This window comes from Natrix helvetica (genome assembly GCF_964273705.1).
Source record: "Natrix helvetica genome assembly, chromosome: 4".
Taxonomy (NCBI): Eukaryota; Metazoa; Chordata; class Lepidosauria; order Squamata; family Natricidae; genus Natrix; species Natrix helvetica.
In genome coordinates this window covers 10584068-10728246 of record NC_138550.1, presented here as the reverse complement: position 1 = coordinate 10728246, position 144179 = coordinate 10584068, and positions in this window count along the sequence as shown.

Below are 144179 nucleotides of genomic sequence, written 5' to 3'. Positions count from 1 at the left end.
GTACACTGCCCCGAGTCCCTTCTGGGAGAGGGGGCGGTCTAGAAGCACAAATAAATAAATAATAAATAAATAAATATTCTATTCTATTCTAAACATCTTTGGCAGAAGATCAATTAACTGAATTCCCCAGTTACTAACAATACATCTGACCACCCCCAGGTATGGTCTACTGGAGATGATGACTTAAAATAAGATGGAGGTCAATGGCCTGAAGTGATGGCAGGCAAGTGACTGATAAGAAATGCCATCAATCTATTTACAGGTGTTAATTGTTTATACTCTCAGTCTCTTAAGAAAAGTATAAAAGGGTGGCAAAAAAAACCCTCCAGATATTTTAAATCTCAGTGTAGATCTAAACTCCAGGACAGAAAAAGTCTCTTGAGTTGACCTGCTGGCTACACTGCTATTATTGATGTTTCTGATGAGAAGAGGAACATAGATGGATAGGTTTCACTCCAATTCTTCCAACATTTATTCAGGTTTTTTTTTTTTTTTTTTGCCATTTCACCCTAGTTGGAATCTTCTATCACCAACTCCTAGTTTATCATTGTATTGAGTTATAAAATATTGTAACATGCAAAATACAAAAGTAAATAGATAAACAGTGTAGGAGAAAAAGGGGGAAGAGAATTGAGGAGGGATAAGGATACGTCAATTCCTGCTAGGGACGAATGGCTACAAAAGTTGATGGAATTGACTGAAATGGCAAAATTAACTCCAAGTAACACCCCCAATGAAAGAAGACTCCGAGGCTTGAGTTTCCCCAAAGTTCCATTTTATTAGAGATGTCATATTGGCACTTCTGGGAAAACCTGAATCTGAAAGCTTCCAGGTTTTCCCCACCCAAAGGAAAGTTCACGATCCTGCCAGCACCCACATGTCCGTCACCTGGTTCAATCAGGCACCGTCCCAAATGAAGATGCCTCCCAGTTCCAACCAGTCAGGTGCAAGGCAAGATGTCCTTGACTCTCTGAGAAAATAATGTTGTTATGGCTGTATATCACCCTAGCTCCATACAATCCCCCCTCCCTGTTTCCTTCAGTAGGAAACGTGGCAGGTCTGAAGGTCCAATGAAAAAGATGGTTTCTAGCAGGGTTGCTAATTTTTTTACTACCGGTTCGGGCACGCTCCCACGCACATTCCCGCATGATGCTTATGCGCATGCACAGAAGCGTCTGGGTAGGTGGGCGGAGCCTCCCGCCACCGCTACTATTGGTTTGGCCAATCTGGGCCATACCGGCAGCAACCCACCTCTGGTTTCCAGGCCTGATGCTACTTTGATGAAAGAAAAGAACATAAATACTTTTGTTTCCACTTGGAAACCACTTCTGAACTTCACGCGCGCGCGCGCGCACACACGCACACACACACACACACACACACACACACATATATATATATATATATATATGTCTTGTATTTGTACTGATAAATAAATAAAGTGAGACTAGTATAGATCTATTTCGAGCTAATTAGCTCTCATCAGCTAGCCACACCCTTACTGGGATTTGAACCTGGGCTGTTATATATCTCAGGCAGGAGTCTTAGCCACTAAGCCACAGGCTCGCCTCCTTATCAGTTGAGCCAGGGAAATAGGTATGTATTTGTGTTACAACCCCTGGTATGCCTAAATATGGGAGGAAGGTCACTACTCCCTCTTTCTGTCCTTCGGCTCATCACAGAAGACCATGCAGGCAGAATACCATATTTTTATTTTTAATGTTGCCTTTTTATATTTGTGTTGTATTTGTACTGATAAATAAATAAAGGGAGACTAGTATAGATCTATTTCGAGCTAATTAGCTCTCATCAGCTAGCCATACCCTTACTGGGATTTGAACCTGGGCTGTATTATATCTTAGGCAGGAGTCTTAGCCACTAAGCCACAGGCTCTCCTCCTTATCAGTTGAGCCAGGGAAATAGGTATGTATTTGTGTTACAACCCCTGGTATGCCTAAATATGGGAGGAAGGTCACTACCTTCTGCAGGTTTTCTGCCTGCATGGTCTTCTGTGTTGAGCCAAAGGACAGAAAGAGGGAGTAGTGACCTTCCTCATATATATATATATATATATATATATATATATATATATATATATATATATATATATATATATATATATATATATATATATATATATATATATATATATATACACACACACATATATATATATATACATACATACATACATACATACATACATACATATATATATATGTATATAATGAAAAACCCAAAAGTTGTGATTTGATATTAATGCCTTATTTTACTGCAACAGAGAAAGTTGGAAGTCAATGCTTCTTTCTTTCTTTCTTTCTTTCTTTCTTTCTTTCTTTCTTTCTTTCTTTCTTTCTTTCTTTCTTTCTTTTTTCTTACCCTTCCTCACCAACACCTAAAGAATCTACTGATTTTTGGCTGGCTACATAGGAGGAAAACGATGTTCCTTTATGGAAAATCTTGTTTCGTTTGTATTTAAAATGGGTGTAAAAAGCTCTATAGCAGAGGTGTCAAGCTCAATTTCATTGAGAGGGCTGTGTTTGACCTCAGGGACTGGGATGGGTGTGGCCAGTTTGACATCACTCGTGTTGGGTGTCTGTTTAGCGCTCTGCCAGCTAAAATGGGCTCCCAAGCTCTGTTTTCAGCTGTGACAACTCTTGCCACCCTCTGCCAGTAAAAACGTGGCTCGGGGAGGGCGTGCGTGGTACCCTGAGCTCCGTTTTTACTGGCAGAGGGAGATAGGAGGCAGTTGCAGCCAAAAATGGAGACTGAGAGGGCCCTGCGCAGCCCTCCCAAGCTCCATTTTCTGTGACAGAGGCACCATGGCAGAAGCGGGTTGTTCCTTGTTCAGCCTGGATTGGGCAAACTGGTAGTAGTGGTGGCGGGATGCTCCGCCCACCTGCCCAGACTGTGCAGAAGTGGGAGCACACCCGAACCAGTAATAAAAAAAATTGGCATCCCACCACTGCACCACGGGCTGATTCTTTGCTGTTCCTAGCGTGACCCTCGTGGGCCAGATCTAAGCACACTAGAGGCTGTATCCAGCCCCGGGACCTTGTATTCTGCTCGATAGGCTATAGACATTGTAAATGGAAACAGGTGTAATATTTTTATTGGAGTGGCTGCCTTACTTTTCGTGCATGAACATAAAATCTCTTTGACATAAGCTCAGCATATAAAGATTACATCAATATGTCCATGCGATTTGCTTGGTAACAGTATAGGAGCTGTTTAGCATTGACTTCTTCAGATAAGTATCTCAGGAGCTTTTGAAAGCTGTCACACAAGGAAGCTATTTTAAACATATTCCAGGATCTATGACTGACAGGAGCTATCTTCATTTTTTTGGGTGGTGGTAAAAAAAGGAATCACTCGCAAACAAACTGAATTGCAGATAAGAACGATGTTGTGTTGAATAAGTTACACAAAAAATAAAGGCTCTTTTGAATTAAACTCAACTGTTGATGCTTACCTAGACAAATCCATGCGGTTTTCTCGCAACACTGTCTTTTTCCAAGGTATTTTGACAACATCTTAGTCAGTGGTGGGATTCAAATAATTTAACAACTGATTCTCTGCCCTAATGACCAGTTGGGTAGGCAGGGCTCGGTGGTCCTATGACCGGGTGGGCGTGGCCAGCTCAACGTCACTCAGGTCGATGGGCGCTTTGCCTTAGCTGTTACAATGTAATAAGGGTTAACCGGAGAGGTAGTTTCTGTAAGCAGGGTAATAAAGATTAGGCTAGAAACAACACCAGAATGTTTCTTTCCTGCCTTCCTTACAGCATTAGCCCTGTAAAGTGAGGAAAAAAACAAAATGAGATTTCTTCCAACAACCGGTTCTCCAAACTCCTTAGAAAGTTAACAATTGGTTCTCCTGAATAGGTACAAACTGGCTGAATCCCACCACTGATCTTAGCCTTTTATGTCTCTGAGATTTCCTAAGTGGTCTCTTATCCAACGACTAATCAAGACTGACCCTGTTTGGCTTTTGAGATAAATTAAGGTCAGTTGGTCAAGGGCATAAAAGGTACAAAGATGTGTATTATTATCATCTTTCCCTCCCCAATTACTTATCACTTGTTGTGAGTCATTGAAAGCTTCCATCTCATCATCATTGCCACCTTCCAATTCCTCATGAAATAATCTGCATTTATTGTATCTTCTGTATTTACAACTACACTAGCACAAAAACCTATTGAATATTATCATAGTCAATCAATGCTCCTCATCTTTTTTTCTACCTGGTCAATTGGAGAATGCAAAAAAAAAAAAAAAAAGCTTTATAATCACTTTAGCTCCATCAAGTAGTCCTGTGGTGAAATTCAATTTTTTTAACTACCGGTTCTGTGAGTGTGGCTTGGTGGGCCTGGCAGGGGGAAGGATACTGTAAAATCTCCATTCCCACCCGAGCTAGAGGTGGCATTTGCCGGTTCTCTGAACTACTCAAAATTTCCGCTACTGGTTCTCCAGAACCTGTCAGAACCTGCTGAATTTCACCCCTGAAGTAGTCCCTGTGTAAGATTATCTGACTTATGGACAACCCAGACTTACAAATGCACATCCTATTAGTAAACATTAGTAAACATAGTGGATAGCATTCTCCTTCCTCGATCTGATGAAGCACTGAAGCCCCACCGTTTTAATATGCAGCCTGTTTTCAATGGTTTCTGAAAACATAGCACAGTTTCAGCAATTTGTCCGCATGAGGAAGGAGAATAGCATCTACCATTTTTAATAGCGGACAGCCCATTCATAAGTACGAGTTCCACTAACCCATAAATTTGAGTTAAAGATAGAGTTAGGGATGGAGTCTGCCTGTAGCAAACATTCCATCATTGCTATTCCACACGTAAAATAAATAAATGGCCGGTGCCCAATTCATGTTTTCACTACGTATATTTTCTTTGATCACTTGCAAAGCAAGTTTGATCCTTTGCCAAAAATCTATGCTAGGAGGGAAAACTGTAAGGGAACACAATACACAACCTACACAACTGTAAGGTGGCCAACACAATACAACCAAGCCTTTTTAAGTACAGGTAGTCCTCAACTGACAACTGTTCATTTGAACTGACCGTTCAAAGTTTCAACGGCCCTGGGAAAAGTAACTTACGACCAAGTTTTCAGACTTACGACCCTTGCAGCATCCCCATGGTCATGTGATCAAAATTTAGACGCTTGGCTACTGACTCATATTTACGATGGCTGCAGTATCCCAGGGTCAAGGGATCACTTTTTGCGACCTTCTGACAAGCAAAGTCAGAAGGTTGCAAAACAGGGAAGTCAGAGTCACATAACAAGTGTGGCAAGAAAGGTTATAAAATGGGGCAAACTCACTTAACCAATGTTTCACTTAGCAACGTATGTTTCAGACTCAACTGTGGTCATAAATCAAGGACTACCTGTAATTCACTCTATGCCTGTGTGGAGAAAAGGTGGGTTTAAACTTGCATAGATGGAGGGGGAAGCAAAATTTCCCAAGGTTCCCTGAACAATTAGAGAGCCGAGCAAAAACGTGAAATTGTTTTGCAGGTGTAATTCAATTGGCTCTTCTTCAGTTTAATGAATTCTCCTTATTTCCAGGGATGTGAACTATGAACTTCGAGATCCATTTAATTCCGCAAACTTAAGAGAACCCAACAGTTGGACTCAGGGGTACCTTCATCCATTTCTGCAAATAGCTTTTAAAACCATAATAGATGGCGCCTGAGATTGCTCTGGTGAGAGTGCTGACAACGTTGCCTCATTTCCATTCTCTTTTCTTAGCATCTCCCAAAAAATTCTCACCTGGGGCCACCGTTTTATTTCTGTAATTTATGGATTAAATTTAGAGATACTTTTGCAATGGGCCGACATCCATTTTGCAATTCTGAAGTTACTCCGGGTGAGCTTAACCATCCAGAATTCTCTCTTTTTCATTGTTTAGCACCTAACAATGTCTGCTTCGTTCTCTCCCACTTCGTTCTTTAAAATGGATTTCTGCTAATTCCTTCATCTTCCTTAGCGAATCAGCCTGATTTAGTATTCAGTACTAGAGATGTTCTTCAGAAGAAAAGATCCTGGATATTTGGAAGCAGGGACGTTCGGTCAGGGGAGGCAGGGGAGGCAGAGCGGCACCGCTCTCATCATGAAAATTAGAAAAAAAAGGGAAAAGGGAAAAGGCGCTGAGGAGCCTTCTGCACATGTGGTCGGGAATGGGAGCGCTCCGTGGTCCCCTTCATGTTGACTCAGGAGTCAGGAAGGAGGGGAATGGGACCACGTGTGCAGGAGGCTCGTCTAGCCTCAGCCTCCCTCCTGCGCACGTCCCATTCCCCGCCTTCCTAAGTCAACATGAAGGGGACCGCGGAGTGTGCTCCGTGGTCCCCTTCATGTTGACTTAGGAAGGCGGGGAATGGGACGTGCGCAGGAGGGAAGCTGGAGGGATTGCGGAGGAGGAATCGCGCAGCGTGAGCAGCGGTCCCGCGGAGCACGCTCCACGGTCCCCTTCATGTTGACTCAGGAAGAAGGGGAATTCCCCTCCTTCCTGACTCCTGAGTCAACATGAAGGGGATCGCGGAGCGTGAGCCTCTGTCCCATGGAGCGCGCTCCGTAGTCCCCTTCATGTTGACTTAGGAAGGCAGGGAATGGGACGTACGCAGGAGGGAGGCTGACGTGTTCCCATTCCCCTCCTTCCTGAGTCAACATGAAGGGGACCGCGGCTCACGCTGATGACGTCACCAGCCTCACCAGCCATAAAGCTCACCGCACGTCACTGTTTGGAAGTATACCTGAAGATGCTATCACACCATACAGTTTCCTGCCTCTTATCTTTCATGAACAGTCTGAAACTTTCTTATAAATATTCTCAGTTTTGTAGAGTTATTAAAACATTGAAAACATACAGGATACCCTATGAGCCAATTACTCTTTCCTTCTTTCACAATGAGACAGAGGTCCTTTTTTGAACTGGGGGGTTGCAGCCCACCAGTGGCCAGCAGAGCTGGCAGCAGATTCACACAGTGAGGAGATTGGAGAGGAACATGGGCCAATCCTGGAGTCTAGGGAAGGGTTTGGCGAGTGCCCTGCGTCAGAGGCAGATATGAGGCCAGAGCCATATGTCAGTTATCAGCTGCCTTTGGAGTCAGACATCAGTGAGGCAGACGAACAGCTGGAGCCTGTTCCCAGTGTTTGCATGCGCAGAGTTGCCAGACAAAGGAAACAGCTAAGGAAGAAGGGTTGACTTGGGAGTAAGGCCACAGGTGGACGGTGAATGGCCCCTCCCATAGGGAATAAAAGAGGAGCGAAAGGGGAGTGGAGTTTGCAGGAGAAAATTAGTTCATGCCTGCATTCGTGTCAAGTATTGTACTGCAGCGTCTGAAAGATATATGGCCACTCTCCAAGCCTGATAAAGGTTGGTAATTGTGAACTATCTTGAAAGACTGTGGGCCGGGAGTTTGCTGGAAAGGAATTCACTGTAAATTAAATAAAAGGGGTTTATCGGGACAAGGACTCGGTTTCGTGCTGCTGGGGGGAGTCTAGTTCAGAACATGGGGTTGTATTGTCATTTGGGCTGTTGGTTAAGGCATCAGGCTAATCCTGAACTTGCTTGTCAATATTTTTTCTCATTCCTTCTTTTAAAAAAAATTAAAAATCCTGTTCAATTCATTAACTTCAGGTCTTCAATTAGGAACAGATTTCCAAATAAGTACACTGCTTACCCTGTTGCCCTGAAAATAAGACCTTCCCGGATAATAAGCCCAATTGGGCTTTTGAGCACATGCACTGAAATAATCCCTCCCCCCAAAATAAGGCCTCCCCCAAAATATTTCAACACAGCAGCAGCCATGAAGTGACCATGCTTACCGCCTCCTGCACCTCAAAAATAATTATTTATTTCATGAAAATAAAGCCAAGCGCTTATTTTGGGGGTCAAAAAAAATAAGACCTTGTCTTATTTTCGGGGAAACGCATCACCATATTATCTAATATTGAAAAGGAGTTGCTCTCCCACCTTAGATAGCTAGTAACAGCCTGTAGATATTTATTTAGTCAACATTTGGATGTTTAATGGAACTGTACTCACTCAGATTGCTTTTCTCTCTCTCACTCTTCGTATTTCTAAAATTTTTAAAGTTATCCTAAAATTCCCAGTTGTTTGTCTTATATGTCTACTGTCATTTTTGGCTTTGTGACAATTACAGGAATGAATCATAATGAGAAACTAAATTGCTTTCTCTACTCTCTGCTGCACGGAGAATCTTAACCAATTAGAACTCACTGCTACTAACTTACTTTTTCAGAGGGTTATTATAGAGTTATACAACTACCTGATATATTCTGTAGTCCCTGAGCACTACAATAAGAGTTATTTTCTTTTCTAATTTGCGAGTTATTTGATTGTTAGTCCCCCATTCCAGTTAGAGCCTGTTAACCTCATTTTGTTGCTACTATACTTCTTTAGTAGCATCATACATCATCTATATTTCATAAATTAAGTTTACCTTTAGTGTTCATCCAATGGGGATTATTGTTATTGTCTTCTGCTCTAGGAAATAGCACGGAAGGTATGAGGTAGGAGTTTAAAAATAGAAGCAGCATCCAATTATCATGCTGTTGGATTAGGGGCACTTCATTAAAATTATATCATTTTTAATAGTCACTGGGAGTCAGGTGGTATATGTGTTTCATAAATTATTATGATTCGATCACACAGTCAGCCAGATGTTTAGACTGGATTTGGCACTTTTATCCATCTGTTGAGTCATCCCCAAGGACCTGGGATAGATAGAAGTTGTTGTTTGATGGTGTTAAAGGCATCATCACAAGATGTAAGCTGTTTCAAGTAAAGCTGCCTTTTACAATTGACTAATGGTGATTTTGTCAATGCTGATGGTGTTCTAGTTGGGTTCCAGCTGTTTTGGGATTGCAACAAGGAGCCTATTACTGTTGGTAATATGCCACCACAGTGGTTCTACTTATATTTATAGGTCTTTGTATTTTGTGATTCTATTCTATTCTGTTCTGTTTTGTTCTATTCTGTTTTACACTACTCTATTCTATTCTACTCTACTCTATTCTGACCTCTTATGAGCTTTGGTGGCACAGTGGTTAGAATGCAGTACTGCAGGCTACTTCTGCTGACTGCCAGCTGCCTGCAATTTGTCAGTTCAAATCTTACTAGGCTCAAGGTTGACTCCTTGAATCCATCTTGGACTCAATCTTTTTTAGGTCAGTAAAATGAGAACCCAGATTGTTGGGGATAATATGCTGATTCTGTAAAAACATTTAGAAAGGTCTGTAAAGCACTCTGAAGCAGTATATAAGTGCTATTGCTATTTCTACTCTACTCTACTCTACTCTATTCTTTCCTTCATTCTACTCTACCCTACCCTACCCTACCCCACCCTGTCCCGTCCCGCTCTGTTCTGTTCTGTCTGTTCTGTTCTATCCAGGTACTGCAATGTCCAGTATCCAGACCGTGCAGTGCCTCGTGGTGCCACAGAATAGCCTAAGCACACATTCTGGTGGGAGAAAATTTCCCTAAGGATGGGCTCCCCCATGAGTCCAAAAGCTCAGAAGACTGGTGGTGGATCCTGCAATATTATCCTGCAACACATATATTTCCCTTCATTCTATTACTTTGTCTATTTTTGGCCCCACCAGTTCTTGCTTGCAGACAAGTGGTAGTTCTTGCAGATCTTCCAATTCATGGGTAGTTTGTCATGCCACGGTTTGTAGTCATTCTGTGCCATCTTCTTGCAGTATTATTATAACGGAGGCAGTTATCACCCAGAATATTCATCGGTATAGCCCCTGACATTTAGAGGAATGGTCTGATCACGTGAAATATCTTTATTGCAGTAGCACAATGCATGGATTTTTTTTTCTTGTCTGACGATTGTCTGATTAATATCATGACTTCACAGGTGCTGAGCAACCTAGAAGAGCGCGAAATGTGGCAACGCTAATCTTAAACAGTATCTGAAGATGATGGATTGCTATCTCCCCACCTGGTTACAGGTGCAACAGAAGAAAACCATTCTACACATTTGAGTGAGCAAAGCCCATTTCTGTTATCATCTTGTGAACAAGATGTGTCACAGTTGGCTAAGAGACACAAGTCTTACCTGATGGCGCATGAAAGGAAAGGACTGAGAGCCATCTCACTTCTTTTCTTCCAGAAGGTCAGCAAGGATTATGTCAGGGTTCCAAATAGCATCCAAAAGTAAATCAGAGCCTGAGGCAAAGGATTCCTCAAAGTTCCAATTTATTAAGAGAGCCATGTTGGTACATCTGGGAAAACCTGAATCTGAAAGCTTCCGGGTTTTCCCACCCAGTTGAAAGTTCAAGATCCTGCCCCCCACACCCACAAGTCCATCACATGGTCCAATCTTCCGCTGCCATGCTGGAAGGGTTCCACCCATCCAGTTCCACCCAGGTGCAGAGACAAAGGATGACCTTGGCTTTCTAGAAAGAATGTTATTATGGCTACATATCACCCAACTCCGTATAATCCCCTCTCCCAATTTCCCACAATAGAAAATGAATAGTAGAAAGTGTGGCAGGCCTGAAATCCAAAAGAAAAGATGGCTTGCAGACCTGACAGATTATTCTTCAGTCATGTTTTCATTTAATTAATGGATCCTGAAGACAGGAAATTGCCTGACACACACACACACACACAAAACCCCTTCCATCTTGACCAGTGGTAGTATTCAGCCGGTTCGGGCCAGTTTGGACCAGTTTGGGTGAATTAGTAGTGGCGACCTGTGGGTGTGCCCGCCCGCACACCGTGGCGCTATGCCGTCCTATTTAGCCACGTTTTCTAAGCTGTGTGCGTCCAGGCAAGTCATGTGCATGAGCAAAGCACTTGGGTGGAAGGCACACACGCTCACAAAGTGAGCATGCATGTGCGCGCACTCACCCTTTTGGTGCATGGCAAACCGGTGGTAAAATTATGTGAAACCCACCTCTGATTCTGACCTTTTTCTGCATGTATATTTTCCATAGAGCACAGGTAGTCCTTGACTTATAACCACAGAGCCCAACATCTCTATTTCTAAATGAGTCAGTTGTTAAGTGGGTTTTGCACCATGTTATGACTTTTCTTGCCACAGTTGTTAAGGGAATCTTTGCAGATGTTCAGTTAGTAACCCAGTTGTTAAGTGAATCTGGCTTCCCCATTGACTTTGGTTGTCAGATGGGCGTAAAAGGCAATCGCGTGACCTGGGACACTGCAACTGTCATAAATAAGAGCCAAACATCTGGCACAGTGGTTAGAGTGCAGTACTGCAGGCTACTTCTGCTGACTACCAGCTGCTTGAAATTTGGCAGTTCAAATCCCACCAGGCTCAAGGTTGACTCAGCCTTCCATCCTTCTGAGGTGGGTAAAGTGGGGGGAAATAGACTGACTCTGTAAACTGCTTAGGGAGGGCTGTAAAAGCACTGTGAAGTGGTATATAAGTCTAAGTGCTATTGCTACTGCTATTGTGATTTTGAAGACGAGACTGAGACTATGGGGTTGCTGTGATGGTCGTAGGTATGAAAAACAGTCACAACTCTCTTTTTTCGATACCGTTGTAACTTCGAATGGTCACTAAACAAGCTTTTGTAAGTCAAGGACTACCTGGACTTAGAATGCATTGAATTAAAAAAAAGGAAGTTAATTATTTAAGTCCCAGCTTTTTTGATCTGTGGCTTGGCTCAGACAAGAAACAGATTTATTTCCATCATAAAAATGAAGCTAAATATAGATAAGAGGGAGAAATAGTTTTGTTTAATTAAAATTTAGCACCTTCCTTTGATCTATCTTTGGATGCTAAGACAGATTATAAATCACAGAAGGGTCTTGGTTACATAGAGCATAAATGAACAAAAAGGGCACTGTAGCGTTTGTGTGTGTGTGTGTGTGTGTGAAGATTGAGGGGGAGGTGAATTCAGCAAATCGCTGCGAAGTTACCAACTCAAGGAAGAAAAATTAAAATCTCACCAAACCGTGGCATCAGTTCAGCGCTAAAGAGAAAACAGCTCAAAGTTAAGAAACAGGTCATTTCCTGCCAACTCAAGAAGAAGTGTTACAAATGAAATTACGGTGCTAAAGATAGAAGGGAACTTTCAAATGCTATGCTGAGCAGTTGGACATCTCTTTAAAATGTCTTGACCGCATAGCGACGAATGGGTAAATTTCAATTATTCTATTCTATATCCATTTTCTCTCCCACCCAAATGTAAACTGCTAGAAAAGACAGACAAATGTCAAAATGTGATTTTTTTAGGTGTGACATCTAAAAAACAAACAAAAAACTGCCAAATTGCAGGAAGCCGGTAGCCTGCAGTGCTGCATTCTAAACAAAATGAAATTCAGTGATGAAAAAAGTAAGGTTCTACATTTAGGCAAGAAAAACAAAATGCACAGATACAGTATATGTGGCACCTTGCTCAATAGTAGTAACTGTGAGAGGGATCTTGGAGTCCTAGTGGACAACCATTTAAATAGGAGCCAGAAGTGTGCAGCAGCTGCCAAAAAAGCCAACACAGTTCTAGGCTGCATCAACAGAGGGATAGAATCAAGATCACGTGAAGTGTTAATACCACTTTATAAGGCCTTGGTAAGGCCACACTTGGAATACTGCATTCAGTTTTGGTCACCATGATGTAGAAAAGATGTGGAGACTCTAGAAAGAATGCAGAGAAGAGCAACAAAAAGGATTAGGGGACTGGAGGCTAAAACTTATGAAGAACGGTTGCAGGAACTGGGTATGTCTAGTTTAATGAAAAGAAGGACTAGGGGAGACATGATAGCAGTGTTCCAATATCTCAGGGGATGCCACAAAGAAGAGGGAGTCAAGCTATCCTTCAAAGCACCTGAGGGTAAACAAGAAGCAACGGATGTGAACTAATCAAGGAGGGAAGCAACTTAGAAATAAGGAGAAATTTCCTGACAGTCAGAACAATTAATCAGTGGAACACCTCCAGAAGTTGTGAATGCTCCAACACTCGAGGTTTTTAAGAAGATGTTAGATAACCATTTGTCTGAAGTGGTGTGGTGTTTCTTGCCTAGGCAAGGGGTTGGACTAGAAGATCTCCAAGGTCCCTTCTAACTCTCCTATTCTATTCTATTCTATTCTATTCTATTCTATTCTATTCTATTCTATTCTATTCTATTCTATTCTATTCTATTCTATTCCATTGTATTCTACTCTACTCTACTCTAACCACTGCACCATCGTGGCTTCACCATATATGTGAAACTCCTGGCCCATGGGCTGGATGCGTTATACGCTGGCTACGCCCCCGCCCAGTTTAGCAAAGGGGGAAAAAGTCCCAATACATCACATGACGATGCTGTGATGCCGTGAGTTTGACACCCCTGATATAGACCATAGAGCAGGTATTGCATGTGGCATCTGCCTTGTGTCATCCTTTTCCAATTCCGCAACTATCATTCTGAATATTAATGTGCGGGAAGTGATCTATATTCCTCCGTCACTGGAAAGCTTATTAAGATGAAATGCTCGCCTTTGCTCATCATCAGTCTGTCGCCAAAGTTGAGAACCTTAACTACATCTAGACCCTGTGTTCTAATTTGGAAAAAAAATATTTGCATCAAGAGAAAGAGGGATATCCTGACCTCTCAGAATGCTTAATTCTCTCTCCTTTTTTTTGGCCTTGCTTTCTGTGTGGCTCATTCTTTTTTAAAAAAAAACCACGTTTTTTATTTTTTGTTCTCTATATTCAATTATCCTTTGTTATCCTTTTTTAAATTCATCCTTCTTATACATTTATCATTCCATTTACAGGGTTATAAACATACCATTTGGTTTGCTGTGTTTACCATCCCTTGCATCTTTTCCCTTTCTTTTCTCCCTCCCTCCCTTCTCTACTTTCTTTCTTCCTCTCTCCTTCCCCTTCCTTCTTCCCTTACCACTCCCCTACTCCTCTCTTCCTCTTCTCCTTCCTACCCTCTCTCCTTCTCCCTTCCATCATCCTCTCCTTTATCTCCCTTCCCTCCTCTTCCTCTCATCTTCTCTATGTGGCTCATTCTTGAGGCCTTTGGACCCACATTATATATTCATGATTCTTCCATCCCAACAGACGTCCTTCATCACTCCGTCCATAGATATAACAATGGGAAAAATGCGTTCACATTGTGCTGATGTAATTATACCCGTACTATTAATGGCTGTATCTTTCTCCTAAATCTTACGCGGGCACATCTGGGCAGCCATGGAAGTTAATAAAATTCCTGAATCTTTCTGGTAGCGGGCTGGAATGAATAATGCAACACAATATCCGTTGCTTCCTTATCCGTCCTCCTTTCCTCCTTTGTTTCTTCCGTGGGGCTGTCAAATTTAGTTGTCAGTTCAATGAACCTAAAGTCCAGGTTGGATTATATTAGTCAAATATAATTAATAACCGTCTGACTCGATTGCAGATAAGACCCTTGGAATTGTCTTCGTGGAAATAATGGGAAGCTCCTGGCTTTATAACAACTAATCATTACGATTCCTGCGTTGTTTTAGGCAGTGGGGTATGAATGAATTTCAAGAGAAGGGTCTCGAATTTCATGCATCAGAAGTCCCCTCTCGTTCTGGATGCATATTCTTTACAGTTGCTGCAGAAGTTGATTGAGTGAGCCCTACTGATACTTAAAGTGTGTCTGGATGAATACATAATGCCAATTTGAGCACTTGTGTATGTGTGTGTACATGTATATGTAAAAAAAAAAAAGAAGGTCAGTCAGCCGAAGCACACAAGGGGATTTAAGCTTTCAAGGGACTAAAAGGGATATATTGGAAATATGTGCAGTACAGTGACTACACAGTGAATATACAGCAGTAAGAAAAAGGAAAGAAGAAGCGGAATGTACAGCTTGAAAAAGATGACAGGAAGGTAACAGTGGATAGAGAAAAAGAAAGAGCATTTCAACGTCTTCTTTTCTTTGGTCCTCTTAGACAAAATATATATTCAGACTTAAGCAGAATAAGTGAGAGAAGGAATGGCAGTCTGCATAAACCTAGGCCAATGTTTCCTAACGTCAGCCAGACCTAGGGGCTTCAACTTCCAGAATTCTCCAGTCAGCATGGGTATTCTGTGACTTGAAGTCTACACATCTTAAAGCTGATAAGGTTGAAAAGCACTGGTATAGAGGTTGAGAAACTCTGATTATAGAGGTACATAGGGAGCACCTAGTAAATCTGAATAAGAGCAATTGCATTCAAGGGTCTTGAAAGAGTTAGTGGATGTCTTATCCTCCTCCTCCTCCTCCTCCTCCTCCTCCTCCTCCTCCTCCTCCTCCTCCTCCTCCTCCTTCTCTATTTTATCATCCTCCCCCTCTTCCTTTTTCTGCTTCTGCTTCTTCTCCTCCTTCTCCACTTCCTCATTCTTCTCCTTTTCCTCTATTTCCTCCTCCTCCTCCTCCTTTTCCTTCTTCTGCTTTTCCTCCTCCTCTTCTTTCTTCTGCTTCTCCTTCTCCTCTTCAACCTCCTTCTCCTCCTTCTCCTCCCCTTCTCTGTTTTCTCCTCCTCCTCCTCTCCTTCTCCTCCTCCTCCTTCTTCTGCTTCTCCTTCTCCTCCCCCTCCTCCATCTCCTCCTTCTCTTTCTCTAGTTTCTCCTCCTCCACTTCCTCTCCTCCTCCTCCTCCTCCTCCTCCTCCTTCTGCTTCTGTTTCTCCTTCTCTTTCCCCTCCTCCTTCTTGAATTTGACTAGCCTAAAGTAAAAAAAAAAAGCATTTCAACCAGAGTCTTCTAACTTCACCAGTAAAGCTCATGATCAAGAAGCAAGAATTGCAATTCAGTATCTAGAAACTCATAGATTGGCTCCTACTCCAATTCCCATCCCATGTACCACATTGGCACATTCCAGAAAATTTCCAACTAGCCCTACTTCTGAATTTCACTTGTGAAAATTGAGTCTGATGGCCTTAATTTTAGACAGGTTTTTCTTGGGGTGGGGTTGGGGGTGGCAGAAGTTAATTATTAAAGCCCTCCAAAGAGAAATAAAACTGTAGGGTCATCTTTTTTCATCTTGCAATTTGATTGCCTTAGATAGCGTCTGGTGGATCCAATTTTCTATAACAAACGCCTTTTTGTCACTTGGATATCAAAGGCTGCCTTCACAGTTTTTACAACTGTGCTTCTCATATGAATGTAAAGAGCTATGTGGGGCTGCTACTGCGTTTCCCTGAAAATAAGACAGGGTCTTATTTTCTTTTGACCCCCGAAATAAGCACAAGTGCTTATTTCGGGGGTCAAAAGAAAATAAGACCCTGCCTTATTTTTGGGGAGGACTTATTATTTTTGAGTTGCAGGAGGCGGCGAGCATGGTCACCTCATGGCTCCTGCTGTGTTGTAATATTTTCAGGGAGGGTTTATTTTGGGGGGAGGGCTTATTTTAGCGCATGTGTTCAAAAGCCCGATTGGACTTATTATCCAGGGAGGTCTCACTTTCTGGGAAACAGGGTAAAATATTTAAATTTAATAGCTGGAGCAGAGGGTGTCAGGGTTCCAAGTAATATACCCATAGCAAACCAAACTCTGAGGCAGGTAGATTCCTCAAAGAATAATTTTATTGGATATGTCATATTGGCACAGACTGGTAGAAACCAACTCTGACTATTCCTGTGGTTTTCCCCTAATTAAAAGTAAGTTTTTCACTTTCTCAAAACAATAAGTCACAGGGTCCAATCAGGATACTGTCCAGTTGCTTGTCTTGTCTTGTCTTCTCTTCCCTTTCCCTTTCCTCTCCTCTCCTCTCCTCCCCCATCCCATATTCCCTTCCTTTCTCTTCTCTTCTCCTCTTCCCCTCCCCTCCTCTCCCTCCAAACCACCCTTCCATTCCTTTCTCTTCTCCTCTCTTCTCTTCTCATTTCATCTCATCTCATCTTATTTTACTGTGTTTTAATTGTTCTATGTTTTATGAGGCATGGCACCCAGGGTCACTTGTTGAGATAAGTAGCTATAGAAATCAAATCAGATCAATCAGTAAATTTGATCCCTGGTTCCGAATTCGGAATAAATGGCTACCATTATTGATCATCATATGGCTTCTGATTCTGAATGCTAGAATGTCTTCTGATACACCAGGGATTCTGGAATTCAGAAAGGTTGACCTTCGAAAGGCAGAATGGAAAAAAGCTTCTCTGATTAGAGTGTGTATATGTGTGGGTTTTTTAAAAAAATGAATGGGGGGGGGAATCAATGGTAAAGAGGGAGATTACATGCCTCCGTGTCTGTGTGTCTGGAAGACCATTTAATTTCTGAAGTCTCAAAGGGGCAATCAATTTATTTTAAACTGCATGGGGGAGGGAGGTGGCAGAGAATTAATTAATTCTAAAGGTGTCAATGTATGGATTGAAGGGGGAGGGAGGATCGATACATGCCATGAACGATTGCTGCTGGTTGATTATTGCATTGTGTTATTTATTTATGATCCTTTTTGGGCTGCATTTACTACGGTTTTTGCTTTTCAGTGTTTAAAACTGGATCTGCTTAATATTGCGATTTGCCTACGCTACCTAGAATGAGTTGCAGTTCAGGTTGCAAACTCAATAAATTAAATAAATATTACATGCAGGTAAATCGAGTGAGCCAAAAACAATATTTAGAAACTAGAATTCCCACAGACTTGAGGGCTGTCATAAGTCAGCTCTATTTCTACCACAGCCCAGCATGCCTCCTTGATAATATTTCAAGAAAAGCAGACTTGAGATTGGTCTATGCCAATGTAATTTCTCATATGAAACCTTCCTGGCTAGAGGGGTTTTCAACAGCCAAAACTTTCCAAGTAGGGAAGGGCGAACTTGTTAAGTGATCTGGGCAGGATTTGTATACCAGCATATTATCTACAGTACTCTGGATTATTGCTCCATTACACTACAACTGCTGAGAAGAGCCACAAAGATGATTAGGGGACTGGAGAGTAAAACATAGATAGGACAGCTGCTGGAATTGGGTATGTCTAGTTTAATGAAAGGGACGCGATAGCTCAGTGGCTAAGATACTGAGCTTGTCAATCAGAAAGGTTGGCAGTTTGATGGTTCGAAACCCTAGTGCTGCATAATGGAGTGAGCTCCTGTTACTTGTCCCAGCTTCTGCCAACCTAGCAGTTTGAAAGCGTGTAAACTTGCAAGTAGAAAAAATAGGAACCAACTTTGGTGGGAAGGTAACAGCATTCCGTGTGCCTTCGGTGTTTAGTCGTGCTGGCCACATGACCATGGAGGCATCTTCAGACAGCACTGGCTCTTCAGCTTTGAAACAGAAATGAGCACTGCCCCCTAGAGTCAGGAACGACTAGCACATACTGTATGTGTGAGGGGAACTTTACCTTAGTTTAATGAAAATAAGGATTAGGAAGGATGTGATAGCAGTGCTCCAATATCTGAGGGTCAACCTATTCTCCAAACACCAGAAAGCAAGACAACAAACAATGGATAGAAACTAATCAAGGAGAGAAGCAACCTAGAACTAAGGAGAAACTTCCTAACAGTGAGAACAATTAACCAGTGGAATAACTTGCATTCAGAAGTTGTGGATGTTTCATCATTGGAAGGTTTTAAGAAGAGATTGTCCAACCATTTGCCTGAAACAGTATAGGGTCTCCTGCTTGAGCAGGGGGCTGGACTAGAAGACCTCCAAGGTCCCTTCCAGCTCTATTCTGATTGAAAATGCAGACACTTGGCAACTGCATTATGACAGTTGCGGTGTCCTGAGTTCATTGATTTCCATCAGTGGGAGAAGTCAGATTCGCTTAACAACCCCTCATTCACTTAATAACCACAGTGATTTACTTGTGGCAAGAAAGCTCATAAAATGGGTCAAAACTGACTGAACAACTGTCTTGCTTAGCAATAATAGTTTTGGGCTCAATTGTGTCAGAAGTCGAGGATAAGAAATTGAAGACTTACAGAATGTTGCTGTTTGGTTAAAATCAGGGGTGAAATGCTAGTCGTTCAGACCAGTTCGCCTCAACCAGTAATAAAAATGCTACCTGTTTGCCTCAACAAGTAGTAAAAAAAATGCTACCGGTTTTGCCCAAACCAGTTTTTCCGACGATCAGCTCTGACACGCAATTTATATTAGCTAGAAAGCAGGATTTCTTGCCTTCTATCTAATCTAAATCACGTGGCACAACAGATTCCCCCCCGCTGTTCGCTTACCTTTGCAGGTGCGTCCGCGCAGGTGCGAAAGGTCCTGCACACGTGTGGAGGTGGCATGCGCGAGAAAAAGTGAGCACGCTCACATTGCTACTGAACTGGTAGCAAAGGTAAGTGGATTTCACCCTTGCTTAAAATTCACTCTTGTGTTTCTGAGTTCTATCAAAAGACCTGGGAAATCCGTTGGCTTCCATCCCAATGTCACCCCTGGATGGTTTAAAATTACCAATGATTTCTACCGTATCCAAGTCCCCAAGTTGTTATTAATCAGCTCTATATAATCAGTCAAGTTTCAGTGAAAAGTGTCTTTCTTCATTCATCATAGCAACAGTCTATTGGATAGGGATATTAACATTTCGAGGGCATCTGTCAATTGGTGATTGAACAGGTATTAAAAACTGCAGCATCACTCCCAGTAGTCAGTCACTGCAGAAAAAAAAAAAGCAACATTCTTACAAACTTACATTTCCTTTGACATGCCAGCTGATGCTACAGGCTGGCATTTTCCAAGAGGAAGAGCAATTATTTATTTATTTTTATTTATTTATTTCATCAAGCATGTGTAAGAGAACAGATATAAGTGTAAACACGTTGATGAGTACAGGAAATGTATACGAATAAATGGGGACAGTAGGACAGGGACGGTAGGCACGTTGGTGCGCTTATGCACACCCCCCTAGGGACTTCTTAGGAATAGGGTGAGGTCAACAGTAGACAGTTTAAGGTTAAAGTTATGGGGGTTTGGGGAAGAAACCACAAAGTCAGGTAGTGCATTCCAGGTGTTGACCACTCTGTTGCTGAAGTTGTATTTTCTGCAATCGAGTTTGGAGCAGTTTACCTTGAGTTTGTATCTCTTGTGTGCTCATGTATTGTTGCGGTTGAAGCTGAAGTAGTCATTGACAGGGAGGGCATTTTAGCAGATAATTTTATGTACTACGCTTAGGTCAGACCGAAGGCGGCATAGTTCTAAGTTGTCTAAGCCCAAAATTTCAAGCCTGGTGGTATAAGGGATTCTGTTGTGAGCAGAGGTTTGGAGCAGGGACGTGCGGTCAGGGGAGGCAGGGGAGGCAGAGCCTCACTTCTCATCATGAAATAATAATATATAATAATAATATCCACGAGGGAGTTTCATATATATAAGAGGAAGAGGAGGGAGGAGGAGGAGCACGCGTGGGGCGGTGCCAGCTGGGCAACCGGCAGAGGCAGGAAGGTTCTCGGAAGCACCAATAACCTTCCTGCCTCCGCTGTACTTTGCGCGCTCCTCGCAACTGCAATAGACGTCCAGAAGTGGCAGGGGTTTGATGACATCACCGCAGCTGCCATGTGCGGACGTACGGAGGTAGCCAGAGTGGCGCCGAGTCAGTCCGGCGGACGAGCGATCGAGGATCAGGCTGCCTGATCCTCCATCGCTCGCTCGCTCTTTCATCCGCCCGGACTCCTCGGCGCCACTCTGGTTACCTCCATCCGGCCGCGCCCAGCAGCAACGTCGGCGACGTCATCAAGACGAAGTGGCTTGGAGGCGAAGTGCTTTTCAGTGCGTCTGGCATTTAGGTAGATAGCTGGATGTCCTAAACGCCAGACGCACAGAAAAGCACTGAAAAGCAGCTGCTGTTGGGGATCGCGGAGTGCGAGCCGGGGGAGCGCGCTCAGGAAGGCGGGAATGGGATCACGTGTGCTGGAGGCTGAGGCAGCCTCAGTCTCCAGCACATGTGGTCCCATTCCCCGCCTTCCTGATGATGTCACCAGCCTCCCCAGCCATAAACCTCCCACACGTCACTGGTTTGGAGTACTCTTCTCGTGAAATATCTCTGGACTCGCTCGATTGTGTTAATGTCCGATATGCAGTGCGGCTTCCAGACAGATGAGCTGTATTCGAGAATTGGTCTGGCAAAGTTTTTTTTATGCCCTAGTTTGCAATACAATATTACCAGAGAAGAAGCTTCACAAGTTTCGGTTAATAACTCTTAATGCCTCTTTGGCAATGCTGTTCCAGTGAGCTTACAATTTCTGACTTCAGATGGAAAACGTGGGCGTGGGAGGAAGGACATACCAAAGTAAGCAGATACAGATTGTCTTCGACTTATGAACACAACACTGAGTCCAACGTTTCTGTTGTTAAGTGGGACAGATGTTGAGTTCTGCCCCATTTTCTGACCTTCCTTGCCACATTTGTTAAACGAATCACAGCAATTGTTAATGTTAGTAGCGTGTTTGTTAAACGAATCTGAGCTCCCCCTTGCCTTCGGATGTCAGAAGGTCACAAAAAGGGGATTGCAATTACCTGGGGGCATTGCCACAATTGTAAATACGAGTCAGTTGCCAAGCATCTGAATTTTGATCATGTGACCATGGGGAGGCTGCAATGGTCGTAAGTGTGAAAGCGACTTTTTTCAGGGCTGTTGCAACTTTGAACGGTGGCTAAACTAACTGTTGTAAGTGGAGGACTCCCTACACTGGCATTTGCAGGTTTGGCTGGGGCGAGGAAGGCAAGGAAAGGCAAATGATGACATCTACACCACGGTGGCGCAATTCATACTTTGCTCTTTTGTGTGAGGGTTGTGACATTACATATGGGTATAAAAGAATGGTGGTTTGCATTGCTGATTGTGTGGTGCTGGTTTTATCATTTTAATGAGGGGTCAGCACAGTGGTGGGTTTCAATTTTTTTTAGAACCTCTTCTGTAGGTGTGGCTTGCTTTGTGGGAGTGGCTTGTTGGCCATGTGACTGGGTGGGCGTGGCCAACTTGTAAAATGTGGTGAAATTCACTTAACAACACTCTTGCTTACCCACCAAAATGTTGGCTCAGGAACTCTGGCATTTGAAGCGCTCAAGTCTTAAAGCTGTCAAGTTACAAGACCCTTGCACCCCTAACCCTTTGGAAAAAAAACCCAGGGGTGTTCAAAGTTGACAGCTTTAAGACTTGTGGACTTCAACTCCCAGTATTCCTCCTCTTGCTCTTCATCTTGATGCTGTGCAGACAGATGGAGGGCAGGAGCTGGAACCGGTTCTAAACAGCACTGTAGATTTGTGGAACCTCTTCTATAGAAGAGGTTAGAACTGGCAGGAACCCACCCCTGGGTCAGCAACCTTAAACACTCAAAGAGCAATTTGGATTCGTTTCCCACAGAAAAAAAAAAACACAGGGAGGCACAAAGCCCTTCCCGTGCCTGCCTATTTCCTGAGCAGCCGCAAAACTAGTATATGTAGATGAATTAAACATTCTGTTTTCTTCTGAAACTTTTATTTTCTTGGATTTAACCATGGTTGGCCTACCGGAGGTTTGAAAAGCTCAATAAATCATGTGCCAGTGGGTGTCACACATTGGCGGTTGCGATGCATATTTTGAGCAATAGGGAGCTGCAGCAGAGGGATGAAAGAACCACATGAAGCTGCAGAGCTGCGGGTTGCTGATCCCTGGTTTTAATCATAGCAGCAGATTGTGCAGGTTGCCGGGTGTGAAAGAGCAGCTCCGCACAAGAATGTCCGAATAAACTGATGCATTGCTACTCATGCCTATGCACAGGAATTTTCTCAACTTAATGGTTAGCATGGGCTTGGAGTTAGAGCAGGATGAATGGAATTCAAGGGAGGTTGAGATTACTTCCTTTGCTGCTACATAAGGATTCTAGGCTGATCCCTCTTTTAACCCCACTTTCGGGTTCTGCCAGTTTTTTCCCTACAAGATATCAACAAAGAGATAATTCTTATGTCCGCTTCTGTAGGTCCGTCTTGAAAAACAAATGTTAGAAAAGCTTGGTAAAGACAAATCTGATTTGAGGCATAAATGACCAGACTCAAATTATCCTACTTCAGAAACTAGAAGAATCTCATGATGGGAAAGATGGAAGGAAAGAGAAGAGACAACCAGCAGCAAAGTGAATAGACTAGCAGAGTTGGAAGATACCTTGTTGGTCACCTAGTCCAACCCCCTGATCAAACAGGAGAACCTACACCATTTCTGACAGATGACAACCCAGTCTCATCTTGAAAACCTCCTGTGATGAAGCTCCCACAAGTTCTGCAGGCAACTTCTGTTCCATTATCTGATTGTTCTCACTGTCAGAAAGTCCCTCCTTATTTCCAGGTTGAATCTCTCCTTGATCCATTTCCATCCTTTATTCCTTGTCTGGCCTTCGGGTGCCTTGGAAGATAGCTTGACCCCCTCTCTCTCTGTGACAGCCCCTCAAATATTGAAACACTGCTATCATATCTCCCCTAATCCTTCTCTTCCCTAGACTAGTCATGCCCAGTTCCTGTAACCGTTCTTCATATGTTTTAATCTCCAGTCCCCCCAATCATCTTGGTTGCATTTTTTCTAGAGTCTCAACATCTTTTTATAGTGTGGTGACCAAAACTGGATGCAGTACTCTAGGTGTGGCCTTACTAGGGCTTTATGGAGTGGTATTAGTACCTCACTTGATCTTGATTGTATCCCTCTGTTAATGCAACTTGGGATTGCATTGGCTTTTTTGGCTGCTGGTGCACACTGCTGGCTCATATTTAGCTGGTTGTCCACTAAGACTCCAAGATCCATCTCACAGTCACTGCTATTAAGCCTGGTTTCACCCCGTTTATATATGTGTACTTTTGATTTTTCTTTACTAAGTGTAAATTGACAGATTAGGGCATAAATTGACCGTGATGGTCCCATTCGTTCTTAACAATTGTGACAACAAAGGTCGTAAAGGGGCATAAAATGGGGCAAAACTCACTTAACAACTGTAACGCTTAACCACCAAAATTGAAAGTTGGAACAGTCAACCAATGGTGGATGGACTCAGTGACAGTGGGAATGAGTTCATCACTGTAAGTGCTGAAGGATCTATTTAGGAATAAACTGCCATGGAGAAAATCTATCTACAAGGTCAATAAGAGCAAAAAATGACTTGATTGCCATCATCATCACCACCACCACCACCACCACCATAGGAGTCACAGTGGTGCAGTGACTAGAAAGCAGTATTGCAAGCTAACTCACTGCTCACTGCCAGGAGTTCGATCCTCACCGGCTCAAGGTTGACTCATCCTCCCATCCTTCCGAGGTCTGTAAAATTAGGACGGAGATTGTTGGGGGCAATAGGCTGACTCTATAAACCACTTTAAAAGGGCTGAAAAGTTCTATGGAGTGGAATGTAAGTGTTATTGGTAAATGCTATTGCTATCATCATCATCATCAATCACAGACCAATAGACTGGGTAAGAAGGCCATGCTGCAATTTGCTTCAGAATTTGCCATTCTCTTAAAATGAAGCTTCGGTGTTTCTGCTTTATTCTCAGTGTATTTGAGAATTATTTCTGCACTTCTCTTCATAGTGTCTTTTGAGTTTATTTTTAGAGGTGATAAAGGATGCATTTACTGGTGTTTTTCTGAGGCATCTCTTTCCATCATCCTGAAACCTTCTTGGCTGCTCATAATTCCCAGGATTAAATTCCCAATCTGAACAATTTCTTCCATTGGGCTTTGCCAGAATGGTGGGAAGCCAGAGAAGATACAATGGTTGAGAATCCAATGGCATTACAAAAGGAAAAAAAAAACCATTTCTCTTTCGATTAAAATAACTCCAGAAACACCATCCTCAACTCTTGGGAACTTCACCAGAAATTCTTGGAGGGAGACAAAGAAAGTCAGCAAGCAAATTTTCCATCTGATAAATGGAAAACTGGTGGGAAAATTTCGGGAAAAATTTCTGTGCTGTACTGACTTACAGAATAAAATACTTGGAAGGGACTTTGGAGAAATCTCATCATGGCAAACCTATGGCACAGATGCCACAGGTGGCAAGCAGAGCCCTCTCTGCGGGCATGCCAGCCGTCGCCCCAGCCCAGCTCCACCATACATGCGTGCATGCCTCACACCGGCCAGCTCATCTTCAGGTCTCTACGGGCCATTTTTTGCTCAATTTGCCCCCCCCCCAGTGCCCAGGAGTACTCCATAAGCCTCCTAAAGGCTATGCATGCAATTTTTTGACAAAAAACGGGTGCATTTTCATGAAAAAACAGGTCATTTTTTGCTCGTTTGGGGGGCAACCCCTAGGAGCACTCTGCAAGCCTCATAAAGGCTATTCATGCCTTTTTTCAGGGGGGAGAAACGGGCCCATTTTTGTGAAAAACAGCCCATTTTTGTGAGGTTTGTAGAGTGCATTTTTTAAAAAAACATTTGCCTCATCAAAACCTTGGTGCGTCTTATACTCCGGTGCGTCTTATACTCCGAAAAATATGGTAACTCATATCTTCTTAACTCATGTCAGCCTTACTTTTGCAAGGAAACGTATTCGACTAGAATGTCTGCTGCTGTATAATTAATAGGCCAGAGAGAGACGTTCGATAGGAAACACACTGTGCAAGCTGTTACGCTGTTTTAACTAAAACAGTTATTGCTGTGCAGGGTTTTCACAGAAGGAAAACACAACTAAGTCAGTAGATTTGGAAGATGACCATGAATCCATATTTACCAGAGACCTTAGTGGGCACAGTTTCTAGAGCTCGAAGGAAGCATCTAGTTCAGGGGTGTCCAAACTTGGGAACTTTAAGACTTGTGGACTTCAACTCCCAGAATTCCCCAGCCAGCCTTGCCAAGTTTGGACACCCCTGATCTAGTTTGTCTGGCTTGTGACAACCATGCTCAGAAAATGGGAAGAGGGGGACAAGGTCTATTTTGAGGGGTGGTTTCAGGAGAACCAAAGGATTGTTGATTGACCTTCTGTGGCCTTCAGGCTGAAGTTTTTATCCCTTTACATTCTTTGGCGCTTTTGAGTCAGTCTTCTTCCTGATGATTGCCTGGACATGTCCCTACCGTTTTCTTGGCAAGATTTTAAAAGTGGTTTACCATTGCATGCTTCCTAGGGCTGAGAGATTGAAACTGGCTCAGTCACCCTCTTTCCTATTCAACTACACTGAACTTTCCTCTAAAAACCAAAACTTCTCATATTACATGTCAATTTCTCCCTACTTTCTTTAACTTCCATATACAGATTAACAGAGTTGGAAGGGACCTTGTAGGTCATCTAGTCCAACCTCTCTGCCCAAGCAGACCCTACACAGTTTCTGACAAATAGCAGTCCAATCTCTTCTTGAAAGCCTCCAGTGATGAAGCTCCCACAACTTCTGAAGGCAACTTCTGTTCCATGGGTTGATTGTTCTCACTGTCAGAAAATTTCTCCTTATTTCTAGGTTGAATTTCTCCTTGGTCAGTTTCCATCTATTATTCCTTGTCTGGACCTTCAGGTGTTTTGGAAAATAGCTTGACCCCTCTCCTCTCTGTGACAGCCCCTCAAATATTGGAAGATGCTATCATGTCTCCCCTGGTCTTTCTCTTCACTAGACTAACCATGCCCAGTTCCTGTAACTGTTCTTCATATGTTTAGTCTCCAGTCCCCTAATCATCCTGTTTGTTCTTCTCTGCACTCCTTCTCTTCACTAGACTAGCCATGCCCAGTTCCTGAATGGTTCCTACAAGGTCCCTTCCAACTCTGTTAATCTGTTAATTTTGGACAGTATTCTAGGAAGGATGAATCACTAGTAAATAATATCATGTAAATCAGGATGGTGCACTCCTTTCAAACAGATGCTTTGCAATGGAGCACAGGAAAAAAACATCATTTCTTCAACTCATTCAGACACTTTTTCTCATACTTGTGCGGCTATTTCAGAAGGTGGGAAATAAAAAAGCAAAATAACAGAATAATAGAGTTGGAATAATATAATTGAAAGGGACCTTGGAGGTCTTCTAATTCAACTTCCTGCTCAAGCAGGAAAACCAGTAACCTTACTGTTGTGGTCCAGCAGGATCCGGTTGAGCTGCTGATGGACTTGGATAGCGAGGAACCATATGAGTTTGCCCTGGACGATGTGGAGGACCCTGTGCAAGGTTCAGACTCAGAGCAGGGACCAGAGAGGCTGGTTGGCCACCAGGAGGCACCTGAGGCATGGGGCAGTGGGGAGGATCAAAGGCAGTTTCTCCCTGATGCTAGATTGAGAAGGGCTGAGAAATGGAAGCAGCAACTCCGTAAGCAGACACACAGAAGATGATTAAGCACAGGTGGTTGTGGATTGGCCCCTCCCAAGAGAGATTATAGGTGAGGTGTTGGGAGGGGACATTTGCAGGAAACAACAGTTCAAATTAGTAGTTAAGAAAATCTATGTATTCTAGTCGTCTCTGCGGTGCTTGATTCGAATTATCTGGGTTGCTCTATTGAATGTGAGTTGTCTGGGCCCTCAGCCAAAGGATTTGTTATCTCAGTAATTAAACAGTGGCAAACAGCCACACCTGTGTTCTGGTTTAATCACAGGTGTGCAGAGGGGGGTCAGAACACTTACAGACAAATGGTTGGCCAATCTCTTCTTAAATAGGAAAATACAAATATTTTCTGAGTTGCGTTAGCTTGCAATCAGAAGTGGTATTCAGCCGATTCGGACCTGTTTGCCTGAACCGGTAGGGGGAGACCTGCCCACCCACTGCGGCATGTGCAGAAGGAATACATGCAAGCAAAGTGCATGCACAGAAAGCTGGACGCATGTGTGGAAGGGGCGCATGTGCAGCGAACTGGTGGTAACAAAATGTGAAACCCACCACTGCCCGCAGTGCAGTAGGACCACTCAATTGGTGTGAAGAGATGCTTCCGATATGCTCCTGCACATTGCAAAGGATATATTTTGAAGGATTTGCATAATGTAAATCTGCCTGTAGTTTCCTAGAAAGCATTCCCACAATTCATGCAGTGTTTCATCTTTTTTCATTCTTTATTCATTTTTCCAGGACATGCTTTGCTGTTAAAGCATAACTGCCCAAGCCACCCTGACTAGCCAAAACTGACAATTAAAAAGAAATCACATCTATATTCTCAGCTATTCCATGCTTCTCTGTTTCAAACACGTATAAAACAAAGAACTATCAAATGAGATCTGTTCTGCAGGAAAGCACGAAGAGGACATTTGTCAGAATTTAATAAAGGCAATTCAGAAAGATTGTTTTTGTGTCTCTGAGGTTTGGCCATTTTTTTAAAAAAAATGTTGTTGTACACCACACATTCTTGCTTGAATGTGGCTTATCTCTGAATAGAACCTTTATGTAAGTTCAACTTTCTATCATTTGGAACCTTTCAAATATGTTGAGATTACAGCTACCAAATTTACAAGCTAGAAGTTCAAAAAAGAAATAGATGTTCTCCCAGTTTACACTTGAGGCCCTGCTAGTTCAATTGTAAATCCGTTTTGTACAATTTCCACCATAGTCCGTAGATCCAAATTTCTTGCAAATATGTATTTTATTTTATTTTATTTTTAAAGGCGCTTTGATATCCGGAGCTGAAAGGTGTGTTGCATCATTCAGGAAATTCAAAAGGTCATATTCTGATTAAATTCTGATTGCATTTTGAACCCCAAGAGGCATGGAACAAATTACTTTATGTCAACATTTGCAGGAATAAAATTTTGCACTCTTACAAAATATGCTTACGTGAACATAACATTTCAATAAGTTGAACATACACATGAGGGGGGATCTTCGTAGGCTGAATTCTAGGTGCTGAGAAAAACCTGATACCCAGTGGCTAAGAAAGTCAAGGCCCTTGAAAAGAATGATTTGTATGCTGAAAATGAATAAAAGCCAAGGTGATCGTTTTCCCAGTGGCAATGGATGGCTGTGAAAGTTGGACCATAAGGAAGGCTGAGTGCGAAAGAATGGAGGTTTTTGAACTCTGGTGCTGGAGAAGACTCCTGCAAGTCCCTTGGACTGCAAGGTGATCCAACCGGTCAGTCCTGGAGGAGATCAACCCTGACTGCTCTTGAGAAGTTCTCCTACTTTTCCATTTCCTACTCGCCTTTCCTTAAAACAACTTTTGAAGAAAGCTTATTGACCCTATGGCAGGATCCAGAAGGAATGAAGGCAAATAGATGTGTCCCAGGATCGTGCTCCAGGATCCAATTTGGGTCCGTCACCGAGACCAGAGGTTCAATCTTCTGAGCTGTCAGACTTTGGTCGTTGCAAACGAGTTGGGAAGTATGCAAGTGGCAATCAAATGACCACAAGATGTTACAGCGGTCTTAAGTCTTCAGGTCTTTAAGACTGGTTGCAAAGCTTTTTTAAAAAATATTGTCACTAAATAAATCATTTGGTGAGCAAGGACTACCTATAGACATATGAAGCTGTTGGGAATTGGCAGTACGTGGAGTTTATAAATAACGGAATTGGTTTTTAAAAAGTTAATATTTGACACGCATCCAGGAACTTGCAAAGAGGAAGAAAAGTTGGCTAACATGTGGCTAGATGTTCAGTTTAACATCAACATCTCCAGAAGTTTCAGAAGTAGTGTAGCTTTGATGGCTTTCTCTTATGGAGAATGTGCATCTTTGCTTTCATTTCCTTCAATGCAGCAATGTTCTTTTTGTGCTCGGGTTCGAAGAACTATTGTATTGGCCTCCCCCCCCGCCCACCTTCTTTTATTTTGAATTGTTACAAAAAAGAGTAAATTTTTTTTGGTTCCAGCCAAAAAAGATTTCCACAAACTTTCGTCCCCTTTTCTTTATTTATAGATCAAAGTTGCAGTTCTATCAAACCACAAAGGCATATTCTCAAGTCTTATTGAAGCTGCACAAAACCAGAGGGTTGACCTCATCGTTACAATACAATACAATAGCAGAGTTGAAAGGGACCTTGGAGGTCTTCTAGTCCAACCCCCTGCCTAGGCAGGAAACCCTATATCGTTTCAAACAAATGGTTATCCAACATCTTCTTAAAGACTTCCAGTGTTGGGGCATTCACAACTTCTGGAGGCAAGCTGTTCCACTGATTAATTGTTCTCACTGTCAGGAAGTTTCTCCTCAGTTCTAAGTTGCTTCTCTCCTTGATTAGTTTCCACCCATTGCTTCTTGTCCTGCCCTCAGGTGCCTTGGAGAATAGCTTGACTCTCTTCTTTGTGGCAACCCCTGAGATATTGGAAGACTGCTATCATCTCTCCCCTAGTCCTTCTTTCTATTAAACTAGACATACCCAGTTCCTGCAACCTTTCTTCATACGGAGACGTCTTCGGACAAAGCTGGGTCTTCAGTTTTGAAACGGAAATCAGCACCGCCCCCTAGAGCTGGAAACTACTAGCAATTATGTGCTGGGGAGCCTTTACTTATGTATATGATAGTGAGATGGCCGTTTTCTAGTTGAATTTATTTTTCAGAAGAGTTTTCATTTTCTCAGCGGACAACAGTGTAATGGGAGAGGGGGGGAAAGGAAGAAAATCTTGGAAAATGCCCTTCCACTCTTCTTGAAAAGAAAAGTCCTTCTGAAAAGAAATTGGGACAAAATTGTCAAGTTATTTCTCAACAGGAATCTAAAAAAAAAAAATGCAGGCACCTGTTGTTCTCCATCTTCTATCAGCCGATCCCGGGGGAACTAAAGGGCTTTTATGAACATTGCTTTTCCACATAACATGCTGAAGGGTTGAGACCTTTGAAAATGAAGTCAGTAAAGCTGGGGCCACCTGTTCAGCAGTCGAGGATGGAATGGGTTTCTTCAGAGGATTCCATGTTACTCGAGGCATCTTGCCTTGAAATTGCGATAGGATGAGTAGGAATTTGATGCCCTCTTTCTTTTGATGCTCCGAATTCCTTTCTTTTGATGCTCCTAAAACACTGCATTAACACACAAGAAGAGTCAGGAATAACCAAGATTTCCAGAAGTGGGAGCAGAGGAGATAGGTAGATAGTCTGAAATCAGACCATGATTCAGAAATACCCAAACAAACAACATTCAGACTAATTTGTATCTCATAAAAAGGTATTTAAAGACCTGCATTCTGACAGACGAGCACAATTCAAAGTCTCCTTGAATGGTGACAAAACATTTGCAACCAAATTGCCAAGCTCGGAGCTCAAATCAACAGCCTAACCAAAGAGCTTCCAAGGCAACTCCCACCACAACTGTGCAAGCCACCAGAATAAAAGCCACTAGAGAGCAAACTCCACTCCCACTAGTTTGGGTAATGAAACATCTGCAAAAAAAAACAATCAATTTCAGAGAGCTCTGAAGACCCCTCATTGTTATGGGTAGCTGGTTTTATTCAATATCTGCTGGACTCTCCAAGGATTTCCTAGGGTGATTACCCAACCCAAAACTTTTGCAGCAAAATTCTGCAATTCCCCCCCCCCTGCTTTTTATAACAGGTTGTTTAATTTCATTACCGATTTCCTCTGGTTGTGTTTAAGAGCAATAGGTCTTAGTCTGAATCAGACAGATCTAATTCATGCTTAAAACTCCACCTCAAATCACTTGGCATATCCCAAAATTGAATTATCAGCATATGGAAGTCATCTAACCAGCAATCCTTACAAATACAAAAATTTTGTGTGGCTTTCCACGCTACCCTGCCATATTACAGTTGGTCAGGAATAATGCTTTAGGTAGGTCTCTCTCTGTCTCTCTGTCTCTCTGTCTCTGTCTCTGTCTCTGTCTCTGTCTCTGTCTCTGTCTCTCTCTCTCTCTCTCTCTCTCTCTCTCTCTCTCTCTGTGTCTTTCTGTCTCTGTCTCGCTGTCTCTGTCTCTGTCTCTCTCTCTCGCTCTGTTTCTCTCTCTCTCTCTGTATCTCTCTGTCTCTGTTTCAGTCTCTCTCTGTCTTTGTCTCTCTGTCTCTCTGTCTCTCTGTCTCTCTGTTTCTGTCTCTCCCTCTCTCTCCCTCTCTCTCCCTCTCTCCCTCTCTCCCCCCCCCCTCTCTCTCTCTCTCTCACACACACACACAGAGTGTAATATATAGTTTCCTCCCATTCTGAAGCAAGTCAGAGTTCCGTTTTAGGTTACACTGGAGGCTGAAACAAATATCTGAATGATGTGAGGGATCTATTTTAATCCTGTCAGAAATAACGAATAAAATCAGGGACAAACCAGAAGAGTTTAAATAAGCCTGAGATGGCTTCTTTATCTGTTCTGGGTTGGTTTAATCCTGAAATACTTTATGGTTACATTTTTGCATCCCTCATGTCTATATTTCAGTTGTACGCTATAAATGTTGGAGTGGAGAGGAAGCTAAGACCACATCTCTCCTCCAGAACCAGGTGTTTAGTTTTATTATTTTTGTAAGTTTAATGTGTTTTTATATTTATAATTGTTTTGATAGTTGTATATTCTATCATACCGCAAGCCATACAGAGTTGCCTTGTACCATGAGATATGTGGCAAATAAAATTATTTGCCACATATCTCATGGTACATTAATATCATTAATAATAATAAATATTGTAGGAAAAATTGTTGGGGTATAGCAGAGAGACAAGCATGGAAAATTGGCATCTATATCCAGCCAGCCAGCCAATCATCCATTTTCCAGTGGTGGGATTCAAATAATTTAACAAATGGTTCTCTGCCCTAATGAGGGCTGGGTGGGTGTGGCCATGGTGGCCAGGGGATGGGACAGGCAGCACTTGGCTCTCCTGCACTCCCTGGGAGCGGAAATGGGTCATGGGGTGGGGGAGGCACGCCATGCCCCATTTTGGGCCTAGTAGGCCTCCCTGCAGCCCCCTGTGAGCAAAAATGGGCCACATGAGTGGGATGCGCCACACCCCCCCGTGCCTGTTTTGGGCCTAGTAGGCGTCTCTGCACTTACATGGGATCCAAAATGGGGGATGTGGGAACTCCTGGAAGAGGCGAGGGAGGAAGGGGCAGGGCCAGCCAGCAATTTAACAATCAGTTCGCCCGAACCAGCTGAATCCTACCATTGCCTGTTTCTCTCTCTCTCTTTTATCCTGGGTAGGCATTTATCCTGCCAAAGGTCTATCATGGATTTGTTCGACTGAATTCACTTCCACCATTGTCTGTCATGGAATCCTTTTTAATCCTACAATAGTTATAGTTCTATATCTGAGAGCCAATTCGGTCTAGTGGTTAAGGCTAGAAGGAGGGAGACAGTGAATCTTGCCTTATTTATGAAAGCCAGTTTGGTGACTTTGGGCCAATCACCTGAAGACTGTGAGTCCTAGTCCCATCTTAGTCATGAAAGCCATCTGGGTGACTTTGGGCCAATCACCAGGAGACTGTGAGTTCTAGTCCTGCCTTAGGTATGAAAGCTGGCTCTGGGTAACTTTGAGTCAGTCACTCTCTCTTAGCCCAATCTACCTCACAGGGTGATGATTGTGGGGAAAATAGGAGGAGAAAGGTGTGCTGGATATTATTTGTAAAAATAATAAAGTAAATAAGTAACTCTACAAATAATGGAAGAAATGGAAAGGAAAAAAACATTGTAGGGAGAAAGGAAAATATGGTTGAGATATAACATGGAAAATTGATGTTTGTGTGTCGGTGAACATAATTCTCTTCTCTGTCTGTCTGTCTGTCTGTCTGTCTGTCTCTGTCTCTCTCTTTCTTTCTCTCTCTCTCTCTGACAGTTAGAGAAGTAATTCCTTATGTTGCCTGCTTTTTCATATTGGAAGACTACATTCCCTTTGTCTATTGACAAGAGCAAACTTTCCCTGCCATGTAAGAACTTCCCCCAGGGAAATTACTGGAAGGTGGTTACTGCTGGAAAACTAATAAAAAAAAGGTAATTTCATGGGAGCAAAGCCCTAATTAATTCCACCCTCCGTGGAAAGGTTTCTGCAATTGTGGCACATATATTAATTCTTCTTAGTTTTTCTTCTCATGATATGGGTTGAAAAGGTCAAAAGATTTTGCTGAAGATCAGCATATTTTTTGTAGTTTGAAGATCTTTGCTTTCCTTCCTTCATACCAACAGCCAGGTAATTAGTGGAATGAAGGCTACCCAGAAGCAGATGATTCTTAGTAATGTTGGCAAAACCAGATTAGATTAATTTGAAACCTGAAGACAAAACTTCTATGGTAGGAAAGGGGCCAATCTTTACCATGGGCATTTCTCTCCGCAGAGGCTCCCGTTGTAATTGTGATCATTTCCCTTATGATTAGAAATGGGTGTGTGCTATAGAATTGGCCCAAGATGCCATACTCTGTAACTTATTAAGGCAGCAAATTTGAATTTATTTGCACATTACGTTTAAAGCACTTTTCTCCCATTGTTTCCAAATCTCAAGGGGTGGCACTTTGCCAAGCTTGGCTGATGTCAGAAGCTAAACAAGATCAGTTCTGGTTACTACTTAGATCTGGGGTGGGAGAGCTATCTGGGAATTCCAGGGCTTTTAGTTAGATTAACAATTGGAAAAGCCTTCCCAGAATAAGGCAAATTACTTCTGTGAGTCTGCTAAGAAAACAGAATGCAGACATTCCTTCAGAGTTGAGTTTTACACCGGATTATTTTGAAGTTTGGGGCCTAAAAACTTAAAATATGAATGTCCTAAAATGGGCTTTGTAAATATGTGTTCAACCACTTAGTGTAAATCTGCCTTTGTTTCCTGATTTTTTTTTTAGGGGGGAGCGAAATGGACATTTTATTATAATTTTAAACTAAAAGTCGAAAGAAAGCATTCTTTATATCCTTGGAAGAAGAAGTCAGAAGTCCTTCTTTGTATATATTTGTGTTTTCCTTTCTTTTCCTTTCTTTTTTCACACTTCTACCAGTGGTGGGATTCAAATAATTTAACAACTGGTTCTCTGCCCTAATGACTGTCTGGGTGGGTGAGCGTGGCCAGGGAGTCTGACAAGCAGCACTTGGCCTCCTGCAGCCTCTTAGTTCAGGCTGCGGGTGGGGGACCGCCCCGGTGCCCCGTTTTGGGCCTAGCAGTCCTCCCTGCAGCCTCCTGGGAACAAAAATGAGCAGCAGAGGGGGGGGACACTCCTGGAAAAGACACGGCAGGAAGGGATGGGGCCAACCAGCAATTTAACAACCAGTTTGCCTGAACAGGCCCGAACTGGCTGAATCCTACCACTGCTTCTATCCCTATTCACTTTTTACTCTGTATTGTTTATCTTGACGTTTAGTTTATGTTGGTTTTTTTTTATATGTATGCTTTGTAAAGTGTAATAAAATTATCTGAAACAGCAACTATCTACCAAAGAGTATTTTTGCCATTAAAATACAAAAATATTCATGAGAATGTCTGTGTCTTTTTGTTTTAGATCTCATCTATATAAGGAGATGACCAGAGGTGGGTTGCTCTCGGTTTGGCCCGATTGGGTGAACTAGTAGTAGCGGCAGCAGGAAGCTCCACCCAACTGCCCAAACGTTTCTGCGCATGCACACCTACGCAGTACCCGTGCCCCTGAACTGGTAGCAAAAATATTGGCAACAGACCACTATAGATAACCAAGCATGAGCTGGTCTGTACATGTTGGTCAACCATAATTACCATTATATTAATAAAATAACCTTGAGTGAGATCTTAAATCCATAAATTCTCTCTTGCTTTTCTCCTCCAGTAGAGTCAGAAAAGGCTCTTCCGTAGACATTAGGTTCACTTTTCATTGATTCATTCAAACCTAAAGGCATTTAGTAAAAGCCATAATGGTGGCACCGGCTCATGATTTCATTAAGCTAACGATGCAATTTGCGTCAGTTGAGTCACGGTGCCCTGACATGAATGACACAGAGAACATATTTGGCATCATTTACATAATCTCATGCTATGCCTATGACCTTACTTTTACCTTTGCCTCTCTCCCAGATGGTCATATCCAAACCCAAAGCTGCACTTCAGAATAAATCCAGTTTAATTCAGTGTGTCAGCATTGCACTGGAGTTGCTTTAAAGCAGTGTTTCTCAAACTTGGCAACTTTAAGTCCTGTGGACTTCAACTCCCAGAATCCCCCAGCCAGCATAGCTGGCTGGGGAATTCTGGGAGTTGAAGTCCACAGGACTTAAAGTCACCAAGTTTGAGAAACACTGCTTTAAACTAACTAGAGTTATTTTAAGGCCACTTGCTTGGCTTGTGGTTAGTGACAAGCCAGTTTTGGTGGGTGTTTGTTAAAATATTCATGACTGGGAGAGACAAGGTCAGGCAATGGGAGCTTAAAGAGATCTGAGTGTATGCAAAGAATTGAAACAGAAACTTAAGCAGTCTGCTGCTCTGAGAAGTCTGTCTGGGCTTGTCTGCTGATATGAAACTAATTGCTTGTGTTTGCCTGTAATTCTCCTGCCTTGTGCTTACTTGGAAGAACCACCTGTTGGCATTGTACATTTATTCATCTACTCTTATGTATATGAAGAAGTTAATGAATCCAGCTGAATCAGTTATCTGTGTGCGCTTTCTTGATTTGAATTTATGCAACAAACTCTGACAGTGTTGGAATTCAATTCTCTTGAAAATTGTTTCTAGTCACATGAGCAAAGGAAGTGAGAGGGCCAGTGTTAGAGCAGAAATGGGCAACTCTGGCCTCTTTAGGACTGTGGACTTCAACTCCCAGAATTCCATGGAATTCTGGGAGCTAAAGTTCACAGATCGTAAAGGGGACATAATTGCTCACCCCTCAATGCTTTGTTTGCATTTTTTTTCCAGGCTCAGTGCTGAGCAATGATTTAGCATCTCATGCAAATTAGCTCAAGGTGAATATGGCAGTTTTCTCAATTACCCTGAATTATGATATAGCTGCATTCTGTGTCACTGTCAAGTAAATACCATAAAGTGAAAAATAGCTTCCTTTGCTCAGAAACCTTTTTAGAGCTTATGAGATGCAGAGTCCTGAGTTCAATTTTTAGTGAAACATTTCCCATTACTCCCCATTAAAAAGCCCAAATTATAAAAGCAATACTGCCATTTTGAATGACTTGTTGTCAAATAAGGTTCTTGACAAACTTGAACATTGGGCACTATCTAATAAAATGAAATTCAATGGTGAAAAGAGTAAGGTTCTACATTTAGGCAACAAAAATGGAATGCACAGGTACAGTATAGGTGATACCTTGCTCAGTAGTAGTAACTGTGAAAGGGATCTTGGAGTCCTAGTGGACAACCATTTAAATATGAGCCAGCAGTATGCAGCAGCTGCCAAAAAAGCCAACACAGTTCTAGGCTGCATCAACAGAGGGATAGAATCAAGATCACGTGAAGTGTTAATACCACTTTATAATGCCTTGGTAAGGCCACACTTGGAATACTGCATTCAGTTTTGGTCGTCACAATGTAAAAAAGATGTGGAGACTCTAGAAAGAGTGTAGGGAAGACCAACAAAGATGATTAGGGGACTGAAGGCTAAAACATAGGAAGAAGGGTTGCAGGAACTGGGTATGTCTAGTTTAGTGAAAAGAAGGACTAGGGGAGACATGATAGCAGTGTTCCAATATCTCAGGGGCTGCCACAAAGAGGGGGTCAAGCTATTCCCCAAAACACCTGAGGGGAGGACAAGAAGCAATGGGTGGAAACTAAACAAGGAGAGAAGCAACCTAGAACTAAGGAGAAATTTTCTGGCAGTTAGGACAATTAATCAATGGAACAACTTGTCTCCAGAAGTTGTGAATGCCCCAACACTGGAAGTCTTTAAGAAAATGTTGGATAGCCATCTGTCTGAAATGGTATAGGGTTTCCTGCCTAGGCAGGGGGTTGGACTAGAAGACCTCCAAGGTCCCTTCCAACTACTATTGTATTGTATTATTGTAAGGTAGCACAAACCATATTTACTACAGATAGTTCTCAATTTACGGTCATAATTGTGACCAGGATTTTTGGTGCTAAGCTAAGCAGTGATTAAGTGAGTCCTGCCAGATTTGATGACCTTTTTTTCCCCTGGTTGTTAAGTGAATCACTGCAGTTGTTACGTGAATGACACAGTTCTTAAGTGAATCTAACTTCCTCCCTTGACTTAGCTTGTCTGAAGTCAGCTGGGAAAGACATAAGTATCAGTTACATGACCTTGGAATGCTTATGACTAACTGAATGAATGAAAAAAGGACTAGAGATGACATGATAGTATTGGAAGAAAAATCCAGGTCCACTTCCAAGCCGGGAGAAAAGCACTGGAGACAAAGTGGAGGCGGGAGGTTGATTAGAAAAAGGGTCCACTTATTGATGAAGCAAAACGACTAAGCACATATGATTCCTGGCAACTGACTGTATGGAGTTGAGAGTGAGGGTGTCAGGGTACCAAATAGCATCCAAAATTAAATCAGAGTCCAAGGCAAAGTATTGCTCAAAGTTCCAATTTATTAAGAGAGACACGTCTGGGAAAACCCGAACCTGAAAGCTTCCAATCTTCCACTACCATGCTGGCAGTTCCACCCATCCAGTTCCGGTCAGGTGCAGAGGTGAAGAGACAAAAGATGACATTGGCTTCCTAGAAAGAATTTTGTTATGGCTACATAGTATGCAACTTCTTACAACCCCCCTCCCGTTTTCCCACAATAGAAAATGCATAGTAGAACAATAGAAAGTGTGGCAGGCCAAAGATCCAAAAGGAATAGGGCTGCAAGCCTGACAGAGGGGTTTTTTATACTTTCTCTTGGGCTTTGAACTTGAGCTTCCTGTTCCTGTGCAAGAACATGTATTCTATTGGCTGTTGTAGGAGTCATAGCTGGCTCTGTAGGTTGTCTGAGCTAAGTCTGTTTGAAGTTTGGAGGGTGATGCAATGTTCTTAGGACATTGTGCAATGTGATGAGCACTGCTGCTAGATGGTAATGGGTTAATCCCACCTTTGTTCAGACCTTGCTGCAGGGAATAATGGATTGCCAAATCTGAATTTCTAAAGCTGCCCCAGCTCAGGGTAGGGGCAGGGAGCTGAGGCTCTGAGTTTCTGTCTCCTCTTTTAGGGGAAATTTTTTATCCTGCCTTTTAAAGAATATTTCTCAAAATATTTCATTCTTCTAGGAGAGGGTGGGTGCTAACTTGCTACAATAGCATTCTTCCAATATTTGAGGAGAGTCGGTCGACCTAATCTCCAAAACACCTGAAGGCAGAACAAGAAGCAAAGGATGGAAACTAGTCAAAGAGAGATTCAACCTAGAAATAAGAAGAAATTTCCTGACAGAACAATTAAATTAGTCGAACAGTTTGCCTTCAAAAGTTTTGGGTGCTCAATTACTGGAGTTTTTAAAGAAGGAATCGGACAACCACTTGTCTGAAATGATACAGGATCTCCTGCTTGAGCAATGGGTTGGACTAGAGGACCTCCAATGTCCCTTCCAGCTCTGCTTTAATGTTAAATACATGCTTAAATACATACACCAAGCCTCCAAATTTTGATCACATGACCATGGGAATAAGAGGTAATTCCCATGGTTTTTTTAAACTACTGTTTCTGTGGGTGTGACTTGGTGGGCGTGGCATGGCTTGGTGGGCGTGGCAGGGGAAGGATACTGTAAAATCTCCATTCCCTCCCCACTCCAAGGGAAGGTTACTGCAAAATCTCCTTTCCCACCTGATCACCTGGGACTCGGGAGGCAGAGAATAAATGGGGTTGGGGCCAGTCAGAGGTGGCATTTACCGGTTCTCCGAATGACTCAAAATTTTCGCTACCGGTTCTCCAGAACTGGCCAGAACCTGCTGAATACCACCTTTGATGGGGATGCTGTGACAGTCATAAGTGGAGATAAAAATGGCACTTTTGTCAGTGCTGTTGTTACTTTACATGGGCGCTAAAAGCAGTTGTAAGTCAATGACTACCTTTATGGCTAAAAGAAACAGACTGGCTGTGTCTGACTTGGTTTGGGGGAAAAGATTTGGAAGTGTGTAGAAGAGGGGTGCCAAACTGGAGCAGCCTGAGCAGGCATTTGGGGCTATGGACAGGCCTGAGCAGCTACCCAGCCTAAAACAATTAGGATAATGAAGCCCCCCCACCCATTAAGGAACTTTTATTCATCTGGGACCATTTGAACCATCTGTCTCCCATTGACCATCTTTGCCTCTTCCCACCATTTGCGCCACTTGGATATCTCTCACTCCCCCCCCCCTTCCTCTGGAGTTACCATCTTGACATTATTACCATCCAAACATTATTTACCATCTATCTATCATCTACTACTTACCATCTTCCGCTGAAGTCACCATCCAGACATTTTTACCATCACTTAACATCTAAACTTTAAGACTCTGGTCCTCATTGAGACCTAGCCCTGCCGGCTATTACCTATCAACTTTGTTTTATCAACACCTTACCCTACTGGGTCTTTCACTATTCAATCAATTTATTCGAGGTTAGACCTGCTCCACCTGCGAGAAGCCCCTCTCTCGCAGGTTTGGCCCCGGGCCCTTTCAAGGTCCAGCCTTGATGACGGGTTTGTGAACCCCGAGAGGTGGAAGAAAAGGAAGCTGAGGGGCTTTTTATCAAAATGTTTTATTGTGTTTTTAGGGGGTTCTAGGAAAGGGAGGGGGGATAACCAGGCCAGGAGGGAAGCCAACGCCAGACGAACAGGTGAGTCTACGAAGGAAGTGAGCAGGGTGAGGGGGGAGAGGGAACAAGTAATTCCAGTAGAGGGTTGTTTTATTACAACGGTCGCGGGGAGGGGGGGATGCGAGGACAAGAAAAGATCGCAAGGTCGGTTGGGAGACCGTGGCTGCTGGCTACGCCCGGTCGTTTGTACCAACCCCCGCAGCCTAGGTGGTCGGGAACTACAGAGCCAGGGCCTTAGGCTGATGCTCTGCAATGCAAGGTCTGTGACCAACAAGGCCCCCCTCATTAACGAGTTGATCTCGGAGGGGGAGCTAGACCTTGCAGGGATAACGGAAACCTGGTTGGGCCACGAGGGTGGTTTACCCCTCGTGGAAATGTGCCCACCGGGTTTCCGTGCATTCCATCAGCCTCGGGCCCTGGGTAAGGGTGGTGGGGTGGCGGTAGTTATACGGGATCGTCTAGAGCCGAGGGAGTTCACTGTTCCTCAGATACCCGGGTGTGAGTCGCTGGGTATGAAATGGGGCCCAGGGAGGCAGTGGGGTCTGCTGATTGTATACTTGGCTCCTCGCTATACGTCAGCGGCCCTGCCCGAGCTCCTCGAGCTGGTCTCGGAGACGGCGGTTGAGATTCCCAGACTCTTGGTTATGGGGGATTTCAACCTGCCGTCGACGGGAGCAGCGTCTGAGGTGGCTCGGGAGTTCATGGCTTCCATGACAGCCATGGGCCTGACCCAACTAATTCAGGGCCCCACACATGAAGGCGGCCACACACTGGACCTTATCTTTGTATCTGAACAGTGGACGAGTGATCTGGGAATAGGGGATTTAGAGATTATGCCCCTGTCATGGTCAGATCACTCATATCTCCGGCTCGACTTCCCTGGCGCTACCCTCCACCGCGAGGAGGCGGAACCAGTATGTTCAAGCTGGTACCGCCCCAAGCACTTGATGGAACCGGATAGGTTCCAGGCGGAGCTTGGGCCGTTACCTGTAGCCCTAACCCGCGCTCGGTCGGAGGACCTAGTCGACGCCTGGAATAGGGCGACGGCGGGGGCCTTAGACCGGGTCGCGCCTCTGCGACCTCTCCTGCGGCAGCGAGCCACCCGGGCCCCTTGGTATACCGAGGAGCTCAGGGTGATGAAGCGCCATAGGAGACGTCTAGAGAGCAGGTGGAGGTCCTCACGCTCCGAATCTGACCGAACACAGGTAAGAGCCTTTTTACGGACTTACCTTGTGGCATTGAAAGCGGCCAAACGTAGGCATTGTGCCGCTCTCATTGAGTCTGCGGATAACCGCCCTGCCGCCCTGTTTAGGGTGACCCGCTCTCTCCTGTTGCAGGAGACGCGGGAGGCGCCCTTGCAGGGAAGAGCAGAGGAGTTTGGAGAATATCTGCAAGACAAAGTCGCTCAGATCCGGAGCGGATGGCCCCCCCCCACTGGTCCGGACGAGCCGACATCAGTGAGTCTTGTGAGTCCACTCTGGGAGGAGTTTGACTCTGTTGCCCCCGAGGATTTAGACGGGTTACGGGGACGGCTACGACCCACCACATGTTCAATGGACCCGTGCCCCTCCTGGTTGGTACTGGCATCCTGGGAGGTGACGCGTAGCTGGCTTCTGGGCCTGGTGAACGCCTCGTTGGGTGAGGGCTTCTTACCGGCTGCCTTGAAAGAGGCGGTGGTGAAGCCCCTGCTCAAGAGGCCTTCACTTGACCCAATGGAGCTAGCTAATTATCGTCCAGTCTCCAACCTTCCCTTTTTAGCGAAGGTTGTTGAGAATGTGGTGGCGCAGCAATTTCCACGGCACCTCGACGAATCCGTATATCTAGATCCACGCCAGTCCGGCTTCCGACCCGGGCACAGCACCGAGACAGCCTTGGTCGCGTTGGTGGATGATCTCTGGAGGGCCAGAGATAGAGGTTGTTCCTCTATCCTGGTCCTATTAGATCTCTCAGCGGCTTTTGATACCATCGACCATGGTATCCTATTGCGCCGGCTGGAGGGGATGGGAGTCGGAGGCACCGTTTTACGGTGGTTCGGCTCCTACCTCTCCGGCCGGATGCAATATGTGTTGACTGGGGGGCAGAGGTCGACCCCGAGGCCACTCTCTTGTGGGGTGCCGCAGGGGTCGGTCCTCTCGCCCCTTTTGTTCAACGCATATGTGAAGCCGCTGGGTGAGATCATCCGTGGCTTTGGGGTTGAGTACCATCTGTACGCTGATGATACGCAGCTGTACATTTCAACCCCAAGCCACCCCAACGAGGCTGTCGAAGTGATGTCCCGGTGTTTGGAAGCCGTCGGGGTCTGGATGGGGGACAACAGACTCAAACTCAACCCCTCCAAGACTGAGTGGCTGTGGCTACCGGCACCTCGGTTCAGCCAGTTAATTCCATCACTGGCCATAGGGGGCGAGCAATTGCCCCCTGTGGAACGGGCGCGCAATTTGGGCGTCCTCCTAGATGCCCGGCTGTCAATGGATGATCATGTGGCAGCCGTGGCAAGGGGGGCGTTCCACCAGGTTCGCCTGGTGCGCCAATTGCGCCCCCTTCTGGACCGCGATGCCCTACGCACAGTCACTCATGCGCTGGTGACGTCTCGCCTGGACTACTGTAACGCTCTCTACATGGGGCTTCCCTTGGGTCGCGCCCGAAGACTGCAGCTAGTCCAGAACGCAGCCGCGCGGGTAGTCATGGGGAGTACTAGGTACTCCCACGTAACACCTCTCCTGCGCGAGCTGCACTGGCTACCTGTGGTCTTTCGGGTGCGGTTCAAGGTTCTGACTACCATCTTTAAAGCGCTCCATGGCATAGGGCCTAGTTACCTGCGGGATCGCATCCTCCCGCACACATCCCTGCGGCCAATCCGCTCTCACAGGGAGGGCCTTCTCCTGGTGCCGTCCACGAGGCAATGCCAACGGGCGACACCGAGGAGTAGGGCCTTCTCTGTGATGGGCCCAACCCTCTGGAATGACCTCCCCCCCGACATTAGAACCACTACTGACCTCCGCTCCTTCCGACAGAAACTGAAGACACACCTGTTCCGACTGGCTGGTTTGGCATAATTTACAACGTCTGCCCCCCTGGCATATACTTTTTACTGGCTTTTAGAGGGATAGTGCATAAATTGTATGATATTTTAAATTCTTATATTGTTTATTTATTAGCTGTACAGTTTTGGCCTATTTTATCCTCCTCCTATGCATACATGTATTTTATTTGGTGTTTTTTAATATGGACTGTACACCGCCCCGAGTCCCTTTCGGGAGAGGGGGCGGTATATAAGTGCTAATAAATGAAATGAAATGAAATGAAATGAAATGGTGGTTCGCGGGTTGGATGCGTCACACGCAGGCCACACTCACTCCATCTCCGCAAAGGGGAAAAATGTTGCGATACTTTCAAACTTTTTTATTAGCATGGCTTGGTAGGCGTGACTTGGTGGTCATGTGACTGGGTGGGTGTGGCTTGGGGGGGTCATGTGATTGTGTGGGCGTGGCCAACTTGACATCATTGCCTGGCCTTTCTTCACCTCAAAGGCCTCAACAAGGTACAATTTCCCTGTCCATTTATTTACTACTTCTGAATATCATAAATACACTTTTTAATCCTATGTATATATGCCATATGTGTACATGCATATATAGAGTGTGTATAGGCACACAAAAAGATACATTATCTACTATATATACTGTATGTATAGGTACACTTACACAGAAACACACAGACACACACAGAGCTCTTCTAAAAATATGCACATTCAACATCACTTTACTGCATTTGGAAAAATAATGCCCAGAGTCAATAATCAATAATAATCAATCAATAATTTTATTTGATTAGCCGCAACCCTCTCCCGAAGGACTCGGGGTGGCGTACAATCAAAACGGATAAAAAATACACATAAGACAAACATATATACAAAAAGAACAGAGACATATACATATGTGCATGGAGGAGAGTTGACTTATAAGTGAAGGACAATTAAAAACCCAATTAAAAAACACAATTAAAAACACAATTTAAAATCCCCTTAAATAAAATTACTAAATTAAAAAACCCATCAGGAGCGTTACGAAGTTATGGTTGAGCCAGGCCAGCTATTTGGAAAAGGTGGGTCTTGAGCTTAACACGGAAGGAGCAGAGGTCAGTAGTGGTCCTAATATCCGGGGGGAGGTCATTCCACAGGGCTGGGCCCGCCACAGAGAAGGCTCTGCTCCTAGGCGCCGCCCCCTGGCACTGTCTGGTGGACGGCACCTGGAGAAGTCCCTCTCTGTGTGAGCGAATTGGTCGTAGGGATGTATGGGGCAGAATACGATCCCGCAGGTAACTAGGTCCTGAGCCATGGAGCGCTTTAAAGATCGTAATCAAGACCTTGAAACGCACTCGATAGACCACAGGAAGCCAGTGCAGCTCGCGCAGGAGAGGTGTCACATGGGAGTACTTAGTACTCCCCATAATCACCCGCGCGGCCGCATTCTGGACCAACTGCAGTCTCCGAGTGCATTTCAAGGGAAGCCCCATGTAGAGAGCGTTACAGTAGTCCAGGCGAGACGTCACCAGCTCATGGGTGACTGTGCGTAGGGCATCCCGGTCCAATAGGGGGCGCAATTGGCGCACCAGGCGAACCTGGTGGAACGCCCCCCTGGCCACGGCTGTCACATGTTCATCCATGGACAGCCTGGCATCCAGGAGGACGCCCAAATTGCGCGCCCGCTCCACGGGGGCGAGTTGAATGCCCCCAATGGCCAGAGATGGAATTATCTGGTTGAACCGGGGAGCCGGAACCCACAGCCACTCCGTCTTGGAAGGGTTGAGCCTGAGTCGGTTGTCATCCATCCAGACCCGTACGGCTTCCACACACCGGGACATCACTTCGACGGCCTTGTTGGGGTGGTTCGGAGTGGAAATGTACAGCTGAGTATCATCAGCGTACAGATGATATCCCACCCCGAAACCACGGATGATCTCACCCAGCGGCTTCATGTATGTGTTGAACAGGAGTGGCGAGAGGACCGACCCCTGTGGCACCCCACAAGTAAGGGGGCTTAGGGTCGACCTCTGCTCCCCTGCCAACACACGTTGCGTCCGGCCGGAGAGGTAGGAGCCGAACCACCGCAAAACGGTGCCCTGGACCCCCAACCCCTCCAGTCGGTGCAACAGGATACCATGGTCGATGGTATCAATAGCCGCCGAGAGGTCTAATAGGACCAGGATAGAGGAACAACCCCTATCTCTGGCCCTCCAGAGATCATCAACTTTCTACCACACATTTAACTATAACTTAGAACATTACACACACCTTCAGATGTTCTTCCCTAGCCTGCATATGACTGTTAGAGCCAGAGATGTCATGGATTGAGTAAAATGTGGTGAAGCTCACTTAACAACACTCTTGTTTAGCAACCAACATTTTGGGCCCAATTGTGGTCAAAAGTCAAGGACTATCTTTGCCACGTGACAGCAACGTGACACCACGTGTTTGACACCCGTTGTGTAGAGAATTCTGTGTGAAACAAATTGTTCCAGTTGCCTGAAAGCTACCAATTTCTGGACTCCAGCAATTGCCTCTCATTTAAAGAGTGCAGCGGACACAAGAGGCAATGAGATGTAATGTAGCTTAGTGGCTGGCTTAGCCAGGCACAGGTGCCTCTCAGATATTCTGAATGATGAACACTTTAAACTTTTCACCATGAAATACAACAGATGTGGTGCTGTAATTGAGAGGCCTCGGGGAAATCCTCTTTCCCCAGAGCGGGCATCTCTAGTGGATACCAGACAGGGGGTCTGGTTTTAATGCTGGGCTAACTTGAAGGGTATGGAATTGTTAACTGATTCCCAGCCAGCTGACTTAATAAGTCTTTTCTTCATTGGATTAGTTCCACGGTAAGGAATGAAGCTTAGGAAGACTCGAGGTTCTCCAAGTCAAAGGAAATTAAGGCTCACTTTAATCATTTTAAAAGAGGGGAATCTCTACAGAGTCAATTGCTTACATTGGTCATTTCACGTCAGCAGCAAAATGGGTAACCTACCTCCAGGGGTGAGATTCAAATAATTTAGCAACCGGTTCTCTGCCCTAATGATTTCTTCCAACAACCAGTTCACCAAACTGCTCAGAAAGTTAACCACCGCTTCTCCCGAAGTGGTGCAAACAGGCTGAATCCCACCACTGCTTACCTCCCATTTTCAGGGAAATATTGTGTGGCTCATTTCAAAGTTGTTTTTTTTAACAAGAGATTGGTCTTGTCTAAATTCCAAGATTGCAACTTTCATTGTATAATGCAGTGTTTGTCGACCTCAGCATTTTTAAGATGGGTGGACTTCAACTCCCAGATTTCCCCAGCCAGCAACGGGAATTCTGGGAGTTGAAGTCCACCCATCTTATGCTTGCTGAGGTCGACAAACATGGGTATAATAAATATCCAGGACTGTTTAAGGTGCTTCCTATACCCTGTGAATGTCTTTGTCATGTCTTCCAAATGAATTGTTGAGTTTATGGCAATTATGTCAGGCCTGTAGTTATGTTCCTTTTAGGATCTTTGGCCTGCCACACTTTCTATTATTTCACTGTGCTGTTTCATTAGTGTAGTAGTTGGGAGTGGGAATAGAAAGGAGTAGAATTGTGGAATGTGCTGTTGTCATTCTTTTCTAGAAGCCCAAGGTCATCTTTTGTCTCCACACCTCTGCACCTGACCGGAACCAGCTGGGTGGAGATGCCAGCGTGGCTGAAGAAGATTGGACCATGTGATGGATTTATGGGTGTGGGGATAAGATCATGAACTTTCAACTGGGTGGAATCCCAGGAAGCTTTTAGATTTGGGATTCCACAGATGTGCCAACATGTCTGTCTTATTAAATTGGAACTTTAAGGATAGCTCTGCCTTGGACTCTGATTTAATTCTGCATGATATTTGGAACGCTGACAAATGATACATTTCCTATTTCCAGAATGCTTTTTTTTATTTTTCAAATGAGCCTACAGTCCTGGGATTTTTTGCTGGTCTCCCATCCAAATATTAACCATATCTGACTCTGCTTAGCTTTTTTTCTTTTAAGAGCCAAGGTTGCCAATTAAGCCTCATTTATTTAACTGTCCAACATCTTATTTGTTGATAGAATCATGGAACTTTATAGACTACTAGAGAAGTCGTTTGCTGCTTGTGTCACTTATGAATATTAAATAGACATCATAAGAATCCCATTAGTGTTCAGTACTAACATTACTTATTTATCGTCAGCAAAAAAGAAAAAAGTTATTTATGCTTGCCAGCTCAGCTGCTGTTGCTACAACTTGGAAGAACCCTGAGTAAATCAGCTGGCTTATGCTGCAGAGCCTGTCCACCACTAATGAACTCCACCAGGAATTTGTTTTACTTAAAAGAATTATATAGAATTTTATTCTCCATTGTCTCTGTGATTTATATCCCATTTATCGATGTAAAGGATGAGAAATGCAGACTAGCTGCTACATTCGTGCAATGGGCTGTCTTGTTAAATCAGTCTCCTTGCTCACCATTTAACCAGTCATTCCTAGGAGGATGGGAAGAGAATTATGGTATTAGTCAAGGAAGGATGATGGGAGGAAGGAGAGCAAAAGGAAAAGGACACTTTTATTTCATGCATTTGTAACTGTGAGGTTGAAACGTATGAAGAATGGTTGCAGGAACTGGGTATGACAAATTTAATGGGGAAAAAAGGTCTAGGGGTGACATGATAGCAGCGTTCCAACATCTAAGGGCCTGCCACAAAGAAGAGGGACTCAAGCTATTCTCCAAAGCACCTGAAAGCAGGACAAGAAGCAATGGGTGGACATTAATCAAGGAGAGAAGCAACCTGGAACTAAGAAGAATATACATAATAGACTTCAGCAAGGCATTCAACAAAGTAGACCACACCCTACTTCGTAAGCTGGAAAAAAGTGGGATAGATAGCTTCACCACCAGATGGATTCACAACTGGCTGACAAACCATACTCAATGAGTAGTCCGTGGAGCGGGCGCGCAATTTGGGCGTCCTCCTGGATGCCAGGCTGTCCATGGATGACCATGTGACAGCCGTGGCCAGGGGGGCGTTCCACCAGGTTCGCCTGGTGCGCCAATTGCGCCCCCTATTGGACCGGGACGCCCTACGCACAGTCACCCATGCGCTGGTGACGTCTCGCCTGGACTACTGTAACGCTCTCTACATGGGGCTTCCCTTGAAATGCACTCGGAGACTGCAGTTGGTCCAGAATGCGGCCGCGCGGGTGATTATGGGGAGTACGAAGTACTCCCATGTGACACCTCTCCTGCGCGAGCTGCACTGGCTTCCTGTGGTCTATCGGGTGCGTTTCAAGGTTTTGATAACTATCTTTAAAGCGCTCCATGGCTCAGGACCTAGTTACTTGCGGGATCGTATTCTGCCCCATACATCCCTGCGACCAATTCGCTCGCACAGAGAGGGACTCCTCCAGGTGCCGTCCACCAGACAGTGTCGAGGGGCGGCACCTAGGAGTAGAGCCTTCTCTGTGGCGGGCCCATCCCTGTGGAATGACCTCCCTCCGGATATTAGGACTACGTCTGACCTCCGTTCCTTCAGAGTTAAGCTCAAGACCCACCTATTCCAAGTAGCTGGCCTGGCTCAACCATGATCCAATTATATCGCTCCTGACGGGTTTTTTATTTATTGGGGTTTTTAAATATTGTGACTTTTTAACTGTTTTAATTGTTAATTGTTTAATTGTTTTTTAGCTATCAGCCTACCTCCTCCTTGTATACGTCTTATATACGTCCTTGTTATATGTATGTCCTGTCCAGATTTGTATTGTATTGTATTGTACTTTGTATTTTATTTGTTTTATTGTACGCCGCCCCGAGTCCTTCGGGAGAGGGTGCGGCTTAGAAATAAATATTCTATTCTATTCTTAATGGATCTAAGTTTACATGGAGAGAAGTAAGCAGTGGGGTACCACAAGGTTCCGTCTTAGGCCAAGTACTCTTCAATATCTTCATAAAATGATTTGGATGAGGGAATAGAAGGGGAACTCACCTAAATTTGCAGATGATACTAAGCTGGCAGGAATAGCTAACATCCTAGAAGGCAGGCTCAAGATCCACATGGATCTTGACAAACTTGAACACTGGGCCCTATCTAACAAAATGAAATTCAGTGTTGAGAAAAGTAAAGTCACCACCACATTATAAAAAAGATGTCGAGACTCTAGAAAAAGTGCAGAGAAGAGCAACCGAGATGATTAGGGGACTGGAGGTGAAAACATACAAAGAATGGTAACAGGAACTGGGCATAGCTAGTTTAGTAAAGAGAAGACCAGGGGAGACATTATAGCAGTGTTCCAATATTTGAGGGGCTGCCACAGAGAGGAAAAGGTCAAGCAATTTTCCAAAGCACCTGAAGGCCAGACAAGGAATAATGGATGGAAACTGACCAAGGAGAGATTCAACCTAGAAACAAGGAGGAACTTTCTGACAGTGAGAGCAATCAACCCATGGAACAGAAGTTGCCTTCGGAAGTTGTGGGAGCTTCATCACTAGAGGCTTTCAAGAAGAGATTGGACTGCCATTTGCCAGAAATAGAGTAGGGTCTCCTGCTTGTGTGTTTGTGTGTGTGTGTGTGTGTGTGTGTGTGTTGGACTAGATGACCTATAAGGTCCCTTCCAGCTCTGTTATTCTGGACTCCTGCAACTGTCTTCTATAACTGCTATACAATCTTGGGAAATGACCTCTCCAGTGTAAGGAGTTGCCAGTGCATACTATTTGTGTCTCCCCATGTGCTCTGAATCACATCTTTCCTTTCAAATACAAAGTGCTATTACTAATTAAAAGCTGAGCTCTGAACATGCCAGCAAATCAGTGCTCAGTCCTTTTGCTCCCAACTTGCCAGCCACTGAGCTTACAACTCCTCTTTCTTAACCTGAACATTTGATGACCTCATCACCTCTTGACCAAGTTACTGCAATGAGCTTCATTGGAAGCTGTTCTTGAAGCTTATTCAGAAACTGATGGTAGCTCAAAATGCAGCAGATTGCTGTTGAACAGCCTAAGTTGAGTCCAAGGTTGTGCAATTGGGTTACCTATAGATTTCCAAAGTTCTTGGTTCAAAATCACAAAACTGCATCTCGCTTATGTCATGCACGGAAATTCTCTGGAGAAAGCAGAATTTGGAAAATTAGTGGTAAAAGGAAACCAGGCCACCAAAGAACATGGCGGTTGGACACCATCAAAGCTGGCCCCAATTGTTAAGCGAATCACTACGGTTCTTAAGTTAGTAACATGGTTCTTAAGTGAATCTGGCTTCCCCATTGACGTTGCTTGTCTGAAGGTTACAAAATGTGATAACATGACCCCAGGAAACTGCAATGGTCATAAATAAGAACCAGTTGCCAAGCATCTGAATTTTAGTCATGTGAAAATGGAGATGTGTGGTAGCCTGCTAGCAGCCAGCGGATCTGACAGCAGATTCAGACACTGAGGAGGTTGGAGGGGAACATGGGCCAGTCCTGGAGTCTGGGAAAGACTCTGATGAGTGCTCTACATCGGAGGCAGAGATGGGGCCAGGGCTGTCTGACAGTTATCAGCTGCCTTCAGAGTCAGACATCAGTGGGGCAGAAGAACAGCTGGAGCCTGTTCCCAGTGTGTGCATACGCAGAGCTGCCAGGAGAATGGAACAGCTAAGGAACAAGTGTTGACTCGTGAGTAAAGCCACAGGTGGAAGGTGAATGGCCCCTCACATATGAAATAAAGAAAAGCGAAAGGGGAGTGGAGTTTGCAGGAGGCAATTAGTTCAATTCATTAGAGTGAAGATCTTTTCCTGACTTCTTGCTAAGTAATTGCTGCTACAAAGTTGTATTTGGAAGATATCGGCCTGGCAGCTCTCCAAGCCTGATAAAGGTAAGGCTGTTGTGAAATCTCATGAAAGACTTTGCTGGGACTTGCTGGAGAGGAATTCATTTTAAATTAAATAAAAGGGGGTTTATTGGGACGAGGAGTCAGCTTCGTTTTTTTAGGAAGCCTAGGTCAGAACCAGATGCTGCAACAGTCCTAGGTGTGAAAAATGATCATAACTCTTTTTTTTTCAATGCTGTTGTAACTTTGAATGAATGAAATGTTGTAAGGACTACCTGTATAGCCTTTTCTGAGGCAGTCTCTGTCCTGTGAAACACACCCTTACACCTAGGATCCAGCAAGTTTCCACACTCCTTCCAGAAAGCTGTAGAGGGTTAACTCTCATACCACCACCTCCCAGTCCCTGGGACAGTGAAATTGGAATTCAGGGATGGCATAGATAAATGGACATGATGGGGTAGGAGCATATTTTTCTTCCTATTTTTTTTTAGTTTCATTATTGCTGTCAGTTGCCTAAAGGTATGTTTTATGAGAAGGGTACCACATAAATCTTGTAAACAAACCAATAAACAAATAAGATAATTATCAAGCGGATGCTGAAAAGTGGGAGAAAAGACCACCTTACAAAGGCACAGCCAGAGGTGAAATCCAGCAGGTTCTGACAAGTTCTGTAGAGCTGGTAGCAGAAACTTTGAGTAGTTTGGAGAACCAGTAATTTTAGGTAGTTCGGAGAACCGGTAGCGGAAATTTTAGGTAGTTCGTAGAACTGGTAGTGGAAATTTTAGGTAGTTCGGAGAACCAGTAGAGGAAATGTTAGATAGTTTGGAGAACCGGTAGCGGAAATTTTAGGTCATTCGGAGAACCGGTAGCAGAAATTTTAAGTAGTTCGGAGAACCGGTAATTTTAGGTAGTTCGGAAAATTGGTAGTGGAAATTTTACCTAGTTCGGAGAACCAGTACTGGAAATTTTAGGTAGTTTGGAGAACTGGTAGCAGAAATTTTAGGTAGTTTGGAGAACTGGTAGCAGAAATTTTAGGTAGTTCGGAGAATCGGTAGCGGAAATTTTAAGTAGTTTGGAGAACCGGTAATTTTAAGTAGTTCAGAGAACCGGTAGCGGAAATTTTAGGTAGTTTGGAGAACCAGTAGAGGAAATTTTAGATAGTTTGGAGAACCGGTAGCGGAAATTTTAGGTAGTTCAGAGAACCAGTAGTAGAAATTTTAGGTAGTTCGGAGAACCAGTAGTAGAAATTTTAGGTAGTTCGGAGAACCAGTAGTAGAAATTTTAGGTAGTTCGGAGAACCAGTACTGGAAATTTTAGGTAGTTCAGAGAACCGGTAGTGGAAATTTTAGGTAGTTCAGAGAACCAGTAGTAGAAATTTTACCTAGTTCGGAGAACCAGTACTGGAAATTTTAGGTAGTTCAGAGAACCGGTAGGTAGTTCGGAGAACCAGTAGTAGTAATTTTGAGTAGTTCGGAGATATTTTGAACATGGACAATTTTCCAATCAGGATTATTACATGATGGCAAAGTCAAGTGGTTTGCCTCTGTTCCCATCCTTGCTGCTTCATGGATTTGTCATTTGGGTACCCATTGGCTCTCTGTATTGGTGTCAGAAGCAGCTACAAAGCTAACCCAAGAGAGCTCTGGATATTTGGGATTTGCCATGACAACCTGGTTGCCCAATTGGCAACCGTAATGCAATCTTCAGGGAGCTTCTTTCATGCCCCATTGGGTCTAGACCCTCGACCTGGCTCAAGGTCCAGCCTTAATTGCATCACTGGGATGAAGGCTAGTTCAGATGGAGTCGATGAAGTCTCCATTAACGGGCTCACCCAATTAGTGCATAGCCCCTAACTACTTGCAGAATCCTTAGGGCCAGTTTCAGACGAGTCCTCATGTAGATGCCGTTAATTGTATTAATTGTGTCTTGCCTTTACTTATTTCCTCTTCCATCTGCAAGCATCATACTTTTGTGGGATGTTTTCCCGCCTCACTGTTTTCCCCAAACGGACAAAATCCAGACAGGAAACTTAACGGCAATCCGCAATCTTGCTCAGTTGTCTACACTGACAGAAGACAGTTCTCCAAAATGTCAGTCTGCAGAGTTCTGTTGTTGTTGTTGTTTCCCCCCCCCCAAAATAACTTGAACAAATTGTGGATTGAACATGGGGCTTTGTTGCGTGCAAGGCAAGTGATCTATTAGTGGTAGACAAGACATTCCCCAGTGCTTCATAACTTAACCTGCAAAACGAAGGTAGCTCTGCCTTGAGAAATAACATTCATCAGATAACGATGAAATGACGCCATCCATTTTGGCAGCACATCTGAAGACCGTGGGGCAATTTCTCGGGATGATGATGCTTTAAGTCATGTGTGTCCAAGGATGCACGTTTCAGCCAGAATATGGAGCCAAACTGTTTCCAATTCAAATCTACATTCTCCATGCACACACACACACACATTCATGAATTTAATCCTCAGTGCTGGAATGTTTTCCTGGTGAGTGTGAACAGCTGGCATCCACTGCAATTTTTGCTGACAGCATTCAGTTGTTCTCCTTTTTCCCTGCATCGGTCAGACAAGGCCCTGCGTCGCTTTGTCTGCTACTGTCTGATATCTCAACTGACACTCTTCCCAATCCTCAGCTGTTCTTCCATTTCACGCCATGGATTGTGCTCGCATTAGATCTAAACTCCTCTTAATAGACATGAAATGAAATAAAAAAATGTCAAGGGGGAATGATCTGTTACCACAGCAACTGATAAAACGAGAGAAATTAGTTTCCTAAAGCTGCCAAGAACTTTGATGGAAAGGTTTTTTTGGGGGATTTTTTAAATCATGCACTTAAATTTACATCTGGGAAGGGATCACAACCACAGCTGAAGAGGGGCTCCTTGTGAATGTTGAAATGTTGAGGGCAGTGGTGCAATTCAGCCAGTTCTATCTGGTTCGGGCGTACTGGTAGCGGTGGTGGCGGGAAGCTCTGCCCACCAGCCCAGACGTCATCACATCCTGTTTTCGACATCCTGCACATGTGCAGAAGGTCCTGTGCATGTGAGGAGGTGGCCCGTGTGAGCGAAGTGAGTGCATGCGTGCGCTCACTCACATTTGCAAACTGGTAGTGAAGGTACCATATTTTTCGGAATATAAGACACACCTTTTTCCCTCAAAAAAGAGGGTGAAAATCTGGGTGCATCTTATACACTGAATACAGCATTTTTTGCCTCCTGAAACCCTGCCCCCTTTGTAAAAATGGCCATGTATAGCCTTTAGGAGGCTTCCATAGTTCTCCTGGGGGCTGGGGAGGGCAAAAATGAGCGAAAGATTCTCTGTGTTTTGCTTGTTTTTGCCCCCCCCCCCAGTTCCCAGGACCACTCTACAAGCCTCCTAAAGGCTACACATGCTCATTTTTGGCAAAAAAATAATAAAAATAGGCCGATGTTTGCAAAAACGAGCCGTTTTTGGGAGTTCTGCAGAGTGCAAAAACGTTCTTTTTAAAATTGCCTCTTCAAAATATTATTGCGTCTCATAGTCCGGCGCATCTTATACTCTGAAAAATACAGTACATTGACTTCACCCCTGTTTGAGGGGGAATATAAGAATAAGAGAGAAAACATCACATTTTACTTAAAGGAATGAGGGATGTAAGGGGTGGAAAAAGGAAAATAAATAAATAAAAATAATAGCATTCTCTTTCCCTCCCCCTTGTCCCATTCCATTGCATGCTTGCTTCTTTCCTGGGGACAAATTCACTTTTGGTATATCAGTGAGAGCATCCATGAAATCACCAGGAGTCAGGCTTGATTTGAAAGACACTTTATCTTTTAACAGGATCACACAGTGCAGGGTTTATTGGCAGGGTTTTTACAGTTGTTCCCATGTCACTGTAAGATCACTGGAACATTCATCCAGTAATTACCGAAGTTCCTAAGGACGCGGGAAGGATCCTATGAAGGACGTTACCCCAAAGGTGCTTTTTTCAGCTCTCCAAGAAGCTTCTTGGATGAGAAGTGAAACGTCTTCAAAGACGTAAGAGTTGTGAACCTAATTTTGCGAAGCTTTTTATCCGGTAACACTGTACTGCTAACTAGAGCATACAAAACCTTTGCCAGACCAATCCTCAAATACAGCTCTTCTGTCTGGAATCCACATTGTATATTGGACATTAACACAATTGAGCGAGTCCAGAGGTATTTCACGAGAAGAGTTCTTCATTCCTCTACCCACAACAGAATACTTTATATCACCAGGCTTGAAATTTTGAGCTTGGCCAACCTAGAACTATATCACCTTCGGTCTGACCTAAGCGTAGTACACAAAATTGTCTGCTACAATGTCCTACCTGTCAATGACTTCTTCAGCTTCAACTTCAATAATACATGGGCAAACAATTGTTACAAACTCAAGGTAAACCGCTCCAAATTCGATTGCAGAAAATACAACTTCAGCAACAGAGTGGTCAACGCCTGGAATTCTCGAACTGATTCCATTGTTACGTCCTCATGTTGTGGTGACCCCCAACCATAAAATTATTTTCGTTGCTACCTCATAACTGTAATTTTGCAATTTTTCCGATAGTCTTAGGCGACCCCTGTGAAAGGGTCGTTCGACTCCCAAAGGGGTCGCGACCCACAGGTTGAGAACCGCTGCTCTAACCTTTTCAGTGAGGAGTTCCTGATGCTCCCTGAAATTGTTTGCCAACATTTGAACACTCATGTCATTTGTTCGGACAGAGGCTTCCCAAGAGCATGAAACAAACTCCTGGTCCCGACAAAAAACCCTTTTATTAATTTACTGTGAATTCTGCTCATTCACATCCAGCAAAGTCTTTCAAGGGAGGATTTACAGTCACGGACCCTATCTGGCTTGGAGAGCTGCTAGGCCGATATCTGCAAAACTTGGCAAGGAGTCTCGGAGAGTCATGAACCAATTAAGTGAACTAATTGTCTCCTGCAAACTCCACTCCCCTTTCGCCCCTCTTTTATTTTCTCTGGGAGGGGCCATTCATTGTCCACTTGTGGCCTTACTACCAAGTCGACCCCTGTTCTTTAGCTGTTTCCTTCGTCTGGCAACTCTGCACATGCACACACTGGGAACAGGCTCCAGCTGTTCATCTGCCCCACTGATGTCTGACTCTGAAGGTAGCTGATAACTGGCATATGGCTCTGCCCCCCTCTCTGCCTCCGACACAGAGCCCTCATCAGGGCTTTCTCCAGACTCCAGGACTGGCCCATGTTCTTCCCCAACCTCCTCACTATCCTAATCTGCTGCCAGCTCTGCTGACTGCTGGTGGGCCACAACACTTACTAGGTAACACCATCAGTGCTAGTGAGTGCAGGTTTTGCTCTCATTTTTTTTAAGAGTAGCTTTTGGGATGTGTTTTTTTTCCTTTAGTAGATTAGGATATTGTTTTCTGCTGATTGTTTGCCTGGTGTTAATCTCTGTTTATCTGGATGTAAGCTGCTGAAAAAGATGCATTTTGATCTTTTGGTTTCCTTCTTAGCTTTTTAATCATCTTTTAAAAAATGTATGTAAATGTGATTTATTCCTATGCATCGATCAAACAGAAAACAACATACACTCCCATTTTTTTCAAACCTCTGCTACAAACCATGTGCTCAGAACAATTAAAAAAAAATGTTCCAAAATTCAAATCCTTTATTTTAATGTTTTAATGTTGTCACTAGAAGTTCACATCAAATTCACATTAATAAGGATATATTTGAACTTTGGGACAGTCAAGGTTGCCTTTCAGGATCTGAATTAGCCAGAAGGTGGAAAGTGAGTGAGGAACTTTGAACAAAATTCTTGCTTTGTAAATCAAACAAACTTTTACGAGGGGGAAAAAAAACCCTGGATGAAGACTGTGCATTGAGCTAAATCAGCACATGATCTCACTCCAGGCAAAAGAGAGAAAAGCCAAAAATGAATTGCAAACATTTTGGTCGCTGCCTCTTATCTGTTCTTTTTATATAGATATAAAATTCCTTTCACATCCTTATGGGTGGTCGGAGTCATCCCCAGCCGTGGTGGCGCAGTGGTTAGAATGCAGCATTGCAGGCGAACTATGCCCACTGCCAGGAGTTCGATTCTGACTGGCTCCAATTTGACTCAGCCTTCCATTCTTGTGAGGTTGGTAAAATGAAGACCCAGACTGTTGAGGGCAAGTTTTCTATTTCTCAGTAGCTGCCTCTTGCCTGTTCTTATAGTCAAAGGATGGCTAAGCTTTTTGTCATCGCGTGCCAAAAGCGTGTGTGCACATGAGACAGTGCAGGTGTGCATGACCACACCCATAATGCAATGGGTGTGCGACGCCCCCTCATGTGCCCCACCCGTGCTCATGCACGCATGACACCGCACGCTACTTCCGTCCCTGCGCATTCATGCGTGACCTCTCACCCCATTTTGGGCTGAGCAGGCCTCCCTGCAGCCTCCTGGGACCAAAAACGGGGCACGTGGGCGCATGCATGACCCTCCCACCCACATGTATGTGCACATTGTCACTGCGTTAATTGGTTTGCTAGCTGCGCTGAAGATTTACTGCGCAGGTCACAGTTCTTATCTGACAATGATTTATTGCGCCTGCACTTACACATTTCTCCTTAACTTTCTCTTCTGATCTTCTGTTCGCCTGCCAAGAGAGGCAGGCACATAGCTCTTGCCAAGATGTAATTAATTCAGTTAGCAAGTTTGTGTTTTTACTTTCTTTTATATTAAAAATGTTTTTATTAGATCTTGCTTCGGGTTTATTTTTGCTTATTCAGAACTATACTGCCAGGGAAAGCCACGACCCATCATTATTAATTACAAAGGTTTAAATTATATTCCTTAATGCACATGACCCCCGTGCTTGTGTGCACAACTCCCGTCTCCCTCATGTGCATGCGCGACAGAGACCTGAAAATTAACTGGCCGGTGGGAGGTGCGTGCGCATGCACAATGGAGCTGAGCTGGGGTGACGTAGAGAGGGCACATGTGCCATAGGTTATAGTACATGATTTCTTGCCCAAAAGATCTATAGCATAAAAAAATCCCTATGGCATAATTACAATAATAATTCTATTGTCAGGCCTGCAGCTATCTTTTCTTTTGGATCTTTGGCCTGCCACACTTTCTATTATTCTGCTATGCATTTTCTATTGTGGGAAAATGGGAGGGAGGATTGTAGGAGTGAGAAGATATGTAGCCATAACAAAATTCTTTCTAGAAAGCCAAGGTCATCCTGCACCTCTGCACCTGACCAGAACTGGATGGGTGGAACTGCCAGCATGGCAGTGGGAGATTGGACCATGTGATGGATTTGTGGCTGTGGGGGCAAGATCTTGAACTTTCAACTGGGTGGGGAAAACCAGGAAGATTTGGGTTTTCCCAGATGTGCCAACATGGCTCTCTTAATAAATTGCAATTTTGAGCAATACTTTGCCTTGGACTCTAATTTACTTTTGGATGCTATTCAGAACACTGATAACTACAGTAGTATAGGTAATCTGTGGAATTGCTCAGAAATACAGACCGGGGTTTCATCACAAGATCACGCCAGATATTAGAGAATGGGAAAATATCCCAAAGATGCTTTTTCAAGAGGCAAGTGGACTTTCTTGCTTTTCTTTGAAAACTTTTGAAAAAGAAACTTTGGGACAACCATGAGCTGGGTGAATGAAAATCTCCATAGACAAAGGGAAAATATATTTCTAGGACAGATGGCCGTGTGTCCTCTCTGGTTCTTTGGTTTGACTGTAGGCTGTAGTTCTTTCAACTTTTTACAGCTGTTCTCTTGATGACAGAAAGATAGTCAATAGCTCAGGGACAGAAATTATGCATTGCCTGCAAAATGTAAGAAACAAGGAAGTTGCGCTGTACTGAATCAGATGTTGGCAAGTTGCAGGAGTGGCTGCATGACTGCAGTGGTTCTCCAATGTTTCCCAATCTTTGTGTAAAAAGGGGGCGCAAGATTGTGTGTTTGTAATCCTATTTTGACTTTTTCTTACATTCTGGGAGATATTTTCCCCTCCTCTCTCTATGTAGTGCAATACATGTCAGGCCTGCAGCCATCTTTTCTTTTGGATCTTTGGCCTGCCACACTTTCTATTATTCTACTTTGCATTTTCTATTGTGGGAAAATGGGAGAAGGGATTGTAAGGAGTTAGATGCTAGGTAGCCATAACAAAGTTCTTTCTAGAAAGCCAAGGTCATCCTTTGTCTCTTTACCTGACCGGAACTTGATGGGTGGAACTACCAGCATGGCAGTGGGAGATTGGACCATGTGATGGATTTATGGATGTGGGGGCAAGATCCTGAACTTTCAACTAGGTGAGGAAAACCAGGAAGCTTTCAGATTCGGGTTTCCCCAGATATGTCAACATGGCTCTTTCAATAAATTGGAACTTTGAGCAGTACTTTGCCTTGGACTCTGATTTACTTTTGGATGCTATTTGGAACACTGACAATACAATCTCAAAAATTCCTTGAGAAATGTTTACAATATAGGTCTGTCCTTCTTTTCAACATCTGTTGACCAGACGTTATGGGTGCTCTGACACTGGAGGTTTTTAAGAAGAAACTGGACAACCATTTGTCTGAAATAGTATAGAGTATGGGCTTCCTTGCCTGAGCGGGGGTTGAACTAGAAGACCTCCAAGGTCCCTTCCAACTCTGTTATTCTGTTATTTTCTCCAATGTACAAAGTTGATAGTCATTTGTACACTCAGACTTATAGACATAAACTGTGTCATATACTTGTCCTTCCATCCTTCCATCCTTCCATCCTTCCTTCCTTCCATCCATCCTTCCTTCCTTCCTTCCTTCCTTCCTTCCTTCCTTCCTTCCTTCCTTCCTTCCTTCCTTCCAACCCATCCTTCTCCTCTGACCATCATCTTCTTTCATCTCCCCAGCACAAACCTCTGTTGAGTTTAACCATCAAGAACTTGTTTTTCCCATTCTCCCACACCAAATGTTTTGTGTCACTAAGTGTGACATTGAGTTCAGTGGGTCCTACACTGATGCCATTTCCATGTTCTACCAACATCATTCTTTTTAGCATACAACTGGGATGATGAGATGCCATTACTGATGGTATCTAAGGGCACCACCCAGTATTGTACTGTAGTGATGATAGGAAAAGAACCGTAAAAAATTCTTTAATACTAAGGTTTTTTTAAAAATGCTGTTTTAATGCAATGTAATGCTTCTCTTATGGGGCTTCTCTGATTGAGCTTGTCAATCAGAAGGTCAGCAGTTCAGCGGTTTGGATCCCTAGCACCAGGTAATGGAGTGAGCTCCCGTTACTTGTCCCAGCTTCTGACAACCTAGCAGTTCGAAAGCATGTAAAAAATGCAAGTAGAAAAATAGGGACTGCCTTTGGTGGGAAAGTAACAGTGTTCTGAGTGCTTTTGGCATTTAGTCATGGTAGCCACATGACCATGAAAACGTCTTCGGACAGTGCTGGCTCTTTGGCTTAGAAAAGGAGATGAGCACCACCCCCTAGAGTCGGGAACGACTAGCACACATGTGCGTGGGAACCTTTGCTATTACATTTTTAATGTTTCACTTATCCTTTCATAGTTTTAAGCTTATTCTGTTTGGTTTATTTAGACTTGGGTTGTTTCATTCTTTTTTGCACATTGTCCTGGGAATATAATTGAAGGGCACATACTGATACATCATGTTATGGAGTAAACCTATTGTTGAGCTACAGCCTTTCCTTGAAAAAGTTTAGTGACACCAAGGGGGAAATTCAATTTGAACCAGGGACTCTTTTCATGTACAGTCAAAGATTTTACAATGCAGCAATGTCACCCCTTCTAAGATCCCTGGGCCCTCTTAAAATATCTCCAGTTAAAAGGATCATGGATTAGGTTAATAATCCAGAAAACTGTCATGGTATAGACTGAGAATTTGGTATAAGAAAGTTCCTCGACAATGCAGGGAACCTATAGATATGATGATAGAGCATCAATATAAATTACTCCTATGAGATAGGATTACCTGGCCTGGGCTAAAAGAATCTGTAAAACTAAATAATAGCAAATAGATATAGAAAATTCTATTTTGCTTTCATCTAGTACTAGCTGGATACCTGCTTCATGACGAAACTATGTGATTGGGCTATGTAGGAGAAATTTGGTTCACAATCCGTTGGCTCAGTGGCATTGGTCAATTGAAACACATAAGGGAATATTGCTCCTGCCATCTTGAGTCCCGAAACAGTTCCATAGATGGATGGCGTAGACATTTTGGTGAGATACTGACGTTTAGTATTGTAAGGAGCCCCAGACCACTCCTGAATGAAGGAATGGAATGTCTGCCCGTTTGAACTGAGGTAACGAAAAATGAGACAACTGGCATTTGGAATAGAGTTATTTTCAGGTGGGGAGGGGGAGTAGAACTCCTTAGCATCAGAGCTTGTTAATTACTGTATAAGAAATACTAATGATCTGATGGTCATTTCAAAAAATCCTTTCTCAGCGAGCACCTAGAAGCCAAGAGGAACATTCGTGCCAATTTTCAAGTTTTTATGCTTTACAGATCTGGAGATTTTATACTGGCGTTTATACTGTACATATAGAAGATTTCTGCAGCTTAGATTTAATTGTGTTTGATATTTTGTTGTCACTAGTATGTTGCCATCCTGGATGATTCTCTGTCTGAATAGGGACATAATAACCCAATTTAGTCAGAAGAGTATCTACAGCATTACTGAATCATAGATTAATCAAGTCAACTCTGTTGACACAAGACACATAATAATCATAATCATAAAAGCTGCGGTGGCACAGTGGTTAGAAGAATGCAATACTGCAGGCTAATTCTGCTGACTGACTGTCAGCAGTTCGATCCTGACCAGCTCAAGATTGACTCAGCCTTCAATTTTTCTGAGGTCGGTAAAATGAGGACCCAGATTATTGGGGGGCAATATAGGGGTGAAATCCAGCAGGTTCTGACAGGTTCTGGAGAACCAGTAGCAAAAAATTTGAGTAGTTCGGAGAACCTGCAAATGCCACCTCTGGCTGGCCTCAGAGTGAGGTGGGGTGGGAATGGAGATTTTGTAGTATCATTCCCTTGTCATGCCCACCAAGCCACACCATGCCCACCAAGCCACGCCCACAGAGCCAGTAATTTTTTTAAAAATGAATTTCACCACTGGGGCAATATGCTGATTTTGTAAACTGCTTAAGAGAAGGCCGTAAAACATTATGAAGCGGTATATAAGTCTAAGTGCTATTGCTATCAGGCCAATGAAACACCGAGTATATGTAAAGCTAAGTAAAGGTTAATATTGGTTAGATTTTGTTTTGTGCATTTTAGTAAGGTGACCAACCGTCCTCCTTTAGGGAGGACAGTCCTTCTTTTGTAAGTTCTGTCCTCCCTCGAAAAGTGTCCTCCTACATGTCCTCCTTTTCGATATTTGAAGGCTAATCTGTTGCGCGTTATGTGACATATTTTATTAAACAGTTTTTAATGGTGTTTTTTTTTACTTCATCGCAAGTATATTGAACAGATATTGAATCTTGTGTTGAATTTTTATCTAAAGAAATGCTAGACATTAAAATAGACGACAATTGTCTCTTTGAAGAAATTGGAAGACTGAATGTATATTTAAATTCTGAAAAATTAATACAATGGGAAAATCAACATGTTGAAATTGATAAAAGATGGGTGGATATTTTCAGCCATTTCAAAAATGAACATATTCCATGTGAATATTTATTTATACTTATTCAATTTACGTTGTGCTGCCCTGGAATTAATGGAGCAGTTGAAAGAGTTTTTTTCAATTGCCAATGATTTTTCGACCAGTGAGAAATCGAGATTGAATGTTGATACTCTAGCTGCAGCACTTGCTGTAAAATTCAATATGAAGGATATTTCTTGTTCAGATATTTCCAATATATTGTTAGAAGACGATACATTGACAAAAAATATTAATTCAATGGAAAAGTACTCATTTAAATAATAATTAACAGGCATGTAAGCATAATTACAATATAAAATGTTGGAAATGTTTTTATTATGCATATATCATATTTTAGTGTATTATTGTTGCAATGAATAAAATATTTCTTTTATTTACGATATATTTTTTCCAATTTATTTGTCCTTTTTTTCATTGTAAAAAAGTTGGTCACCTTAATTTTAGAGGCTGTGTAAACCCAGCCTGTGTAGTTAGTTTATGTTTCAGTATTGGGCGAATGCAGAAAACAGGCTAGTTCACCGTCCAAATGTAAAGTGGAAAGTCAAAAGTTGCTTTCATCCACCCTAAAGGCCTCGTCAAAAGCCCCTCAGGAGAAACGTCAAAAGTACGCTGCTGAAATTCAGCCATTTTGCCGCCCGCTTTAAGCAGCCATTTTCCAGCTTGATTTGAGTGTGTGTGTGTGTGTGCGTGTGCGCGCGTGTGTGTTTAAAGTTGGAGGGCTTAAGGGTGAAAATGGGAATGGCTTATTTCCCAATGCCACCATTTTGCTCTCATCCTGATCGGAGATGGGAAGGAAATGAAACTCCTGCTGTGAAAAATTGTTCCTAATTTCGACAATGTAATATTGGAATGCTTGGGATGGGAGGGGGGGCGAGGGGGGGGGAAATGACAAACAGACTGCTGGGGGAGGGGTGCATACAGCTTGCAGCTACCCACCTCCATTGTGTGCCCTCACAGATTTGCAAAAGACCCCCACAGCTGTCGTTGCCTGAAAGTCATTTCCTATATAAACCTAAATAATACACAACACCAATTAATATTAATGAGAGCTTCAGTCACCCCATGCTGAGAAGTGAATATATAGCGCGAGATCCGTGAGTCCATGGAGGAAAATACATTGAAGTAAAGCTGAATATACAGAAGCATAAAGGGTGGCGTTTGTCAGCTCTGCAAACAAATGAAGAAAGTAGCATACTGGAGTGGATGCAGGGGCGCAAGGTTTTGTTTGGAAAGGTGAAGCAGTCTTTCGATCTGACAGGGGATGCAAAATGCAGGTTATGTAAAGGTGAAGGTTCCCCTCGCACATATGTGCTAGTCGTTCCCAACTCTAGGGGGCGGTGCTCATCTTCGTTTGAAAGCCGAAGAGCCAGCGCTGTCCGAAGACATCTCCATGGTCATGCGGCCGGCATAACTAAATGTCGAAGATGCATGGAGCGCTGTTCCCTTCCCACCAAATGTGGTTCCTATTTTTCTACTTGCGTTTTTAATGTGCTTTCAAACTGCTAAGCTGGCAAAAGCTGGGACAAATAATGGGAGCTCACCCTGTTACGCGGTGCTAGGCTTTCGAACCGCTGAACTGCCGACCTTCTGATCGACAAGCTCAGCATCTTAGCCACTGAGCCACTGCGTTCCAAAATGCAGGTTACCTTACGCTACCTGCCCTCAGGATAATTCCCCCCTCCAAAAAGATATCAAAGTAATTCACCAACAGAAAAGTCCAAACACATACTGTACTGCACTGAAAGGTTAATAGCAATAGCACTTATACTTATATACTGCTTCACAGTGCTTTACGGCTCTGTCTAAATGGTTTTACAGAGTCAGTCTCTTGCCCCCAACAATCTGGGTCCTCATTTTACCTACCTCGGAAGGATGGAAGGCTGAGTCGACCTTCTGAGTCAGTCAGGATTGAATTCCTGGTTGTAGGAAGCCTGCAATATTGCATTCTAAACACTGCAACCACCACGGTTTCAAAAAAGATAATTGCTTGATTATGTGCTACCAAGCCAATGTGAACTCTTAACAAAAATAGGCTGACTTTGCAGATTTTCTCCGGGGAGATCTGTCCCCCAACTTGACTTTTCAGGTTTTCAGGTGTACCTATTGCTGCTAGTCATCCTCTTTTTCCCTCTCTCTTCTTTTCTTTCTCTTTCCTGATTGTTAGAATGATTAATCAGTGGAATGGCTTGTCTCCAGAAGTTGTAGGTACTCCATCACTGGATGTTTTTAAGAAGAGATGGGACAATCATTCTATCTGAAATCAAATAGGGTTTCCTACCTGAGCAGGGGGTTGGACTAGAAGACCTCCGAGGTCCCTTCCATCTGTTATTTTGTTCTGGTTACCAAGCACCCTGGATCACATGACCCTGTGGTGACAGTTGTTAAGTGTGGGAATCAGTTGTGAATAACTTTTTTGAGATGTGTTGTAACTTTGAATGATTGCTAAATAAACGATCGCTTAGTAAAAGAGTACCAGTATTCGTGTTGTGTATTTAGTCTAGTTATTCTTATATTATTTATAATATAATGACATATTAAATGTAGTATGTGAGTCTACCCTTTCTAAATGGCAAAGCACAGAAAATCAGTAATTGTTATTTATAAAGTTTTGGAATGGTAATTGCTTTCTTCTTTAACTTATATTAGATTGCTATATGTGTAGGCATTTTTTCTTCTTACATGTAATTTATCTCTATATCTTTCTATCATCTATCAATCATGTATGTATGTATGTATGCATGTGTCTGTTTGTCTGTCCATCTATCCATCTATCCATCTATCCATTATCTATCCATCATCTATCCATCTAATCTATCCATCTATCTTATCCATCTATCATCTATCATCTATCATCGGTCATCTGCCTGCCTGCCTGCCTGCCTGCCTGCCTGCCTGCCTGCCTGCCTGCCTGCCTATCTATCTATCTATCTATCTATCTATCTATCTATCTATCTATCTATCTATCTATCTATCTCTTCCATCCATCATCTATGGAATGGAAACTTTAGCACCCTAATGAGTGGTGTGCCGAAAGAAAAATATTTAGAAGAAAACCTGCAGCAAAATTCTCCTTACTGCATCCCCAACGATATTTTTTAAAGTGCCTGCTTGGTGGAATGCGCAATACACCTTATCTATCTTCGATAAATGTAGAAGCAATTCATTCAATAGACTCTAAAATAACAGTAATCTTAGATGGATTTCTGTGCCTCTTCTCATATTGCCGTTTTCATCTGCTCTTTTATTTCTGTAGCCAACGTGATGCCTTAACATCAAATTGCTTTTTACTAGTAGTCATTGCCAAGTGTTTGAGAACACGTTATAGAGATCGGCAAAATGACTCGCTGCATTACACACACATACCCACCGGTCCCCTTCTGACACCTTTCATAATCTTGGACTATTATTTTTTCAACATACCCCTGTAGTCATCGTGCTATTCTTTTTCAAGGTCAGCAACATTATGCAGAGTGCAAAGAAGGAGTATAACATAGCTAGAGAAAGAGATTCAAGGTAGAAGATGAGAAAAAGACAAGATATCCACTCTGTATCAATACCACATCCATGTATCAATTCACCCATTCCTTTTGTTCTTCACCTCTCTTTTTAAGGAACCTTAGTCAACTAAGATTTCTGTTGTGGTCCACCAGCAGCCACCAGAGCTGGCAGCAGATTTAGACAGTGAGGAGATATATATATATATATATATATATATATATATATATATATATATATATATATATATATATATATATGTGTGTGTGTGTGTGTGTGTGTGTGTGTGTGTGTGTGTGTGTGTGTGTGTGTGTGTGTGTGTGTGTGTGTGTATTTGTGTTACAACCCCTGGTATGCCTAAATATGGGAGGAAGGTCACTACTCCCTCTTTCTGTCCTTCGGCTAATCACAGAAGACCATACAGGCAGAAAACCATATTTTTATTTTTAATGTTGCCTTTTTATATTTGTGTTGTATTTGTACTGATAAATAAATAAAGGGAGACTAGTATAGATCTATTTCGAGCTAATTAGCTATCATCAGCTAGCCATACCCTTACTGGGATTTGAACCTGGGCTGTATTACATATTAGGCAGATGTATTAGCCGCTAATACATCTGAGCCAGGGAATATATATATATATATATATATATATATATATATATATATATATATTTGTTTTCGTAGATTTTCACGGGTGTAGGTATGCTGGTTTTGTTGTATTCGGGTCTTTTCCCGTGTAAGGTTGAGATTGTCTTTGCAACGTTTCGGCAGGATCACACCTGCCATCTTCAAGCTGTGGGCTTAAAAGCTTGAAGATGGCAGGTGTGATCCTGCCGAAACGTTGCAAAGACAATCTCAACCTTACACGGGAAAAGACCCGAATACAACAAAACCAGCATATATATATATATATATATATATATATATATATATATATATATATATATATATATATATATATATATATATATATATATATATATATATATATATATATATATCTAACACATACATTACATGCATTTAGAGAAGGTCAATTGGAGCCTCCATTATGGTCATTTATTTACAAATTGCCACCCATTTACAAAACATTTTAATATTTTTTGCATCATCCCAGTTTTATGGGTTCTTTTATTATTCTGATTTTTATGCTGTCGATGTTGCTAGTCTTATTGCTGCAATTATTTTTATCTTGCTTATGGTGCTGTTTTTCTATCACACTGCCTTCTTTATAATACATATTAATGGATTTGTATATCGTTAAGAGGACTGCAGTTATGGAAGTGGAATAATTAACGAAAAATATGAATACATGTTTTGAGCTAAACACTGCATTGCAAAATCACTCCAGCAAGGAACTGTTTCCCCTCCATAAATTAGTTTACAATGCAAAGAATGAAGGTGGTGTAGTTAAGAAAATTCTCCAACATCCTAGTATCTTGATTATTTATCTTGGTTTAAATATGAGAGTGGACACCTGAAGTATTTGAGCTAAATGTTCTGGCAAGATGATGTATTATTGGTAATAGGGGTGGTATTTCACTTACTTTTCCTACTGGTTCGCAAATATGAATGAGTGCCATCCACCAATGTGCTCGGTCTTCCATGCATGCACTTTGATCCCACGAGTGGCTTGCGTGTAGCCACGTGACTTGAAAAGTGCCTAAACAGGATGGCATAGAGGCAAGGCTCTATTTCCACCACCAGTTCAAGTGTCCGAACTGGCTGAATACAACACCTGGTTGGTACTTAACACTAGATAAACTACCTAGGATGTATAAAGGTAAAGGTTCTCCTTTATGTGCTAGACATTCAAACTCTAGGGGACAGTGCTCATCTCTGTTTCAAAGCCGAAGAGCTAGCGCTCTCCGAAGATGTCTCCGTGGTCATGTGACCAGCATGACTGAATCCCGAAGGGGCACACAACTGTTACCTTCCCATCGAAGGTGGTCCCTATTTTTCTATTTGCATTTTTACATGCTTTTGAACTGCTAGGTTGGCAGAAGCTGGGACAAGTAACGGGAGCTCACTCCATTATATAGCACTAGGGATTCGAACCGCCGAACTTTCTGATCGACAAGCTCAGCGTCTTAGCCACTGAGCCACTGTGCCCCTGGAGTCGGGAACGATTGGCACATATGTGCCAGGGGAACCTTTACCTTTAAGATGTATACATGTCTGTCAAATGAATGTTTGAAATGTAAAAATGAAGAAGTGGCTATGGGGGAATGTGAAAAAAGCAAAAAAAAAACCATTTTGGAGTATGATTCACACAGAAAGTTTTGGAAATGGAGATGGAAATGAAATTGGAATTTTTCCTGGGAGTAATGGAAAAATAATTGGAGAAAAAATTGAAACTTAGTTACCACGTATGTTGACAGCAGCAAGATTATTGCAGATGTAAAAGTGGAAAGACACCTTGGTACCTACCATGAAAGAATGGATGCAGAACTTGATGGAGTTAATACAATACAATAGCAGAGTTGGAAGGGACTTTGGAGGTCTTCTAGTCCAACCCCCTGCCTAGGCAGGAAACCCTATACCGTTTCAGACAAATGGCTATCCAACATCTTCTTAAAGACTTCCAGTGTTGGGGCATTTACGACTTTTGGAGGCGACTCCAAGGTCGCTTCCAACTCTACTATTGTATTGTATTGTATTGTATTGTATTGTATTGTATTGTATTGTATTGTATTGTATTGTATTGTATTGTATTGTATTGTATTGTACAAACAAACAAATAACTCCTGCAATTCTGTATGTGAGCATTGATCTCCCACCCTCCCAATTAACAAGGGTAGAGTTTTTGTAAAAAAATCACTAAATCTTGTGATTTTATTTTTCCAGGGATCTCACCCCCATAATTTTACATGGTTGTCAAACTTTTATGAGTTTGTGGTATTCTTAGCCAAATACGTCATGAGGTTGCATACGAGAATGATGAGATTGTTGTGTAGGATGTTTTGTTTGCATTTTATTTGGGTGGCCTGACTTTGAAGTTGGTCACCCCTGTTTTAAACACACAGGGTTCGATTGTCTATTCATGGATCAGATCGTCAGAATTTTTCACTTTGAAGTTCGGAGACAAGAAGAAAGTAAAGCAGAATACAAATGCACATTTATTTATTGTTTGTTCAAAATGGCATGGTTTTATATAGTTCATCAAAAAGATACATTTTTATGAGATCGTGGTCTTCTTATCCAAACCGTCGCTGCAAGAATAATGAGATTTTGCCAGCATTTTGTCTTGTATTATTTTATTTCATTTGGGTTGCCTGAATATGTCATTAAGGGTATTGACAAAGCTTTGAGCAAAACAGCCTTTCCAAGTAAAACACCCAGGGATGATATTCACTTACCTTCCCTACCGGTTTGCAAATGTGAGCCCACATCCGCACATGCACTCAGTCTTCCGCGCATGTACTTTGGCTAAACAAAAGGGGCCTAAATGGGATGCTGTAGAGCTGGGGAGGGTGGGTGGGGCCATCCACCATTTTCACCACTGGTTTAGGTGAACCGGTCCGAACTGTCAAAATACCGCCACTGAAAACATCCAATTATAGTGACACTTCCTTTCAAAGCATCAGAGCAACCAAGTGGGAGGACAACAGACTCAAGCTTAACCCCTCCAAGACAGAGTGGCTGTGGTTACCGGCACCTCAGTTCAACCAGTTGATTCCATCACTGGCCCTAGGGGGCGAGCAACTGCCCCCTGTGGAACGGGCGTGCAATTTGGGCGTCCTCCTAGATGCCCGGCTGTCGATGGATGACCATGTGGCAGCCGTGGCAAGGGGGGCGCTCCATCAGGTTCGCCTGGTGCACCAATTGCGCCCCCTATTGGACCGGGAAGCCTTACGCACAGTCACTCATGCGCTAGTGACGTCTCGTCTGGACTACTGCAATGCTCTCTACATGGGGCTCCCCTTGAGATACACCCGGAGACTACAGCTGGTTCAGAATGCGGCCGCGCGGGCTATCATTGGGAGTACTAGGTACTCCCACATAACACCTCTCCTGCGCGAGCTGCACTGGCTGCCTGTGGTTTTTCGGGTGCGTTTCAAGGTGCTTATTACCATCTTCAAAGCGCTCCATGGCACAGGACCTAGTTACCTGCGGGATCGCATCCTACCGCATACATCCCTGCGACCAATTCGCTCTCACAGGGAGGGACTCCTCTGGGTGCCGTCCACCAAGCAATGCCAACGGGCGGCGCCTAGGAGTAGAGCCTTCTCTGTGATGGGCCCAACCCTCTGGAATGACCTCCCCCCCGATATTAGAACTACTACTGACTTCCGCTCCTTCCGACAAAAACTTAAGACTCACCTGTTCCAATTAGCCGGCCTGGCCCATCTATAGCTCCATTTTACCTCCTGGCGGATATTTTATCTGGGATAGTTTTTAAGGGTTAATGTATTTTAAATTTTTAAAATTTTAATCTAACTTAAACTAAATTTGTACAGTGAACTATTGTTACCTCCTCCAGCACTATATTTATTCTATATTTATACTATGTATATTTATTGTTCTATTGTTTTAATATGACTGTACACCGCCCCGAGTCTCTTCTGAGAGAGGGGTTGTCTAGAAATTGAATAAAGTTAAGTTAAGTTAAGTTGCTTCCATCTGAGCTGAATGGAGTTTCTGGATAGATGGTGTCCTTGTATGTCACAATACAATACAATACAATAGCAGAGTTGGAAGGGACCTTGGAGGTCTTCTAGTCCAACCCCCTGCCTAGGCAGGAAACCCTATACCATTTCAGACAAATGGCTATCCAACATCTTCTTAAAGACTTCCAGTGTTGGGGCATTCACAACTTCTGGAGGCAACTTCTGTTCCACTGATTAATTGTTCTAACTGTCAGGAAATTTCTCCTCAGTTCTAAGTTGCTTCTCTCCTTGATTAGACAAGATCATGTAAAATGCAGTCCCGTGTGTAAAATATTCTAATTTTTTTCCTCTTCATTTTTAGTATAACAAGGCTAAAAAAGACAACATTTTAACTGACTAATCAGATAACCCAAACAAAGAAATTTACCAAAGAAGATATCTCTTCTCCTCCACGCTTTCCACATCGCTACTTGCAAATTACATAACTGCTCTACAATTCAGAATTAATCCTCCCTCTACCAGCTATGGCATTCATCATCATCTTCTTTTAATGACCTTCATAATCCCTTGAGTGGGTGGACTCTGGGCAACGGAATGGAATTCAGTGTTTGCTGGCCGGATGCCCTTCCTGACACCAATGCGGAGTTTATTTCAGCAGATCTATTCTCATTGTTCCCAGAGAGAGAAATATCTGCCTCTATCTAGGATTGAATTCAAAGACTCCTGAGTGTGAGGCAAGAGATTGGCCCAAAGTCACCCAACTGGCTTTCATGGCTATGGGGGGACTTGACCACATGCTTTCAAGTCTGGTGCCATAGCCACTAGACCAGTGATGGCGAACCTATGGCACGCGTGCCACAAGTGGCACGTGGAGCCATTTGTCAGGGCACGCGAGGCGCTGCCCTGTCAGCTGGCCAGCGCGCATGCGCGCGCTGGCCAGCTGAGTTCACCTTTTTAAAAGCTATTTTTCGCCTTCCCCAGGTTCCAGAGGCTTTATAGGAGCCTGGGGAGGGCGAAAAGAGCCTCCTCCGCCCCCCCCGGAGGCTTCAGGGACCATCCAGAGGCTTCCCTGAAGCCTTTAGAGCGTTTAAAATGACCCTCCAAGCAAACCAGAAGTGACAAACTGGTTCTCCTGGGATTGAGATTGAGGCAATTCTCCAAGAATGAGCAAAGTTACTCAGCACAAACTTCCTTCTCACTATATTTGGGTTTTTCCTCAAGGTTTTTCTTTTTGCAAACTCTGAATTGGCAGACAGAAGACATCTAATTCCTGTAGGTGGGAGCATCTCCTGATATATGCCTTGACAGAATCACTTCATGTTTACCTTCTTCATAGTCACACCGACTTGTCAGGTTTTCCATATTTGCTGATCTTGCTGAAATACGAAATTTATAACTTTCCTTTTGCAAAGTCTACAGGAAGAAAACATTCAGAAAAGGGGAGGGGAAAATAGCTTTCTGCTTTGAAAATAAGAGAACAAACTGTGATTTTGGGTTTTACCGATGAGATCGGTTTGTCGTTATAGAAATGGCTAGTTTCTATTATTATGAAAAAAAAGTTTTAGGGTAGATTTTAATCAGGGGTGGGATTCAAAAATTGCAGCAACGGGTTCGCTGCCCTGTTGCTGGGTGGGTGTGGCCTAGTTGGCCTCCTGCACCACAGGGGAGCGTTTTTCTCCCTCCCCAGGCTCTAGAGGCTTTCCTCGACCCTCTGGGAGGGTGAAAACCGCTTCCCCTGGGTTCCGAAGGCCCTCTGGAGCCTGGAAGCAGGCCGATTTCTGGACTTCCGGAACCTTGGGAACCTGGCATGATGAATGGGCCATGTAGAGACTCCTGAGATGGTTGGGGTGGGAGGCGCAGGACAGGGTGGGAGGGGCCAGCCAGGGGTGGCATTTGGGGGTTCACTGAACTGGGCAGAATCCAGTGGTGGGATATGACCGGTACGTACTGGTACGGCCTGCTGGGAGCACCAGGTACCATTCTGGTATGGTGCTCTAGAGCGCCCACCCGCCCTCCTTACCTGTATTTGAGCCGATCAGAGCTTCCGCGCCTGCCATACACTCCATGTACCGGTTGCAATGGGATCCGGAAACCCACCACTGGCAGAATCCTATCTAGAGGATTGTCCAAACCACTATAAAGGATGACACTGGAATGACCATGATGGATCTTAAGGAGGCAGTGTGAGACAGAGAGGCATGGAGAATGTCAATTGATAGAGTTGTTGATGGTTGGACACAGCTGATGATGATAATGAAAGAATACTAAATAAATACATGTGCAGGTGTGATAAAATCACAACAATCTGCACACCGAGGGTCAAATACATACCACTATCCATCTTGCAGTTCGTTTTCAAAAGCTTAGAAGCATCTTGATCCTAGTTCTGCTTACTGTAGACATTCCTTCAACTGCCCTAAAAAAGTTGTTAAGAGGAGACTAATTTTTCCAGAGTTTGTCTTCCCCCTTTGAATGCGCCATGAAAGAAGATCAAAAGACGTGTTCTTTCTTTTAAATCAAATCCTTTCCCTTTAAACATTTGCAAGCTGGACTCGTGACAGAAGTGCACGGGCGTGCAAGGACACACACACACACACACACACACACACTAACAGCCATGCCACATTCGGGGATATCAACTTCCCGCGGAATAGTACATCATTGTACAATTGAAGTTAGATGTTGCAAGCGATAATTAACTCTCATCTGTCACTATACGCTGCTTGAAATGTTATCGTTTTGCTAAAATTGGACTGTCACTTCAGCCTCCCGCAATATGCCAGCAGCTGTCTCAGTTACTAAAGTGTTTTGAAGGTCTTCTCACCATCCCTGCTGCGACGAGGTGATCTTGGAGATAACCTCGCCTCAGTATTTATGGTTACATCGTGAAGGTTTGTATCAGATAAGTTTTCACTGAAATATTAATAACAGCTTTGTATCTGACTGCCTCATTAAAGTGAGTTCTCTTAAGAGCCGTAATTACACGTTCTTTTTTTTTTCCTGGCATTTTCCCCGTGCCTCCAAATATAAGCTCGCTTTCGTGAGGTGAGCAAGTAAGGAGGAGCGAAACACGTTCTTTTTGTAAGGTTTTGATTTGCCTTTGTAGGAAGTTAGCACCAACCCGTCTCCTAGAAAAATGAAATATTTTAGGAAATATTAAAAGGGCAGAAAATTTCCCCTAAAAGGGAGGCAGAAAATCACACACACACACCTTTGTCAATGGGCCATTAAGGCCTTAGCCAGTCTATTCTACATAACAAAGAACTACCTCCTTCAGGCAGAGCCATAACAAGAATCCCAAAGCCCTTACATTACATCATCATCCAGAAAAGGTTTAACCAAGTCTGGGACTCGGGACAGCTTACTGAGTCGCCCCTATAAGGCCCCATGGGAGTCTGACAACCAATCAGAATACAAGCTCAAATTCAAAATCCCAGAGAGGGCATAAAACCCAGGCACTCTCAGCATCTCTTCCCTTTTCATCCCAGCATCTCAAGGCACGTGGTCTGGTCCACCATTAAAACCATCCTTCCCAAAAGCCTCCATGTTTCCAGTGTCTTTTTCCCCACTTGGAACTGAACCGAGCTGGATATTTCTTCCAACAGCTTAAAACAGGCACATTAATATACATAGAAAGAGACAGAGAGGACTTTGGGATTGCCAGAAAATTTGAGGGGAGCTTTGACCTCAGGAATTTTCCTTCAGAAGGAAAACTATGAAGCCAAGTAGACCCCAAGTGGGATTCAAATTTTTTTACTACTGGTTCTATGGGTGTGACTTGTTTGGCATGGCATGACTTAGTGGGTGTGGCTTGGTGGGCATGGCAGGGGAAGGATACTGTAAAATCTCAATTTCCTCCCAATCAGCTGGGACTCGGGAGGCAGAGAATAGATGGGGCGGGGCCAGTCAGAGTTGGTATTTATCGGTTCTCCGAACTACACAAAATTTCCGCTACCGGTTCTCCAGAACTGGTCCGAACTTGCTGAATACCACCTCTGTTTAAAACCCTAAACCGATCCATTCATCCATCCATCCATCCTTCTGTCCATCCATCCATCTGCCCTTCTGTCCATCCGTCCGTCCGTCCGTCCGTCCGTCCGTCCATCCATCCATCCATCCATCCATCCATCCATCCATCCATCCATCCAGCCAGCCAGCCAGCCAGCCAGCCAGCCAGCCAGCCAGCCAGCCAGCCAGCCAGCCAGCCAGCCAGCCAGCCAACCAACCAACCAACCAACCAACCAACCAACCAACCAACCAACCAACCAACCAACCAAAGGTTCCCCCCGCACATATGTGCTAGCCGTTCCCGACTCTCGGGGGCAGTGCTCATCTCTGTTTCAAAGCTGAAGACCCAACGCTTTCCGAAGACATCTCCATGGTCATGTGGCTGGCATGACTCAATGCCGAAGGCATACGGAATGCTGTTACCTTCCCACCAAAGTGCCCTCGGATTGGGTGGGGGAGGCAGCTGTTCCTCATCAGAAGGGATCTGCTGGCTATCAGCACAACTATAATAATAATAATAATAAAAATAAATTTATTTCTTAGCCGCACCCTCTCCCGAAGGACTCGGGGCGGCGTACAATAAAACACATAAAAAACAATATGGACAATACACACACAGAATAAATGAACACGTGTACATGGAGGAGGTATGAAGATAAGAAAAGACAGTTAAAACATAGTTTAAAATCCCCTAATAAAAGTCTAAAAGTCACAAAAATTAAAAAACCCGTCAGGAGCAGAGTGAACGAACTATGGTTGAGCCAGGCCAGCTACTTGAAATAGGTGCGTCTTGAGCTTTATCCGGAAGGCGCGGAGGTCAGAGGTAGTCCTAATATCCGGGGGAAGGTCATTCCACAGGGCTGGGCCCGCAACAGAGAAGGCTCTACTCCTAGACGCCGCCCCCCCGACATTGTCTGGTGGACGGCACCTGGAGGAGTCCCTCTCTGTGCGAGCGAATTGGTTGCAGGGATGTATGGGGCAGGATACGATCCCGCAAGTAGCTAGGTCCTGAGCCATGGAGTGCTTTAAAGATCGTTATCAAGACCTTGAAACGCACCCGGTAGACCACAGGGAGCCAGTGCAGCTCGCGCAGGAAAGGTGTCACATGGGAGTACCTTGTACTCCCCATAATTACCTGCGCGGCCGCGTTCTGGACCAACTGTAGTCTACGAGTGCATTTCAAGGGAAGCCCCATGTAGAGAGCATTACAGTAGTCCAGGCGAGACGTCACCAGCGCATGAGTGACTGTGCGCAAGGCATCCCGGTCCAATAGGGGGCGCAATTGGCCCACCAGGTGAACCTGGTGGAACGCCCCCCTTGCCACGGCTGTCACATGGTCATCCATGGACAGCCGAGCATCAAGGAGGACGCCCAAATTGCGCGCCCGCTCCACCGGGGCAAGTTGAACGCCCCCGATGGCCAGAGATGGAATTAACTGGTTGAACCGGGGGGGGGGGGCGGAACCCACAGCCACTCCGTCTTGGAGGGGTTGAGCTTGAGTCGGTTGTCATCCATCCAGACCCGTACGGCTTCCACACACCGGGACATCGTTTCGACGGCCTCATCGGGGTGGTTCGGGGTGGAAATGTACAGCTGAGTATCATCAGCGTACAGATGGTATCTGCCTGTCTGTAGCAGATCCTTCCCTGTGTTTGTGAGGCCAGGCAGCTCCCCATCCCGTCAACCACCTCTCCCAATGCTCAAGTGGCCTGGGACAGCATCGGCTCCACCCCCTGGACTCCAGATAGTCCAGAGGACATGTGCCATCCCTGTTGGACTGTCCCAATTTCAACTCCTCCTCCGATCTGGGTTCCAATGTGGCCATGACACATCTCTAAGATGCCTGCCCTGCCACCCATGTTGTATCACCATGTTCCTTAAAGAGGGGGCTATCTTTGTTTGCCATTGATCTCATCTGCATTCCAATTAGTAGCTAAGTAATCCCAGTAGACCATTTACAATCCTCCTGTGCCTTCCAGTCACTAGCATATGTTTAGTTTCTAATGGATTATTGATCCAGCAGACCATAATAGCTTCCATGCCCACGTGTTAATGTAGCTCCAGAGCAAATCTGTTTCTAGTTTACCTTGTTGTGTGTAGCACTTATTAACAATAATGGGAAGAACGTGCTCCCACTAAGAATGGCTTGTTCCCACATCGTGTGTCACAAATCCTCAATCCCCTAACTCCAGTGATTAAAGAAAAGTTGAATATTTATGGCCATGTCTGGTATTGATAGCTCACTACATTACGTGCCGTTTCCCCATGAGGAAAAGCGAAAGCAAATTTATGAAGATTTCATCGGTTTTAATCAAAAGCTCCACTTGTTGCTATTTCCCCCTCTTGCCTTCCTTTTATTTTTTAGCACCCTTTCAATAGGCGTAAGATTCCTGCTAGATCCTGGGATGTTTGTAACGCAAGGAACAAAAGCAACCCAAATATATCCATCAGAATTTCACTTTTAATGTTTTCCCACGGGAAAACGTGATAATAAATACAGCATAACACAGTTGGATGGGACCTTGGAGGTCTTCTAGTCCATGGGTGTCAAACATGCCACATCACGTTGCCATCACATGACATATCACAATGTTTCTTTTACCTTCACGGAGGTGGGTGTGGCCGGCGCATGATGCATCTGGCGTGCAGGCTGCCAGTTTGACACCCCTGCTTAGGCAGGAAACCCCACACTTCTTCGGACAAAGGGTTATCCAATCTCTTCTTAAAAACTCCCAGTGCTGGAGAATTCTCAACTTCTGGAGGCAACGTTGTTCCATTGATTAATTGTTCTCACTGTCAGGAAATTCCTCCTTAGTTCTAAGGTTGCTTCTCTCCTTGATTAGTTTCCACCCATTGCTTCTTGTCCTGCCTTCTAGTGCTTCGGAGAATCTTGCCTTGCCTTGCTTTGCCTTATCTTCTTATCTTACAATGTATTTTCTTTCTTTAAAAAAAACAAAAACGTAGAGGTCTCCTGTAGAGTGCTTTCTTCCAACACTTCGATCTGAAAAGGTACCATTTCAGATGGCTGAAAGCCCTCCCTGATATTTCTGCTGCCTCGAAATACCAACTAGAAGACAGTGAGGCTATTTTCTCTGATACCTTAAATGCTGCTTTCATTTCTTCCTATTTGGAGCGATTTGCTAACTGCCGGGGCTTTTACCAGTTGTCAAAGCTCTTAATTTACCAGCTCCCATAAATAGGAATACAGAAAAGAAAAGAAAAGAAAAAACTCAATTAAGGGACCAGAACGTGGAAAGCTCTTCATTCTCATACCTTTTTGAGAATCAGAGAATTGAAAAAAGGCTGAACATAAAGAGATAGCGTGTCCCACTTAGCAAATTGTGAGTAAAGGGTCATTTTTTCCCCCCAGAAGGGAGGTCAATCACCTCTTTCAGAACCCGGGAGCATCATTCTTATACCACTTCTAGTCCATCACACAAAGTCTTGCACTGTTCAACTATAATTCAAAATTGCGCCAAATCATTTCAAACACTCCCTTCTGACTTAGTTAACAGTCACTGTATAGCTTGCTAATCCTCTCCTTTCAGTTGACCATTGCCCTATCCAGCCATTTCCTCTTGGGTTGCTCAGCTGTTGAGGTCTTTGTCCCCTTTTCTTTACACACACACACACACACGCACACAGAGTGCAAGAGCGAGAGAGCAATAGGACTTAGACTTATATGCTGCTCCATACTGCTTTACAGCCCCCTCTAAGTGGTTTAAAGAGTCAGCCTATTGTCCCCAACAATTTGGGTCCTCATTTTACCAACCTCGGAAGGATGGAAGGCTGAGTCTACCTTGAGCCGGTCAGGATCGAACTGCTGGCAATGAGCAGAGTCAGCCTGCAATATTACATTCTAACGACTGCACCACCACTGCCTTGCACACAATTACAATTTAAAACATATGGGCTAAAAACTTTTTAAAAATCTAGCAGCACTTGCACAAGTAGCTCAATGGGTGATAATTTCCCAGCTTCTGTAAAAGTTTTTACTGCACTCAATACTACACTTGTTGCCAGGTAGCAACCTAAAAGGATCCATTCACATCACAGCCATCCAACTTTTAACATCCTAGCATGTATGGGATAGACAGCATACAAGGGGGGGGGGAAGCAATCAGGTTTGTGTTGGTTAAGACTGAGCATCAGCCCAATCCAATTGCCAACCCAAGTTCTAATCTGGGCTGAAATTTCTGAAGTTTAATTTTTTTAAAAAATCTGGGAGCAGAATAGGAAACAAGCAGCTCACTGTAAAAATGCCCTAAGACAGCTGCAAAAACTTAGAAAGTACTCTCCATAATACCTTTTGCAATATGGTATCCTGTAAGGTATAACAAATTCTTACTTATTAATAGTTGCAATGGCTAACAAAGTCACGGGGCTGATACTGGGGGTAGCAGGGGAGGAGGCTTAAAATTCTTAGGAAAATCTGATTGGATAAACCAGGATGTTCTGGGTATATCAGACACGGATAACCAGATCCACACATTAGTCAAATTAGCTACTTTATTGTTCCCTGCCTATAGTACAGGAATCTCCCCCAGATTGGCAGCTTTTGCCTGGGAAAGACCAGATAAGGTCTAAGGCATTCAAGAACTTCCTGTGTTTAAGTAGTGAGTCTAGGTTGATTCTTTGCTTGAGCTCTGCTCCCATCTGGGATGGTTGCTCTCCAACAGCATGGCTCTTCCAAATACAGCCTAGCACCTAGAAAGGACTAGTTAAAAGCAATGTGTCAGAGTTCCAACAGACGCCCTAATTAAACCATGAGTCTCCAGTCAAGCTTCAAAAGACATCCAGTTATTTATTAGGAGCAACATGTTGGCACATAACCAAGTGAAGCCAACTCTGACCCCACGTAATTTACAACCCAATTATGACCCTGTTTCTCCCCTCCCCCCAGGCCATGTCATAAATCACATTCTCCAATGGAGCACTTTCGCAGGCTATAGAGATCTCACCTCTCCGACTGCTGCGGGTAACCTGGGAGATAGCCTTGAGAAAGATATGCGTGGTATGTTCTTCTGTTTGTGGCTGCTGTGCTGCCCCATCCCCCTTGCCTACGGCAAGTCGAGAGCAGGCCAGGGATGCTTTGCGAGTTGACACAATGGTCATATCTTGACAAGTTCTAAAATGTCTCCAAATAAAATGGGAGTGGATAAAAACAAACACGTTCCCTTCCTATTTTTGAACAACTTTGCAACTGTTGACAATTTTTTCAGAAATGAGTACGCTCAGTTTGCTCTGCCAACATTTAATAAGAATCACTGTGGCGAGCCTGGAAAAAAATCATGCTGGGTTTATTGACACGTAGCAATTAAAAACAAGGAATCAAACTGGAAAAAAAGAGAAATGGCAAGAAATAGGATAGAACTGGACTTTTTGGTGTCATGCATTCTGCCTTCATTGATAAACTTCTCATCTTAATCTCAAATGGCTTAGTATCAAATACCTGGATTGAACAAAAGTCTTAACTTATCCTAAATGAATCATATGGGGTTCCACATTACAGGAATGGCACCGTTGTGTCATCAGATCTGCATCCTTTCTTACTTATGGCTCACTTGTAAACTATATCCCATCACAAGACAAATTTGACTCGGGTTATTTAATTCACTGTCATTGCATACGATTGTCGTCTCTAGTTTTTTCTGCTTCAAATGAAAATTTAAAAACATTTGTTGAAAATAAAGCATGCTTGACAATTAGCAGCATTTTTAACTGTCAATTAATTTGTCGATGTTACATAGTTTAAACATTGGTGATCTGCCTTTAGAAGGCTACTGTCTACCTTTGATTTTTCCTGGTGTGATTGTGAGTTCACAAACATGTCAGTCTGACTTATCCCAAGGTACCAGTAGTCCCATGTTATTGGACCATCTTGTTATCACTGGTAACAAGATGATCCAGTAACAAGTTACTCAGGGCACTTGGTGAATAAAACTGTAATATTAAGGAGATACTTGCTATTCAGTAAGTCAAGATTCATTTCATGTTACTGGCCAAGATGTTAAGCTAAAAAAATCAAAGTATATTTCGTTTCCCCTTTCTACATTTTGATGGTATCTCCTGAAGGTAATTTTCCATTGACTTCAGCAGTAGTCAGACCAAGAGCTAAAACCCTAAACCCATCCATCCGTCCGTCGGCCCATCTGTCCGTCAGTCTAAGCAGCCGGCCAGCCAGCCAACCAGCCAGCCAATGAATCCACCCATGGAGATAATACAGAAATAAAGATAAAGGTAAAAGTTCCCCTGCATATGCTAAGAGTTGCTGGCTTTAGGGGGCGGTGCTCATCTCCATTTCAAAGCCGAAGAGCCAGCGCTATCCGAAGACATTTCCATGGTCATGTGGCCGGCATGAGTAAACACTGAAGGCACATGGAATGCTGTTACCTTCCCACCAAAGGTGGTCCCTATTTTTCTATTTGCATGTTTTACATGTTTTCACACTGCTAGGTTGGCAGAAGCTGGGACAAGTCATGGGAGCTCATTCTGTTATGTAGCACTAGGGATTCGAACCCCTGAACTGCTGACTTTCTGATCCACAAGCTCAGTGTCTTAGCCACTGAGCCATCACGTCCCTTAATATAGAAATAAAACTCTCGTAAATACCCCATGTTTCCTAATACATAAAATTCTGTGCTTTCCAAGTGACACCAGTTATGCTATGCTTAAAATAAAAAAAAAAAACCTACTGCACTTGTATTGGTAAACTGTACAAAAGACTACAAAACAAATGGGATGATATTGCACCTTTGGTCCCTGGGTTAAAGTTAGAATTCACAGAAGAAAGCAGACAAGCATGCTATCATGCACTTCATTTTATCTAATACAGGTAATCCTTGACTTACAATTATTCATTTTGTGACCATTCCAAGTTACAATGGCATTGAAAAAAGTGACCTATGACTCTTTTTGACACTTATGCCTGTTGTAGCATCCTCGTGCAGTGGTGGGATTCTAAAATGTTAGCAACCAGTTCTCTGACTGGTTGCTGGGTGGGTGTGGCCATGGTGGGCTACTCGGCCTCCTGCACCATGGTGGTATGTGTGTGTGTGGTGTTTTCACCCTCCCCAAGCTCCGGGGGTTTTCCCTGAGCTGCCAGGAGAGTGAAAATGGACTCCCCAGGCTCCAGAGCCCCCCCAGAAGCTAGAAACAGGCCTGTTTCCAGATTTCCGCTAGGCGCGTTTTTAACTCTCTGAAGGCTTCGGAGCCTTCCCCAAGCCTCCAGGTGGGCGAAAACAATCTCCCCCAAGCCCGTATCTCAGTGGTGGGTTCCTGCCGGATCGCACCGGATCACGCGCTCCCTTTTGGCGCTAAACCCGGAAGTACGGTCTTGCCCCGCCCTGGCGACGCGACAACGCTTGCCTGCGCTCCACCAGCTCGGCTGGGAACGGAGACGTTTCTCTGCTCAGCAATGTCTTCAGTGGAGTGGTGGCAGCCTGGCAGGCTGAGCCTGCGTCCCTTTCAGGCACTCCGCTCCGCTGAGGAAACGTCTCCGTTCCCAGCCGAGCTGGTGGAGCGCAGGCAAGCGTCGTCGCGTCGCCAGGGGCGGGGCAAGACCGTACTTCCGGGTTTAGCGCCGAAAGGGAGCACGCGATCCGGTGCGATCCAGCAGGAACCCACCACTGCCGTATCTGGACTTCCAGAAGGCCCGTTTTTGGCCCTCCCAGGCCCTCCGCATGGCCCCTGCCCTTACCTGGCATCCAAAAGAGGCCGTATGGAGACTCCCGGGAGGGGAGGGGCAGGGTGGGTGGGGCTAGTGGGTCCTTCCAATTACCGGTTTGCCTGAACCAGTGCGAACTGGCTGAATCCCACCACTGTCCCTGTGGTCACATGATCAAAACCCAGACACTTGGCAACTGACTCCTGGGGATTGCAGGATCCTGGAGGTGTAATCAAGTAATCATTGTTTGCAAACTTCTGACAAGCAAAGTCAACGGAATCTGAAGCCAGATTTGCTTCACAATCATGTTACTCACTTAACAATGGTGGTGATTCACTTAACAACTGTGGCAAGAAAGGTCATAAAATAGGAAAAAAATCCACTTAGCAACTGTCTAGCAATAGAAATGTTGGGCTCAGCTGTGGCCATAACTCTAGGACTACCTGTTTAAATGGACAGAGGCTGGACTTAATTTTTGGTACTACTGACCAAAACGTCTGCATTCCAGTGCTTAACCCAAGAATCTATGAAGTAAAGATCGAATAAATTGCTTCTGAAGAAAGACTTCAGTCACCAAGTAACTACAATATCTCTGTGCACGTAAGAGATTACAGTTTTTGTGACAGTTAGGAGAAAATTCCCAACCAAGCTTAAATGCTTTATTGCCTTAGTTGGAGGTTAGATAAAAGCTCATAGTTGTCACATACAAGGATTGACCACTTCTAAAACATAGAGTAGCTGGTATCATGGAAGACAGCTAAAAAAATATTCAGAAGGACCTTAAGTAATTTTGGATTCCTGAGTGCTTATATTTGATAGGGTAGACCAGGAGTGTCCAACCTTGGGAAATTTAAGACTTATGGACTTCAACCTCCAGAATTCCTCAGCCAACTTGGTGGACTTCAGCTTCCAAAATTCCCCAGCCAACTTGGTGGACCTCAACTTCCACAATTCCCCAGCCAACTTGGTTTGGCTGAAGAATTCAGGAAGTTGAAGTCCACAAGTCTTAAATTTGCCAAGATTGGATACCTCCGGTGTCATCTTGAATGCTGAAATCAGGATCTGGTCAGACAGCCTTCAACTTTCCCTGACAACAATTCCGCAAACACTTTTAACTGATTAGAACATTTTCAAGCTTTTCCTAGAATGCAGCAAATTCCTTTGTGTCTCACAAAAAGAGCACATTACAAGTTATCCAACATACATATCTTCCATAAGATATACAGTTTCTGCCTAATTATGTAAAATAACCCAAGGACCAGAAATAATAAACCAATAGCTGATTCCAGAATATGAATTCAAAACATGATATTAGCCATGAGCTAAATGTTCCTCTGTGGGTTTTTTCCATGTATTTCACTGATCAACAATACTAATTATATATATATAAAAGGATGTTTGTTCCAATATTATTTAAAGACGCCACTGGAGAATGAATTGGAACATGTGTTCGCAAAAGCATTTGTGCAATTTGAGAGTTTTATTCATTTCTCAAATTACTAGAGAGAACTAGTATCGTATAATCTTTATTTTATATAACTAGCCCAGGAGTCAAAACATATCAGGAGTTGTTAGCCTATCATTATTGTCCTCTTTGGTGGAAATTGCGACTGGTTACTCTGTAATTCCACAGTTGAAAGAAAATATTTTGTGACACCCATATCTGATGAGATAGATAGGAACCCAACCAGAACTTCTGACCTTACATGGACATCCAGAGTCCACTGTAACAACATTGCCAAAAAGGCATTAAGAGTTGTTTTTTGCATAGCTTCTTCTCCGGTAATATTGTACTGCTAATCAGATCATACAAAACATTTGCTAGAATACAGCTCATCTGTCTGGAACCCGCACTGCATATCGGACATTAATACAATTGAGTGAGTCCAGAGATATTTCACGAGAAGAGTCCTCCACTCCTCTGCTCACAACAGAATACCTTATGCCACCAGACTTGAAATTTTGGGCTTAGACAACTTAGAATTATGCTGCCTTCGGTCTTACCTAAGCGCAGTACATAAAATTATCTGCTATGATGTCCTACCTATCAATGAATACTTCAGCTTCAACCACACCAGCACACAATAGATACAAACTTAAGGCCACTCCAAACTTGGTTGCAGAAAATACGACTTCAGCAACAGAGTGGTCAATGCCTGGAATGCTCTACCTGACTTTGTGGTTTCTTCCCCAAACCCCAGCCATAACTTTAACCTTAGACTATCTCCTGTCGACCTCACCCCATTCCTAAGAGGTCTATAAGGGATGTGCATAAGCACACCAATGTGCCTACCCTCCCTCTCCTAATACTCCCTTGTATTTGTATCCATTTCATGTATTCAAAATCATGTTTATACTTTTATATGTTATCTAATACATGCTTGACTAACTAACTAACTGAATGAATGAATGAATGAATGATTGAATGAATGAATGAATGAATGATTGAATGATTGAATGATTGAATGAATGAATGAATGAATGAATGAATGAATGAATGAATGAATGAATGAATGAATGAATAATTCTCCATTTAGGACAGGTCTGGAATAAACACAGAAGATAGTTGGAATAAGGAAGAAGAATAGTCAATTTATCGGACTCTGAGAAGACTAAGGAGCAATTCTTCTAGGAGTCTTACGGGGAGTCTCAGTGATGAGTTGCAGGTGGTGCACCCCGGTACGGGTGTACTGGTGCCTGCCTTGAGTATTGGGTACTGTTCCTGTACGGTGCTCCGGAGGGCCCACCGGCCCACCCGAGCTCCTTACCTGTATTTGAACTCTTCAGCACTTCCGCGCATGTGCACGGAGCACACGGCGCCTGCGCAATGCTCCACCAAGCAGCTGGAGCATTGCGGAGGCTCACGGAGGCATTGAAAGAGGTAAGGATGCATGTGCACGCTGCGTGCATGTGCTCTGTGCGCATTCATGTGATGGATGTCAGGCCCCATTGCAACCGTACAACGTGATCTGGAACCCAACACTGGGGAGTCTCAATTATCCAGGTCATGGTTGTCCCAAAGGGGCTTTTTCAAAAAAACAACTGGGCTTTCTGACTTCAGAACTGAAGAAGCTTCTTGGATGGGAAGTGAAACGTCTTCCACCAAAAAACAGAGAAAGTCCACTTGCCTTTTTGGAAAAACACCTTTGGGACAATTCTTCAAGGAGGATATTTCCAGTAACAAAAAATGTGCAGCTATTTCAGAAGTTTTGTTGTTGGCTTCGATCTTGTTTCGTTATCCTCCAGGGGAAAGCGATGGTAGATCACATAACAGAACGGAGGTCTTGTTTATTTTAAGAAGCTGAAGCAGATCTACCTTCGCTTTCCCCTGGAGGATAACGAAACAAAATCAAAGCCAACAACGAAACTTCTGAACCAAATGACATTAGTTACCTTCTGTTCACAATTCTGAAATAGCTAAACATTCTTTGTTACTGGAAATATCTTCGAAGAACAATTGTCCCAAAGGTGCTTTTTCGCTCAGAAGTTTGAACTACTGTAAAGCCCCTTTTATTTGCACTCTAGGTTGACTTTTGGAACCAACAAAGCAGTTACTCTGCTAGAAAAAAAAATAGAGAAAGATTTTAGACGTTACCTTGAGTGAAAATTTAAGGTGACTTTAGATTAAGAATGTGAAAATAACGCTTGAAAATTGGTGTCAGACTGTGAAGAAATTGGAGGATTTAAATAGACACCGAAGACTTCAGAGGGTCAACAGTAGGGTACTTAAAGCCTCATTTCACTTACTTTACTACTTCCATAATTAGTACGTGTCTCATGGGAAGATCTACAAATCTATAATTTCATCTCAGCAAGACTCAGAAAACTTAAAAGATGCTCCGGAGGAAATTTGAGAGACGCATTTCAATTAATTTAGCAAATTTTGGGCAGGAGGTTTGAAGATCTACAATCAGCCTACTTGTATTAGTTTGCTTGATTAGATGCATATTTCCATGTAGGTAATTTCAGCATAAGGCTATAGCTGGCCTTATGAAGTCACATCTCTTAACTGAACCTATGTAGGTGGTCTGGACTAAAAGCCTTTCTTCCATTCTTCTATTACAATTTTACATACGTTATCCCAGAAGTAAGTCTAACTGTAGTCAATAGATGTTGTGAAATGTTGCAAACAAAATGTAATGTGCTCTTTTGTAACCCGTCACCTTCAACCAACCTTTCTGAATGGGAATTATGGGACCAGATGCTGTGGAAGGTTTGGCTTAATGCAATCGAGATCAATTGTGAATTTTGGCTTAGGTGAAACTTGAAAGCAACTTGAAGAACTGTAGAACCTTACAAGCAAATGTGGGCTAGTTACTTTTATGTAGTTTATGGTGATGTTACCTTCACCAGGAGACTACAACTACTAATGCAAAGTAATGGTCTGCTTGCTGACAATTGCTAGTCCATTCAGTTCATGCCCATGTGCTATCCAGAGTGCATGTTGTGGCCTGTTGTTGGACAGTGAGGAGGTTGGGGAGGAACATGGGCCAGTCCTGGAGGCTGGGGAAGGCTCGAATGAGGGCTCTGTGTCAAGGGCAGAGGTGGTGCCAAGGCCGTCTGGCAGTTCCCAGCTGCCTTCGGACTTAGACAGCAGTGAGGCAGAGGAAGAGCTGGAGCCTGTTCCCAGTGTGCGCATGCACAGAGCTGCCAGAAGAAAAGAACAGCTAAGAAATCAGAGTCAACTTGGGAGTAAATAAATAGGAAATAAAAGAGGAGTGAAAGGGAAGTGGGCTTTTACAATAAACAATTTGTTTGTTTGTTTGTTCGTTCATTTCAGGAGTGTGAAGAACGGTCTGTGAATCTCAGAGACTCTGTGCCAAGTCTTTCCTTGCACAGCACTGTGTTTGAAAGATTTTGCATGGCAGCTTTCCTAGCTAGACAAGGTCTGTGGTCATAACTTCACCTTTGAAAGACTGTGTCAGGTCTGCAGCCATGTTTCTTTTGGATCTTTGGCCTGCCACACTTCTATTATTCTACTATGCTGTTTCCATAGTGGGGAATTGGGAGGGGGGATAGTACGGAGTAGAATGTTATGTAGCCAAAATAAAACTCCTTTCTAGATTGCCAAGGTCATCCTTTGTCTTGGCACCTCTGCACCTGACTGGAACTGGATGGGTGGAACTGCCAGTATGGCAGTGGAAGATTGGACCATGTGATGGACTTGTGGGTGTGGAGGTAAGATCTTAAACTTTAATTTGGGTGGGGAAAACTCAGAAGCTTTCAGATTTGGGTTTTCCCAGATTTGCCAACATGGCTCTCTTAATAAATTGGAACTTTGAGCAATACTTTGCCGTGGACTCTGATTTAATTTTGGATGCTATTTGGAACGGTGACAGACTGTTTACCAGGACTTTGCTGAATGTGAATGAAAGGAATTCACATTCATTTAATAAAAAGGTTTTTGTCAGGACCAGGAATCTGCTTCGTGCTTTTTGGGGAACCCTAAGTCAGAACAGTGCACCACAGAGGATGAATTAACTCCATACTCATAAGAGTTAATGGCATTCTGCAGTATCAATTCCTACCACCAATATCACCTCACATTTGGGCAGGTCAGACACCGGTTGAATTCATACTGCTTCTCGAAATGCCGTGTTTTTCCTTACGGAAGTGGTACCTATTTATCTACTTGCATGTAACATGCTTACGTGCATTCGAACTGCTAGATTGGCAGAAGCTGAGGCAAGTGGCAGATGCTCACTCCATCCTACCGTGGTAGGACTCAAGCCAGAGCACAGACCTTCTTCAGCATAATGAAGCCACTGGGCCATCATGCCTCTACTTTGCTAGAGAAATTGAAACTTTGGGGGTACATTTCTCTTGATCCCCTTTGGTTTCTTGGTTTGAGCAGCAGTCTCTCAGAACTGAGGTCTGCGGAGATTCTCAGTCATCCAGGTCAAAAACTCAAAGGTGTTTTTTTCAAAAGGCAACTGGAGCTTCTTTGTTTTCCCTTGGAGACATTTTGCTTCAGCAAATGGAAGAGGATTCCTGGATGAGAAGGGAAACATCTACAAACAAAGAAAGTCAGGTTGTCTTTTGAAAAAACATCTTTGGGGCATCTCAAAACTAATGTTGAATTTTGTTGATGGGTGAAGCTGCAGGAGCAGAGGGAGTTCATAACCACAGTAAGATCTGAAAAGATCCTTGAACCCATTTAATCTGAAGGTTGATACTATATCAACAGTTACTACTCAACAGTAGTAACTGTGAGAGGGATCTTGAGTCCTAGTGGACAACCATTTAAATATGAGCCAGCCGTGTGCAGCAGCTGCCAAAAAAGCCAACACAATTCTAGGCTGCATCAACAGAGGGATAGAATCAAGATCACGTGAAGGGTTAATACCACTTTATAATGCCTTGGTGAGGCCACACTTGGAATACTGCATTTAGTTTTGGTCACCACGATGTAGAAAAGATGTGGGGACTCTAGAAAGAGTGCAGAGAAGAGCAACAAAGAGGATTAGGGGACTGGAGACTAAAACATATGAAGAACGGTTGCAGGAACTGGGTATGTCTAGTTTAATAGAAAGGAGGACTAGGGGAGACATGATAGCAGTGTTCCAACATCTCAGGGGTTGCCACAAAGAAGAGGGAGTCAAATTATTTTCCAAGGCACCTGAGGGTAGAACAAGAAGCAATGGGTGGAAACTAATCAAGGAGAGAAGCAACTTAGAACTGAGGAGAAACTTCCTGACAGTTAGAACAATGAATCAGTGGAACAGCTTGCCTCCAGAAGTTGTGAATGCCCCAACACTGGAAGTCTTTAAGAAGATGTTGGATAGCCATCTGTCTGAAACGGTATAGGGTTTCCTGCCTAGGCAGGGGGTTGGACTAGAAGTCCTCCAAGGTCCCTTCCAACTCTGCTATTGTATTGTATTGTATATTGTCCAATGAATATTATTTGTATGAAAACATCTGATTCCAATTTAAGAAACACCACGGAGCAATATCCACTAAGGTCCATTCCACCAGCATGTTATAGTGCTTTCGTCAACATATTCTACTTAGCTTCCAGTTTCAGTTCCTTGTGGAATCATTAGCATTAGTGAGGAAAGCTGTGCATATATTCCGATTATTATGACTAATAGGGTGATACACATTTCTGTCTAAAAGCAGCCTAGCAGCATTTCTTCACATGTAGGAAGCAGTTACATGCAATTTTATACAAATTAGCTTTTTCTTTTCTCTTTTCCTTTTTAACAAGATGCTGGTATCTTTCACCTGATTTACAGAGCTGTTCCTTTAACTTCACTGGAAGGTTTTTTTAGGTTTCTGGGTCAATGGAAATGAATGCCTTTCCATTCAAAATTGACAGATAAAATTCCATCAGGGTTATTTGGAGCTGTCATTTTGCAAACAAGCAGCCAATGCATTTATGCAAGGCTGCTCAAGTAATTACCAACGTGGACTCTGATCCGTCCTCTTTTCCCTCAAATATTATGCAGTTAATATGGGAGCATCACCATCAAATGTAGATATTATAACTAAAGGCACCGATGCTGCTTCATCAGACTGAAGTCCCAGCCATTCTGTGTGCCTGTTGTCACAATACAACACAAAGGTAGTGGAACTTGTAACGGTGATGCCCTCATTCTCCATTCTCCAGCCTCCCTGAAGCTTCTGATTATATCAAAGGCAAGCTTAAATGTTGCTTTGCTTTAATTTTTGCAGCAATGGTACAGGCAGAAGATTTATGTCTCATGCCTGAAAGTTTATTTTATTCATGGAGCAAATTCTTTTTTTTTTTTTTACAGAATATTTTATTCTCTTACATACCATTTTAAGTATACATTCACATAATTGTTATTCTTCTTTACATTTATCATTGTTATACATTTATTATTTCATTTAATAGGTTATAATATACAGTTTGGGTTGCTTTGTTTACTATCCCTTCCTCCTGTTGTAACACCACCTTGTTTTCCCTTTCTTTTCTCCCTCCCTCGCTTCTCTACTTCCTTCCTTCCTCCTCTCCTTCCCCTTTCTTCTTCCCTTACCTTTCTCCTACTCTTCCCCTTCCCCTTCCTACCCTCTCTCCTTCTCTTTCTCTCTCTTCCATCCTCCTCATTCATGGAGCAAATTCTGATAGGGCACTACACACCAGAACAAATAGACACAAGGACAGTTTTCCCCCTGAATGCCATCACTCTGCTAAACAACTAATTCCCACAACACTGTCAAATTATCTACTAAGACTGTATTACTATTCTTCTCTTCCTTCCTAATACCTATCTCTTTCCTAGTTCCTATCTCTTTCTACTTATGACTATAACCATGTTGCTTGTAAAATTTATATTGTTTTATTTGTTTCCTAGTATAATTTGATTGCTTATTAGTAACCTATGACTATCACTAAGTGTTGAACCTGTCAGGCATGTCTCCTTCAATAACCAAGAAAGAAAACTCCCAACTCCATTTTTGTAGAGATAAAGATATTTTTACTGGTTATGTAAAGAAAGCAGCAAAAGTAAAGCAAGATCTGAGCCAAAAAGGCATGAACATGTACATATCAAACATTTGCCCAGCACCCTCCCCCCAATTACACCAACCTGATGACCAATCTGCAACTCCCTAAGGCATCATGTGGGGTGCATCTTCAAAAAGCTTCATTCAGTTGGTATAATAATAATAATAATAATAATAATAATAATAATAATAATAATAATAATAATAATAATAATAATAATAATAATAATAATAATAATAAATAATAAATAAATAAATAAATAAATAAAAACAGAAAAATCATAGATCAGCTAATCAGAAGATATAGATTGGATACAAGAAACATCAATGAAGCTGTAGAGATTGTAAAACAGCAGATAACAGCAACAGCTAGAAAAATTGAAAGATATGAGGCACGAATCATCCAGTATAAACAAAATCAACAATTTCGATCAGACCAACGGCGTTTTTATCAAAGTCTTAATGTGAATGGTGGCACCAAAAGTCAAAAACCAGAAAAGCAGGCCACAGCTGAATTCTGGAAAGAATTGTGGGGAAATGCAAAGGACTACAATAAGGAAGCAAAGTGGATACATGACTTTGAGGAAAGCATTGGTAACAAACAAATGCAAGTATTAGAAATAACAACTGAGATGGTCAAAAATCGAGTAAAAAAAGTAAAGAATTGGACATCACCTGGAAATGATCAATTACATGGTTTCTGGCTCAAATATCTGACCAGTTTACATGCAATGTTGGCCAGGCAACTGAATGAAATTTTACAAAATGGTCAAATTGATGAATGGTTGACAACTGGAAAAACATACTTGATTCAGAAAGATGCAACTAAAGGAACAATACCTGAAAACTACAGACCAATAACATGCTTGCCAACAACCTTTAAATTACTCACAGGCATTATTGCAGATAACATTATGGATTATTTGGAAACAAACAACATCTTGCCAGTAGAGCAAAAAGGCAACAAAAGAAGGAGTAGGGGCACAAAAGATCAGCTCCTAATTGATAAATGATATTAGAAAATTGTAAGAAAAGAAAAACGAACTTGAATATGGTCTGGATTGATTATAAAAAAGCATTTGACTCATTGCCACATAGTTGGATCATAAAATGCTTAGAAACAACTGGCATTAGTAAAAATATTACATCCTTCACTGAAAAGGCGATGAAACAATGGAGAACTGAGTTGGCAGTAGGGAATGAGAACTATGGAATGGTTAATATCAAGCGAGGAATTTTCCAGGGTGATTCACTTTCACCTCTTCTCTTCATCATTGCGATGATCCCACTATCAGTAATCTTAAAAAAAATGAAATTAGGCTACCAAACAGCCAAAGAAGCTGAAAAAAATTCACATTTATTATATATGGATGATTTGAAACTCTATGGAAAGTCAGAAATAGAAATCCAATCACTGACAAACACTGTCCGAGTATTCAGCACCAATATTTCAATGCAGTTTGGCATGGAAAAATGTGCCACTGTATCCATAAAAAGGGGCAAAATCACTACATGTGAGGGAATTGAAATGCCCAATGGCCAACTAATTAAATGCAACGAAAATGTGAGCCTACAAATACTTAGGCATTTTGCAGTTGGATAACATCAAACATGGACAAGTAAAAAATATTGTCAGGAGAGAGTACACCAACAGAGTTAGGAAAATTTTGAAATCTAAATTAAATGGTGGAAATACAATCAAGGCCATAAATACCTGGGCAATACCAGTTATAAGATACACAGCTGGTATAGTTAACTGGACACAAGCTGATTTGGACATTTTGGACCGAAAAACAAGGAAACTAATGACAATGCACTACAGTTTACATCCACGTGGTGACACTGATAGACTATACCTGCCCCGAAAATCAGGTGGCAGAGGATTATTACAAGTGAATCAAATAGTTGAAGAAGAAAAACATGCACTAGCTGATTATTTAAAAGAAAGTCAAGAACATCTATTAATCGAAGTAAAGAACAAAAATCTACTGAAGGCCCAACAGACGAAACAAGAATACAGAAAAGATGTGATAAAATCAAGAATGGAGAGTTGGCAGAACAAAGCCTTACATGGTCAATTTCTGGAAAAAATAAAAGATAAAGTGGACAGTGAAAAAACTTGGTTATGGTTAACAACAGGTACATTAAAGAAAGAAACAGAGTCACTAATCCTGGCTGCGCAAGAACAAGCTATCCGAACAAATGCCATTAAGGCCAAAATCGAAAAATCCTCTGATGATGCCAAATGCAGACTCTGCAAAGAAGTTGATGAAACTGTTGACCACATACTCAGCTGCTGTAAAAAAATCGCGCAGACTGATTATAAATTGCGGCACAATTCAGTAGCACAAATGATCCACTGGAATTTGTGCAAAAATTATAATATTAAAACAACAAACTGGTGGGAACATAAGCCTGAAAAAGTCACCGAAAATCAGATGGTCAAGATCCTGTGGGATTTTCGTATACAAACAGACAAAGTACTAGCGCATAACACACCAGACATCACACTGGTTGAGAAAAAGAAGGTTACAATCATAGACATCGCAATACCAGGTGATAGCAGAGTTGAGGAGAAGGAACATGAAAAAGTCGCGAAATACCAGGACTTAAAAATTGAAATCCAACGATTATGGCACAAACCAGCAGTGGTAATTCCAGTGGTAATCGGCACACTGGGTGCTATTCCAAAAGCACTGGAATTACATTTAAAACAGTTAAAACTTGACAAAATCACCATCAGTCAAATGCAAAAAGCTGCACTGCTTGGATCTGCACGTATATTACGAAAATACGTTACGACGTCCTAGGCCCCTGGGTGGGGCCCGACTAGTAATCAATGCCAAATCCGGCGAATCAACTGGCCGCTGTGATACAATCGTATAATAATAATAATAATAATAATAATAATAATAATAATAATAATAATAATAATAATAATAATAATAATAATAATAATAATAATAATAATAATAATTATTATTATTATTATTATTATTATTATTATTATTATTATTATTATTATTATTATTATTATTATTATTATTATTATTATTTATTTCTTGGCCGCACCCTCTCCCGAAGGACTCGGGGCGGCGTACAATAAAACATATGAAATAAATATATAGACAAGACATACATATTACAAAAACATATACCAAGACATGTACAAGACATGTACAAGGAGGAGGTCGGCTAATGAATAAAAACAATAAAATGCAATGTTTAGAAACCCCTAAATAATTGAATACAATTAAAATACCCAAATAAAAACCAGTCAGGAGCGATATAGTTAGATCAAAGTTGAGCCAGGCCAGCTACTTGGAATAGGTGGGTCTTGAGCTTTATACGAAAGGAGCGGAGGTCAGAGGTATTCCTAATATCCGGAGGGAGGTCATTCCACAGGGCTGGGCCCGCCACAGAGAAGGCTCTACTCCTACGCGCCGCCCCCCGACACTGTCTGGTGGACGGCACCTGGAGGAGGCCCTCTCTGTGCGAGCGGATTGGTCGCAGGGATGTATGGGGCAGATTACGATCCCGCAAGTAACTAGGTCCTGAGCCATGGAGCGCTTTAAAGATTGTTATCAAAACCTTGAAACGCACCCGATAGACCACAGGAAGCCAGTGCAGCTCGCGCAGGAACGGTGTCACATGGGAGTACGTAGTACTCCCCATAATTACCCGCGCGGCTGCATTCTGGACCAACTGTAGCCTCCGGGTGCATTTCAAGGGAAGCCCCATGTAGAGAGCGTTACAGTAGTCCAAGCGAGACGTCACCAGCGCATGAGTGACTGTGCGTAAGGCGTCCCAGTCCAGTAGGGGGCGCAATTGGTGCACCAGGCAAACCTGGTGGAACGCCCCCCTTGCCACGGCTGTCACATGGTCATCCATGGACAGCCGGGCATCCAGGAGGATGCCCAAATTGCGCGCCCGCTCCACGGGGGCAAGTTGAATGCCCCCGATGGCCAATGATGGAATTAATTGGCTGAACCGGGGAGCCGGTACCCACAGCCACTCCGTCTTGGAGGGGTTGATTTTGAGTCGGTTGTCATCCATCCAGATCCGTACGGCTTCCACACACCGGGACATCACTTCGATGGCCTCTTTGGGGTGGTTCGGGGTGGAAAAGTACAGCTGAGTATCATCAGCGTACAGATGGTATCCCACCCCGAAACCACGGATCTCACCCAGCGGCTTCATATATGTGTTGAACAGGAGTGGCGAGAGGACCGACCCCTGTGGTACCCCACAAGTAAGGGGGCGTAGGGTCGACCTCTCCTCCCCTGCCAACACACGCTGCGTCCGGCCAGAAAGGTAGGAGCCGAACCACAGCAAAACGGTGCCCCGGACCCCCAACCCCTCCAGCCGGCGCAGCAGGATACCATGGTCGATGGTATCAAAAGCCGCTGAGAGGTCTAATAGGACCAGGATAGAGGAACAACCTCTATCTCTGGCCCTCCAGAGATCATCCACCAACGCGACCAAGGCCGTCTCCGTGCTGTGACCGGGGCGGAAGCCGGACTGGCGCGGGTCTAGATAATCATTTTCCTCCAGATGCCGTGGAAACTGGTAGGCCACCACACTCTCTACAACCTTCGCCAAAAAGGGAAGGTTGGAGACAGGACGATAATTGGCCAGCTGCAAAGGATCCAGGGAAGGCTTCTTGAGCAAGGGTCTCACCACCGCCTCTTTCAAGGCGGCCGGGAGAGACCCCTCGCTCAGCGAAGCGTTCACTAGGTCCAGGAGCCAGTCTCGTGTAACCTCCCAGGATGCCAGTACAAGCCAGGAGGGGCACGGGTCCAATAAACATGTGGTGGGTCGCAGTCGTCCACGCATTCTGTCCAAATCCTCGATGGCAACCAAGTCAAACTCCTCCCAGGTCGATTCCTCAAGACTCGCCACGGACGTCTCCATTGGGCCACTAACAGGGACCCAATCCTTCCAGATTTGAGCGATTTTATCCTGCAGATATTTCCCAAATTCCTCTGCTCTGCCCTGTAGAGGGGCCTCCCGCGGCCTCTGAAACAAGACGGAGCGGGACACCCGAAACAGGGCGGCAGGGCGGTTCTCTGTGGATGCAATGAGAGTGGCACAATATTGGCGTTTGGCCACTCTCAATGCCACAAGGTACGTCCTTAAATGGGCTCGTGCCTGTGTTCGATCAAGTTCGGAACGAGAGGATCTCCAACGACTCTCTAGACGTCTCTTGCGGCATTTCATCACCCTCAGCTCCTTGGTAAACCAAGGGGCCAGGGTGGATCGTTGCCGCCGGAGAGGCCGCAAAGGCGCCACCCGGTTCAAGGCCCCGGTAGTAGCATTATTCCACGCGACCACCAGGTCCTCTACCCGGGGGCAGGTCAAGGTTACAGGAGGTGGCCCAAGCTCCATCTGGAACCTATCTGGTTCCATCAGGCGCCTGGGGCGGAACCATCTAGTGCTTTCCGGTTCCGCCTCCCCGCAGCGGGAGGTAGCACCAGGGAAGTCAAGACGAAGGAGTGAGTGATCTGACCATGACAGGGGAGTGATGGTTAAGTCCCCTCCTCCCAGATCACTCAACCACTGGCCAGAGACAAAAACAAGGTCCAGAGTGTGTCCTCCCTCGTGTGTCGGGCCCTGAATCATTTGAGTCAGGTCCATGGCTGTCATGGAAGCCATGAACTCCCGAACCCCCTCTGATGCTTCTCCCATCAATGGCAGGTTAAAATCCCCCATCACTAAAAGTTTGGGGGGTCTCGACCGCCACCAATGCGATCAGCTCGAGGAGTTCAGGCAGGGCCGCTGATGTATAGCGAGGAGCCAGGTATACTATCAGCAGGCCCAACTGTCTCCCAGGGCCCCATTTCACAACAAGGGATTCACATCTGGACGTCTGTGGCACAGTAGACTCCCTCGGCTCTAAGTCCTCCCGAATAATTGCTGCCACCCCACCGCCCCTTCCCTGGGCCCGGGGCTGGTGAAATGCTCGGTAGCCTGGTGGGCACATTTCCACAAGGGGAAGACCTCCCTCGTGGCCTAACCAGGTGTCCGTTATTCCCGCGAGGTCCGGCTCCCCCTCTAAAATTAGATCGTGAATGAGGGGGGCCTTGTTAACAACGGACCTCGCATTGCATAACAACAGCCTCAGGCCCTGGGTCTGTAACTCTTGACCACCTAGACCGCGGGGGTTGGTACAAGCGACCGGGTGTAACCAGCAACCACGGTCTCCCAACTGACTGTAAGTTTTTAATCTGTCCTCGTATCTGCCCCTCCCTGTGACCATTGGAATTAAAGAGCCCTGTATAGGAATGATATCCTCCCCCTCCTCCTCCCTTCCGCTCCTTCTGCTCGTGACCACACCTGGAGGCCCGGCTCTCACATCGCTCCTGATCTGACCCACCCGCCCCCGCCCCCCCACCCTGGAGCCCCCTAAAAAAGATAAAAAACATTTCATTAAAAAACCCCTAAGTTTGCGCTTCCTCCACCTCTCTGGGTTCACAAACCCGTCATCAAGGTGGGCCCCGGAGGGGGCAAAGGGCCATGCCTGCGAGAGGGGGGACTCCCGCAGCTGGAGCAAGTCCGACCTCGAATACGTAATGGTAAAAAGCTATGACAAAGTCAGGGTGCTGTTGATGTTAAAATCAATAAGCCAGGATCTAATGGGAGAAAAGAGATGTCCACGATCACAACTAGGTGGGAAGATCTTATGTTGGCCAGGTGATCGGTTGGAAGATGGATGGTAAATAAATAGATGGAGGCCTGGGTGCGGTCCATAGTGGGCGGAAGAGGGCAGATAGTTTGTAGTAGCTATTTGTTAAAAATAGCAGATGGCGAGGGTGAGAGGGGGAGAGGTAGTAGGAGTAGCCCGGCAGGTGAAATGCCATAAGTCATAAATAGCAGGAAGTCAGCAGGATACCAGATGTTAAACGGGCAGATTATAGTCATCAGGGGCACCTGGGCACAAGCCATGGCAGGTAGTTTGCAAAAGGACAATAGATCTTAGTCTGCCAGGTGGGGGGGGGGCAATAGATCTTAGTCTGCCAGGAGGGGGGGGCTCCTGCCTGTCTCCAGGACAGGCCCTGTTCTGCCCCTAATGCAGAAGCCCTGTTCTGCCCCTCTTCCCCTTTCTGCCTGGTTCCAGCACACAGCACAGCTTCCAGCAGCTAGTCCTGGCTTCAACCTGCCTCCCCTCCTGGTCCGGGCGCCATTCTAGCCGACTTACGGCCCTCTCGAAGGCCTTCCGTCGGCATCCTGCGTCACGGGCCTCTCTCCGTCCTCGCGCTGCCCTCCGGTGGCCGCCGCCATAATCGGTCTCCAATTCCAACTGCAATCCCCATGTCAGCCAGTGCTTTCTTAATCTCCCTCTGGCTATTCGCCATCCTTACGGACCAAATTAGGTCTCAAAGAAAACCAGGGTGGTCATTGAGGCTCAATCCCGGCCCAAAAGGTGGAAAAAGGGCCGGCAGCAACCCCTCCTTTATCAAAGAGCTCCGGAGCATTTTCGGAGCTCAGAAGTCAGCTGCCATTCCCCGGAAGCTCCTCCTCCTCCTAAGGGTATGTAGAGACGGTTGACCTTGACCAAGTCCAAACACAGGCCATCAGCATCAGTGGTGGGTTACAGGCGGTACGCCCCGGTACGGGCATACTGGTGCCTTCGCGGAGCACTGGGTACCATTCCGGTACAGTGCTCCAGAGGGCCCATCCGCCCGCCCGAGCTCCTTACCTGTATTTGAGCTCTCGGGGCTTCTGTGCACGTACATGGAGCACATGGCGCCTGCGCGATGCTCCGCCGAGCAGCTGGAGTGTCCAGAGGCTCACTGGGGCATTGCAAGTGGTAAGCATGCATGTGTGCGCACCCTGCATGCATTTATGTGGTGCATGCTGAGCCCTGTTGCAACCGTAGTAGTTGGAAAGGGATCCAGAACTCACCACTGATCAGCATGCACAGAAGATGGTGAGAACTAAACTTCCTCCTGATAACTCCTCTAGCACCAGAAATTCCCCATCCCAAATAGCTCAAACCCCGTCCCTCCTTGTTTCTAGGGCAGCTGATAGCAAGCAAGCAAAGTAGAGGCTTATAAAACCTTTGATTCTTGATTAATCGGGAGGAAATGGGGATTTTGCAGTAACCTTCTCCTGCCATGCCCACCATGCCATGCCACGCCCACTAAGCCACACTCACAGAACCGGTAGTAAAAACAAAATTGAATTCCACCATTGCTGCTTGATAGTTTCTAATTTGTAAAAGCTTTGAGGGAAGACCTTCTCCACAATCTCTTCTCTTGAGAAAACCCAGGAGGTTACAGCTCACTGGAGCAATGATGGTGAAAGACAGGGCATTTTTTACAAGCTCTTTTTCTCTACTTTGTAACTAAGTCTGCCGAAGGACGCTCCAATACCCTCACAAAATTTCACTGAAAAGTTTTTCTCCTTGGAAAGGAATGTCGGGAGCAAATTCTCTTTCATCTAATTGAATGTAGTGGCAGGAAAAACCTGCATCATCATTATACTTGTTAAGAACTGGGGGGAAAAACATGTTATGTGACTAATGAGTTACATTAGCACCAGCAGAGAGAGATCACAAGTTTTGTAGGTCAGGCTTCAGGCATAGCAAAGTGACTATGTTCTACATATTTTTTCAGCTTTGGAGATATCTTTTTTTTTTGTGTGCCTCCTCCTCCTCTTCCTCTTTCCTTTCTTTTTCCTCTTCATAGAACTGTACAATGGGAATGATAAGGTGTTATCCTTGCTACGGGAGGAGGTGACCATTCTCAGCCCCTCCTTGTCTTAGAGAATTTCTTAAAGAGTATTCAGATTAATTCAGAACGTCACTGAATTCTGGCAATGGGGTCTGGAGGTGCAGATATAAAAACTGGGGGAGGGGAGGCAAAGGTGTTTTTACAAAAGGCAACTGGATTTTGTTTTTCCTTGAAGACATTTTACTTCTCATTCAAGAAGTGGACTCATCCACTTCTTGGATGAGAAGCGAAATGTCTACAAGGAAAAACAAAGTCCAGTTGCCTTTTGAAAAAGCACCTTCGGGACAACCATGACCTGGATGGTTGGATGCCAAGCTTGCCTCATTCAGTATCCAAGAAAGAAAACCCCAATTTAATTAGAGAAAAGGTACTTCTACTGGACAGAAATGAAAACAGCGAAAGTGAAGCAAGATCAGAAGCAAAAAAGCGTGAACTTGTACATATCAAATGTTTACTCAAATCCCTCTCCCCGGTTACCCCAACCCAATGTCCAATCTCCAGCTCCCAAAGGTGTCATATGGGGTGCATCTTCAAGTGGCCTCATTCAGTTGGTAGGCAAAGACAGTTGGCCTTGACCAAACCCAAACATGAGCCATCAGCATGCACAGAAGATGATGAGAACAAAACTCCCTTCTTTGAGATATCTCCACCAGCACCTTTCCCCTTCCAAATACCATGAGCCCCCATCCTCCCTGTTATTATGGCAGCCAATAGCAAGCATGCGAGATAGAGACTGACATTGAGAATCTCTATAGACATAAAAATGGATGGGCCCATATAGGACCTTCAGGCAGTGGGCTGCCTAGCGCAGCCTAACAGAAACTCTATGGCAAATATATATTAATGGATTAAGGTGAAAAAACATGTCCCAGGATAATGTTGCAGGATCCAATCTGGGTTGGGCATCAGTACCAGGGACTTTGTCTTCCAAGCTTTTGGATATGTGCTAGAGTCCATCGGGCATGGCTTGATGGGCGTGGCAGGGGAAAGATACTGTAAAATCTCCATTCCCACCCCACTCCAGAGCAAGGATACTTCAAAATCACCATTTCCTCCCGATCAGCTGGGACTCGGGAGGCAGAGAATAGATGGGGGCTGGGCCAGTCAGAGGTGGTATTTACCGGTTCTCCAAACTACTCAAAATGTCCGCTTCCCGTTCTCTAGAACTGGTCAGAACCTTCTGAATACCACCTCTGCTCTAGCCAAATACTAGAGACTGGCTAGACCAGGGGTCAACAACCTTAAACACTCAAAAAGCCAAAAAGGAAGGGCCTCATTCAATTTTGGAGCCGACCGGAAGTCCGGTTCCCCCACCATAGAGTCTCCTCCTAGCACAGCATCCATTTTCCTCTACCTGTCCTAACCGAAAGCCCTATCTGTTGTATTCCCTGTTTTCCTCGACCTACGACCGGGGATTCCCTCGCTGGCAGCTAGCAACAGCCAAGCCGCGTCTTAGCCAATCAGACGCAGCCTGGCTGTAGGCAGGCTGTTCTTGCCTTCCGATTGGTTTCCCTGCCTGACAGCTCTCGTATAAATAGCTGTCAGGCAGGGGAACGCTTGCTTCTCTCCTGTACTGTTGCGTTCTGTCTGTTTGCAATAAAGAGTTCAACTTTACCTCAGCTGTGTCCAGCCTCGTCCTTCGCCCACCATTCAGCACTATCAATTGTGGAGCTGACTGGCGATAGGGAGCCAGAAGGGTGAAAGAGGCACATGCAGCTCTAGAGCCACGAGTTGCTCTAGACCCCTGGGCTAGACATTAGTTCCCTGAAGATGGGCTCCAGCATGAATCCAAAAGCTCAGAAAACAAAACCTCTGGTCCTGGTGACCGACCCAGATTGGATCCTGCAATATGTATATTAAAAATAAATAAATCATTCCATGGAAACATATGTAGCGCTGCTTAATGGAAATAGTCTTTGGCATATGACTAGTCACTTTCTAACTGAGCTTGACGAACAAATATTGTTATTAAATATTGAACTTTTTAAATTACTGGCTGCAATCCTATGTTTTGTGGAAACCATTTGCTTTGCATGCTCTAAATGATTATAGCTGTCACCTGAAACCATTCAAAATTATGATGAACATCTTCAGGGTTAATTATGACCCAGGTTCAAAGTTCAAATGGCAGTCCCTTCATGGTCATGTACTGTGGATTGGGCTGGTCTCAGAAAGGATCATTTTGCAGGCAGCCAGATCTTGGCTCCCCATTGAAGGACCTGGGGCTCACAAGAGAATGACAGGGCAAAAAAGAATGCAATGGGGAAATGGAGCGGCCAGTCGGGGTTATCCCTACTCCCTCCCTTGGCTCCCTCTTGGAGTCGGGGCTGCCATGCCCAGCATGAGGGAAGAAGGAAGCTGCTTTTCCTCTTTCTTCTCCCTGCTCCTCCTTCCCTCGTGCTGGCCACTCCATTTCCTGTTTCTCCATTGCAGTGCAGTGCCCAGGAGGTGGAAGATGGCAGTGGGCCATGCCTTCTCCTCTCGGCCCACCCATGTATAAGACGTCCCTCATTTTCAAGTAATTTTTTTTTAAAAAAATAGCATCTTATATACGGAAAAATGTGGTAATTCCAAGCTGAATATGGTTGCAAGTCGAGAACTACCATATTTTTCAGAGTATAAGATGCACCAGAGTATAAGACACACCAAGATTTTGAAGAGGCAAATTAAAAAAAAGTTTTTGCACTCCGCAGATCTCCCAAAAGTGGCCCATTTTTCACAAAAATGGGCCTGTTTTTTGTCAAAAAAAGGGCATGAATAGCCTTTGGGAGGCTTGTGGAGTACTCCTGGGCTGGGGGGAAAATGAGCAAAAAAAAAAATGGCCTGTTTTTGTCAAAAAAAGAGAATGCATAGCCTTTAGGAGGCTTATAGAGTGCTCCTAGGGGCTGGGGGGGGGGCAAAAACGAGCAAAAAGCAGCCTGTTCTTCGTTCATTTGTGCCCTCCCCAGCCCACAGGAGCACTCTGGAAGCCTCCTAAAGGCTATGCACTGCCATTTTTGCAAAGGGGGTGGGGTTTTGGGAGGCCAAAAATGCTGCATTCCGTGTATGAGACGCACCCAGATTTTCACCCTCTTTCTTGAGGGAAAAAGGTGTGTCTTATATGGTACCTGAAAATCTTTTAGGCCGTAAGAGAACATGGTGTTTAATTCAGACTTCACTATTATAGCTATTGTGGCATGTTGCCTCCAAGAGCTGAAATGAAGGAACAGAGCCTTTTTATGTTAGGTAGCAAAAAGATTTTTGGGGGGTTGTTGTGACCTGCAAATTATGTGGAGTTTTTTTTGGAGCAGCAGCAATAGCAAATGCTGAATTAGAACAACCTGAAGAAAATGTAAGCCCAAATCTGTCTACCATCTCTTAAGTTTTTGGGCGAGAGCTACAATCATTCAGAGCAGGCGAAGCAAATGATTTCCACAAAACGAAGGGCGAGGCCCAGCCAGTAATTTAAAAAGATCAATATTTAATAACAATATGTGTTCGCCGAGCTCAGTTAGAAAGCCAACAGAGTAGCAAACGTATTGGCAAAAGCTGCTCTCTCTGTGTGTGTATTTGTGTGTGTGTGTTTCTCCACCAGGGATATTAACATTTTAGCACTACTGCAGATGAAGTGTGCAAAACCAGATTTGAAAGTGTGGACGGCGATGGAATTAAAATCCAAGGATCTTTTCAAAGTGCAATTCTCATCCCCTCAATTTTAGGCTGATAAGCAGAATGAAACTTTTTTTTTTTTTAACAAAAATTTTATTGGTTTTTCAACATTTATAGGGAAAAGGGTAAATGGACAGGTATACAAATTTTGGCAGTTGCAAAATGTGACAGGCGCCCCTCTCTCCATACTCATAGTATACATTTATATATAATGCATTGGTATATAATTGATTACAATCAGCATATTAGTTCTATTACTAAATTCAATCAGATTAGACATTACAGTATAAAATCCAGATATAATTCCATTATCACTTTCGGTCAGTTTATAATAATATGATTTTCTTGTTTATTTTTGTGATCTGAGTCTTCTTGCTATTGCCCCATCTCCCTCCACTGGCAGAGCTCTGGCCCCTCCCGTGTCCTGCGTGTCCGCTGTAGTGTCTCGTGTTTTTTCTAGGAGTGTTTTGTTTTTTTCCATAAAGGCCTGCGCCTCTATGGGTGAATTGATTCTAATTCTTGTCTCCTCCCAGAATATCAGCATACCTTCAGGCATCAACCATCTAAACCACACCCCTTTCTGGTATAATTTATTCGCTAATTGCGAATAATTCTTCCTTTCAGAATGAAACTTTTGCTGCTCCCTAAATTTAGCATTGCTGAGATGCCTCTCGTGGCTTTGGATAAGAACAACTTTTAAATATTGTTTTTGAGGCGTAATGTCAATGCTGATGTACGGTTTTGATGAATTTATCAGTGTGTACATATTGCTTTTTCTGATGCACAGGAAATCTTTTTATAAGAGAATGGGGCAAAAGCCACTTAGAAGCTTGGCTTCCAAGACATATTTCTATTCTCTTGAAAACAGTTTGAATAGCACTATCTTAGACTTTCAAAATAGAGCCATACGTCTGAATGTCAGTGAAGATATATTTCTATTTAATTCCCCTTAGCTCTCAAAACACTGAAATAGGCATTCTGCATGACTCATTTTCAACAATGAAATGGCTATAGCTTCACGGATAGAAATTTATTTCCACTCGTGGTGTAACATACACATTTCTCGTTGTATTTAGACGTAGAGGCTTAAACATTCATAATTCTATCTTTCGGGGACAATCAAACATTTGGAGCCAAATGTATTGTGTTTACATTGCTGTGTGTCGCCTTTTATTTTATTTATTTATTCTTTTGTCAAACATGTACAAGATAACAGGTATAAGTATAGACAGGGAAATGAGCAAAGGAAATGAATACAAATAAATGGGGACAGTAGGACACGTCCCTTGTAAGGACTTCTTAGGAATGGGTTGAGGTCCACGGTAGACAGTTTGAGATTGAAGCTGTGGAGGTTTGAGGATGTAACAATGGAGTCAAGTAGAGCACTCCAGGCGTTGCTTGTATTTTCTGAAATCGAGTTTGGAGTAATTTAGATTTTCAGAGGTGGTACTCAGCAGGTTCTGAGCAGTTCTGGAGAACCAGTAGCGGAAATTTTGAGCAGTTTGGAGAACCGTTAAATACCACCTCTGACTGGCCCCACCCCCATCTATTCTCTGCCTCTCGAGTCCCAGCTGATCAGGAGGAAATGGGGATTTTACAATACAATAGTAGAGTTGGAAGGGACCTTGGAGGTCTTCTAGTCCAACCCCCTGCCTAGGCAGAAAACCCTATACCGTTTCAGACAAATAGCTATCCAACATCTTCTTAAAGACTTCCAGTGTTGGGGCATTCACAACTTCTGGAGGCAAGCTGTTCCACTGATTAATTGTTCTAACTGTCAGGAAGTTTCTCCTCAGTTCTAAGTTGCTTCTCTCCTTGATTAGTTTCCACCCATTGCTTCTTGTTCTACCCTCAGGTGCCTTGGAGAATAGTTTGACTCCCTCTTCTTTGTGGCAACCCCTGAGATATTGGAACACTGCTATCATGTCTCCCCTAGTCCTTCTTTCTCTTAAGCTAATCATACCCAGTTCCTGCAACTGTTCTTCATATGTTTTAGTCTCCAGTCCCCTAATCCTCTTTGTTGCTCTTCTCTGCACTCTTTCTAGAGTCTCCACATCTTTTTTACATCGTGGCGACCAGAACTGAATGCAGTATTCCAAGTGTGGCCTTACCAAGGCATTATAAAGTGGTATTAACACTTCACGTGATCTTGATTCTATCCCTCTGTTGATGCAGCCTAGGACTGTGTTGGCTTTTTTGGCAGCTGCTGCACACTGCTGGCTCATATTTAAATGGTTGTCCACTAGGACTCCAAGTTTTGCAGTAAGCTTCCCCTGGAATGGGGAGGGAATGCAGATTTTACAGTATCCGCCTGGAGTCGGGTGGGGGGGTGGAGATTTTGCAGTATCCTTCCCTTGCCATGCCCACCAAGCCATGTCCGCCAAACCACGCCTACATAATTTTTTGAATCCCACCACTTTTGAGTTTGTATGTTTTGTTAGGTGTCTCTCACACAAATTTTCTTCTTGCTTTGTATTCTGTCTCTCACTGATAGCTTTTGATGCCTTTCATATAACAACTGCCGGACATTTCTTTCAGACATTTTGCAATGCAAATTGTTGTTTTCTTTCTGCTACAATAAAATGAAGTAAATCTAGCACAGGAATTCAAGACCCTCATACGCTACGCTGTATTCGATGTTCAGAAATAAGAAAATCGACAAATATGTACAAGAGAATAGAATTGCACTATATATAGTCTGCATATGCATATCCCTAGGATTAAGCTTATCAAATACAATAGGATTTACTTCCGAATAAATTTGCAATAAAATTGCTCTATAAAAGTAATCATTTTCTTCCTACTGTTCCTGTGTTTGCTGAATAAGCTGAATGGAGGCTAAAGTCTAGCAAAGAAAACATTAATTTCAGAACAATCCCTCAGGAACAAAAGAGAAAATAGAATACATTCTTTACATGATTGTTTTGTTTCTGTTAATTATCATCTCTCTCCCCATCTAATACAATTTTCAGTTGCATCTTAACCTTAAAGAGATATTTAACATCACCTGAAATTTGCTTCTTAGTTTCCAAGTACATAGAAATTTTCATGGACGTAACATTCCATAGCCAGATGAGTGAAAAGAGGAGGAGAGGGTAGGACAAAATATGATGGGGCCCCTTCCTTTTTGCATTTTGGGTTGGGTGGAATCGAAGGATAACAGAATAATAGATTTGGAAGGGACCCTGGAGGTCTTCTAGTCCAACCCCCTGCTCAACAGGAACCCTATAAAATTTCAGAAAAATGGTTGTCCAATCTCTTGGATAAATGTGGATTAACCAAGAACTTAGATAAAATTCATTTGTACTTTATTTGACTCCTTTCTGCTTTTAGCATCAATTATTACTAACATTGACCTTGGAAGTCCATGAGAACGTCTGATAGATTATGGACAAAAGAAAGGACTGTAATAGATTATATTTAAGAAGTCATTGTTGGAGTACAATAAGTAACCATGATACCCATTTCTCAAAATGTACTTCCTCATTCCGTTGAAAAGCTTTTTAAAAAAAAAAATCAAAGGGAGGGATGGTCCATTATAACCCCAACCGCCTCTGGACCTCTAGAACAACTATATCCTGCTTCTGATTTAAAATACTGATTCATACTTTATGGATATGGAAATTCAGTTTACTCAAAGTCAAAGAGATAACAATAGACAAAATATGCAATTCAAAACAGAATCGCTGACGGATGTTAGCAGTGTTCCAATATTTGAGGGATTGCAACACAGAGAGGTGGGGGAGTCAAGCTTTTTTCCAAAGCACCCGAAGGCCAGACAAGGAGTGATGGATGGAAAATGACCAAGGAGAGATTCAACCTAGAAATAAGGAGGAACTTTCTGACAGTGAGAACAATCAACCCATGGAACAGAAGTTGCATTCGGAAGTTGTGGGAGCTTCATCACTTGAGACTTTCAAGAAGAGATTGGACTGCCATTTGCCAGAAATGGTGTAGGGTCTCCTGCTTGAGTAGGGGGTTGGACTAGATGACCTACAAGGTCCCTTTCAACTCTGCCAATCTGTAATCCTTTATTGTTCCACATCTATAGACAGAAATCTTGCAAACTCAAGCAACTACTTGCATCACTAAAGATATACTCTGAAAACTCCTAGGGAGGAGCTGTCTTAACCTTTTTCCTCCCATTATCTACATTTTTTCTGTCTTTTACTCCTCTGAAATGCAACCCCTCCCTCCTGGGAATCCAGACTACATTCCGCCACATCGTTCACATTTTTTCAACCTATCAATAAATATCTTTGTTTTATGTGTTTGATTTAATTATGTTTCTCTGTGTTATGTTTCTGTATTAAAGCACATTAGTTAATATCTACTTCAGCACAGAAAGTGCCACAAAATAGACCATGAAAAGGACATTTATTTACAGTAAGGTAAAAGAATCCCTGCGGATTTTACTCTGCAAGTCGTTGCTGATTTTAGGGAATGGGGCTCATCTCCATTTCAAGGCCATTGAGCCAGCATTGTCCAAAGATATTTCTGCAGTCATGTGGCCAGCATGAGGAGTGGTGCGGTGGCGTAGAAGTGGGGCTCTCACCTCACAATCAGGAAGCTGTGAGTTCAATCCTAGGTAGAGGCAGGTATTTCTCTCTCTGGGCACAATGAGAATATATCTGTGGGGGGGGGGAGAAACCTCCGCATTGACAACAGGAAGGGCATCTGGCCAGTAAACACTCAGCTCCATTCCCAGACACCACCCCGCAAGGGATTATGGGGTCATTAAAAGACGATGATGATGACATGGCAGCCTGACATCACGGAGCACTGTTACCTTCTCAGTGGTACCTATTTCTCTATTTGCATTTGTATGCTTTCGAACGTCTAGAGCTGGGTCAAGGATGGGAGCTCACCCCGTCACGTGCAGCTTGGCTCTCGAACCTAAGCTGCTGGCTTTCCAACTGACAAGTCCAGTGTTTTAACCACTGAGCCCTCACACCATCTTATTTACAGTGTGAGAGCCAAAATAAGAAGGCAGAGTGTCATCTGGGAGGAGGAGGAGCTTCCAATGATGATGGCGGGCGTCTCTTGAGCTCCAAGAACACCATGGAGCTCCCGTTCGGATAAGGGTTGCTGCCGGCCCCCGTATCATCTGAGAGGGCTGAGAGTTTGATAGCCCGACCACCCAGGCATGTTTCGGGCTTGTTTTGGCCCGCCAGGGTGGTCGGTGAAGACCGGAGGGAGGAGAGGACTGGAGGGCTGCAAACGGCCACCGGCAAGGAAAAATCAATGGCGACGGCGCGGCTGCGCCAGCAGCGCTAGCACCAAGAAACGCCGAGAAACACCGAAACCCCCCGAAAGAGCCGGAAAAGAGCCGGAAAAGTTGAAGGAGAGTGAGAAGAAGGGGGTGAGAGGCTCCGGAGGCATTGGAGGCACCGGAGAGATCCCTGAGATATCGAAGGACCCAAGGGAGAGAAACAGAAAACATCTGATAGGTGAGAAGGACTGGGAGGCAGCCGGAGGCAGCCGGAGGCTGCCGGAAGAGACAAGGGGAGATGGCTGCGACTATGGTTGAATGGAGGAAGCTGCAGCCAGGGACCCCTTGGGATATTTTGTCATCTTATCATTCCTGGCTACTTGTTCCTGGCTACTCCCATTGCCCTCCTGGGCCCCTGCTGGCTTGAGCAGGCTAACACTGGGAGCCAAGCATCTGGGCCAAGAATGCCCCCCATCCATCGGGGGGGGGGCACATACACCAGGAAACAGATGAATGGAACTATCACCTATCCTTTACCATCATTTACCACCTTTGCCTTTCCCCCACCATCTGGGATATCTAATCATAGCTTGCTCTCCCTCCCCTTTTTTTCTCCAAGTTCCAAGTACCACCTGGACGTTGAAAAACCCTCCGCCCTCCACTGAGACTCTAGCCCACTGGTTTTTAACTATTAACTTTTATATCATCTGCACCCCTACCCTATTGGGATGGTCAACAACTTACCAATTTACTCGAGGACAGACCTGCTTCGCCTGCGGGAGGCCCCGCTCTCGCAGGTATGGTCCTTGGCTCTCTCAAGGGCCAGCCTTGATGACGGGTTCGTGAACCCCGAGAGGTGGAAGAAGAGGAAGCTGAGGGGCTTTTTAGCAAAATGTTTTATACTGTTTTTAGGGGGTTCTGGGAAGGGGGGGGGATAACCAGACCAGGAGGGAAGCCAGTGCCACACGAACAGGTGAGTCCAGGAGGGAAGTGAGCGGAGTGGGGGGGAGAGGGAACAAACTATTCCAGTAGAGGGTTGTTTTATTACAACGGTCGCGGGGAGGGGGGGATGCGAGGACAAGAGAAGATCACAAGGTCGGTTGGGAGACCGTGGCTGCTGGCTACACCCGGTCGTTTGTACCAACCCCCGCAACCTAGGTGGTCGGGATCTACAGAGACAGGGCCTGTGGCTGATGCTTTGCAATGCAAGGTCCGTGACCAACAAGGCCCCCCTCATTAATGAGTTGATCTCTGAGGGGGAGTTGGACTTGCAGGAATAACAGAGACCTGGTTGGGTCACGAGGGTGGTTTACCCCTCGTGGAAATGTGCCCACCAGGTTTCCATGCATTTCATCAGCCTCGGGCCCTGGGTAAGGGTGGAGGGGTGGCGGTGGTTATACGGGATGGTCTAGAGCCGAGGGAGTTCACTGTTTCTCAGATACCCGGGTGTGAGTCACTTGGTGTGAAATGGGGCCCAGGGAGGCAGTGGGGTCTGCTGATTGTATACTTGGCTCCTCGCTATACGTCAGCAGCCCTGCCCGAGCTCCTCGAGCTGATCTCGGAGACGGCGGTGGAGATCCCCAAACTTTTGGTTATGGGGGATTTCAACCTGCCGTCGACGGGAGCAGCATCCGAGGTGGCTTGGGAGTTCATGGCTTTCATGACAGCCATGGGCCTGACCCAACTAATTCAGGGTCCCACACATGAAGGTGGCCACACACTGGACCTTGTTTTTGTATCTGAGCAGTGGATGAGTGATCTGGGAATAGGGGACGTAGACATTACTCCCCTGTCATGGTCAGATCACTCTTGTCTCCGGCTAGACTTCCCTGGCGCTACCCCCCACCGCGAGGAGGCGGAACCAGTTTGTCCAAGCTGGTACCGCCCCAAGCACCTGATGGAACCAGTTAGGTTCCAGTCAGAGCTTGGGCCGCTACCTGTAGCCCTGACCCGCGCTCAGTCGGAGGACCTAGTGGCCGCCTGGAATAGGGCAACGGCTGGGGCCTTGGACCGGGTTGCGCCTTTGCGACCTCTCCTACGGCAGCGACCCATCCGGGCTCCTTGGTATACCGAGGAGCTGAGGGTGATGAAGCGCCAGAGGAGACGTCTAGAGAGCAGGTGGAGGTCCTCACGCTCCGAGTCTGACTGAACACAGGTAAGAGCCTATTTATGGACTTACCTTGTGGCATTGAGAGCGGCCAAACGTAGACATTGTGCCGCTCTTATTGCATCTGCGGATAACCGCCCTGCTGCCCTGTTTAGGGTCACCCGCTCCCTCTTGGTGCAAGAGACACGGGGGGCACCCTTACAGGGTAGAGCAGAGGAGTTTGGAGAATATCTGCAGAACAAAGTCGCTCAGATCCGGAGCAGATGGGCCCCCTCCAGTGGTCTGGACAGGCCGTCAGCAGTGAGTCTTGTGAGTCCACTCTGGGAGGAGTTTGACTCTGTTGCCCCCGAGGATTTAGACAGGTTGCGTGGAAGGCTGCGACCCACCACATGTTCATTGGACCAGTGTCCCTCCTGGCTGGTACTGGAATCCTGGGAGGTGACACGAGGCTGGCTTCTGGGCCTGGTGAACGCCTCGTTGGGTGAGGGATCCTTACCTACCGTCTTGAAAGAGGCGGTGGTGAGGCCCTTACTCAAGAGGCCTTCACTTGACCCAATGGAGCTAGCTAATTATCGTCCAGTCTCCAACCTCCCTTTCTTGGCGAAGGTTGTTGAGAATGTGGTGGCGCAGCAGTTTCCGCGTCACCTCGATGAATCCGATTATCTAGACCCACGCCAGTCCGGCTTCCGACCCGGGCACAGCACTGAGACAGCCTTGGTCGCGTTGGTTGATGATCTCTGGAGGGCCAGAGATAGAGGTTGTTCCTCTATCCTGGTCCTATTAGATCTCTCAGCGGCTTTTGATACCATCGACTATGGTATCCTTCTGCGCCGGCTGGAGGGGATGGGAGTCGGAGGCACCGTGTTACGGTGGTTCGACTCTTACCTCTCCGGCCGGATGCAATATGTGTTGACAGGGGGGCAGAGATCGACCCCGAGGCCACTCTCTTGCGGGGTGCCACAGGGGTCGGTCCTCTCGCCCCTTCTGTTCAATGCATATGTGAAGCCGCTGGGCGAGATCATCTGTGGTTTTGGGGTTGAATACCATCTGTACGCTGATGATACCCAGCTGTACATTTCAACCCCAAGCCACCCCAACGAGGCTGTCGAAATGATGTCCCGGTGTTTGGAAGCCGTCGGGGTCTGGATGGGGGACAACAGACTCAAACTCAACCCCTCCAAGACTGAGTGGCTGTGGCTTCCGGCACCTCGGTTCAGCCAGCTGACCCCATCACTGGCCATAGGGGACGAGCTACTGCCCCTGTGGAATGGGCGCGCAATTTGGGCGTCCTCCTAGATGCCCGGCTGTCAATGGATGACCATGTGGCAGCCGTGGCAAGGGGGGCGTTCCACCAGGTTCGCCTGGTGCGCCAATTGCGCCCCCTACTGGACCGGGATGCCCTACGCACAGTCACTCATGTGCTGGTGACGTCTCGCCTAGACTACTGTAATGCTCTCTACATGGGGCTTCCCTTGGGACGCGCCCGGAGACTGCAGCTAGTCCAGAACGCGGCCGCGCGGGTTATCATGGGGAGGTCTAGATACTCCCACGTAACACCGCTCCTGTGCGAGCTGCACTGGCTACCTGTGGTTTTTTGGGTGCGTTTCAAGGTCCTGATTACTATCTTTAAAGCGCTCCATGGCTCATGTTACTTGCGGGATCGCATCCTCCCACATACATCCCTGCGGCCAATCCGCTCTCACAGGGAGGGCCTTCTCCAGGTGCCGTCCACTAGGCAATGCCAGCGGGCGGCGCCAAGGAGTAGAGCCTTCTCTGTGATGGGCCCAACCCTCTGGAACGACCTCCCCCCCGACATTAGAACCACCTTGGACTTCCGCTCCTTCCGACAAAAATTGAAGACTCACCTGTTCCGATTAGCTGGCCTGGCATAATTATAAATGTTACATCTACGAACTCCTGGTAGTATACTCTCATCTGGTTATTTTAAGGGTAATGTTTTAATTTTAATTGTTTTTAGGGCTTTTAGCCCCATATTTATTCTTCTGTACAGTACTCTTAATTTTAACCTCCTCCACATATATTCGTATATTTATAGTTCTATTTATATTTGTATTTTATCTGTTATTTATTGTGTGGACTGTACACCGCCCCGAGTCCCTTTTTGGGAGAGGGGGCGGTTTAGAAATGCGAAGAATAAATAAATAAATAAAATCTATTTTGTTCTGCTGGAATGTCTGTATCAGATGGCTCAAATTTTTCGCCACTCTGCAAAAAATGGTATTTAAGTGACCATGAAAGCATTGATTTAAACCTGTTACAAATAAAAGTTGTGAGTAGGCGAATTTGCAGATACCGAATCTGTGAATAATGAGGATTGGCTGTATTTATTATTTGTCAGATTTATATCTCATATATTTTTTTCCTGAGCTCAACTCTTTCAACATTTTATCTCCAGGAAAACCTTGTGAAGTAAATAAAATTGAGAGGCAGTAATTGGCCCAAACTCACCCAGTGAGTTCTGTTTGAAGGTGGATTAGATCATTGATATCTCATCCTAGATGAAAAATAAATTCAGCTGACCAATTATTGGTAGGGAGTTAAAAAGGTAATTAAATAACATGCCAGAAAGCCACTTCATAACTTTACAATCATATCTTCATTATCATTGCGAACATCCATTTAAAAGGTGTTTTAGGCATCAAACATCAGAAAACAAACTGGTGAAATCTTTTACAAACTGAAGGAAATGTTTGTTGTGAAGAGCTTAATCTATCTTTTGTTCACCATAATTTACTTTAAAATTGGGATTTTCCTCAGGTATTAGGAAATGGCATGCTTTCCTGTATCAGGAATAAAACAGACCTTGCATGCAATTTTCTGGCCACAGTGAATTATGCAGTTTATATGAATTCCTCTGATAGAAATGGAAATTCTTATATAAGCTTTTAGGCCGCTGACGTAACTCTACAGCAATTCCTCTTTAGTGTTTCTAAATAATAATATATTCTATTGTTTTTTTTTCCCCTTTGGCATTAACAAATGGGCCATTACTACATATATTTAAAGAAACTGTTATTAACTTCAGTTCATGCATAGCACCAAATTATTGAAAGACTGCCTTTGACAATTTGAATTTTTTATTCGAGGTTTCTGGAACTCATGGACTTTGGAAAGAATTTTATCACATGGGTGAAATTGATAATATACTTTGCAAGTGGCACAATTATTGTAATTGGCAAATTGATTGAATCATGTGAAATACAGAAAGGAACTAGACAAGGATGCTTCACTGCTTATTATTCTTTCTGGCTCTTGAAGATTTAAATAGAGATATAAAACAAGAGAAGGTATGATGGGTATAACTGGAAGCTGACAGTTTGGGTTTGAGATGCGAGCACTGAGTAATGGAGTAAGCTCCCATTTGGAGTAAGCCTTGGTGGCTTACTGGGCAATGGAGTAAGCTCCCACCAATGGAGTAAGCTGTTAAAAATGCAGTATTGCAGGCTACTTCTGCTGACTGCCAGCTGCCAGCAGTTCGACAGTTCGAGTCTCACCGTTTCAAGGCTCCATCCTTCCGAGGTTGGTTAAACGATGATCCAGATTGTTGGGGGTAACACGCTGACTCTGTAAACTGCTTAGAGAGCACAAATAAATTAGCATAAAATCCAGAACTTCATGGCCCAATTAAAAGACGGGAGCAGGATGGGTGGGAGATGGGTTCCATTGTTATACTCCTCCATTGGAACCCCAAGCTAAGTGGCCGAACCAGTTCAGGGCCGATCTCACACCGGGGTGGAGGAAGGATGTCCCACATCTTAAACCTATTTATAATGCTGTAAAGAAAATAGGGACGTGGTGGCTCAGTGGCTAAGACGCTGAGCTTGTCGATCAGAAGGTTGGCAGTTTGGAGGTTCAAATCCCTAACGCCCATAACAGAGTGAGCTCCTGTTACTTGTCCCAGTTTCTGCCAATCTAGCATGTAAAAAATGCAAGTAGAAAAATAGGGACCACCTTTGGTGGGAAGGTAACAGCGTTCCGTGGACTTTTGGTGTTTAGTCATGCCAGCCACATGACCACGGAGACGTCTTTGGACAGTGCTAGCTCTTTGGCTTTGAAACAGAGATGAGCACCGCCCCCTAGAGTCAGGATCGACTCGCACATATGTGCGAGGGGGACCTTTACCATTATCTTTTAAAGAAAATTGGAAGCTGCTTTCTTGTAAGTATCTTTCTATTTTCTTTTTCTGTTTTTTTCCTCTTTTGATTGCTTTAACACTTTTTTTCTTTTCACTTTTCTAACTCTTCCTTTATATTTTGCCTTTCTCTTTTTAATGTTGTAAAAAAAACCCTTCAATACAAAAACAAAATGATATTCTACTACTTGCTTTTTGAAATCGATGTTCGTGAATTTCAGTGGATTTGCTGATATTTTTCTTGAGGTCCACTAGGTTCCTAGCACAAACAATCCTAAAAATTTAAAAATTTTAAAAATTTAATTTGATTTTTAAAGATTCTTTTAATTAAAAAAAGGAGGGGTAATCTAGCATGTGATAACGAACACCTTTGGCCTTAAGAATAACCTTTGTAACCTCAAAGGCATCCCAAATCAAAACAAGGTCAGGTATAAACCAGCAGAGAGTATTTTGGGAGAAGAGAAGGGATGCTGGGCAAATATGCTGTTCAGGAAACCAGATCATGGGAAAAAAACTTCAGGAAAGCTAAAAGTACTTTTATTGATATACATACGTACATACTTACATACATACATACATACACACACACACATTTATATACATACATACAATATATATATACATACATATATACAATACAATACAATACAATACAATACAATACAATACAATACAATAGTAGAGTTGGAAGGGACCTTGGAGGTCTTCTAGTCCAACCCCCTGCCTAGGCAGGAAACCCTATACCGTTCCAGACAAATGGCTATCCAACATCTTCCAGTGTTGGGGCATTCACAACTTCACAACATATATATGTATACACATACACATACATATGTATGTATGTGTTGTTTGTTTGTTTGTGTGTGTGTGTGTGTATAAATATATGCAGTATATAAATGGCTGTGTGTGTGTGTGTGTGTGTGTTCTAGCATAATTCTGGAATGCCTGAAGCAATTTCAACCAAACCTGGTACACAGATGACATATTCTCTGGAAACAAATACTGTGGGGGTAAGACACCCCTAACACCCCTCGGGATGTGTCTTCTGTTAAGATGCAGCCTGTTGTGCCTTAAAATGGCTTCTACCATACTGCCTTAAAATGGCTTCTATTGTACAGTGCAGTGGAGTTGCCATGGTAACAGCTTTACAGTCCTCCACAGTGGGGGCTCCCTCTGGTAAAGGGGAAAATCCAACATTAGAAATTGTGGCGAAGTTCATGGAAGAAGGGTTGGGATAAATAAATACCGGGTTATCAGCTAGTTGCCTATAGTAACAGAAACTTGCAAGTCTGATTGTGGTCTACTGCTGACAAATTTTATATCCCAGTGAAGGAAGAAGGTGTCTTTCTGAGCTACATCCAAATATTATCTTCTTTCTCAGGGTTGTGTATATTTTTGCAAAGGTCATCTTTCTTCCTCTATAACATACCTCCATCGACAACCTTTTAGAGAATATTCATAATAGAATAGAATACCAGAGTTGGAAGGGACCTTGGAAGTCTTCTAGTGCAAACCACTGCTTAGGCAGAAAACCTTACATCACATGGTTGTCCAATCTCTTCTTAAAAGCTTCCAGTGTTGGAGCATTCACAACTTCTGGAGGGAAGTTGTTCCACTGATTAATTGTTCTAACTGTCAGGAAATTTCTCCTTAATTCTAAGTTGCTTCTCTCTTTGATTAGTTTCCACCCATTGCTTCTTATCCTGCCCTCAGGTGCTTTGGAGAACAGCTTGACTCCCTCTTCTTTGTGGCAACCCCTGAGATATTAGAAGACTGCTATCTTGTCTCCCCTAGTCCTTCTTTTCATTAAATTAGACATATTAATGTGCTCTCAATTATGGTGTTCTTATTATTGATAACTGAAAAGATTATTGCTCAGAAATACGTGATTAAACTTTCTGTTCAGATAGGTCGGTCCTATTAATTACCATGCTTGAAGAGAGTTGTAAAACATATGTTGCTTACAGAAAAGGAAGTTGTACAGCTTTATTGGTTGTACAAGTGATATCTGCCCATATTTAAAAATAGTCAGACTTCTGGGAATTATCAGAAGATTGGTACTGGAAAGTGAGATAGAAACAAAATAAATATAGGGTTGAGCTTGATATATAAATAGCAATATTTATAAATAGCTTGCCTTCACAAGTTATGAGTGCCTCATCACTGGAGGTTTCTAAGAAGAGACTAAATAGTCACTTGAAATGGTATAGGCTCCCCAGCTTGAGCAGGGGGCTGGACTAGAAGACCTCCAAAGACCCTTCCAGCTCCATTCTGATTCTAATTTCAATAGCATTTAAACTTATATACTACTCCTTAGTGCTTTATAGCTCTGTCTAAGCAGTTTTACAGAGTCAGCCTATTGCTCCCAACAATCTCCGTCCTCATTTTACTGACCTTGAAAGGATGGAAGGCTGAGTCAACCTTGAGCCTGTCGGGATCGAACTCCAGAGGGTGGGCAGAGTTATCCTGTCATACTGCATTGTAACTATGGGGCTGAGGGCAATATATATATTGTATTTTATATATATATAACACTCCTGCCTAAGATATTTACAGCCCGGGTTCAAGTCCCATAATTAGCTCTCATCAGCTAGCCATACCCTTACTGGGATTAGAACCTTGGCTGTATATATCTTAGGCAGGAGTCTATATATGTATGTATGTATGTATGTAAAAATAAATCAAATTCCAAATTTACTGTCTGGTGAAAAAGGTTGGGAATACTTACTATCAGGGGTGGGCTTCAAAAATTGCAGCAACGGGTTCACTGCCTCGTTGCTGGCTGGGCATGGCCAAGGTGGGCGTGGCCTAGTCGGCCTCCTCCACCACAGGGGGGAGTGCTTTTTCACCCTCCCCAGGCTCCAGAGGTTTTCATCGAGCCTCCGGGAGGGTGAAAACCGCTTCCCCTGGGCTCTGGAGACCCTGCGGAGGCTGGAAACAAGCCCGTTTCCCGACTTCCGGAACTTTCGGTAAGCACATTTTTCATCCTCCCCAGGTTTTCCTTGAGCCTCCGGAAGGTTGAAAACTGCTTTGCCCAGAAAGAGGTTCATATTCAGACTTCTGGAACTTCCACTAGGCCTGTTCCCCCCCTCCCCTAGTCCTTCTTGTCATTAAACTAGACATACCCAGTTCCTGCAACTGTTCTTCATATGTTTTAGCTTCCAGTCCCCTAATCATCTTTGTTGCTCTTCTCTGCACTCTTTCTAGAGTGTCCACATCTTTTCTACATCGTGGCGACCAGAACTGAATGCAGTATTCCAAGTGTGGCCTTACCAAGGCATTATAAAGTGGTATTAACACTTCACATGCTCTTGATTCTATCCCTCTGTTGATGCAGCCTTGAACTGTGTTGGTTTTTGGGCAGCTGCTGCACACGGCTGGCTCATATTTAAATGGTTGTCCACCAGGACTCCAAGATCCCTCTCACAGTTACTACTATTAAGCAAGGGACCATCTTTATTGTACCTGTGCATTTCGTTTTTCTTGCCTAAATGTAGAACCTTACTCAATGGTTGTCTGTGAGTAATTGAAAAAAGCGTAGAAAAGCATGAAATTACACCACTCTTCAGTGCTTCGGAATCAGCTCCAAACAGATGCTTTGGAATACACTGAATTACATAGTACGTGTCTGCAACTCTGTAAATAAGCTGCCCGCTAAACATCTGTAGAGATTCTCAGTCATTTTTCTGGAGGCAACTGGGCTTCTTGTTTTTTCGTTGAGGACATTTCACTTCTCCTCCAAGAAGCTTCTTCAGCTCTTGACAGGATAGTGGGGAATGGAAGGATTTATATTCCTTGCAGACAGCTGGTCATTTGCATCCTTTTAGAGCAGGGGTGTCCAAACTTGGGAACTTTAAGACTTGTGGACTTCAACTCCCAGAATTCCCCAGCCAGCCATGCTGGCTGGGGAATTCTGGGAGTTGAAGTCCACAAGTCTTAAAGTTCCCAAGTTTGGACACCCCTGTTTTAGAGGGTTGTTGAAGCACTTGGAGGTTTATCTGTGTCCTCAGGGTCACCTCCTGTTTCCTTTAGTCTGTAATTTTTCCCTCTGGAAATCCATTCTTACTCCTGCACCATTCAAAAGGTATTCATCCCGATTTGTACAGCTAAAAGTGTTTTTCTTGTCCAGTTGCCTCCACAAAAAGGACCTTCGGGACAACCATGACCTGGATGACTGAGAATCTCTGCAGACTTTTAGCTATATCATTTGGGATGAACAGAAGAGTGCCTACACGTTTGCTTTTTCATGGCTACATTTGAAAAGCAATATTATCTTTTTTTTAAAAAAATACTTAACATTCTCTTCCGTTTTTCCTCCTAGACAGAACAAGAAGCTGAATAGACATCACTATATCATATTAAATTCATCAACTCTCATGATAAAACCCTTGAATAACAAAAGCACAATCCACCAAGTATACAACTAAAAATAGGAACATTAAAAAGCGTGCTTTGTGAGCTGGGTACAGATTGAAAATTCTTGAAGGCAGACCTACAGAAATGTTGATCAGAGATTCCAGCGGGAATCTCTTCCGAACACGATTCCTTCGGATTCCTGCCCAATTGAGTTCAGAACCACTGGTCGGCCGAGCTACCGTTTCACCCAAACCAGTCCGAACCAGTAGAACCCCACCTCTGCTATGCCCCCTGTTTCTTGAGACATTCTTGTAAGGCAGGGGTGTCAAACTCATGTCGTCACAGCAGCATCACGTGACATATGGGAAATTTCCGCCCCTTCGCTAAACCGGCTGTGGGACTGGCCTGTACATGACTCATCTGGCCCACAGCCCCAGAGTTTGACAGTCCCTGTTCTGTGGTAACCATTTTCTTCAGCCCAACAAAGTCACACTGTTGAAATTGCACACAAACTACCAAGTTACGGCATTTTTAAAATATAAAATCATCACCAAAGGATCCCACTAAGGCTCCATTACATTTAATAATCTTACTTTCCTGTGCCTCACAGAAAGCCTAGACATTGTGGGTGAAGGGGCAAAAAAAATCTTGCCTGAATATAATGGTTATGTCACCATGATACCGCCGTGAAATCCTTGGATGGCTAAATCTATCCATCCATCCATCCATCCATCCATCCATCCATCCATCCATCCATCCATCCATCCACTAATCTTAAAATGTAGAGTCAGTAGGGGCAAAATAATGAGTTAATTTAAAGCAGGGGTGTCCAAACTTGGGAACTTTAAGACTTGTGGACTTCAACTCCCAGAATTCCCCAGCCTGATTTAAAGGGAGGTAAAGCTAGATTCTAGGGACATGGTGGCTCAGTGGCTAAGATGCTGAGCCTGTTAATCAGAAGGTCAGCCATTCAGTGGTTCAAATCCCTAGCGCTGCGTAACAGAGTGAGCTCCCATTACTTGTCCCAGCTTATGCCAACCTAGCAGTTTGAAAGCACATAAAAAAATGCAAGTAATTTCGGGTGACCCGCTCCCTTCTGTCACAGGAGCAGCGGGACCCCCCATTGCAGAGCAGGGCAGAGGAATTTGGAGAGTTCCTGCAGGATAAAATCGATCATATCCGGAGAGGTTGGACCCACTCCAGTGCTCCAGTGGGGACGTCCGAGACTAGTCTTGAGAGACCATGCTGGGAGGAGTTTGACCCTGTTTGTCATCGAAGATTTGGACAGGTTGCGCGGGTGACTGCGGGCCACCACATGTTTACTGGACCCGTGTCCCTCCTGGTTGGTGCTGGCCTCCTGGGAGGGCTCACGAGGCTGGCTACTGGGACTGGTGAACGCTTCGTTGGGGGAGGGCCTGATGCCGGCCGCCTTGAAAGAGGCGGTGGTCAGGCCCCTGCTCAAGAAGCCTTCTCTGGACCCAAAGGAGCTAGCAAATTATCGTCCTGTCTCCAACCTTCCTTTTTTAGCGAAGGTTGTTGAGAGTGTGGTGGCTCAGCAGTTTCCGCGCCACCTGGAGGAAGCTGATTATCTAGACCCGCGCCAGTCCGGCTTCCGACCCGGTCACAGCACGGAGACGGCCTTGGTCGCGTTGGTGGATGATCTCTGGAGGGCAAAGGATGGGGGTTGTTCCTCCATCCTTGTCCTATTAGATCTCTCGGCGGCCTTCGATACCATCGACCATGGTATCCTATTGCGCCGGCTGGAGGGGTTGGGGGTTGGAGGCACCGTGCTACGGTGGTTCCGCTCCTACCTCTCTGGCCGGACGCAATGTGTGTTGACGGGGGAGCAGAGGTCGACCGCAAGGCCCCTCATCTGTGGGGTCCCACAGGGGTCGATCCTCTCGCCTCTCCTGTTCAACATATATATGAAGCCGCTGGGCGAGATCATCCGTGGTTTTGGGGTGAGTTACCATCTGTACGCTGATGATACTCAGTTGTACATTTCCACCCCAAACCACCCCAACGAGGCTGTCGAAGTGATGGCCCGGTGTCTGGAAGCCGTACAGGTCTGGATGGATGACAGCAGGCTCAGGCTCAACCCCTCCAAGACAGAGTGGCTGTGGTTCCCGGCTTCCCGATTCAATCAGCATATTCCATCGCTGACCATCGGGGATGAGCAATTAGCCCTGGTGGAAGGGGCGCGCAACTTGGGCGTCCTCCTTGACGATCGGCTGACCTTAGAAGATCATGTGGCGGCCGTGGCAAGGGGGGCGTTCCACCAGGTTCGCCTGGTGCGCCAGTTGCGGCCCCTTTTGGACCGGGAGGCCTTGCGCACAGTCACTCACGCGCTGGTGACGTCCCGCCTGGACTACTGTAACGCTCTCTACATGGGGCTCCCCTTGAGGTGCGCCCGGAGACTGCAGTTGGTCCAGAATGCAGCCGCGCGGGTTATTATGGGGAGATCGAGATTCTCCCATATAACACCTATCCTGCGCGAGCTGCACTGGCTTCCTGTGGCCTACCGGGTGCGCTTCAAGGTATTGGTTACCATCTTCAAAGCGCTCCATGGCACAGGGCCCAGTTACCTGCGGGATCGCGTCCTGCCCTATACATCCCTGCGACCCATTCGCTCACACAGAGAGGGGCTACTCCGGGTGCCGTCCTCCAGAGAGTGCCAGAGGGCGGTGCCCAGGAGTAGGGCCTTCTCTGTGGTGGGCCCTACCCTTTGGAATGACCTCCCCCCAGACATCCGGACAACAACCGACCTTCGCTCCTTCCGTATGAAGCTGAAGACCTACCTGTTTTGTCAAGCCGGCCTGGCATAACGTTACAATCTTGCCACCCCAGGTCATTTTATAATGGGAAATTTTGTTTTTTAAAGTTTTTAGAGTTTAATATTTTTGGGGTTTTAAATTTTGTAAGTAAGCTTATTTATGGACTTATTTTTACCTCCTCTGCACGATATATGGTGCTATCTTTATTATTGCTCTGTACGTCGCCCCGAGTCCCTGTGGGGAGAGGGGGCGACTAATAAGTTCAATAAAATAAATAAAATAAATAAATAAGTAGAAAAATAGATACCACTTTGGTAGGAAGGTAACAGCATTCCGTGCGTCTTTGGCATTTAGTCATGCCGGCCACATGACCATGGAGACATCTTCAGGCAGCGCTGGCTCTTTGGCTTTGAAACGGAGATGAGCACCTCCCCTAGAGCCAGAAACGACCAGGACACATATGCGGGGGAACTTTTACCTTTACCTTTAAAGCTAGTTTGGAATAAATCAATTGAAAATTATATATAATTTTATTTGCTTTCAAAAGCGAGGATGTCTAGAGGCCTTGGTATCTTCAGCCAAGCTGTCTTTGTTGCATTCTGCAGCCTTTTTGATGACCTCCAAGATGGTGTTTTTATCTCTTATACACTTTCTGTTCTTTCTATTTTTAAAAAATCGTTTTTTAAACTACTAAATCAAGCTCCTCTTTGATCCAGTGTTGCCCTCTTGTTCAACCCCTGGAAGATAAGTATTTGGTATAAGCGTTTTCAGTTTGCTCCTTTTACTGTGAAGCATCCTTTTGCTTTTCAATCTGAAGCATAGCCTTGTACTTATTATAGACACTTGTGCTCCTGAAAGCTTTAAAAGATAAACATTTTTTTTTGAAATTAACAAGGAGAAAAAAAGGCCGCCTTGAAATGATTTAAGGTCACTAGAAATCCCTGCAGTCTGCGGTCCTAAACAATGGGTTGTAGCCAGTGGTGGGATTCAAATAATTTAACAACCGGTTCTCTGCCCTAATGACCAGCTGGGTAGGCAGGGCTCAGTGGTCATGTGACCGGGTGGGCGTGGCCAACTCAACGTCACTCATGTCGATGGGCGCTTCGCCTTAGCTGTTACAATGTAATAAGGGTTAACCAGAGAGGCAGTTTCTGTAAGCAGGGCAATAAAGATTAGGCTAGAAACAACACCAGAATGTTTCCTTCCTGCCTTCCTTACAGGATTAGCCCTGCAAAGTGGGAAAAAAAACAAAATGAGATTTCTTCCAACAACCGGTTCTCCCAACTGCTTAGAAAGTTAAGTTAAGTTAAAGTTAGATTTTACCAAAGGGGAAACAAAATTGGCCTTGTATATGGTTACAGCAGCTAGGTTGTTGATTGCGCAACATTGGAAAAAAGATTTTTTGCCGACAATTGATCAATGGATTCAGAAGGTGGCGGGGTTCGCTGAAATGGCAAAAATTTCAGCTTTCTTAAAAGCTCAGAAACAGGAGGATTACACACAGGAATGGGCAAAATGGATTGATTATATACAGAATAAATATCAGACTAGGAGTTATTATCTAGCCTTTAGGTAAGAATGTTTAGACCGACAGATGATCAGAGTAAATAGTATATGGGATGTTTGGAATTGTTAGAGTGGTATACAGCGGAAGCCAGGGGGGTGGGTTTGTGTGGGAGGTGGGGGAGGGTTAGGGTGGAGGGTGGGGCAATATATATGTATGAATAAATTAGAAGATGGGACTAATGAAACATTGTTAGGCTAGGAGAAATTTATATTAAGAGTTATAGATGTTAAATTAGCTTAGAAAATGATCAATGTGTTATTATTAATTTAAGAGTAATTTATATAGTGTTTGTTGGGAGGAGAGGGGTTATGAGTAATCTATTTTAAGATGGGGGGAGGGGAGGGGGTAAAGTGTTTGGTATAATACTTGAATGTGAATTTTTGCGGGGGGGGGGGTTGGGGGGGTATAGCATTTGTATGAGATTTATATTGTGTGGAGGGGGGGTGAAAAGGGGGAAAATTTGTTTGTACAAAACTCTTTTAATAAAAAAAAAGAAAAGAAAGAAAGTTAACAACCGGTTCTCCCAAATAGGTGCGAACTGGCTGAATCCCACCACTGGTTGTACCCAATGGGCTACATTCTTTGCAACTAGTATGTTTCCGTTTCTTTAAATGGGAGTCAACCTCACTTGTTACGTTTGTAAAATTTGTTGTCATAATCACACTGAAGTCATCTGTGTACCAAGTTTGGTTGAAATTGCTTGAGGTGTTCCAGAATTATGTTTATACTGGATCATAAATCATTCCAAAGGAAAAGGAAATTATTTTAAACCTTACTCCATGACGATTGGAAACATTAACTGTGCAAAGATAAACTGAAACTGAGGACTGACTGAACAAAACTATTGGGTCTTTCCCTGGAAGTTAAAAAATGGCTCATACTGGGTATAAGATGAAAAGAAAGCCATCAGAAAATCAGTTTGAACAAAACGACCAGCTTAGGAGGGCAAAGCTCATCATACTTGCATGAGGGAAGGTAATCTTTTTAATTGTTCACTTGTCTTCAGCATCTGCTCCTTCATCCCCCTGAAAGTAGACCTTGGGGAATGAAGTGAGCTTTGTCCTTTGCAATCAATTCCCTACACTGCTTTTCAAATGCCTGATGATCTTTTCTTCCTATTTGCCTGAGGAGAAACCAATCCAGGGATTAGGATCACACCCAGAATACATCTAACTGAAGGCCTCAGGTATTTTCAAGCCTCAAAAGCATAAGATGAAGCAAGTCAGATTGCCAGCCAGCCCAGGGGTGGGATTTAAATAATTTAACAACCGGTTCTCTGTCCTAATGACTGGCTGGGTGGGTGTGGCCATGGTGGGCGTGGGCGTAGCATGTGACAGGCAACACTCGGGCTCCTGTACCCCCCCTGGGAGCAAAAACAGGCCATGAAGAGCATCACGTCCCCACCTGTGCCCCATTTTGGGCCTCCCTGCAGCCTCCTGGGACCAAGAGTGAGGCATGCGGGAGGAGGGAGCAGTTGCTTCCCTCCGTACTCCTCCCCATGCATGCACATGCAACCACCACACATGCGTGCATGACCCCCCTCCCCTCCATGCATGCGCACACGTCACCTGCATTTGTGGCAGAGACCCAAAAATCAGCTGGTTGGCAGGAGGCTCATGCCCTTGCACAAGCATGGTGGAGCTGAGCTGGGGGATGGCTCCTGTGCCATAGGTTTTCCATTATGGCCACAGAGGGTGCATGTATTTGCCCTTAGGAACAGAGATGGTCTTATTGTTTTCTCTCTCTTTTGCTCCAAGTATTTTTAGATGGGCTCAAATCAGGACCTCTCTAAGTCAGTACCAGTTCCAACCGGTTCGGCCGATGGTCATCCGACAGCGACCCAGGCATGCCACATCCCTGAACGGTTCACCTATGCCACCACCATGTTGTTTTTTGGTTCTGCATATGCGCAGAACAATTTTAATCACATTACGGCACACACACACACACAAACCAGCAGTAGTGTCTGCCAGAATCCATCCCAGCACTAAGTGAATGGTTTAATTTCAAATGTTCTGTCGTGTGTGTTTGATTAACTCAACCCTGCAGATAAGAGATTGAAAGATAGCAACTTGCCAATGCTCAATAATTTGTCTGTAAAATTATATTCAAGCCATTGTCTAGGATCGTAGTTTATTTTCTTAAACTCGTGGGTAACACCATCTGTTGCTCCAGACGAAAAAGTTCACAATTTTCCTCCACTGAAAAAAAATGCATATATTCCCAATGTGGGGAAACTGTGACCCTCCAGATGTTACTGAAGTATTGTCTAAGCAACATCCTTCAGTACTGGCTAGAACTTCTTGGATTTGTTGTGTGTTCACATCTGGAAGGACATCTGGTTATACCCCATCACTGCTGTGGCCTTTTAATTATAATTTGAAACTGAAGCTTCTAGTAAGGTACTGGTCCAAGGGAAAAAACGTTTTGTGGTCCTAATGGTGATTGAATGGTGATCTTTCAAAATTGGACAGATCTGAAGTTAGAGGGGGGCAATCTCTTGATTTTCTTTGTTCTACAAAATTGTTTTAAGCGGCAAAACAAGCTTTGTTTTGGAGAGTGTTATAACCCCATCATCTTCCTAAATTATACAGATATTTGAAAGCAAAAAGGGTGATTTGTTTTAAAATGATCCCACACAGGATTGGCATTTTCCTTTCAGCTGAGCTTGTCAAGGGCATTGACTGCAATGGAATTTATTTTCCTCACATTCAATCCTTCCTTTATCACCAAACTTCCTATTTAGTTCTTTAGCATCTCTCCCTCCCTCCCTCCCCCCCTCTCTCTCTTGGTTTATGGGTCATTTTACCTAAGGCTGAAACTTTAGATATAGGAGCTATGTTAAAAATTCTGGGGATTTTTTTTTTTTTTTGCTGACACCGTCTTTTAGAGCAAATTGTATTTTACCTTTTCTTTTGTGCATTTGGGATATGCTCCTGTAAGGATCAAGTGCTTAATTTTAAACTGTCACCTTAATGGGCTGCTTATCTTAGATTGCAAGGCCCCCCGTGGTGTCCAGGAAGTATAACAATATTGTGATGCAAATTCAGACCATTTTGTACATGTGCTGTGACATTGCATGTATGTATATGCACGACGGTGTTTGTATTGTGATGTCAGAATGCTTCAGATTTGTGGATATCATTGTATGTGAGTGCATAAATTGTTCTCACTGTCAAGAAAATGTCTCCTTACTTCTAGGTTAGGTCTTTTTTTAGCAAGCTTTCACTCACTACTTCTTCTCCTACCCTCAGGTGCTTTGAGAAACAAGTTGGATCTGTTGTGGCCCGCCAGCGGCCAGCAGAGCTGGCAGCAGATTCGGGCAGTAAGGAGGTTGGAGAAGAACATGGGCCAGTCCTGGAGTCTGGGGAAGGCTCTGACGAGTGCTCTGCATTGGAGGTAGAGATGGGGCAAGGGCATCTGACAGTTATCAGCTGCCTTCGGAATCAGACATCAGTGAGGCAGATGAACAGCTGGAAAAATTTCCGGGCACCGAACCAGTAGTAATGCTGGCAGGAACCCACCCCTGGTTGCCTCCCCCCATCAAAACCCATACTGGGATATCCAACTTTGTCAACGCTAAGACATGTAGACTTCAATTCCCAGAATTCCACGCTGGCTGGGGAATTCTGGAAGTTGAATCCACAGGTCTAAAAGTTCCCAAGATTGGACACCCCTGCTGTAAATATTTGATTGGACATTCTTTCTTACACGTATATCCTTTTGCATAGTTTCTTCCCTTTTGGCGAATGCAAGCTTGTACCTTCATTCTTTATTCTTAACCCGTATCACTGTAATGTAGATTAAATATATCTTTCTTCAGTTCAGCTCCTGCCTATTTCATGGGAGCTGTTGCCACTCCTCAGATTTTCTAAAATAGCATTTCTAGTTTTAGGACCAGGGTGAGTATTTAAGCTCAGACAGTTAGAATGCTCTTTCTTTCTGCATGCTTACCTGAACAGCGAAGATAATAATTTGGACATTCAGTAAAACCATATGTTGCCACATGAATTGCAGTTGGACAGTTTCAAGCATTTCTCTTATAAAGACAATAGGGTGTTGATGGAGGTTTTGTTTTAGATTCCATGGGTCAAGAGTTACCCTGGAACGTAGTCTAAAATCCATATACAGTAACCTGTGTAGATGAACTAAAATTTATATTGGATATTGAAGGATGGAGATGCGTATATTGCCATTTAGTCACTTTTAAAAATTGACATCACTTTAATAGAATACATTTTTTTTCCTATAATGATCATATCTAATAAGAGAGTGCCTCTAATTTGCATGCCATTAGTGTAATATTTCAGTAATCACTGGCAATTATGAGCCTAAGCTATTACATTTGAAATACAATTCCATATTTAATATAAGAAATGTTCTCTCGTGAACGGTTTCTGACTTTAATTTTCTTTGTGTGTTTTATCCGTGTCATTCACGTCTCGGTGTTGGAAAAGGCTCTTTGTGTGTCAAAATGAGATTGAGTGGCCTTTTCTATATATGCTTCCTTGATCATTGTCTCTCCAAAGCTTTTGAAAAAAAATGATACCTTGGCTCTAAAAAGTTTTTAGTACTCAGCCTCTTCGTTGAAAATTCAGACTTTTTGTAATAAACTCCTTTGTGATGAGGGAAAAGCTATGTATTTGTTAGGTTCAGGGGTGGCCTCCTGCCAGTTCTAACCTCTTCTATAGAAGAGGGTCCACAAATCTACAGTGCCGTTTAGAACTGGTTCCAGCTCCCTCCCCCAGCCCGTCCGCACACCATCAAGATGAAGAGTGAGAGGAGGAATTCTGGGAGTTGATGTCCACAAGTCTTAAAGCTGTCAAGTTTGAACACCCCTGGGGTTTTTTTCCCTAAAGGGTTAGGGTTGCAAGGGTCTTGTAACTTGACAGTTTTAAGACTTGTGTGCTTCAAATGCCAGAGTTCCTGAGCCAACATGACTGGAGGAGGAATTCTGGGAGTTGAAGTCCACAAGTCTTAAAGCTATCACATTTGAACACCCCTGGGTTTTTTTTCTAAAGGGTTAGGGGTGCAAGGGTGTTGTAACTTGACAGCTTTAAGTCATGCGTGCTTCAAATGCGAGAGTTTCTGAGCCAACATCTTGGTTGCTAAGCAAGAGCGTTGTTAAGTGAGTTTCACCACATTTTACAAGTTGGCCAAGCCCACCCAGTCACATGACTGCCAAGCCACTCTCACTCAGTCACATGGCTGGCAAGCCACTCAAACCTGGTTACATGGCCAGCAAGCCACTCCCACTTAGCAGGCCACACCTACAGAAGAGGTTCTAAAAAAGTTTGAAACCCACCACTGGTTAGGTTACTTCAGTTTAAAATTGGAAAACACGGATATTAAATGGATGGAAAACAAGGAGAGGGAGACATTATAGATACAGGCTGTCCTTGACTTATGGCCACAATTGAGGCCAACATTTACGTTGTTAAGTGAGAATTTGTTAAGTGACCCATTTTATGACACTTCTTGCCACTGTTGCTAAGCGAATCACTGAAGTTGATGAGTTAGTAATACGGTTGTTAAATAAACCTGTCTTCCCCATCGACTTTTCTTGTCAGAAGGTCGTAAAAGGGGATCACATGACCCAGGGACAAAGCAATGGTCATAAATATGAACCAGTTGCCAAGCATTGAATTTTGATCACATGATCATGGGGAGGCTGCAACGGTTGTAACTGTGAAAAACGGTCATAAGCAGAGGTGGTATTCAGCTGGTTTGGACCGGTTTGCCCGAACCAGTAGCAGAAATCGCAGATGGGCCTGCCCACCTGCCCCAGCTCTATGCCCTCCTATTTATACATGTTTTTGAGGCTGGGCGCCAGTGGTGGGTTGAAGGCGGTACGCCCCGGTATGCGCGTACTGATGCCTGCTGGGAGCACCGGGTACCGTTCCGGTATGGTGCTCCGGAGGTCCCACCCATCTGTATTTGAGCTCTTCGGAGCTTCCGCGCATGTGCATGGAGCATATGCCACCTGTGCGATGCTCCACTGAGCAGCTGGAGCATCGTGGAGACATCGCGGAGCATCGTAGGAAATAAGGGCACATGCGTGTGCTGCGTGCATGCGCACACTTGCTGTATGAGTTCCTGTAGTGGACGCCGGGCCCCATTGCACCGTACTGGTTGCAACGGGATCCGGAACCCACCACTGCTGGGCGCATGCGTGGAAGGTGCACATGTGAGCAAAGCGCATGCGCAGAAGGCGGGATGCATGCACAAAGCGAGCAAGTGCACAGCGAACCGGTAGTAACAAAATGTGAAACCCACCGCTGGTCATAAGTCACTTTTTTCAGTGCCGTTGAAACTTTGAACAGTCACTAAATGGATTGTTGTAAGTCAAGGACTCTCTCTATTAGTTTCGAACGTTCCCTGTGTTCTCTGACTAATGTACAATATTTATAAACTTTTAAAAAATGCTTTTCTGGTTTCAACTTTTAAGCTGTTATTTTCTTCCTTTAAAAACCACAGTTCCCCTCCTAAAGAAGTCATGCTACTTTGCAGAAGTCCTGATTCTGCCCATTTTTTTTAATCCGAGCGGGCACATCTCTGACCTGCCACATAAATACTGTGAAGTAGTCACGCTGTTGTTGGCAGGGTTGAAGTCTAGTAAATGCTGAAATGCTATACTGCACTTAATACTATACTTTAACATCACAGAACTATTATTGCTCATTCATGAAATATTTAACATTTCAATAAGTTCCTAATGAAGGAGAATTCACTTTTTTGCGGGCAGCATGTAGAATCTAGCTATGTACTTGAGTCCTTTGATCCCTGTCAACTGGAAACTATTCTAAATGCAATAACAGGGCAATGATGACAATTATATATTACGCCAACGATTTAATATAGCAGCCAATGCCATTCTATACTTGATTTAAGGGAAGCAATGCCTTAATAACATTATTTCTATTTTTCCCCCGTGGAAGCATTTTTTTTTAAAGTAAAAGGAAGAAAACACCCAGATAGAAACTGAGCGATATATGGAGTACAGTGAAGTGAGCCATGGACAGTGAGATCTGTACATTGGGGAAACAAACAAAAAAACCACTTGATAAATGCATGGCACAACATAGGAGAACAAACCCATCAGGATAAGATTCAGCAGTCCATCTGCATTTAAAAGACAAAGGCCACTCTTTTGAAGACAACAAAGTCCATATTTTGGACAGAGAGGATTGCTGATTTGAAAGGAGGGTTAAAGAGGCCATCTATGTCAACATTGAACAGCCTCTCTCAATGGCGCTGGGGGGGGGGGAGGATACAACATCATCTATCTCCAATCTACAACGCAGTCCTTTCAACAGTTCCAAGAAGGTGACCCTGATGACACAGACAAACGTCCAGGTGACCTTAACAATAAAAGAATGCAAATGAACAGCTGTCTGCAAGGAGTATAAATCCTTCGGTTCCCCACCATCCAGTCAGAGCTGAAGAAGCTTCTTAGAGGAGAAGCGAAACATCTTCAAGGAAAAAAAACAGAAAGTCCAGTTGCCTCTTGAAAAAAAGCAGCTTTGGGACAACCATGACCTGGATGACTGAGAATCTCCATGGAGATTAAGAGGAAGAAAATTAAAGAAAAAAATATTTGGGAGTCAGTTAATAGAATGGAATAGAATAGAATAGAATAGAATAGAATAGAATAGGATAGGATTCTTTATTGGCCAAGTGTGATTGGACACACAAGGAATTTGTCTTTGGTGCATTTGCTCTCAGTGTACATAAAAAGATAAGATACATTTGTCTGGAATCATAAGGTATAATAACACTTATAGTAATGCTGCCTTAGTGAATAGTCTGACAGTGGTGAGGGAATTATTTGTTTAGCAGAGTGATGGCATTTGAGGAAAAAATGTCCTCGTGTCTAGTTGTCTTGGTGTGCAGTGCTCTATAGCGTCGTTTTGAGGGTAGGAGTTGAAACAATTTATGTCCAGGATGCGAGGGGTCCATAGATATTTTCATGGTCTATTCATGTTTGTTTCATGGCCTATCCAGTTTGGGATAATCGGAAGCCTATCCATGAACCCATTATTGGTCCATGGGCCATAGTTTAATTTAATTTTAATTTTATTAAATTTATAGACCGCCCCCTCTCCCCAAAGGGACTCGGGGCGGTGTACAGGCCACAAATAAAACAATATACAAAACTTAGATAATTATAAATACCCATTAAAACAAATTAAATGATAGGCTGTACAGTATAATTAAAAATTAAAACAACCTAAAAAATCAATCCCTAAAAATTTAAAATTTAAAATACAGGCTAGAGGAACACAAAAGCTACAGTTAGGCCAGGCCAGCTAAATTAAACAGGTGGGTCTTAAGTTTCTTACGGAAGGAGCGGAGATCGGTCGTTATTCTAATGTCGGGGGGGAGGTCATTCCAGAGGGTCGGGCCCATCACAGAGAAGGCCCTACACCTGGGCGTCGCCCGCTGGCACTGCCTAGTGGACGGCACCCGGAGGAGTCCCTCCCTGTGAGAGCGGATTGGTCGCAGGGATGTATGGGGCAGGATGCGATCCCGCAGGTAGCTAGGTCCTGTGCCATGGAGCGCTTTAAAGATGATAGTCAACACCTTGAAACACATCCGAAAAGCCACAGGTAGCCAGTGCAGCCCGCGCAGGAGAGGTGTTACATGGGAGTATCTGGTACCTCCCATAATTGCCCGCGCGGCCGCGTTCTGGACCAACTGCAGCCTTCGGGTGCATCTCAAGGGAAGCCCCATGTAGAGAGCATTGCAATAGTCCAGTCGGGATGTCACCAGTGCATGGGTGACTGTGTGCAGGGCGCAATTGGTGCACCAAGCGAACCTGGTGGAACGCCCCCCTTGCCACGGCCGTCACATGGTCATCCATTGACAGCCGGGCATCCAGGAGGACGCCCAAATTGTGCGCCTGCTCCAAGGGGGCCAGCTGTTCGCCCCCGATGGCCAGTGATGGAACCCACTGGTTGAACCGGGGCGCCGGTAACCACAGCCACTCCGTCTTGGAGGGGTTGAGTTTGAGTCTGTTACTGCCCATCCAGTAGTTAAGAAGCCCAGGAGAAGATGCTAAATAAAATGAGAAACAACCTGGAACTTTGAAATCTCTTACAGATTGATGATCAGACGATAAAGAATATTTGTACTACATGATAGTCTTCAGACATAAGGGACTACAGTTCCCATTAGCCATGACTTATAGCCAAAGATTGATAATAGGAGACGTTGTGTGAAGAGAAATGGAGGGTACTGAACTGGAGAAAGCCGAGATAGAAAACAGCTTTTCAGAATCAACATGAAACATTACAGTTGCCAAATGTTGCCTTAACTCTCATGGCCGAAAGTGAAAAAAATGATGGGAAATTTAGTTCCAATGCAGTGCCAGAAAGATTGCTACGAAACAGCCTTGTGCTTCTATCTCAACCAAGGAGATGTTGTGATTGATTGAATGGTATGTTCATCTTCATCTCGAATGTCTCACAAACATTGGGTGAAAATAAATTCAGATCTGCCTTGTAACGTGAAGGAGGCTACCTAATGTAAACACAGTTATTCTTTCTCTAGCCGCTCATGAGCAACAGTCAGAGAGCACGCTGGCTTGACCAGTTAGAATGCTGGGCAGGAGTTTAGCAAGCCCATGTTTGAGACCTAAGAGCTGCCATGAGGCAGGGCTGAGCTCTTATCTTCACTCCAGCTCCTCCAGGGACATGAAATGTGATGACCCGGGGCACGGCACAGAGATAACACAGGCAACTGGCAGTTCAAACTGCCCCTTTATTGCTCCAAATTTCCCCAAATGCTCCCATGTTTCTGGCAAGTCCCAAAGCAAAGGGATCACACACACACACACACACACACACGCACGCACGCACACATATACCTCAAGCAGCCTATAGCTGCAAATAATCCAGCCCAACGCTGTGAGCACCATGGCTGCAAAGCAAAAAATCCAGAAAGAATGCAAGGAATCCAGGAAAGTTCAAACGTTGGCATTCAACTCTCCATGAATTCAGCATTTGTTCCCGACAAATACTCCACCTTAAGGCTCAGTCCCCAGATGTGCCTTGTGAAGAGGGGTGGGGCAATCTCCTCCTGAGTAGTTGGGTCAGTCTATGCTGTTCTTGCCTTCTCTCCACTCTCCATGCTCGAAGATTAGGAGGGGGTGATCCTTGCTCATTACCTGAGCTCTGTTTCTCATGTTCAGTCTATGCTGTTCTTGCCTTCTCTCCACTCTCCATGCTCGAGGATTAGGAGGGAGTGGTCCTTGCTCATTATCTGAACTCTGTCTCTCATGTTCCCTGCTTAGCCTCTCCTGCTCATCTACCCCCCTTCCTCCCTGCCTACCAGTCTGTCCCCAATCCTGAAAGGCCCTGGCCTCCCCATTTTACTCCCAAGCCAACAAAGCCACCCCCTCGATCTCCCTCTGCTCCAGTTCCGGCTTGTCTTCCTCTACTGATTCAGGTTCCGATGAGGGCATGACATGAAAGGAGCACCCAACTGGACATGCCCAGGGCTGTGATGATGTCACTGGCTATCCCTTTGAACCCAGAAGAGCATCACTGCTTCTGACATGAGTGAGAAAAAAAGTACCCTGTTGAAAGAAGTGATGTGTCCAATTAAATATGGTTAAGTGTGACTAAATGATAGTTAACAGCTTCCTGAAAGAGAGGTTATGACCTTTGAGAAACTTTGATAGAGAAGCTGAAATTTGGAATTCAACAGTCACAAAGAAAGCATTCAGATATTTGGGATGAATCATAAGAGGCTGGAGGGATGAGGAGCTTGTGACACTTCTGATGTTGCTAAAATAAAGCTACCAGCATCCTTCACCATTGGCCATGCTTTCTAGAGAAATTGGACGCATCATTCAGCAAAATCTACTTCTAGGCTAGATTGCTTCTTCCAAATCCACGATCAACTTCATGATTGCTTTTGTTCTTTAAGCTTCTCTCTTTTTGTAGATCTTATCAGTTCCTCCAATAAAAGCTTTCTTGATTTTTCTCCTCCTCTCAGTCCAAGGCATTCACTGCAATAGTACTTTATTGATTAATCAGTTGAGCATATCAAAGTATGAGTTTACTTTGAGATGCTCAACTGTAAAGTACAATAAAATGAGGTTAGCAAAATGAGATGAGATAAAGCAGTAGAAAATATAGTAAGGTAAGATAAATGAGTAAAATAAGATAGTATAAGGTAAAATGAAAAATGCAGAGATGTATAATATTATGAGTTGTCCAAAGTCACCTGTGTATGACTCTGGACAGTTTGTTGGCTATAAAAATTTGCATAATAAATAAAATAAATCTTAATGTTCAAAACCAGTGTGTTTTGGGTTGAATTCATTACCTTTACAGGCAATCAGATGCTTGAGAACTGACCCATATTTATGACGGTTGGAGTGTCCTGAGGTCATGTGATTTCCTTTTGCGACCTTCTGACAAGCAAAATCAAGGAAAAAACCAGAGTCCCTTAACAAGTGTGTAACTTAAAAACTGCAGTGTTTCACTTCACAACTCTGGCTGAAAGGTCGCAAAATGGAGTAAAACTCACTTAACAAATGTCATAGCAACAGAAACTTGGGGCTCAATTGTCAAGACTACCTGTACATGTTTTTCACTTCTTGTTGTGGCCATCCAGCATAGCTGGCAGCAGATTTGGACAGTGAGGAGTTTGAGGAGGAACATGGGCCAGTCCTGGAGTCTGGGGAAGGCTCTGATAAGGGCTCTGTGTCGGAGGCAGTGATGGGGCCAGGGTTGCATGACAGTTATCAGTTGCCTTCAGAGTCAGACATCAGTGAGGCAGAGGAACAGCTGGAGCCTGTTCCCAGTGTGCGCATGCACAGAGTTGCCAGACGAAGGGAACAGCTAAAGAACAGGGATCGACTTGGGAGTAAGGCCACAGGTGGATGATAAATGGCCCCTCCCAGAGGAAATAAAAGAGGAGCGAAAGGGGAGTGGAGTTTGCAGGAGACAATTAATTCACTTAATTGGTTCGTGACTCTCCGAGATTCCTTGCCAAGTTTTGCACATATCAGCCTGGCAGCTCTCCAAGCCAGAGAAAGTCTGTGACTGACTTTGAAAGACTGTGCTGGATGTGAGTGAGAAGAATTCACAGTAAATTAATAAAAGGAGTTTTTGTTGAGACAAGGAGTTGGCTTCGTGCTCTTGGGAAGCCTAAGTCAGAACACCTATATATTGATTGAGCAGTGTGGTGGTTCTAGTGGTGAAGACACTCGCCTTCAACTCAGAAAATTGAGCGTTCAATCCTAGGTAGCGACAGATGTTTCTCTCTCAGAGCGCAAAGAGAAAATATCTGCTGTGAACTTTGCATGGCGTCAGGAAGGGCATCCAGCCAGTAAATGCTCAACTCCCTCCAGTCGCCCCAATTCTACCCAGAATTAAGGGATTACAGGTTCATAAAAAGAAAAAAATGTTATATATTGACTGAGATGGGAGATTAGTCATACTGTTTATAGTTTGCAACCCCATGGATACTTTCATTTTATTTTAGCCAAGTACTCTTTTCCTAATCCAGAGTTTAGTGGCCCAAACCTTTCTGTGTTTTACTGACTTTTTTTAGGAGGTGGTCAGTTCCGATCACATTATCCCGAAAGAACATTTTTGTCCACTGGAGGGCTCCCATATTTCTAATCCCTCTCTCTAGTACAGTAGCTAAGAATGAAAAGGAAGCATTAATGAACAATTTCTCCTGTATCTGGCTAAAGAGAAAGAATGCCTAATTTATGGTAACTCTTGTTTATTCTTCAAAATGGAAGGGGGGAAGCTGAAGGAAAAACTAAAGAGAAGGGCGGGAATCCTTTCTACATGTCTTCAGAGAAAACATAGCAAAACACTTTAGAAGCTAATGTCATGCCTGCAAGCCATCTTTCCTTTTGGACTTCAGGCCTGCCACACTTTCTACTGTCTACTTTCTATTGTGGGAAAATGGGAGGGGGGGATTATACGGAGTTGGGTGATATGTAGCCATAACAACATTCTCCTTAGAAAGCCAAGGTCATCTTTGTCTCTGCACCTGGCCGGAACTGGATGGGTGGAATCTGTCGTCATGGCAGTGGAGGATGGTGGATCAGTCAACATTTGCTTTGCATCATCAAATCAGTCTGGATTGTTGATACGATTTGACTGAGAATTTGAAGAAATCTGATTCAATTCAATGCTTCCGTCTGAAAGGCTGGATTGGGTTAGTTCAGCTCTTTATCTGATTTTTCAATCTAGTTCAGGAAAGAAAGAAAAAAAAACCTTTTGCTCAATTTTGGCTCAATTGAACTTTCTTATGGAGTTCAGGAAGCCAATTCGATCTGAAAATTTATTCAGATGTGCTCAGAGTGGAATCTCTGAATCAATACTTTCCCCACTCCCAATAAATAGCCTACCTTAATTACAACTCAGATACAGATTAACAGAGTTGGAATGGACCTTGTAGCAGGGGTGAAATCCAGCAGGTTCTGACAGGTTCTGGAGAACCGGTAGCAGAAATTCGGAGTAGTTCGGAGAACTGGCAAATGCCACCTCTGGCTGGCCCCAGAGTGGGGAAGGGATGGAGATTTTGCAATATCCTTCCCCTGCCACGCCCACCAAGCCGCACCACTCCCACCAACCATGCCCATAGAACCAGTAGTAAAAAAAAATGAATTTCACCACTGCCTTGTAGGTCATCTAGTCCAGGGGCCAGCTACCTTAAACACGCAAAGAGCCACAAAGGTCCTAACTGGAGGGCCCCCATTCAATTCTGGAGCTGACTGGAAGTCCAGTTCTCCCACCATAGAGTCTCTTCCTAGCATGGCATCCTTTTTCCTCTGCCAACCGGAAGTCTGGTTCCCCCACCAGAGTCTCCTCCTAGGGCGGCGCCCTTTTTTCCTCTACCTGTCCTAACCAAAACCCCTATCAATTGTGGAGCCGACCAGCAACAGGGAGCTGCAGCAGAGGCATGAAAGATCCACATGCGGCTCCAGAGCCATGGGTTGGTGACCCCTGATCTAGTCCAACCCACTGCCCAAGCAGGAGATCTTACACCATTTCTGACAGATGGCAGTCCAGTCTCTCCTTGATTGGTGGGAAAGTAACAGCATTCTGTGTGCCTTGGTGTATAATCATGTTCGTCACATGACCTCAGAAGCATCTTCAGACAATGCTTGATCTCTCCTCTAGGAAATGGAGATGAGCACCACAATTAGATGGGGAGGGGTCCGTTTACTTCTAAGAAAATCAATCATTAAGTTCTAAGGTTGATTAAGTCTTGAGCCTTGCTTCAAGGTTGACATCTTATTTACCACCTCTATTGGTATCCCTACCTGTGGGAACTTACCATAGCAAAATAGAATACTTAAAACAATATAGATTTTCTCTAAGTTCCGTGTTGTCGAATGAAACAGGAGCAGAACTCAGGTTGCCTTTGTTATTGTCGCTAACAATTTTCTAATGCCAGCTTATCAGTGCCCCTTATTAATATTTGCTCTATCATAATTTAGCTCTAGGTGTTCATTTGTTCCCGAAAGCAGCTATTAAAGTATCTTTGTAGACATCTTTGTCTATCAGTCAGTGACAAAGCATAAAGGCATTAACATTAGCAGAGTAGCGGTGGAATTCAATTAACTTATTAATAAGACATCAAGGTATCTTAGAGCTTGCTGTGGGATATGATCTATTCAGATAAATCTTCTGGAGTATGTAAGTGGCAAGTAGAATAAATCTCCCCGTGACTGACATTGAAAATACAAAATGTTGGCATTGTTAATTAATTTGAGAGGTGATTAGTTTGAAAAGGTGGGAACCGTGTAGTACACAACCCAAAACCTATACAACAAAACAAAGCAATCATATATAATAGACTCAGAGGTGGGATTCACTTACCTTCCCCAAACGGTTCGCAAACGTGAGCGCTCCCTCGATACATGCACGGTGCTTGTGTATTACGTTGGGGTGGGTGGGCAGAGCCTCCTGCAGCCGCCACTATCAGTTCGACCGAACCAGAGAGAACCGGCTGAATTCCACCTCCGAAATAGACTTATGGAAGGCTATGGAATACTACAGATAGTCAAGAAAACAGAAAAACGGATAACAAATCATTTAGAAGAAATAAATTAAGAATCAATCCAGAATTCTCATTCAAGGCATCGTATTCTGGATACATTATGTGATGATGATAATGCAGGGAAATTCCGGACAGTTAGAACAATTAATCAATGGAATGACTTGCCTCCAGAAGTTGTGAATGCTCCAACACTGGAGGTTTTTAAGAAGAGATTGGACAACCATTTGTCTGAAATGATGTCAGGTCACCTGCTTGAGGAGGGGGCTAGACTAGAAGATCTCCAAGGACCTCCCTTCCAACTCTGTTATTCTGTTAGAGAAGAGGACAACCAGCAACAAGGTAGATAGACTCCATTATAGTGGACGGGGGCACTTTTGGAAGACTCACTTTTAGAGCCACACTGGGGAGAAATCCTCCAAGAAGATCTATTGTAATGGTGACTCAGTTGACATCTATTTAATTATCCATAAAAAATCAAAAATATCTTTATGACATTCCCCCACCTCATATTGTTAGGCAGGGAGTACGTGTGGCTCAGTGTGAACAAAGAGTCCAGATTTTATCTCCCTAGATAACATGTCTATTCAGGTGAACAAAGGTGGGTTCTCTCATAAGATTGGAAGAACCTCGAAGGAACTTTGAAGCAAGTATATATAGGTTTTGCACTTTCACTTGGTTACATAAGAGTAACTCAGGACCCAGTAGATCAGGGGTGTCAAACTCAAGGCCCGGGGGCCAGATTCGGCCCATGGGTTTTTTGGGGGGTCTGGCTGGCGGAGTTGCCCTGGAAGCAGTGGAGGACCAACCTGCAGTGCCTCTGCCAGCAAAAACAGGGCTGGGGGGGGCTGCATCCTGCCCTCCTGAGCTCCGTTTTCATTGGCAGATGGTTGCAGGAGACTATCACAGCCAAAAACAGGGCTGTGTTCTTTCCCTTGTCTTGACATATGTTAATATCTCTGATTTCAAATCAAGTTGAGGAAGATATTAAGGGCAGTAAAACTGCACGATCTTTGTATATATTTCCAAGCCCCAATGATGACCCACAGATGAATTGCAAACTGCTTCAAACTACTGAAGAACTACTGAACTGGGAAAGTATGTTTTTGTTTTGACAACTCGGTATATTTAGTGCTGAAGTCCTGCACTTCAGTTAAGGGTTGACATCTTAGAAAATTTCACTCAGTTCTGCTTTCAATTTCTTTAAAGCAATTTCATTGCTTTAAAGCAATGTCTTCCTTATCATATTAAACATTAATAGTTAGAAAAATGCAGACAAAAAAATAACACAGCATTTTTACATACAGGTGTTTCAGCACATACAAATACACATAAAGACAAAAATTTCTAACTACAAGTCACCGGAAGATTTTAGCCAGAGCTTAAGATATTTTTTTCTGTCAGTGAGAAAATTTTTTGCCTCCCTATAGACATTTTCCATCTCTGATTCTGTTTTGCTACGTTACTTAAGTAATTTCCTATAATAAATAGAATAATTAAGCAGTAGCAATGACTATCTCCCATGTTTCTCTAAAATAACACACTAAATAAGCAAATAGTAATAACATTGCTGTTGATTGTCATTGGATTTTTGGAACTGAATTAAAGATATGAATAGGTCAACCTGAGAAAAACCAATCTTTTATTCACTATACAATATAATCTTCTCAGCTGGTTTTCTAGATCTCATATTTTGCATCGTTATTACTTCCTCTGTTGATACCAAGAGGAAGAATAAATTATTAATCACATTTTCAGTGCTGATAGGAATTTGAATGATCTCAGATTCCCGACCGAGTTCTAAGAGATTTTTCTACTGTGGATGACTTATTAATTACTATCATTATTGTATAGTCACCCTGCTTTTTTTAAAAGCATGAATTTTCAGCTGCACTAAATTTTTAAACACCCAAGTTTATTAATAAAGTACAGATCGAGGAGAGTTCGGGAGATGACAATGTATAAAGGGAAAGCATCTTTTATTTAAAGCGAAGGAAGTTATGTAATTTTAATTTCATTATAAAAGAATTCATTTGACGAAAGACCACGCACAAATGTATCTCCGGGAGATCATAACATTTCAAATACTAATTCTCATTGTTTTCTGGCACAACCTAGCAATGAAATAATAATGATAACAAGAATAATAATACAGCTTCTCTTAATAAAAGTTCCACTAAATAACGCTTTGTTTTGTTTTAAAGAGGAGAAATGAAAGTTTAGAATATTCTACGTAGCTTTCTTTCCCTTTACTCCTGTTTACTGTAAGCTCAGTGTGACAGGTATATGAATACAGATTTATATATTTATAATCTGGAAGATAATAATTATGATAAAAGGATAAATGAAGGCCAGGAGCTAACATTTTTTTTAAATAAGCTGCACAATAGCAAACTAGCTCTTTTCTCATATAATGTCTTCAGCTGTGATAATGTGTTTCTTTTGGAATTTTGGGTCCTTTCTGAGATTGGTAGTTTTCTTGCAGATGTTTTATTACCAGTGTGTGGGAAGCCTCCCCTCCTAAAAGAATGAAATATTTTGGCAAATAAGTGTTGTTGTTTTTTCTGGTGAGACCAGTCTATCAGGGCAACCTGGTCTACCCAAATATGAGATGGAGTATGCTGCTTCTGCTGTTTGGGAAATATTTAAAAAGGCAGAATAAAACATTTCCCCTAAAGGAGAAATGAAAAAATCTTAAGGGAGGCAGGAACCAGCTCCACGGTAATCCATTCAGAAAGACTGGGTCAGACAGAAACTCCAGATAAGCAACAAACACAAGGTTGACAAAATTAGCTCAGACAAGCACCTAGGATTTGCATTTCCTCTTTTGCCAATAGAACCAGCTATGACCCCTACACAACCCCTACATGGTCCCCATAGCAGGGGTGAGTTCCAGCTGCCGCTACTGCTGGTTCGCTCAGGGATGCGCTGCGGGCACGCTATGTGTGCATGTGCAGTACTGTAAAAAATGCTTCTGCGCATGCACAGAAGCAAAAAACAAGATGGAGGCACCTATGGTGCCGCCGATAGAACCAGTTCAGGGGCATGGCCAGCCGAGTTACTATTTACTTGGCCGAACCGGTCCAAACTGGAGGGAACCCACCTCTGCCCCATAGGTATCCAGAAGGTATAAAAACCCACCCAGTTCAACTCCATTTTGTCAGCTGCCCAGAATCACATGTGATTGGTGGTTCTGCTTCATCAATAAAGAGAACCTTTCTTTCCAATCAGCCTCCAGCCTCCATTTTATCTGCAGTATCTTTCTCCCGGATTTGAATTGAACCAGATTGGTTTTTTTCTTCCAACAATTGCACTGATGATATTACCTAGTTTGGTAATGAAATGTTTGCAAAACCACCAAGCTCGGGAAGCATCAAGGACCGCACAGTTCTACCCTGAGCTAAATATTCTATCAGTAACATGTTTCTTTCTCATGTTGCTTGGATTAAAAGAAATCTGACAGTTCAGTACCGAACATAAACTAATGAGATAAGACAGAGTTCACACTAGTTAGAACACCTTGAAAAATTTTCTTTCTTTACCAGGTTAATCACTTCTACCACTGATGTAATTATAATTATGAATAAACCTTGTTCTGAACTTAAAAGATTTCTACAAAGGTGGACCCTCATCCAAAGTTTTTTTTTTAAAAAAATCTTAATGATGATGATGATGATAAATGATTCAAAGTGTTGACTGTGCAAAGAGGCAGAAGAAATAGTAGATTATGTACTCAGCTCATACAAAAAGGTTGCCCAAACTGATCATAAACAATACCCTAACACAATCACCGAAAATGATTTATTGGAACATCGGTACAATTTATTATGTGCCAGTAATGAAAAATTGTTGGGGACACAGAGTTGAAAATCAACTTTGCAGGATTTCTGAATACAAACTGATAAAGTTTGGCTCATAAAATACCAGATGTAAGTGTGGTTGAAAAGAAGACAGTCTGGATAATTAACGTGGCAGTACCAGAGAGAGTGGAAGACAAAGAATTGGAAAAAAGATCACAATTATTATATAAATTATTTCTTTCAAGGAAGTACATTTAAATTGACCAATAAATACTTCAGACAACCTGGACATGCAGTTTCCAATTGATTCGTACAATACGCACAGGTAGCCCTCGATTTGCAAAAGTTCATTTAGTGACGGTTCAAAGTTACAACAGCACCGAAAAGAGTGACTAATGACTCTCTTCAGTTCATAACTATTGCAGCATCCCCATGATCACGCGATCAAAATTCAGAAGCTTGACAACTGGTTCATATTTATGACCGTTGCTGCGTCCCAAAGTCATGTGACACCCCCCCCCTTTTGCGACTTTCTGACAAGCAAAGTCAAATGGGAAACTGGATTCACTTAAGAACCAGGTCACTAACTTATCAACTGAAGTGATTCACTTTAACAACTGAGGCAAGAAAAGTTGTAAAATGGGGCAAAACTCACTTAGCAAATGTCGTTGTAACTCGAGGATTCTACATGTATTTAGCATTGGGCTAATTATGGGGAAATTCAATCTGGCATGTGCATTCCTGTAGATGTTGCTATTGCTAAATCTGGCCATATTCTTTGTTTAATTAATGAATTGATTAAACAGATTTAATTAATATTAATTAATATTAATATTAATTAGCAAAAATGCTAATTAGATTCCCCACATGACGTGTCCTTGTCTATATAGAGGAAGGGGTGTCAAACTCAAGACCCAGGGACTGGATCCGGCCCACGGGGCTGCTCTGGAAACAGCAAAGGACTGGCCCACAGTGCCTGTGCCAGTGAAAATGGAGCTTGGGAGGGCTGCAGTCTGGCCGAGGGTTGCAGGAGGCCATCGCAGCCGAAAACAGAACTTGGAAACCTGTTTTCACTGGTAGAGCACTCGAGCCACCCCAGGTGCCCCCTACACAAGCGCCATCAAGCGGGCCACACCCACCCTGGCCCCTGAAGGTCAAACACAACCCTGATGTGGCCCTCAATGAAATGGAGTTTGACACTCCTGATATAGAAGAAGGGGTTTATGCCATAGCTCTTCCTCGCTCAGAGTTTTTACAGATACTGGGCTTGGCATGGCTGCCATTCATGTTCCCTAGTTAACAGATAAAAATCATGACCCTGGTTAGCACATCTTGAGAACCTACCTTGTTTCCCTGAAAATAAGACACCCCCCTGGATAATAAGCCCAATTGGGCTTTTGAGCACATGCACTAAAATAAGCCCTCCCCTGAAAATAAGCCCCCCCTGAGAAAATATTGCAACACAGCCGCAGCCATGAGGTGACCACGCTCGCCGTCTCCTGCACCTCAACAATATTAAGACCTCCCCGAAAATAAGGCTAAGTGTTTATTTCGGGGGAGTCAAAAGAAAATAAGACCTTGTTTTATTTTTGGGGAAACACAGTATTAAATGATAATGTTGGAAACACAACAATGGACTCACACCAGTATTTTCTAATTAAGAAAACTCTGAAGCAT